We start from the raw sequence: 141,644 nt of genomic DNA, 5'->3' as shown, positions 1-141,644 counted from the left end.
GTACACACTCCACTGCACTCCCTCTCGGGAATCGAACCTCGGACGTCAGCGCCAGAGGCGATGCCCCCTAACATTGCGCCACGGCGTGTAGTTTGTTTATTTGACAGCATGTAGATCGGGGTAATTACATTCACGGCATTCGTAGTCTGTGTCGCAATCTGATTGTATGGGTGGTTACCTACCAGGTAACACTTGTGGTTGGCCAGCAATCTGCTAACATCCGCCACGGTGCCTTCAGTTTGTGAGGAGCAGATCATAGAATGGTTGAAATAGTTTACTGTCAAATAAATGCAAAGAGTACGCGACACGTGTTTCGCCCTCATTCTGGGCTCATCAGGCGTACACACTCCACTGCACTCCCTCTCGGGAATCGAACCTCGGACATCAGCGCCAGAGGCGATGCCCCCTAATGTTGCGCCACGGCGTGTGGTTCGTTTATTTGACAGCATGTAGATCGGGGTAATTACATTCACGGCATTCGAAGTCTGTGTCACAATCTGATTGTATGGGTGGTTACCTACCAGGTAACGCTTGTGGTTGGCCAGCAATCTTCTAACATCCGCCACGGTGCCCTCAGTTTGTGAGGAGCAGATCATAGAATGGTTGAAATAGTTTACTGTCAAATAAATGCAAAGAGTACGCGACACGTACAACCATACAACCCCATCTGACACAGCTGTTTTCACATAAATAAAAGTGCACTTTTATTCAAGACTATAACCGAAGAATAAAGAAAGCAAGTTACAGTTGGTGGTTGATACGACAGCTTGCGTGGTGCAATGCTAAGAACTGCTGATTTCAAGTGACGGTGAGATACGAAGAAGGCAGCTTCGCCAGCGTTTGTGTGTCAGAACCCTTTTATGGGGGGGCGGTAGTATGCATCGTGGTACACTGCAGACCTATAGCGCGTCTTTATGTCAGATGGGGTTGTATGGATTGATTCTGAATGCGACTGCGAGAATGAAAAGTGAATAAAAAAAAAAAAAAAAGCTAACCTTTACCAGTATCATAAGTTACACCGGCTGTTACAGACTGAAATCAAATTTATGTTGTTATTCTAAAATTGTAAGAATAAGAGCACTTCACTTCTCGAAGTGGAGCCGTGCGGGATCGAACTCGCCACCCTCTGATACCCAGTCAGGAGCTGATACCATTACGCCACCGCGGCGGTTGTAGTAAGAGTGTCAATGTGGCATGCTAACGCGGCTTTTTTTTTTGTGCAGTTATATTTTTGAATAAAAGCGCATGTGTTCTGTTATTTGTACCTTTTGTGAAAGTGTTTCTTTGATATATGGACTTCAGGCTTCATACGTTATATAGTTTATGCCTACATTTTGTCATTTACTATTAGAATATGAAAAACGTTTCTGTTTTAAAAATGTGTTTGCACAGACTACTATAGAAACGGAACACACATGAAATGCGTGTATTCCAAATAACACTATATTATTTCCACTCTAAAACTCCACTTCAATCCCAGATAATCAAATCAAGGCAAGGCATGAGCTAGGAGAAATTCGTTCTAAGTCGGTGGGGGGATGGAATAGCTGGCTGCTAGTAGCTTGTGTTTATCAGCACATTTAGATGACAAAGGACTCTGGCGGAGAGGTGCAAACGGATTTAAGACGCGATTTAAGGTGGGACGGATTTACAAGTTTTTTCGTAGGCTCTGGTAATTCTAGTGTTAAGAGATCTCCATATTGATAATGTTTTTCCATTATTTGAACTATTATAGTCCAGGTTCTTCCAGTGACAGTGCTTTATTTTTATTCAAAAGTAAGTAACTTCGTTTTAGGTAATCTACTCATCATTCCTTAATAGTACATCTTTATCTGCTCCTTAGGTGATATTGTCTAGTTTGGATTAAGATGTAGGCATAGACCATATCAACAAATATTAATAAGTATATGCTTTGACCTCAGGGAATGCTGGGTCAGGGATCTTTCAATTAAAATTTCAGAAAAGGAATGGATTTCAGCCATTCACAAAATACTTTAATTCAATATGTATCAGTCATGCCATAATTCTGCCAGAAAATGTTAATCTTTCACATATAACTCTTTTAATATTATCTAATTATCTATCCAGAGCAAGAAACAACCTGTGAACAAGTTAATAAAGTGCTTGCACTGTTAGGTCTAATATTTCAGGAATATTCTACAGTTGAACAATGTTTGGGTAAAACATTTCATGTATCTCTTGGATTGTTATCGATCTAAAACCACTCCTCAGGTTTTAACAGCAGTACTTTGAGTAATACCAGATAGAATAACATTATGCTATGAAAACTCTGCTGTGGTATTCTCTACAACACTACTTTCACAAACACTGTTTCTGCTTAAGTGGAAGAATCATAATCTTATCTTTTTCATGAGACTTATTTTTAATACAAGCTATATATAACTTTTTTAAATACTAAAATCTTGCAATTAATTTCTGAAAGTGAAAAACTACAAATAATATTATACCTGTGCATTGTCTAAGAGTAGTATTGGAAGGGAAACAGAGTTACAGAGCACTGTAATAATAATAAATAATAATTCATTACATTTAGGTAGCGCTTTTCTCAGTACTCAAAGCGCTATCCACACAGGGAGGAACCAGGAAGCAAACCCACAATCTTCCACAGTCTCCTTACTACAAAGCAGCAGCACTACCACTGCGCCACCTGTGAGGACACTGTGACCCACTGCCTTAAACTGAATTATTGTAAAATCCTCAGTTGTGCTGTATTGGACATTTAATGGTGATCATAGCCCCAGGATTTTTTTACATAAGCAAACAGTACATTATTGTCTTTAAAATATAGGAGTACGGTGTTTGCAAGATATATTTATATTTTGTAACATGCAACTTGCAGGTCAGATCCTCCTCTGCTTAACCACAGTTCATCAGATGAATTGCAACTAATATGGGAATTTGATCAGAGAATAGATCTAATGCAAAGTGATTTTTTTTTTAAAAGCAGGACCCTGAAGTTTCTTTTCTGGAAGATACCATTTGCTCCCTACTAGGTGACCCCATCCTTCCAGTGACTGATGGTGTTCTGCAGGGGGAAGCTATACAGGAAGTTGAGCAACAGAGACAGAGACTACAAGAACAGTGGGGCATCCTGAAAACACAAGGTTAGAGGTTCTTTCAGCAAATGATTTGCTGAATATATGCCATCTTAGCAGTGCTAGAATACATCCTGCCTCAAGGCAAGCAAGTTTGTGTTATACCACATATAATGAAATAAAATTTAATTACCACCAGTGTCACATTAAGTATTGTTGATGCATCACAGAACTTGGTCCCCAATTCTGTTTCCATCTGAAATGCTATTTGTATGAAATTTGCATATTTCTCTTAAGGCTGCTTGGAGAACTGGTGACATTACATTTTTTTGTGTGCATGTATTTTAACTGGTATACACTGGCACCTCACCGGATAAAAAGTTTACCTTGTGAATAAAATGTCTCCATGACCCAATCCTGGATGAAGATTGTTCAGAAAATAAATTTTTTTTAATAATGAAAGCATACAGTAAGAACAGCTCCCACTGCATTGTTTTACATTCCTGTATTCTCTGTTGGATACCAAAGAGACAATAAGCAACTCTTATTATTAGTCATTTAGATTGGTATGCAAACATCCATTTCTCAAGATATTGGTTTTATTGCTTAACTAATCAGTTCATTAATTTTAAGGTCCTTTGTGTTACATGTATTTTATAGATGAAACACCTTTTTCTGCAAAGAATTATTAAAACCATTCTTGTCAGAGCCAAATAAATCTAAAATGTGAAAACAGGATTGACTTAATTGAATTAATACACAAAGTCCAAATTAGAGGACTTGCCTTCTTGTAGGTTGTGGGGCTAACACTGCATTCTTTACTGTTTTAAAATATGCTTGTACCCCATTTGTTTCTATTCAAAAGCATTACCACAGCAAAGTAGAGAAATCTGTCTAACATATTCATAGACTGCAGATACAGACAAACTATTATAAATGTCACATTACACCTATGGCAGGCTCTGGGTTGTGTAGCCCCGTATTACAAACTGCAAAACAGTGTCCTGTAAGCAAATAGTGGCAGTATGCCAGCAACTTGACTGTATTCTGTTACTGAATTTCTTGTTTAACAAAAAAAAAAGTTATTAGTGATTTGCTTCATTCACTTGTTATGGCAGTTGCTTGAGTTAGCACTTGTACCATCTCACCTTAACCACCTCATTCTGTACACTCATTGTTTTAAGAAAACATTATGGTCACTGTACATTAGATTTTCTGCTTGATTTCCACAAAAAACAATTAAATATTAGCACTGGGTTAATTTATTTGTTTATACTGGCATTCCAAGTACAATGTGTCCTCAAAAGAAGAGCACAGGCTTCACACAGCCAAATGTGGCATGAGTAACTCAGAGACGCATGTTTCCTCTTTTATAATGTAGTGTATACATGTGCAATTTGTAAACGGTCTTTATTCATTCCAAAAATCTTCCAAAGTATTCCAAAGCATTTGGTACCACTTAGCATTAAATCAGGACTGGACAACATTCCATTACAGCACACATGTTTGCACACACTCACACACATACACACACAGAACGATTTTGCCTGTTTTACATGGGAATATAAATCTTGGGAAGAAAGAGATTTAAAGTGTTGCTTACTATAAACAGGGTTAAAAGTGCAGAAAGAGATACATTTGGTTTAGCTAAATCAACAGAGCCTTTGTTTAAGGCTTTAAGAAACTTAAGTATTGTTTATGTAGCTTGAAGTAATTGCGAGCAAATACAGTCCATGTGCTTCAAAGAAGTTCAAGTGAACAGCTGCACCTGTGTACACAGTATGTTGAATTGATACTGTAGCAGCAGGTGAATTCATAATACTGTTACAACTGTACATTTATTTAAAGGTTTTGAAGTTTACCTTTCTTTGCAATGAGCTTGTGCCCTGTTCAGGGCATTTCCCTGCCTGGGCCTAATGCTGCTGGAATAGGTTTTGCCACCCCCAGGAAAATTTTACACAGGTTAAGGTTTAGGCCTTCTACATACTTAAGAGGACATGCACTTTTGTTCTCTTCCTTGAAAGCATTTGTGTGTTGCTGGCAGTACTTGAAGGTTACTCACCCATCACTCTACTGGTTGTCTTACAGCTGTGCTCTCTTTTGCTGGGCATACACCTTGTGATTTTTAGAAATCGTAATCAATCTTTAGAAATTGTGATCAATCAACTACTCACTATGCACTATACAGTCCCCAGTCATATATGTGAAACTGTACAAGAATGTTTGGTCCGATTAACATGCTACGATGTGGGTGCTCAGAGTAAACGTGTACATGGTCCCAGTGGACAGTTTTTAACTGTTGTCAATATGCAAGAAAGCTTTACCCATTCAAAAAAAAAGTTGGTCAAAGGCTCCACAAAATGTCAACAACTAGCAGAACTGCATTATTTATTGAGCTGTAAAACTGCAAGAAAATAAAAAGATGTAACTGGAAATGCAGATGGTTGTGGAGGCACAGACAATATGGTCTGTCTATTTTGAGAGAGAATTGAAGGTACAAAATCTGTGTAATTTTACTATTGTATGTGTTTATTTTGGGTTTTTTCTAGTAGGAATTTCCCAAGGTACTTTGTCATTTGCCATTTAGTTGCATGTGTGTTATATAATAGTTCGGTTGTTGAAATTTAAAAGGCAGAAATGAGCATGATAACAGTAATACCCAGTGTACAATGCACACTCCCTGTGGTCGCTGCACCATGAATTTCAGAAAATTTAATAGCGATGTCAGAAAATCTGCTCATGAGACTGCTTACACCACAAGACAGCTGACTGAAATTCTTCTGATTGTACAACAACCCAATTGGAAGATGCAATTGAGTATTACAACCCCTCTCATAATGCACATGAAACAACAGCCGTTGAAACTGAACTTCATGCCGGATCAGAAGATCAGTCGGTGACATATGATTGGGCTTAAAATCATGTCAAAACAGCATATGAGTATTCTGAGCATTCTGAGTTAAAGGCCCAAATAAAAACTAATCTTCACTGTGGCACTGGTGGTCTGGCCTTAGAGTACCACTTAGAGTACATCTTGCCTGGCTGGGCTGCTTAATATAAAAAGATATTGGTACTATTCTTAGCGAAAGACTGACAGACTTCTTTGTGTCAGTATGTGAAAATGTAACATTCTCAGGCTCTCTGTCCCATCATGAATAGGCAGGAAATTTTGAAAATTGAAAGCACACTACTTAGTGCTGCAGCCTCATGGATCCAGCATCCTGGGTTGAAACTCCATACTCAGTTTTTGTCTGTGTGGATTCTACAAGTTCTCTGCATGTCTGCACAAGCTTTTCTCTCAGTTCTCAAAGGCATGGATGTTAATTTGTAAATTCCAAATTGATTCAGTGTGTGTTTGTGTGTGTGAGAACTGGAACTGCAGTGGACTGGCACCCTATCTTGGGCTGTTTCCTGTCCTTGATCCGATGCTGTTAGGATAGGGTCCTTTGCCCTGTGACCATGAACTGGACTAAACTGATTTAGAATGTGTCTATGTATGAAGCAGGATGCCAGGTGGTTTTGCTGTATTAAAGATGCATGTTTGAGGCGAGTTCACTGACAGTACCATGTGAGCAATGCTGCTAATACCATGAACAACTGTAGTTCTGTTGTTTCTGTGTACTTAAGTGATGATGTTGTAACAGTTACCAATGATTTCAAAAATATTTCATTAACTTTTTTTTTCTTCCAACCATCTGTTTTTATACAAGTCCAGTACAAAATTGAAAAGGGTAAAAGACTGTCCTGCATGCACTAAGCGGAAAACAGGGTTTCATTCAATTTGTGGGCACACTTACACTCGCATGCTAATATCCATATTCACTCAGACAACATTACTTACATTGAAATCACAGTAAAATATAGGAGCAGATTTTAGACCTTTCATTGCTGGAAAAATGTGCATGAAACAATGTCTGACGGTGTCACTTGAGTTTGTTTTCTGGAATGTATTGCAAGATATCCTTGTAAAGTAGTATATTAGTAAGGCTTGTAATAAATATAGAAAAAGTAACTGCTCTGGAAATTAACAAAAAAAAGTGAAAAACATTGATTTTTTTTCAAGAAGTACTGTTAAAAATGAATGTACCTTTTTATGTATCAATTTTTAATCTTCTTGTTACAGTTACAAGGACTGAATATTCCTGAAAATGATGTTCGGCCTTCCAAAAGAGACAGACCACCTGAAGAAATGCTTCAAATATAATCTATCACAACATGCTTTTCAATTAAACTTTTGGAAAGTTGTTTAACTTGGGTGAAATCTGTGCATTTTGTCTTTTTCTGCATATTTATTTGTTAGTATGGTGCCGTCTTTTTTTTAGTTCATTCTATTCATTTTCATAAACATTCAAGTCTGGAGTCTTCTTTCACTGTCAAGTTTTTCTCAGTTACTATGGCACATTTTCTGAAAGAGTCTTCACGTTCTCACAACTGTATATGCATTTCTCAAAACAGTTTATATGCCGCAACACACCACTTTGGTTTAGCCAAAAAAAGTAGTTCACTCAAAATTATAATTCATTCTTCAAAATGTAATAATTGTGTCACAAACAAGTCAAATACAAAGTCACTGGATCATTCTGTAGAGCCGAATCAGTTAAAATGTTTAGACATACTGTCATTTAATTAATTAAGAGACATTTCATTATACTTAAAAGGGAAGTTTCATTTTACAGTAAGTATTGTAATACAGTATAATGGATATGAAACAAAGTGGGGGAAAGAAGAAAACCATACAAAGCACTGTATACTGTTTACTGAATATAACAGTAAGCTTACAAGAAAGTGTAGTACTGTTACTGCAACCAATTGTACTATATAGCATGCCCTACATTATATTTGGGACAAAGACACATTTTTTCTTGATTTACTTCTCTGCTCCACAGTTTTAAATTACAGATCAAACTATTCAGACGTGATTGAAGTGCACATTTCAGACTTTTAAGGATATTTGCATAAATATCTTTCATCTTTTCAGTGATTTATGATTTTAAACTGTGAAGCAGAGGGGTAAATCAAGGGAAAAGTGTGTCTTTGTCCCAAACATTATGGTTGGAACTGTACATGACACAAGACCGAGCATCTGCATCACTGGATATCCTGTTGCTTCCGTCTGTCTGGCTGCAGATTTTCATGGCCCTCACACTGGATTTTCTTCCTTGCAATACATTGAAGGAAAACTCTTCTAGCATGACACAACCATCCTCTTCAAGCCTCTGCAGTGATGTCCTCATAGGCAGCATCCACTGCAGCAAGCAGAAAAGCTTTATTGGAGTCAGGAATGGAGGGTATTGGGTAGGTACTCCATCTGCATCCTTTGGTGTACATCAGACCATTCCATTTTGACATTTGAAGGATAGAAGTGGTCAGTATCCCACACTACAACCTGATGTGGCCTTACCAAAGCCCTCTCACTGTCAGGAATAGGATCCCTGAAAAAAGTGTCCAAGAAGGTCAAAAGTTGCTCGGTGTTGTATTGCTCAATCATGGGAATATGTGTACCCACTCTACTCTCAGATATTGAGGCATTGTCTTACTCCAGTGTCAATAACATTGGCTCTAGCAGCAAATTGTAAAAACGCCTATAACCACCAACAGTGCAACCACTAAATGGTAGACCACACAAACTCACAAAGCAGGGCCAGCAAACAATGAGGCACGTAGTGCACAAGCAAGTTCCAAACTGCTTGTGAAAGCAATTATCACCACAAGAAACATATGAATGGAGCTTCATGAAATGGCTTTCCATGGCTTAACAGTTGCAAACAAGCCCAATTTCACTATGCACAATGCTAATAATCAGCAGTAGTGGTGTAAAGCATGCTGCCATTGGACTCTGGAGCTTTGGAAACATGTTTTCTCGAGTGATGAATCGTGCTTCACTACTGACTATGACAGTCTGATGTTCAAGTCTGGCTTTGGCTGTACCTATAGAATGCTACCTTCTAGACTGCATAGTGTCTACTACGGTGGAGGTGGAATAATGTTCAGGGTTGGGCTGTTTTTCTGGGTTTATGCTAGGCCTTGTGGTTCCAGTGAAGAGTAATGTTAAGGTTGCAGCCCCTAAAGGCTTTTTAGACAATTTTTAATTTCCAACGTGAAAAGAGTTTAGGTAAGTTCCTTCTTTTCTATTCCAACGTGACTCTGCACCTGTAAACAAAGCCAGGTCAGGTGGCCTGCAAAGAGTCCTGACCTCAACCCTACCAACCGCTTTTTGGATTAACTGGAACGGCAATTGCAAGCTAGGCCTCATTTTCAGAGTAGTGGAGGTCACAAAGGTAGGTGAGGGAAACTCCATATTAATGGCCATAGTTTTGGAATGGGATGTCCAAGAAGCTTATATAGGGTGTGATGGTCAGGTGTTAACAAAGTTTGGCCATAGAGTTGTTTTTTTTTATTATTTCCTCTGTATTTTTTATTATAAAATTAATATATGCATTTTCTTATTTATTGAGCTACCATAAATGCCAGGTTTCTCCCTTGGGTCAAATGTATATCTATCTATTTATCTGTATTTAGTAAACTCTATCTATCTAAAAAGCAATTTCTTCAGGGCATTCTCTATTCCTGTTTGAAGTCTCTGATTATTAATAGTATGACTTTTATCTTTATATGAAATTTGATTAAAATGGTTGCTGCTTTCACATTTTTTAGAAATAGACATCATATCTCCTGAACAGCTTCTAATTACGTGGCATGCTCCATTAATGGCAATAATAGGCTTCTGATTTAGAAAATGGCTGGAACAATTGTTTATACCCATTTTGGCAGTCCAGGAATAACAACTTGCCTCTGCTATGTACCCTTACGTCAACCATGGGAAGATGTACAGTACTCTCCTGAGCAAAACACTGTAGCCTTTAAGAACTGCCGGCCCATCTTCAGTATGCAGTATGTCCATCGAAAATGAATTTGAGAGCTCAGGACGGATTCAACCTGCCCGATACGAATATTTCTATACGCTTAAACTGTTTTATGATACAGCCGAGACACTCCCGCATAAGCGCACGTCTAGCAATTGAATGTTTTGCGCCTGCTGCCCTCTGGTGGCCAGAATGCAAGATTTGCATTTTACAAGTGGATATTGTTCTTTAGAGCAGGTGTTCCCAACGTCGGTCCTGGGGACCCCCTGTGGCTGCGGGTTTTTGTTCCAACCAGCTCCTGTTTTTAATTGAACTCCTGGGCTAATTAAGTGAACTGCTATTTCCAAGATTCTGTGTTTTGGCACCAATATAGAAATTAGAAAACTAGGTCTAGTGATATATATATAAAAATATAGTAAGCAGTTATATGGGAATAATGTATTTTTTTCTTTTTAACAATATTTTCATCTTGATGTTCATTCTGTTTGTCTTTCTTTGTGTTCTAATTCTTTAATTAATCCATTGTTTTCTAATTAGTGGGTCTGACGCTAAAGTAGCTGCAGTCTTTCATGATTCAGTGTGGTTTGCTTGGGTGTCTGCTCGTTTTGTATTATTGTATTGTATTGTATTATTAAGATACAATGAAGGGAACAAACTGCACAGAGAATGGGTAAAATATAATGAAAACAAAAGTGAGTTAAGCATTTAACTCTATAACAAAAATGGAAATATTTTTAAATATCTTATAATAAATGTAAAAATCATGCGCTGTGCTTTTTTAATGTAGAATAAGAGAAGAGAAAAAATACCAGCTAATTAGATCAGTGTTGTCACTGATTATGAATCTGGTTGAAGCAAAAACCTGAAGCCACAGTGGGCCCCAGGACTAACTTTGAGAAGCTCTGCTTTAGAAGCATAACATGCGTCTGGGAAGAAAATTTGCCCAGTGACTAGAAACTAGGGATTTGAATTGTACTGGTAAAGCTGCATGCTGGATGCAAATAAATATGATACATTTAAAAGGCTGGTAGAAAAATAGCATGGCTTGAACAATACATGGAACAGGGGGACAGTCAATATTTTCAAAATTGTAAGGCAGCTTTACTGTGGGTTTTGATCTTAGTACCATTAAATAAGTTAGAAAATGTGCACATGGTGTAACATTCACATGCATCCAGAGACTTGGTGAACTGATATGAAAGCTGAAGCAGTTTACAAGACTTAGTCTTTTTTTGGTTGCTTTATCAAAGAGTCGGTTGTCACATTTTTGTTTATTAAATATTTTTGAAACAATGAACCATATTTAAAATTAACAGTGATAATATAATGTAATTACATGGGTTACTAAGCGACATTAAATATGTGCTTTACAATGTCATGTTAAAAACAGAGCACAAATGGCTTATAGTGCGTAAAAAGTTTCACACACAGAAGATTCAAATTCAAGTATTTAAAATGGGATTGACTGATGTGCTGTAAATAATTGTGGATGGTCTGTGACTAATTATAGCTTTTTCTTTTTTTTTAATTAAAAAGTTAAAAACCCCAATAACCAGGTATTTTGTGCAGTAAATACAATCCCCTGTACAGTATGTAAACCTTAACAACAGTATCACACCACTCAATTACCCACTAAAAGCAAATATTGTATCGACAATAAAGTGAAATTACCAGAAAAAAAAATAACTAGTGTGGCACGCGGCTGGGGGTGGTGCCCAGCCGGGACGCCCACGAGGACCGGAGGAGGGCTCACACCTCCTCCAAACCATGAGCGGGCGACCACCCTGGTTGCTTTGGGGGCCACGGGTGTAGAGCTTTGAAGCTCAACCTTGTAGGGGCCCATGGTCACTGCCAGGGGGCGCCCGGATGCCTTGGCAGCCCTGGACCTCAGCACTTCTGCCACACCAGGAAGTGCTGGGGAGAAGAGGAGCAGGGACACCCGGAGTGCTTCCAGGGATACAGCTGGCACTTCCGCCACACTGGGACGTGTCGGTGGAAGATTGCCGGAGCACATCTGGGGGATAATAAAAGGGGCCACCTCCCTTCATTGAGGGCTGGAGTCGGGTGAGGAGAAGGACTGAGCTTTGTGGAGGCGGCCTGAAGAGAAGAAAGGTAGAGAGCGTGAGAGACCTGGACTTTGGGGTAGTTTTGGGGGTTTGTTGTGTGTGCACTTATTGACATTTGTAAATAGAACTGTAAATAAATGTGTGGTGGTGAATTTACCATGTCTACCTGTCTGTGTCTTTATATATATATATATAGTTCCACACTATATATATATATATATAAAAAATTAGCATAAAACCACAATTCATATTACTCCCTGAAAGAAGGAAAGCACCTCAAATAAGTTCTCCATCTCCTCGCCATATATAAACTGCAGTTCCCTTTCTAATCCCTTCCATTTTTGTATTACTTAGGAGAGCTGCACCTTTATGTGTAATTAATAATTTCAAACACCTTTCAGCTGCAGGCCATTCTTTACTATAATAATGTACCGATTATGCAGTTGTGAGGTAGTTTATACAGTAAAATACAGTAAATATTCGTAATTCAGTCTAGGCTTACTGAATTTCTTTCTTATTCCATTCATTTCCAGATAGGAGACTTTTCTTGTGTGTGTGTTTGTGTAGAAGTGGCTCATGCAAGCGCCTCCACCAGAGTTTGGACTAATTTCTACTGGGCATCTGAGTGGCTGTCAGATGAGTAAAAGAGGAAATTGTACAAATCACATAAGTTCAAGCAACCACTGTTGAGGGAAAAATTGAAACCGTAAACTAATTCCTAGTTGAAATCGCAGAGCACGTTTCTCTGTTTTACGATGGACGAGTTGGCAGATTCGCCAATGCTTTTCAATGAGAGCTTGGGAAATTTAAAAACTTCCAGCGCTATCTGTTCAAGTATTTTCTTGACAAATTTCCTTGAAGAGTAAGTGTTTCACATTTACAAACAATTAGTCTACTGGATGCTGAGTTGTTTTGTGTGGATACACAGCCAGACAGAGCTATCAAAATAGGTACTGTATATACTCGTGTATAAGTTAGGTCTTGAAACCCGAAAAATCGATCATAAAATCAGACCCCGACTTATACGCCCATTCAAAAATGTGACACTTATTTATTTTTTTACATATTTTTGCCTCCTCCAATCTCGCATCAGTTCCTCAGACGCATCGAATTTTGTTGCAGCGGCACTGTTACCAATTTCTTTCTCAACTTCAACAACGTTTAATTTAAAACCAGCTTCATATTTTCTTCTGATCGGACGCTCCATCATAGATAAGGGATGCTCTTCTGATAAAGGTGTATGAGGGTGTGAGATACAAAAAACACAAATCAGTGTAAATGTTGCTTTGGAATAGTTCAGGTATTACCATGTGGTTACGTAGGCACAATTGAGAGAGAGAGAGAGAGAGAGGTTAGGAGCACTCGCTGATACAGTTACTCTCTCAGGTGGGCGTTAGCATATCATAATCTCTTGGACCAATAGCGTGAGTTTTCTGCATTCGACTTATACAACCGACATTATAAAATACCAGAAATTATACAGTAAAATCAAGTCCCGACTTATCTGCTGGAGAACTTATCCACAAGTATATATGGTACTTCTCACATTATATGCTAGTGCCCCTTAAAAAGCTTTAGCACCTCTAAATTTTGGGATTCTCTCAGAAATAAAATGCAAGTGTGATTTAGCTAGCAATTCTCTTGAGGATAAGGGCATAAAATGTAAGCAAACATCCATTCACCCACTACACCTGCTTTATCCTGAGTAGGGTCTTGGGGAAGCTGGAGCAAGTATTGGGCACAATCCCTGGACAGGGCACCACGCTTTCACAGGATGAACACACACTGGGACCGATTTAACATCACCGATCTGCCAAACCTGTAAGTCTTTGGACTGCAGGAGGAAACCCACGCAAATACAGGGAGAACATGCAAACTCCATGCAGGACGTGAACCTCAGTCTAGTCTCAGTCTGAGGCAGCAGCACACTGTGCAACCGTTAATCACACATATGATCTAAACAAAAAAGAATACCTTCTAAAAATAAAATGATAGCAGGGCTCCTCAAACCTGTACTCCATATCAACAGAATCCCACTATAAAAGCTGACTGAAATGCACAAATAGAATTTAGCATAGGGACATTATGGGAGAGTGGCTAGCCTGTTTGATGATGTTTTGATGAGGTAAGAATGCTCAGTTACCTAAGCAGCAAAATAAAATGTTTACTCAAAAATGAATAAAAATATGATATGTTTTTGTAATCAATCTCTTATTATTTTGATAGTACTGATTCCTCACAGCGCCAGGGTCCTCGGTTTGAATTGTAGCCCAGACTCAATCTCTGATTGTACATTGCATATTGTCTTTGTGTCTGTATGTTTTTTTTTTATTTTCTTCATCCATCTGATTGCCATTTCTATACTGACCTACATGTTGATGTACACAGATGAGAGGGTACTGTCAAAGGCTGAGTGACCTCTGAAAACAATACATCTGGTAAAACAAATGATGAGGTGATCAGGTTTTCTTTTTCTTTTCTTTTTAATGCACTACACCTGGTTGTGGTAGCATCTTCAATGAACACTCATCCATAAGGTGCCCTCCAGCCGAAGTGAGCACTCCGCCTTGCTAAGAACAAGTTACCACTTCCTAGACGCCAACTTTTCAATATTCATTGGGTGTACTCATTTTATAGATGCATGTCCATGTAATAGAGCCCACCACATTCTTTCTCCCCAATTTTCAAGTCTCTGTCATTATAATAACCAGCACTTTTGAATGCTGCACACTTTCTTGTTTTATTTTTTGCCCCGAATTTGTATTTTCCGAATTATTATGTGGGTCTACTTCAGCTGTGAAAGACTGTGCTGATGAAAATGTACCAAGTTGTACAATAATATTCTTTTCTCATCTCATCTTCTCACACCTCTTTTCCTGGCAAGGGTTGTAACAGCAGGCTGAGCAGGTCAACCGAGACTTCCCTGTCCCCAGCTACAGATTGCAGCCCTTCCTGGGGAACTTCCAAGTATTCCCATCATCCAAGAGATGCAAAAGAATGTAACTGCAGCCTACAGCACCTATGATGTCAGTCACATAACCCCCCACAACATCAGTCACAAGATGTGTATTGTGTGCCTGTTTACACTATGGTGAGGATCAGGGTTGTGGGAAAGTTATCTGACTCAAATAATGAGGATTATCAAGAAAACCAACTGACATAAACGTGTAATCCAATAGGTTGTTCAGCAGAGCTCTTGAATTTTGGCGCTACAGAGGTCTGCAGCTAGACCACTGTCGTCAAGACTGACATCAGAGGGCACCTGCTGTCTGATAGTGTGGGCATTTTGTCATGTTGTGGGCGTTATGTGACTGATGTCACAGATACAGTATTGTGTACTGCAATGCCCATAATCCCTCCAGTGTGTCCTGGGTCTGACGTAGGGTCATGTTTCACTACATTCTTGCAATAAACACTCCTTAACTAATAATGATGGCTGATTCACTAATGAATTATTGTTTTTTGAATGACTGAGGTCAGTGAATCATACTAATCAATTTGTGTGCACAAGCAAATCAATACAGTAATCCCTCCTCCATTGCGGGGGTTGCGTTCCAGAGCCACCCGCGAAATAAGAAAATCCGCGAAGTAGAAAACCATATGTTTATATGGTTATTTTTATATTGTCCTGCTTGGGTCACAGATTTGCGCAGAAACACAGGAGGTTGTGGAGAGACAGGAACGTTATTCAAACACTGCAAACAAACATTTGTCTCTTTTTCAAAAGTTTAAACTGTGCTCCATGACAAGACAGAGATGACAGTTCCGTCTCACAATTACAAGAATGCAAACATATCTTCCTCTTCAAGTCAGGAGCAGATGTCAGAGAGATAGAGAAAAAAAGCAAACAAATCAATAGGGCTGTTTAGCTTTTAAGTATGCGAAGCACCGCGGCACAAAGCTGTTGAAGGCGGGCAGCTCACACCCCCTCCGTCAGGAGCAGAGAAAGAGAGAGAGAGATAGAGAGCCAGAGAAAAAACAAACAAGCACAAATCAATACGTGCCCTTCGAGCTTTTAAGTATGCGAAGCACTGTGCAGCATGTCGCTTCAGGAAGCAGCTTGCACAGAAGGTAGCAACGTGAGGATAATCTTTCAGCATTTTTAGACGAGCGTCCGTATCATCTAGGTTTGCGAACAGCTCCCCTGCTCAATCCCCCTACGTCAGGATCAGAGAAAGTCAGCGCAAGACAGAGACGGAGAAAAGTAAGTTGGATAGCTTCTCAGCCATCTGCCAATAGCATCCCTTGTATAAAATCAACTGGGCAAACCAACTGAGGAAGCATGTACCAGAAATTAAAAGATCCATTGTCAGCAGAAATCCGCGAACCAGCAAAAAATCTGCGATATATATTTAAATATGCTTACATATAAAATCCGCGATGGAGTGAAGCCGCGAAAGGCGAAGCGCGATATAGCGAGGGATTACTGTACAGCAGAGCATGATACTAGTGTTCTGGGGAATACGTGATATCATTTCGCAGGTAAGGTCAGGTCAGATCAGGTTGTGGAGCATGCACTGGTACAGCGTAACCGGAAATGACCATCTATCTGCCGCAGCCAGGTGTTAAGTGGACGTCCCCTTGGCCTGGTCTAGCCACTTGGGTCCTCAACAATGTGGATCGTGCAAGCCAGATCACCCTCGGGGTGCCACTCGGTGCCTCATTCGGGACTCCATGAGCAAAGTCAAACCAGCGGTACCCAAAGATTGCCTGAAGAGACACAGTACTGAAGGAGTTCTGTCTTTGTCTCAGGTCACTGGATAGCGTCCATGTCTTGAAACCATATAGCAAGACAGGAAGCACCAGGACTCTAAAGACTTGGACCTTCATACTTTTGCATAGATATCGGGAGCGCCACACACCCCTTTCCAGTGACCTCATGACACCCCATGCCCTCCCAATCCGTCTAACGACTTCATAGGAAGAGTCACCAGAAACATGAATGTCACTGCCAAGGTAAGTAAACCTCTCGACAAGGTCAACACTGTCTCTGCAGACAGACACACTGCTAATGGCTGTGCCCAAGAGGTCATTAAAGGCCTGGATTTTGCTTTTTATCCAGGACACTCGCAATCCCAGACACTCAGACTCCTCACTCAGTCTCTCGAGGGCCCTGGTCAGAGCCTCCATTGAATCCGCAAAGATCACAGCATCATGAGCAAAGTCAAGATCGGTGAATCTTCCTTCGCTAACAGATTCCCCACAGCTGCTGGACCCCATAACCTGGGTATGGCGTTAAACTGCATTTGTCCCTGCAAGCAGTCCTCCAACTTGCAGGGAAATCATGGGGGCTGGTGGCAGGATTGGCACTACAAACACTGTAAAAAAATTCACACAGCTCTGAGACCCAGAAAGGACTCCTTTCTGTTCTCTGCGGGAGTAGCTCTGCTGCAGCCGCCCATAGCAAGGCTGCTCACATTATAAAGGGGATGGGGGAAAGCCCTCAGGAGCCTCATCCCCAGAGGAGTCGAAACCGTCAGAGAGCAAATGTTGTCAGGCATGTCAGGGATCAGAACTGGTGTGGGGCTGAGGCATTGCCAGTTGCACAGCAGCACTTGGGTCTCAATTTGAGGCGGCCCATAACTGATGATTTTTTGTTCATCATATAAATACATTGCAATAACAACAGAGAGTATGATTATAATAAAATGTACTCTTTTTTGTACAATTTGTTATGGGAATTGTTTAAAATTGAATATATACCGTATATCTATACTAATAAAAGGCAAAGCCCTCACTGACTCACTGACTGACTGACTGACTGACTCATCACTAATTCTCCAACTTCCCGTGTAGGTGGAAGGCTGAAATTTGGCAGGCTCATTCCTTACAGCTTACTTACAAAAGTTAGGCAGGTTTCATTTCGAATTCAAAGCGTAACGGTCATAACTGGAACCTCTTTTTTGTCCATCTACTGTAATGGACTGCAGCTCGCTGGCCGTGGGAGGCGGAGTTGCGTATTGCATCATCACGCCTCCCACGTAATCACGTGAACTGACTGTGAATGCAGTACGTAGAAAACAAGGAAGAGCCCCAAAGAGCGCTGAAGAAAACATTCATTACACAATTCAGAAGGCAGCGAAACAATAAGAAGCGAGCGAGGTGACGCATACAAGCATATTCATAAGTGCAGCTACTGCGGAAACAAAGCATGGTGTAAACAGTAAGTTTAAATTAAGTTTATAGAAACGCTCCCGCTGCCGTTTGCAATACCATGACTGAACGCAGCACATGTGATCACTCATTACACAATTGAGAAGGCAGCAAAACAATAAGAAGCGAGCGAGTGACGCATACAAGCATATTCATAAGTGCAGCTATGGCGGAAACAAAGCACGGTGTAAACCGTAAATTTAAATTAAGTTTGGCAAGATTGCTTTTCTCCTGTACAACTATACGTTGCATTCTCAACAGTAAGCTTGCACGACTTGGTCATATTACAACCGGAGTGCTGAACTGACAACGTGGTATACAAAGAGAACTATAACAATCGTAATAAACGAACAATAAAACAGCGGAGAACCCGTGGATTAAATAAAAAGGCTGCTTCCTTGGCAAAGCAAGGAAAAAGGATGGCCTTATATGGCGTTCGTTTATAAAACAGCAGAGAAGCTGTGTAAAGACTGCTTCACAAAAAAACAGCAGAGCGCCTTATATGAGCAGGCAGTCAGCTAAAGAAGGGAATCAATAAATAACTATAATCGTAATAAACGAACAAAAAATAGCGGAGAATCCACGGATTACATAAAGGAAATGGGTACCTGAACAGAAAAGTGAGTCTCAAATACCTACACAATAACTATAACAATCGTAATAAACGAACAATAAAACAATACAGAACCGCTAAGCAAGGAGAAAGGACGGCCTTATATGGCATTTGTTTATAAAACAGCGGACAGGCTGTGTAAAGGCAGCTTCATAAAAAAACAGATCCTTAACAAATTGTTATTGGTATATTTTCCCTCAATTTAAAAGGTTTTCTTTTCTTCTTAATTAAAATTTAAAAGCAATACTTCACCGCTGCGAAGCGCGGGAATTTGGCTATATGCAGTGAGTGTGTACGCCTGATGAGCCCAGAATTAGGGCAAAACACGTGTCGCGTACTCTTTGCATTATTTGACAGTAAACTATTTTCAAATATTCTATGATCTGCTTCTCACAACTGAGGGCACCGTGGCGGATGTTAGCTGACTTGCTGGCCAACCACAAGCGTTACCTGGTAGGTAACCACCCATTCAATCAGATTGTGATTCAGACTATGAATGCCGTGAATGTAATTACCCCGATCTACATGCTGTCAAATAAATGAACCACACGCCGTGGCGCAATGTTAGGGGCTTTGCCTCTAGCGCTGACGTCCGAGGTTCGATTCCTGTAAGGGAGTGCAGTGAGTGTGTACGCCTGATGAGCCCAGAATTAGGGCGAAGCACGTGTCACGTACTCTTTGCATTATTTTGACAGTAAACTATTTTCAACCATTCTGTGATCTGCTTCTCACAACTGAAGGCACCGTGGCGGATGTTAGCTGACTTGCTGGCCAACCATAAGCATTACATGGTAGGTAACCACCCATACAATCAGATTGTGATTCAGACTATGAATGCCGTGAATATATATATATATATATATATATATATATATATCTATAATAATAAAAGGCAAAGCCCTCACTGACTGACTCACTCACTCACTGACTGACTGACTGACTCATCACTAATTCTCCAACTTCCCGTGTAGGTGGAAGGCTGAAATTTGGCAGGCTCATTCCTTACAGCTTACTTACAAAAGTTAGGTAGGTTTCATTTCGAAATTCAAAGCGTAATGGTCATAACTGGAACATATTTACGAAGGTAAATGACGTTAATTTTTGACTGTCTTTTAATACTGTGTAAGCATACATATTAACACATGTGCAATTAAACGTGTGCATTACGGGGTGATTTCTCAGGCTTAAAAGCTCACCTTTTATCAAACGCGGGAACAAAGGTAACTGACGTTGTTCACTGTCTTTTAATACTGTGTAACCATACATATTAACACATGTGCAATTAAACGTGTGCATTTACGGGGTGATTTCTCAGCTTAAAAGCTCGCCTTTTACTAAAAAGGTAAATGCAAAACTATTTTCAATCAGTTTATTGAAACGCTCCCGTTAAGGATTGCAATAACATATTCGCGAGATAAAAGAACGAAGTAGGGGAAATGGAGGAACAGCCGCAAACAGCGAAGAGCAAAAAATTAATTAAACAATTGAGAACGGAGCGAGTTAAGCATACAAGCATGTTCATAAGGGAAACAAAGCATGGTGTAAAACGTAAGTTTAAATTAAGTTTTATAGAAACGCTCCCGCTGCGGATTGCAATAACATATTCGCGAGATAAAAGTTTAATGAGAAGACACGAGTATAAACGAACCACACGCCGTGGCGCAACGTTAGGGGCAACAGTTTTAACCATTCTATGATCTGCTTCTCGCAACTGAAAGACGGCACATGGCGGATGTTAGCCGACTTGCTGACCGCAACGTTAGGGGCTTCAACTATGGCACTGACGCCACATCTCAGTGCCAACACTTTGCAGACTGTACTTAAAAGACACGCCCTCCTCACTGGACAGTTAAAAACACCAATCAAACTAACGATGACATCAAGTATTACCCAATCAAAAGTAGGAAAGGAGGCATCTTCATAAAATGCGTGTGGGATGATTTGCATGAGACGCTGCTTTAAAAAAAAAAAATGATAAAAAAAATACGGGATAAATCCCGTCCAGTATTGATTCAAAACGGGACGCGCAATTTATGTGAATGTATGTATGTATATATCTATGTCTATATATATATATATGTAGATATGTAAATTTGTATATGTATATATATGTTTATGTGGATGTGTATATACGTATGTATATGTACATATGTGTATATGTAGATATGTATATATATATGTATATATATGTTTATGTGTGTGTGTGTGCATATTATATATATAAAAGACAGCAACACTCATAACATATATATATAATATATGTGTATATATATATATATATATATAATATATGTGTATATATATATATATATAATATATAAATATATATATATATATATATAATATATGTGTATATGTATGTATATATATATATATATATATGACAGCAACACTCATAACAATGACAACACAATTACATTGACAATCATGTTACGTTATTTTTAAAATGTTTCCTTTACTTTTTCATAACCTCTTTAACACACTACTTCTCCGCTGCGAAGCGCGGGTATTTTGCTAGTATATATATATATATATATATATATATATGTAGATATGTATATGTATATATATATGTAGATATGTATATGTATATATATATGTAGATATGTATATGTATATATATATGTAGATATGTATATGTATATATATATGTAGATATGTATATGTAGATATATATATATATATATATATATGTGAATGCATGTATGTATGTATATATGTATGTCTATATTTATATATATATATATGTGCATATGTATATATATGTGTATATATATGTAGATATGTATATATTTATGTGTATATATATATGTACATATGTATATATATGTATATGTGGATGTGTATATGTATGTATATATATGTATATGTAGATATGTGTATATGTAGATATGTATATATATGTATATATGTATATGTATATATATGTTTACATAACCTCTTTAACACACTACTTCTCCGCTGTGAAGCGCGTGTATTTTGCTAGTACTTGTATATATGTCAAGCCTTGAAACCTGAAAAATCAATCATAAAATCAGACCCTGACTTTTTTACATCTTCTTGGTTCCTCCAATCTCGCACCAGTTTCTGAGACACATTGAATTTTGTAGCAGCAGCGCAGTTACCAATTTCTTTCGGCACTTCAATGACTTAATTTAAAACCAGCTTTATATTTTCTTCTGATCGAATGCTGCATCGTAGAAAAGGGATGTTCTTACGATAAAGATGTATGAGGGTGTGAGACATACAAAACAGTGCAAATGTTGCTTTGTAATAGTTTGGATATTACAGTGTGGTCACGTTGGCATAACATATAGAAAAAATATTATTACTATCTCATGTGGGCGTTAGCATATCATAAACTCTTGGACCAATAGCATGAGTTGTCCACATTCGACTTATACAACCAACGTTATAAAATACCGGAAATTATACGGCAAAATCAAGCCCCGACTTATCCGTGGGAGAACTTAAGCGTGAGTATATATGGTAAACATAATCCACCTTAATAAAAGGATAAGCATCTGTATGTCTGTCTGTGTGTCTGTCCGGTTGCTATAACTGTCATTTAAAATGATAGCACATCAAAAACATTTTTAGTAACAGAATGCATTGTATTCTTCATTCCAATAGGTGGCACATCACTATCTATCTAGCACTATATGTACAAGTATATTGTACTTATGCTTTCATATTGTATTTTTTATTGTTTTTTATATTATTTTATAGGAAAATTAGTTTATGGAGGAGTTGCGTATTGAATATCATTGTACCATACAATGACAATAAAGTAATTCAATTCAATTATGGCTGATTCTTTAATGTTGTATACTGTGCCAAACCTGTGAACGAGTCACACGATTCTTGTTCCTTCACCTTTGATTTTTGAATTGAATGAAACCCAGGACTTGTATGGCTTGCAAACTACACAAAATTTCTTAAAGCCACAGCGTGTTGTTATCAGTCAAGACATTTGTTCAACATGATGAGACTGAGTGCATCAATGCAGACTACAAAGAACTACAAAGTTGACTCATTTTCCTATTTTAATTATGCTTTTTTCTCTGTGCCTTGCTTGTGTCCCCTCTGTTTACTATATTATCTTTTGTACGGTACTGCATATACATAATTTGATTACTCAGAAAAATCAAATGAATTAGTTAAGTGGATTGAAATGCCCTTCATTAGTTATTAAACATCACAATCTAAGTGTTACAGCTAAAGAAAGCCAACAGGTTAACAATGCATAACACGAAAGGGCAGACATTGGTGGTTGGTTCCATGAGATGAAATGGAAGATTTGTTCAAATGGAAAGCAAAAAGGCATTTCTAAAACTCACATTACAATAGAACATGCTAAATATATGTATACTCTTAAAACTAATGATTCTTGAAAGGTGCTATATGGTTCTTTACTGGGTTGTGTGGTTCCTCATAGAGCCATTGCTTGACAAAGAAGCATTTCATTCTGGGAATAGTTATTTGCATATGAAGTTGGTTCTTTGTGTTTTGTAAACGTCCCAATATGTATAAAAAAATGAAAGTTTAAATATATGGTAGACTACCCAGCAGGACACTAACAGATTAAGAAAACCTGGACTTAGCTTGTACTATTGAATGCAGTGAGAGTGCTTTTAAAATCATGAGCCATTGGTACTTCACAAATCTCTTGCCATCTGTTAATGGTTAGCCATTCCACATACACTTCAGAACAGATAATCCACCTGAAGCTAAGTATGTTTGGGCCCAGCCAGTATTTAGATGGGAAACCAATGAGGAAAATCTTGGGTTGCTGCTGGAAGAGGTGTTGGTGAGGACAACAGAGGGTGCTTACCCTGTGGTCTGAACTTTGATCCCAATGCCATGATGGGGACACTGTGCTGTAAAAATGTCGCCATCCTTCGGATTAGACGTACAACTAAGGTCCTGACTCTGAACTCATAAAAAATCCCTGGCATTCTTCATAAACAGTAGGCCTGATCATTCTGTCTCTCTAACAATGCCCTGTCTCTAACAGGATATCTGCCTCTTACCTCTTCATCACCTAATAGCTCATGTATGGTGAGTGTACTGGCGCAAAATTGGCTGCCGTTGCATCATCCAGGTGGATACTGCACATTAGTGGTGGTTGAAGTGGCTCCTCACCCAGTATGTAAAGTGCTTTGAGTATTGAGGAAAGTTCTATATAAATGTAAAGAATTATAATTTTTATTTTATTATTTATTGTGTGGAGCCTGTTATGGATCTAAATAAATAAAGGTTCTTCCTGGAACCTTCATGAGGATGGATCTTTTGGGAACTAAAAATGGTTCCCCTTTGGTATCGCTCAGAAGAACCACTTTGACACCTTTATTTTTAACAGTGTAGGCTGTGCAGTATTTTTATGTTGAATTACTGGGGATGCTTGAGCTTTAGGGCACCCACAGAAGTGGCACCTATACTACATTTGTACCCATGGGTTGGCTTAGGAGAGAAGACACCCCTGGGCTTAAACCATTGACCGGGTTACACTTAAGTGTTCTGAGGGAAAACCACTGAACCACTGTATATAATGTCAAAGCTTAGTCGACTGAACTTGAATAGGCACTACATAAGGAGAGGAAGTACTGAAAGAGTGTGTAATAGGTGTATGAAAAGCAGCAAAACCACAGAAACAGCATTTGACATTATGAGTGATATAGAGAGAGCATATGCAATGTCTAATCTTAGACTTACTGTATACTTGATAGCCATCAGAGCACAGTGCACCATGTCAAACATTAAAAACAAAGAGAGTCTGAATCATCATTTATCTAGTTTGAAAGAGAGATAAAGAGACAGAGGAGAAAAGAGAGAAGAACAAATATTTAAAAACATTATTCTGGCACCTGGTTATTTTCACAATATCACAAACTGTCAACTGTTAAGATACACTATAAAAATTTGAAAAATGGATAAATAAAAATAAAAAAATTAAAAATAAACACATCTGCAGGTTTACTTTCTAAGGAATTTTCAGACTGGACATTTTTGTCAAGCTACCGATACATTTTGTGTTTTCCTTAGAGATATTGTGAACTGAGTAACTTCATGAGGTACAGTTTTTATTGTCAAACAAACTTTCAAACTATAAGTGATTTGTTAACAATGACATTCTACTCAGAAATGTAAAGTGTAGAAAAAGATTTTATTTTCAAAGAGGGTTTCTCACTACTGTGCGATGTAACAGGTGATTTTTGTCACCAAACTGCAAACATCTGACAAGTAAGCTGAAATGTGATCATATGCTGGGTGGTCCACAAGGCATTTCAAGTTAAGGTTTTGTTGATCAGAACACTTTAACATCAAGGATTTTAATTTATTATTTACAATAAGTGCAGGGAAATCCCACAGCTCACCATAACTGACATCAGACCACATATTCACTCCGTAATCTGGTTTAAGTGTGTGTGGCGCTGGATCAGTTGCTGTGCACGATTGTCGTGCTCAGTCACAATATGCCATCACTTATTAACAGACTGAGATTCTTAGGGGATCATCATTACATGATTAATCTGTTTTACGCCCTGAACATCAGTGAACAGCACCTTTCAAAGTTGCCCAGTGCTCTTCTTGTTACACAACACACATTTAGAGGTGGCATCAGTTTAAAACAACAAGACAAACTTTCTTTTTTCTTTAAACACTTTCCATTTGTACAGCCCATATTCAGCTTTCCCGGTGCCTTTGCATGGATATAGACTGAAAATATACGCACAGCAATAAACAGGAAAATGTGTACAGCAAAAAAAAAAAACAATGCACTTATACAACCTGGTATACACACATTTTCTATGCAATGTACTATTTATAAATCATCATCACCTTGTGTAAATAAAATTTATTTGAATGCTGCCCTGAAACATCCATACTGTATATAGGACATGCTTATCAACCTAATAAATACTCTGTCACAATGTTGCACAACTTCATTGGATGATACAGCAGCTCCATCCTGACATGTTGAGCTCCTGCCACCTGCATTCAAGAGCATCGGCTCTGCTCCGCAACTGAAAGTACAAGATTATACGTGGTATTTTAACACCTTCTCTGCAATCTGGGGGTTCGGGAAAGGTGTAAGGCACCATCATCTGAGTGGATGCCTCTGGTGTAACGGGTCCACAGCTCACATCAAAAAGGCCACTTTTTAAATAAATAATCTCCGCACTCACAGCTTAGAGAGGGGGCATGGTATGTGTGGCCGAGTGGTTCCCGCGTGATGCGTGATGAGGACGTTCCTCGCTTAAGTGCACAGGTGAGGAGTCGTCCGCATCCGTAATTAATGCAGGGAGTTGCTAATTGCCACACCTGATCCACGTCCCTGTAATAAATAGAAGCGCAAGGCGGCTAGGAGAGAGAAGGAAAGAGGAAACAGAGGAGAGAAGAGGAAAGAGAGAGAATGGGAGGTTAAGGGAGAAGAAGGCTGGAGAACTGGGGAGCCGGTGCGGGCATGTGAGTGACCGACAGCAGACTCACTTGAGGAATGGCAGGCAGCTGGTAGGAGAGACCCGGAGGAGTTTGGCCAACTCTCGGAGGAGGCAGATTGAAGTGGTCGCTCCAGCTGAGCAATTGGGAGGACACACAATGTTTATCAGTCACATCTTGGATGACTTGTACTTTAATGTAACTGCTTATGGTTAACAAAATTCAGCTTCTTTCATTGTAAATGACCTTATTACAATGTGAGTGTAGTAAAGTGCTCTGGTTATGTTAGCAGAACTGGACACTGCTGCAAATCGACTTATTATGTTGGAAAAAATTTTTTTTCTTTTGGATGTAAATCCATACCATACAAAAACTAGATGTACTGCCTGGCGGGTCTGTTAATGACTTCCTGCACATCTGGCATGATGGGAGGAAAACTGCACTGAGAAATCCCTGACCTCTTGGCTAATTATTGAAGAAGTAGCAATGGTAGCCGATATAAATAAGTAAAAATGTATTTTTAAAGTTCCCATTAGAGACAAAAGTAACAAAGTGCAAAAAATTAAAATAAAGAAATAAAATGAAATATCAAAGTAGCATAAAATACAAAGACAATATAAACGTCACCCACGGGTGGCAAAACTACCCAAATGTCGTGCGACTAGCGATGAACAATGATAACAGGAAAGGGGTTAAACAGCACTTGATCGGGAACATTTCTTAGAAAAACAAAGAGCAATTATTGTTCAATGCATCATCATTAATTTGATGGTGCATGGTTCATAGGTACAGAAGTCCGACCACATTTGTATCAAGCAGTCTGATTAAAATTAGAGGCACACTCAGCTCCTTAAGTATTTATGTATGTTTGAATTCTTGTGTTGGAGGAGTAGTCGTGATCTTTATCATCCCAAAATAGTCCACTCATTCTCAGACTTTATTTAATCTGACTTTACTGCTTGCCTGGAGTGAGCAGCCCCTTTCATCGACTGAAAACGGCAGCCTCCTTTTACCCATACAGACTAAATGTTGTTCATGTTTGAGACAACTTGTATTCAACACGTCCTCTGCCATCGACTTGTTCGCTATTGTTTGCTAAAGTCCCCCATTCAGCTGTGCGTTTTCATTCTCGAAGGTGCCTGGCCACTCTTCGCCTCCCGGTGACCTCCTGGCTGGGGTGGCGCTCTGAGGGCGTGGCGCTGGCTCTTTAAAAATCTCCGCAGCCACTGAACGACTTTTTTTTTTTTCCTTTGGACTGCCGGCTTGTGTGAGTGCCGAGAGGATATGTCCAGCATCACTCCGGTTAGATCGCCCACACTGCAGTCAAACAAGATGAAGAAGGAAGAATCTTTCTTGGGAAAACTCGGGGGCACGTTGGTCAGGAAGAAAAGGGCCAAGGAAGGTGAGTGCGGGCGTCTATATAATCCAAACTGCGAGTAGCCGCCTAGTCCTGGGAGTGCGGTTAGAAGAGACGGGCGGTGATGTTGATTAAAGTAACTGCGGCATTTGAATACTGGCATAAGATAGGGCGAAACGAGCGATTGATTACACATTGCTTTTATAATAAACACTCCTATTCTAGACTTAACGGTTTTAAAGGGCTTGGATTCGCCAGGTACATTCACCTGGCGCTCGTCACTCAAATTTGTTTTAACTCCTTCGGTGCTGTCATGCGAACGTCGATAAAATGGACTGCGACATATCGGTGTGTTTTACGTTCTGAACCGGAACAAAATATATGGATGGATGGCGTGGCGGGGAAATGAGCATTGATGTCAAGCGGGCAGGGAACAAAGTGGCTGGTGACGTGCAGGTGTGGCCCGCACAGAGACGTGGATTCTGTTTTTTGAGTGCGGGGCGGAGCCGAGTCCGCACTGCTTTTGCACGTGTACGTGGGACCGCCACGGTTGTCATTGGATTCGAGCGGCATCGCGCTCGCCGTTGCTTCCCAGAGTCGTCGTGTGCGGTCGCGCAGTGATTGCCTTTGTTTTCTTTCTTCTCACTCACGTGGGTTTGTTTGCTGCGCGCCGCATCGGCACGCGTGTACTGCTCCTCTCTGCCTGTTAGCGCTGTGCAGTGTTCACTCCCTATCGCCGCTGTTCATCCAGGCAGTAGCCGTAAGTATTGCAATATATGCGCAGATAATGTCCGGCGCATTAACTGTGTTATGTCGGGAGATATTCTTAATGACTTACGTGGCTGCCTCAGCGGAGACAAGGGAGGAGTGTCATGGTTTCGTTATGTAGAGTAAACAGGGGGTCGCCTAGTCTGGCCAATGTTTATTTTGTCACCAAAACCATAGATTGGCCAAAGATCGTCTGGAATGGATAGCAGCTGGTCATTTCGAACACTTTCCAAATAAGGCTCTTCAGAGGGGGAGTTGGCTTGTCGGACTGCTGGAATCCGCCTCCGGGGGCTTTAGATACAAGTACAAAACAAACGTGTGCAAACAGTTGGAAGTGTCAAGTTTCATTTCCCCAAAGTCCTGGGGTGACCGAAAATAAGTAAGCCTAATGATGTGACTAAGTGTCTATTTTTACTTTTATGAATGTGTGAAACAACAGGAGCTGTGGTCAGATTTACATCATTGGCCAAGAAAACCGATTTTAAAATCTTAAAGCTGTCTTTTGCCACTTTATGGTTGATTATAATGAAATCATCACTTGAAAAATGTATTCTCCATCATCATAAATTTTGTAGTAAGTAGTCTGGAGCACAAGCCATATCTGAGATAAACAAGGGTGAGGTGGGGGTAGTCTTTTGCAGTGACCTTTCACAGAAACTGTGTGATCTGCAACTCCATAAGTGGGATTTGTTCAAAGACCCACAGTTTGACCCACAGTAGATCCGAAGCAATGTCAGTATTCACTGATTACGGTGTTAAAGTGTCAATATGGGTCCGAAGTCATGATTATTTCTGATATGCTTGACCAATATGATAATGTGACAGAACAGTGCTCAACGAATGGAAGGTGCTGGATTAAACTGTACCCATGCTTTCATTTTTTACCAAGAATTCTGGTGAAAATAATATCAGTTAAAGTAACTGTAGCTGTTAACACCTGCTTGGCATCTCTGCCTGGCGCACCCTTCAACTGTGCACTTTGGCCAGATACATACTCAACAGCCAGGAGCCATCATTCATCAATGTTTCGCTCCTTACCCTGGTACATCTGCTGGTGGTGAAACAGTGGCACAGATGTCTCCCTGCCAACCCCTGCCGCTGATCTTTGTGTCTGATGTTCGCACCATTGGCTCTTGTCTTTCCTCCTGAGCCATAACCAAAAACCACCCTTCTCTGCTTCCTTCACCAGTTGTTTTCCTGCTCTGTTGTCGCTTAATTCCAATAACTTCCCATGATTTTGAGCTGAAGGCACATGCAGATAAATCTACGGCATTCTACCACAACAGGGCAAGTGATGGATCTTCAACTGGCCTCCCTGCATTCGGCAGCCAGCTTGAAATATTTGGGCAGCTTCTACTGCCTTCTACCATGGTATATCAAGTTCAACAAGGAGTACCATTTTGGTAATAGTCAACTATACCACTGTGTCTGGCTGCAGATATGATGTGAAGATCTCTTGTGGGATCTGGACTTGTCATCTGAGATTGACTGTCATCTTCCACTCCTTGCAAGGTATAAGGAGCCATGTTAGATAGATAGATAGATAGATACTTTATTAATCCAATGGGAAATTCACATTCTAGATAGATACTTTATTAATTCCCAAGGGGAAATTCACATACTCCAGCAGCAGCATACTGTTACTGATAAAGAAACAATATTAAATTAAAGAGTGATAAAAATGCAGGTAAAACAGACAATAACTTTGTATAATGTTAACGTTTACCTCCCCCGGGTGGAGTTGAAGAGTTGCATAGTGTGGGGGAGGAACGATCTCCTCAGTCTGTCAGTGGAGGCAGGACAGTGACAGCAGTCTGTCGCTGAAGCTGGCTCCTCTGTCTGGAGATGACACTGTTTTAGTGACACATGTTAGGGCTGGTTTATACCTCACATGACGTGTGCATCTGCGGATGCTACTGCCACGCAAGCTGTGTACTGTTTATACTTGCACACTTACATTGAGTAAATCTGGAGAATTCCACTGGAAGTCAGTACGAGATATCATCACGATGAGAAAACAATGGTATCGCTATGTTGTGAATTACTTGAAACATTAATTAAATTCGGGACACCTTTCCCCAGTATCTCTAAAAAGGATGGATGTTTAATGATTACATCAATCAATCCAGGGACGTGCCCATTCCAGCAAGTATCAGGCACAAGGCAAAAACAATCCCTGGATGAGGCATCAGCTCATCCATCGCAAGGTACATACAAGCACACACTTACAGTAGCATCATTTTAGCATCACCAAACCCCCTATCCTGCATGTCCTTGGAAGGAAACTGGAACACACTGTGGAAAACCACCAGGAAAACATGCAAACTCCATGCAGGGAACACCAGGGACATGCTAACGCTCTCCCACCGCACCGCCACCGCATGTGTAATTATTAACTACCAGTAACAGCGCACTGCATGATAGCGTGCAGTGAATACACTTGACTTCAATATTCCTAGTTTTCATACTTGTTTTCTGTACATGTAGCATTCGTTTGCTCAGAGGTTGATGTGCTTGCATCTTCCTGAGCAGCTCTTCTTTTCTCCACCCTAGCAGCCTGCTTCTTCTCTTCTTTCATTGGCATCTTTTTGGATTAAAACTGATTAAGTCAGTGTTTGTGTTGCAATTACTTATGTTTTCCTTAATTTTTCACTTAAGCTGGCACTTAAATCATTCTTGAGGGAAATTGAAGACTTAAGATATGAAGATGTAGGGGAAGTGACGGCGAAGGTGGTAGGGATGAGAACGGCGCCCGTATGCATGCGCCACCCTGTTGGCTGCTGCTGGGAATTGATTCTAAAATAAAATTAAAAATAAAAAGAGGAATAAACTTGGAGGTCAATTATTGCCCCAAAAGCAGACAGTAGACATCATGTAGTATATGTGTACCAGATCTCAGGTCAATAGATCAAACGGTTTGTGAGCTACAAGTGATTTAAAATCCTAGACAGACAAACGGACAGCCACAGTAGTGTATTATATAAGAAGATATTTATTATTTAAATTATGTTAAAGATTTATCTGTGAAACGTAACATATACTTTAACACATTTCATCATGAAAGTGATATCAAGTATAAATCTAAGGATTCTGAATGTGCTGGAATATCATAAATGTAATGTGTTCTTTGTGGCAATTGCTACCTGCCACAGCTGTCCATGCAGGAGGAAGCCTCCGAAGCATGTAGTTAACAAATGGGTCGGTTTGAAGATGATGTTTACGATGGTCTACTTTAATGACAAAATAAACTGTAGGATTAAAGTGGAAATTTCATGGTTAAAGTCAAAATTTCCACTTTAATCACAATATAGACCCTTTTTTCATCGTGTCCTTAATTTTATTTGGCTTCTGTCCATTCTGATGCTGTTGTGAAGGTGAAAAAAAAGACAGCACAGGAGATGGTACGTGAGACCTTTAAAATAGATTAGATAATTGAATAGATAGATAATTGAATACATTTGTATGTCATCATTTTGCTTCACAACATCGAACCATTCATCAAATATTGAAAAATGCACGTTGATCCTGTAGGATCCGCAAAGTGGCTTGTTGTCACATGTTGATAGTAGATAGACTGTAACGTCACATTCCAACATGAACACACTGCAACCCCCCACCCGATTTTTGGTTGGTATTGCAACTTGCACACATGTCACGTTAATTTCTGAGCACATACTTGGAGGACGTGTCAAGTGAATACTGGGAACCCATGGCAGCCATGATGCATGTGCCTGAGCGTTCTAAGCATGAAGTATAAATGCAGAAGTGAAGGAAATCAGTAGCCATAAAGCAAATATAGGTGTGCCATTGTCATCAGGACAGCACATCCAGTTCATTGGGCAGTGATGAGAGAATTGAAGGCACTAGTACTCAGAGATATTGAAGTAATGCCTCCAGTTCATTAGGCAGTGGGGAGAGAACTGAAGGCATTACTTCAGTATCTCGGAGTACTGTAGTGCCTTCAATTCTCTCATCACTGCCTAATGAACTGGATGTGCTGTCCTGATGACAATGGCACACCTATATTTGCTTCATGGCTACTGATTTCTGGCTGTATTCCTCAGGACTTGGTCATGTTGCCAACTGTAATGTCTCTTTTATAGCACAGGCTTACAACCTGTGAGGATGTGTTGGAGGCATTTGGGGTATTGTAGAGGGAGCAGCTGTTTTCAGTACCAAACCACTATTGTAAGTTGCAAGGACATGATAGGGTCTCATAGGTGGATCTTGTTAGAAAGCTGAACTAAGCTTGTAGGCTTCTCCACAGATCAGACCAACTAATTGGCCTGTTAGCAATGGATTCCCTTGTTGTTTAGCTCCCTTGGGAACCTTGTGACACTGCCTTGACCTTGCACTATTCCTCCTCCATTTTTGTCACCAGTGCCACAATCAGATCCTCCTCCTCCATTTTACTAGTCCAGAACCAGAGCAGTGGAGCCTCTTCCCATCCCCGTCCTGAATGTCCTGTTTGTGTCCTGCCTATGGCTTCCTCATGTTGAAGGCTGCAGCAACACCACTTGAACCTTTCACTTATGGCCAGTATGTAGTTGAGCATGTTCACTCCCGATGAGCTGGTCATTAGACTCATTCCGCTCCATGACCAGCCTTGTGTTTTCTCACTTGTACCCCAGTCTGTTGGATCACAATGGTAGCTGCAAGGCATTTCTCCCAAAGAGTCCCATTTAAGGCAAACATCACGGCCACCCTAGCCATTTCCAGATGAACAAGTTAGCTTTCCCATACATTCTGTTTGCTGTTGATAGGGAGATCTCATGCTACTTCAGAGGCCACATCACCCTGTGGTACAGAATGTACTAATGACACCACCCTTTGTACTTCTTGTTGAGCTGGCTTTGATCTATTCTGGCTTTTAGTCTGTCTGCCAGACCATCTGAAAATTGTTTCAACATTGCTTTGCTCTTCTGCTTGTCTGGAAGTTCTGTGATATTCTGCCTTCCCAGGCTTTGAATGGGGGATTCTTTCACTTCCTGAGAAGATTGTTTTTTTTTTTTTTGTTTGTTTCTGACTACTTTCCTAATGGATAGGCTCTTTGACTTGGACAGTTTTATAATATAAAAATACAGTAATCTATCAAGTCTTTCCAGGGGCATCTTAAAAGGTACAACCCAGACAAATATCATGCTCACCTCAAAGCTAAAGAGGAAAAGAGTGGATTCATTTGGCCACAGTTATTTTATTGGTTGAACTGTTATTTAAGTAAATGAATACATTATTTCAGTACTTTTGCTACTTTGAAGCAATGGTTCGTAGAAATAGAGACAAAATGAAAAGTATACAAGATGATAGTGAGACCAGCAAAGTTATATACTGTAGTGCAGACACTTGGAACAACTAAAAGGAAGCCTGAAAGAGTAGTTCAAGAGGTGAAAATACAATGATGGATGAGTAGGGTGACTGAAATGGGTTGAGTAATAAATGGGTACATTTGTGGAAGCTTAAAGGTGAAAGATGGAGAGAAGACTGTAGTGGCCTGGGTATATATGGAGACAAGAGGAAAATGGTGAGGTAAGGAGAGATTGAGTTGTCAGGAGAAAGTTGGACAGGGAGACCAAAAAGTAGGTGGAAGGATGTGTTAGAGAAGAATATGCTGGAGTTTAAGTGTAATAAGGAGATGATTGGAAAGAGAATGCAGTGGAAACGAGATAGGGAGAGATCTACCTTCATTATGGTGACCCTTGACAAGGAAAAAGAGGAAAAGAAAAATCAATCCTTCCATTCTTTTCAGACAGTGAAAGAAAAATTAATTGCTTCTATATTATAGATACACGACTCAGTTTTTAGTTGAACACCACACTATGAATAATGTAGGAGTAAAGTTGTCTTTATTTTTTTTCTGAAATTAAACTAAATGACAAAAGTAATACATGTTTAAGAAAAGAAAATCTAACTAGTCTGATCTAATTTGAATTGTTAGTTTATTATAGAAACTTGCTTTAGTTTGCAGAAAAAATAACAATATCAGAACCAACAGATATGATACTGGAAAAATTGATTATAGGCATTTGTAAGTTAGCATATCCCTAATTTGATTGGATAGCTTTTGTATTATCCAGTCTGTTAGAATTAAAGAAACTTTTTTTGTTGGCTCAAGCAGAGGGTAACCCAATTATCTGCCTACTCATACATTTTCTGACCCTGCTTATCCAAGTCACTGAAGGCAAGACTGGAGTTAACCCTGGACCCAGGACCAGATCAATTGTATGGCACATTAATATACTGGAGACAAATATAGAGGTACTGGTTATTAAAAGGATGAGAGTAGTATTTTATAAGTCAAAGTTACTTCTTCACAATCAAGGTGAATATAAATTTGCCATGTTAAACTATGCTCTAAAGTGAAGCATTTTTCATAAATTTAAAAAAAATATCTTGCCTGTTATGTTTTAAAATGGAAGTCATGGGGCATAGGCCCAAACATAAAAGCAAAAGCCTGAAATTTACAGAATGTTCTTTTTTTTTTTTTTAAACTAAGGGTCTCATCATGTATTGCTCCTGTGACATGAGATTGCACACACATTGTAAAATAATACATCTCCATCTTTTAGGAAGGGTAACAAACAAAAAAATATATTTTTGTAAGATACAGCTATTTTAAAAGGAGACGGGCTCTGCACTTAACCTCGCTACTCATCTTCCTTTATGGAAAACTTTCATTCCTGTGGCATGGTTTTCTCTAACATATCCATTTCATCTTGCCACTGTAATAATTGACTTTATTAAATGTTGCTGCCCAGGGGTGAATTGCTGTCTCTGTTCTATAGACTGTTAGACAATAATCACTGAAAAAAATGTCCCACTTAAAATCACTCACAGTATTTCACTACATGTGACGAACAAGATCCTAGACAAATTTAAAAAGACATGTTGGTGTTAGTTACTGTAGAAATTCGTGAGTTAATGTCTTGAGTTAATGTCTACCGAGATCAAACAGTGAAAGATACAGGATGAGTCAAAATTATGTTAACATTTGGATGGTGGAAACAATTTATTCACAAAACATACTTCATATGTGCAAGATGATTTACCTGAATGTCTCAACCTAATCGCCATCATGTTCAACTCACAAAAACCAATGAGCAACAGTATCATTTAAAGCCCGGACACACATTTTATGGGGAACAGATGATACCACAGTCTGTATTCTGTCCTTCAGGTCATTGATATCACAAACTTTCCTGCTGTACACGTGCTCTTTCACCGTACCCCATAACCATAAATCACAGGGTGTCAAATCGGGAATGTGAAGGCCATGGTAATGGTCCACCATGACCTACCCGGTGGTCAAGGTAAAAAACATCCATTAGTGTTAACATAATTTTGACTCGCCCTGTATTTTACTCACTCAAAAATGTCCTCTGCTATAATCTTATTATCACATCTTCAACAAAAGTGACTCTGCATGCTCTATAAAATTCGATAATTGGACTGGGGTGCTTAAGTCTGTTTGACTATGGTTTAGCTCTATTGCATAATCTGTCCTGTTCATTTCTCCACTATTTTTTACCATGCATATGGCATGCCGTGGAAAGTATGTAATGCTGAGTGTTGATTTAAACTGTGAACTGAGTATCAACAAGCAGGTGACCTTGGCTTTTCAAAAATCTAAGGTTTTGATTAAAAAAAAAAAAGTAGTGTGATCAGTTTAGTTATTTATTGTCCTGTGTACAAAATACTGTATAGTAGAACTCTTTGTGTTTCATTCTTGAGCAGTAGGCACCACAACACTGTCCCTTATATTATTTGTATTCCAAGTTGTATATGCCCAGTTATTCTTTCTGAATTTCTGTGAAGCACTTTGAGCATGGGAAAGGCACCATATAAATAAAATGTGTTCTTATTAGTTTGAATCTCACGCCATAAGTTCTGTAAAATAAAACTACACAGAATGTAATGGGTGAAAAGCAGCTCCTGGCACAGTCACCCACCCCAAAGTTTTTTTTGATTCAATTTCATTTGAAGTGATATAATCATCTTTGATGTGCTTTGTTTGCTCTTTATTTTCACAAAAACACTATGTGTATCTTTAATTGATTTCATTTGTAGACCAATTAACATATAAATAATGAACTTGTATTTCTTCTACAAATTTGACTGGAAACTCCTAAGAAAGCACTGAAATGGGAAGATGAAATGTCACTTGTCTGAGCTCCAAAAACTCTCATAGCATTAGGCCCTGACTCCCTATGGCCATTATTGTATTAATTGGTTTCATTCAACGAATAGGGAAGTTAATCCATTTAATCTTCAATAATTACATTTTCCTTCACTCTGAAAGTTAGTTGTTTAGTCCATATTCTTTCAGAAAAGAGATTCAGCATGGGTAAGCATTGCTTTCTTTGGAATAAACTATGAAATTTTGAAAAGCACATACCATACATATACCTCTGTGCTCAATGGGACTCCTCTTAATGAGTCTCAATTTACAGTCCGTACATAGGCATGGGTCCTCAAAATCCCAGGCTTCCCTTTTTTGTTTTCCACCTAAATTAATCTAGAATTGGCATAATAGCAGGTGAAACCCTAAAAAAATTAACAGATGGCCCTCTTGGAAAATTGTTGGGAAGGGTAAGGTATAAAAGTGTTCCATGTAGTGACCAAAGCCCTAGACAACATCTTAGGATCTGCAGGAATCTCTTGCCTTGGTGAATGCGACTTCATCCTCAGACGCTGTGCAAAAATATTGTAAATAATGGGATGTGTGTGGTGCATTTCAGCAGGTTATCAGGTGGCAATATGTACTCATATGTTCTTCATGCTTAAGGCTAAAGTGCCAAAACCCTGACACCAATAAGAGGAGATTTACCTACATTGTTACAGTTTATTGTGTACTGGAAAGAGCTAGATCCAATGAATAAACACTGGAATGTGTTGTCACAGGAGTATTTCACCCATACAGATACAGAGGAAGCACAATGTTAAACACTTATGGTATAGGGAAGGACAACATGATCTGAAGGCAATTTTACTTCTAGTAATAGTGCTTGCCCAAAAATAACATTTAAGCCATCAATGACAAACTAACTTGATCCAATTTTCACCTAACTGTCCATCATATATTATCTGTTTCAATAAAATATATAAAGAGAAAAGCGAAGGTGAGAGAAATATGCTTCTTTCCTGGTTCATAAAACATTTGGATGGTGCTCAGAGACAATGAAAAATCAATAGTTTCTGAAATGTCAGGTGTGCTGAATGAAAACAATAATATTATGAAATGTGTTTAATTAACAGCAAGAATTGGCTTTTAATTAAAAAATTGAATGGAGAGAAATGGCTGCCTTCCAGAGTTTGAGAGCCCAATTCAGCTGGTCGTAGTGGTGGTAGTAGTAGTAATAGTAATGTATAGGCCTGAGTAAAAATATAGATTTTTTCCGATTGTCATTTTTTGTTTTCACGATTCAATATCAATTCTTGAAGTCATCGATTTCTTGAATATCTATACTGCTATATTGGTATATGTAGATTTTTACTTATCTTTGGTTTTTGCCATCTGATCCATTAGATGTTGCTAATGCGCCTCTTAAGGAATTTTTACAGAAAAAGCACTTTACTACCTCACATAAAATTGTGTGTTCTCCTTAACAGAAATCCGCACCTTCAACACTTAAATTAGATGTGTGGATTTACTATGGGTCCAAACAATGCGTTGATAAAGATCAACTGATTAAAAGCAAAGCCATGTGTAAGCTGTGCAACTCAGAAGTTAAATATTGTTGTAACATAACAAATTTGGGAAATCATTTATCCCTATGTCAACCAGAAACCTAATCTCAGTCAACATCCAAATGAGTAGAGCATTAACAATCTACACTGGTAGTAGTGTTTTAGCTCCAAGCTTCTATTTGATTTGCCTCTTGCCCAAAAAGTAACAATCTATAGTAGTTTTTAATCCGTAAAGATATGAGACCCTACACAGTTGTTGAAAACTAGGGCTTTCGACAAGTGATATAGGGTTTGAAACTGCGGTAATGCTATACAAACCAGAAAGTAAATGAGTGAAGTTATTGTATCTAGACTTTATGAAGATCTTAAGCAAAGCATTGCCATATCTCTCAGGTCATTGGAAATAATAGCCCCATCTTGTGACATCTGGACATCCAGGACAGAATATTCCTATATTAAAATCACGTCACTATATTAATAATACCAGGGCACCTGTGGAGGATATGTTGTAGACCAGAGCACTGCATGCCAGTCACATCAGGACCGACCTTGCTACCTACACACAGAGCTACTGAAATGGCTGGCTGTAGTTCCAAAAACCTTTCTAGCATTTCCAACATGCTGTTCCGTCACATGGCCATGTCAATCACAAGTTTGTGTGTTGGCAAATCCCATAAACATTTCTACTATTTAAGTATGTGGCAAGCTGTACTGCTATGGTGGAAAACGTTTGGAATCGCATGCTGCTATGAAAATTCCAACAATTCTCTGCTTGCTTGGCAGGGTGGTGGGATGCATTGCAAAGAGAGCATGTGTGTGAAGTAGCTCCATAAGCAGTACCACACGGATCATATTAGTGGTGTTGTTAGTTACGATGACTGGTTCTTTGTGTTTTGTTACATTTATCCAACACCGCTGTCAACATGCATCAGATCTTGATCCTTGTTTTAAAATCCTTCCTTTTAGGCAGAGGAAGGAACTGTGAGGGCACATTTTCTAGACTGATTAACGCAACTGAATATATGTTTAACTTGTGGAATTATAGAAAGACATGAGTCTTCCTGCTGTATCATTAATTTCAACTAATTCAAGATTATTTTAAATGTCCAATAGGGGAATAAGTTTGACTAACAGTTTAGTTGAAGGGTGCCTACGTGGAGATTCATAACCCGCAAATAGACTACTGAATAACATATTTATTATTTAAGTAGCAATATTTGATGATTTTATAATATTATTCGCAAGATGTTTTATAAAGTGCAGTGCTATGAAAAAGTAAACTTTCAGTAATCTCTAAAAAAAAGTCAGCACTTCAAATATACCAGTGCATGCCAATTCAATCAAGATAAAATTGCTCTTGAATTAAATCGGGACATTTTGAATCAAAATCAAATTGGGATATCCATGCTAATACCTAGCCCTAGTAATGTAATGATTTGGAGATGTTAGCTGAAAGGTATATATCTTTCTTAAAAAAATATATATATATAAAAGTGTGCAAAATTTGCCAACATTTCACTGGGGGTCCCTTCTATCTAGCAGTTGGTTTTATTTGAATAACTGATAACACTAGCTGAAAAATCTTCAAAAAGTGAATGGAATCAAATTATTTTCCACTGCAGTGTAAAACCTTCCCACAGAGAGCAGAACAATATTGCATAACAAATGACTGTAACCTTCCACTATTTTCATATCCTAAAATCAGTTTTACATTATAACACCTGCCTGGATGGTCAACTCCTATTGTTTAAACCACATTTTATAAAGTGTAGTTGTTCAGTATTGCTACTCATTTTATAAGAGTGGATAAATTTTGTTCAGCAATGAGAATTAACTGCACAGATTCACAAAATATGCAAAAAATGGCCAGGGTGGTATTGTATGTTGTTTAAGTTCAGCACTATTTTTATGTGATACCTAGTACTTTAAATTAATAATTTGTGGTTAGAAAATAATGGAGTACCTTATTGTGTTACAAATTACTTAACATTTAATAGTTTCTTATATATCTTATACTATGTCCTATAACTATTTCTGTTAAAAATACTTTATATTTCATTAGCATCATATAACTGGCCCTGAAGAACAGACTATGGTTTCAAAACACATTTGCTCTTATCATGGGGCATATACAGTATAGGGAATTTGTGGTGATTTCTTGGAGATCTTTTTGATCATGGTTACACAACAAGTGAAGTAAATTTCTTTGAACTATTGACAGATACTGTAAGGTTGACATTTCTGACTTGGGAATGACTGAAAAGAAAAACAAGGAAAGGACTATAGTGATTCCAAAGGACTATAGTAATTGCAAGAATAAAAAAAAATTGCTTTGTTCATGGACTCTCAAATCTCCTTTTTAGTGTATTGTCTAAGCGTGCAATGTTCTAGGCAGACTTAAATTTTGTGTGGGTATCTCTTATTACATTAAAATCATGCATGTATTAATTAACTGGTTAAATCCCACTGCACTTTCAAAGAAAACAAGGTTTTTTGTGTTCCAAGTTTATGCCATTATAATATTATTTGAGAAATAAAAATACATGATTCATGTATGTTGTGAGACTGCAATGTTGCGACCAATCAACTGTCAGTTTTGTGAGTTAAGTGACTGAGATAATGTGCTTTTTTCATAGAGCGCCATACACAGCTGCAGTAAGAGAATAGAGGCTTCATATGAACATGGTGACAGTTGTGTGTCCAACCGTTAGTTTTCACTTTACAGCTCAGCATTGCTTGGAGTCAATGCCTTGGTTGAAAGACAGGATCCAGTTTTGGATGGGCTGCCACCCTCTTATACACATGTCTACACATCATTCCGGAATAACTAATATTGGCTATTAGGTTTTTATAACCAAGTAAGTGTAACTAGCTTGCATATTGTTCTGAGCTCATTTTTGTAATCTTGTCCTGTTATATTTGTGTCCAAATAGTATCAAGGATGATGTTTACTCAATTATGTATGTTAATATGTTTTGTAAGTTGCTTTGGATAAAATCATCTGCTAAATAAATATATGTAAAGATAAAAATTTAATAAGTAAATGTTTCAATTTTCACACTGGCCAGACGTTCATTAGGTAAATCTCTCTAATCATGTGGCATGCAGTAGAAGTGTATATACATGTATTCTGAAAGACACGCAATTAGTAGGCCTTCTGAAAGGAAATGCTGAATTCCTGAAAATAAAATCAGTAACTCCTAAATGTTTTTTGGACTTTTTTAAATCAAGCACATGAAGCACATAAAACTGGGGGGAAGTGCTATGCTGTGTTCAGTTACAACTAATTTCTGCATTTTCAGTAACTCCAGATGAATGATTAATCCTGGATTAATACACAGGCACAAACAATAGCTAAGTCTGATCAGTTATGTGAAGTAACTTGAAAACAACAGAACAAAAGCTGTTTTATAGGAATGCTGAAATATTAATAAATTGATAAGTTTGTTTCATAAAAGTCCCAGCCTTAAATCTACAAATCTAAACAGGTTAGATAAGGTACATTGAGTACTGAGAAAAGCGCTATATAAATGTAATGAATTATTATTATTATTACATATGGTATAACGTTCATGTGCTTTCAGTAACTAAGTTAACTGATAATAAAAGTTTAAAGTTACTTTACAACACGAGTAAAAATGGAGCCTAAGTAGGCTTGTGGTGGCTCAATAGTTTTAATAGACAGCAGATTCCAATTCAAGTGATGAAAAAATGAAATTTGTTGATGTGTGTTACTGGTATAGGGTCTGCAAATAACTGTTGTTCAGTTTTCTTAAGCATAACATTTCTGAAAGTATACCCAATAGAGTAGTACTCAGTAATTGGCGTATAAAATTAAATATTATTATAAAGCAGCATTAATAAGAACCCAGTAAAAAATTATGGTAAAAACCTGAAAGAGTGCTAATAAAAATATGCAGAAAATAAAGGTGATGGAAAATGAGCCTTTTAAAGTCTGGGCACACAGGTGCTTCAGATTGGGGTTCTTCTCCTTCACTGCTGTCATTACTTTTTGCTCTCATGCTCTTCCATACCTGCCTGATCTGCCTTTTTTGCTCAGCATGCACCCCAAACTTAAATGCCTAACTTTGCTTCAAATTAACAATGATTACAAGAATAATCAGTAAGCGCTTGCCTTTCTCAAGCTTTTTGTCCATTTGGATCCTAATTACCCCAGGACTAATAAATTTACAACATGTATTTGTAAGAATTTATTTTTTAAGATTCTAAGGAATGATCTAAAAGATACAAGGTTCAAGACAGTAAAAATACAGAATTTAAAATCAATCTATAATTGATGTGTCATTAAAAGTATACACAGTGTGACAGATAGAGGACACTGTCGTCCTCTTGAACCCTCGGGCAATATGCCAGACACCAGGTAAAAGTCAAAATATAATTTATTTGAACAATAAACAGTGCACAAAGCACTCTCCACTCCACATTACTCATAAATCAATAATACAATAATCACAATCCTCCACTCCCAGATGCGTTGCCACCCTTCCACCCAGCTCAGCTCAACGCTCTGGTGTTTCACTGTCCTTTTTATAGTCCTTGACCCGGAAGCATTTCACCTTCTCTGTCCATGTGACCTGGAACACTTCTGGGTCAGATAAAAAATCCTTCTTTTCTTCACCCAGGAAGCACATCGTTCCCTTTGTCCACGTGACTCTGACGTACTTCCTGGGCGTAAGGCAAATAGTCTCTGTGCCTCCCTGCAGCATCCTCTAGCGGGTCCCAAGGTATCCAACAGGGCTGAGAATAAAAATTACATTGTCCAGTATTCCCTGCTGGCATTCGGGGCACCTCCATGGTGCACGAAAGGCTCCACCTGTCGGCCTGGGGGTATTGGCCGGGATGAAAGGCCGGCCACATATCACAACAGAGTGTTTAAAATGAGATTAAAGAGTCCAGAGCTTAAAAAGTTTAAAGAGACTCTGTTTAAATAAATGTCAAAAGGTACAGGTTTTCTAATTTCTGGCTGTTTACTCAGGTGACTTTATTACTGGCAGGTTAATTACTGTTAGTTCACACATTGCACATTTTGACTTCTTTTTACAGTCCATTTTTTCATTATTGATTTAAAGGACAGTTTTGAGCATTAAAAACTTCATATGGCTTATTTTTGTACCAATACACCCAACTACTTTTTAATTTTTTAATTTGGACAAGTCAGATTCATTTTGGAACAAAATGTAATAATTAATATTAATATTAATTAAAACAGAGTAATTCATTAAAATTGTCTAAATAGGTAATAACTTGGAAAAGTGCTAAATTTATGTATAACAGAAATACCAAAAGTTATAATTACCTTAAAGATTGTAATTCCATTCTGAAGATACATGAATGCAAACGTGGTTCTTCAAGTATAGATAACCGCAATGCATGGTCAGTCTGTTGTGTTTTATACCACAAAATAATTAGCACAGCGCAAATTGTAATCCTGTTCTGTCCTGTCCTTGCTATTAGTGGCCACTGTGGTCCTTGTTACATGCCCAGAGGTTCTGATCTTTTGCTCGCAGATCAACTGCAGTTTCAATTTCTAAACCCATCCTATGTTTATATCTGTTAGGGCAGCTTCACCTTTCCCCTGTATTCAATTCATGCAAACCGTATTTAGCTGCAAGTTGATAACATCAGTTCATTGCAGTAATCGTCTGCAGATAATATTAGTTCAGCCAGTTCAGTCTAATATATGCTTATATGATTGCCTTCCCTTTTTCATTTATTTCCGGACAAGTGACTTTTTTTCATCTATGGTTAACTTAGCTAAAGCAGCAGGAGAAGGCGCTGTTGTGTGAGCTGCTTGCGTGAGTACACAATCTCTCCTGCGTATGACTTCCTGCATTGGGCCAGGCAAGTAAAAACGGATAATAAATTGAAACCATAGTCTACTTTGTAGCTGAAGTCTAACAGAACATTTCTCTCTTTTAAGATAGACGAGTTTGCATATTCACCAATGATATGAAATTTTTCAACATAAGTGGTCCACAGATGACCAAACAGACAGGTAAGATGTAACGCATCAGTGGTTTGTGAAATTTGAAATTTTGAATTAATTTGATTTGTTCAGTAAATATCACTCTTCAAAAGTGGTATTAACCAGCTAATGTCTCCAAACATTTATGCAAACATAAATCTCACAGCAGCAAATGCCAGGAACTTGACAAATTGTGTATAATATACACACACATACATAAACTTCATTATATATGTAAATAAAATGCAGAGTTCTCTCACTTATCAACAATTATTTTTCTTTTAGCTAAAAAGCCGGCATTTGGCAGGATTGTACATCTAGGACAGTTGGTATCTGCAAAGGAAATATATTTCAATATATTAATATTCAGTAGTAAAACCTTGACAACAAAAGAAAAACAAAATACTGTAGAATCTTAAAAATGCTTTGACTGATTTGAGTTATGTTATAGAATAAAGAAAATTGGCCAACCTTTGTTGTTTTTTTTTTTTTATTTGTCAGTATTTATTAATAATATGCTATCCTAGCATACATGTTTTGCACTCAGAAGGGGCTTTATGCAAATGGATGCAGCAGAAGTGAATGATGGGCCACACAAACAATAGCACTAACCAAATAGGGTGGATGGAAGGACAACAGACGAAGGGACAGTGTCCTGGACAGGAAAAAAAAGGCATGTACAACCAGGTGTGAAATGGAAGGAGAAAGGTGGCAAAGCTCAAGAGAGGGTGCCAGGCATTGTGGTTGTGTGAGTAGGGGAAGAGCGAGAACTAGAGGTAGAAATGGTGTCCTTAGTTCCAAGACAAGCTATGAGCAAAGGCTTCAGTTTACAGTCATATGACAAAGTTTGGGAACCCGATCAGCCTGCATAATAATTTACTCTACTTTCAACAAAAAAGATAACAGTGGTGTCTTTCATTTCCTAGGAACATCTGAGTTACTCGGGTGTTTTCTGAACAAAGATGTTTAGTGAAGCAGTATTTAGTTGTATGCAATTAAATCAAATGTGAAAAACTAGCTGTGCAAAAATTTGGGTCCCCTTGTAATTTTGCTGATTTGAATGCATGTAACTGCTCAATACTGATTACTTGCAACACCAAATTGGTGGGATTAGCTGGTTAAGGCTTGAACTTCATAGACAGGTGTGTCCAATCATGAGAAAAGGTATTTAAGGTGGTCAATTGCAAGTTGTGCTTCCCTTTGACTCTCCTCTGAAGTGTGACAATATGGGATCCTCAAAGCAACTCTCAAAAGATCTGAAAACAAAGATTGTTCAGTATCATGGTTTAGGGGAAGGCTACAAAAAGCTATCTCAGAGGTTTAAACTTTCAGTTTCAACTGTAAGGAATGTAATCAGGAAATGGAAGGCCACAGGCACGGTTGCTGTTAAACCCAGGTCTGGCAGGCCAAGAAAAATACAGGAGCCGCATATGCGCAGGATTGTGAGAATGGTTACAGACAACCCACAGATCACCTCCAAAGACCTGCAAGAACATCTTGCTGCAGATGGTGTATCTGTACATCATTCTACAATTCAGCGCAATTTGCAAAAAGAACATCTGTATGGCAGTGTGATGAGAAAGAAGTCCTTTCTGCACTCACGCCACAAACTGTCGCTTGTTGTATGCAAATGCTCATTTAGACAAGCCGGATTCATTTTGGAACAAAGTGCTTTGGACTGATCAGACAAAAATTGAGTTATTTGGTCATAAGAATGGTGGAATAAGAACACCGCATTCCTGCTACTTACTGTCCAATTTGGTGGAGGTTCCATCATGCTGTGGGGCTGTGTGGCTAGTTCAGGGACTCGGGCCCTTGTTAAAGTCGAGGGTTGAATGAATTCAACCCATTATCAACCAATTCTTCACGATAATTTTCAAGCATCAGTCACAAAGTTGAAGTTAAGCAGGGGTTCGATATTCCAACAAGACATTGATCCAAAACACAATTCGAAAAATACAAAGGCATTCATGCAGAGGGGGAAATACAATGTTCTGGAATGGCCATCACAGTCCCCTGACTTGAATATCATCGAAAATCTATGGGATGATTTGAAGCAGGCTGTCCATGCTCGGCAGCCATCAAATTTAACTGAACTGGAGAGATTTTGTATGGAAGAATAGTCAAAAATTCCTCCATCCAGAATCCAGACACTCATTAAAGGCTATAGGATGCGTCTAGAGGCTGTTATATTTACAAAAGGAGGCTCAACTAAGTATTGATGTAATATCTCTGTTGAGGTGTCCAAATTTATGCACCTGTCTAATTTTGTTGTTATACATATTGCATATTTTCTGTTAATCCAATAAACTTAATGTCACGTCTGCGTACTTTGAAAAGGGATCCCCACCCCCAACCTCCAAAATCTTCTACATTTACAAGGCTGTTGGCAGCTTTCCAATTTTTACTTATACATTTGCATCTGTGGACCAAAAAGGGGACTATGTATAACTGAAGAAAAACATGGAAAGAAATTCTTGACTGGATGACATAAACAAATAAAAATCGTGAACATCTAATAGTGATAATAATATATACTCCGATTTCACATTATTCCTACTGATTGTCCATTTCAGTTACAAAGAATGCACTTGCCTGTAAAGTTGTGTTTTGCAATGACCATCAATAAAAGCCAAGTCACAGGGAAAAGCATCAAGTAATCTAATGCAGGAATGTTTTATTCCTGGATATTTGTGTATAGCATGTTCAAGATTAAGCAACATTAGTGACCTAATAATAATATTATTAGTTTTGACTAATGCCTTTATCCAAAGTCTTTATCCACTTATTATGCCTTTATCCACTTATTTAAGATACAATTGGTTATATTTTTTTTTTTTGTTTTTCCAATTGGTGCACCGGCTGGTGAAGTGACTTGCTTATGCTCACATAGTGTCAATAGTGGGATCTGAACCCACAACCTCAGGGTTTGAATTCCTAAGTCCCACCACTAACTACAATGCCTGGCAATAATATTACAAATATTGTGTACTGAAATATACTTATTTAGTAAGTTAATTCTTCTGATACATGCAATTGATCCTGGTACTACAACCCCAAATCAGAAAAAGTTGGGACAGTGTGGAAAATGTGAATAAAAAAAGAAAAAAGCAAGTTATAAATTCTCCTCAAATTTTATTTCATTGCAGACAGAACAAAACAAAATAATTCATGTTTTGTTTTGTCAACATTATTTGATTTGTAAATAAATATCCATTCTTGCCATTCAGGCTTGCAACACATTCCAAAAAAAGTTGGGATGGGGGCAATTAAAGGGTAGTAATGAGGTATAATAACTAAATAATGATGTGATTTGAAACTGGTGATGTTAACAGGTGATTGCAATCATGATTTGGTACAAAAGCAGCATCGAGGAAAGGCCTACTCCTTTAGGAGCAAAGATGGGCAGAGGATCGCCAGTTTGCCACCAAGTGCGGGCAAAAATCTTTGAAATGATGAAGAAAAACGTTTCTCAAAGACAGATAGGAAGAGATTTGGGCATTTCTCCCTCTACAGTGCATAACATAGTGAAAAGAATCAGGGAATCTGGAGAAATTACCGTGCGCAAAGGCCAAGGGCGCAAGCCTAAACTGAATGGCCGTGATCTCCGAGCCCTCAGACGGCACTGCATTAAAAACCGTCATTCATCAATAAATGATATAACTGCATGGGCTCAGGACTACTTCAGGAAGTCACTCTCAAGCACTACAGTACGTAGTTACATTAGGAAATGCCAGCTAAAACTGTACTGTGCCAAAAGGAAGCCCTACATAAATAGTGTCCAGAAGCGCCGTCGACTTCTCTGGGCTCGGAGGCATCTGGGATGGTCCATTGTGCAGTGGAAACGTGTATTGTGGTCAGACGAATCGGTTTTTCACATCTTTTTTGGAAGAAATGGACGCCGTGTGCTACGGACCAAAGAGGAAAAGGACCATCCAGACTGTTACCAGATACAAGTCCAAAAGCCAGGGTCTGTCATGGTATGGGGTTGTGTTAGTGCCTTCGGCAAAGGTAACTTGCACTTCTGCGATGGCACCATCAATGCTGAGAAGTATATCTCAGTTTTGGAGGAACAAATGCTGCCTTCAAGACGACGTCTTTTCCAGGGACGCCCATGCTTATTTCAGCAAGACAATGCCAAACCACATACTGCGCGCATAACAAAGGCATGGCTGCGTAAGAAGAGGGTGTGGATGCTTGACTGGCCTGCCTGCAGCCCTGATTTGTCTCCTATAGAGAATGTTTTGCGCATTTTGAAACGAAAAATTCGTCAACGAAGACCCCGTACTGTTGCACACCTAAAACGTTGTTTGCAGGAAGAATGGGACAAACTAACACCTGCAACACTTAGTCACTTGATTTCTTCAATGCCTAAACGTCTTTTAAGTGTTGTTAAAAGACAGGGGAACTGTACAAAGTGGTAAATGCTGTACTGTCCCAACTTTTTTTTTTAAATGTGTTGCAAGCCTGAATGGCAAGAATGGATATTTATTTACAAATCAAATGATGTTGACAAAAAAAAAACATGAATTATTTTGTGTTCATACTGTCTGCAATGAAATAAAATTTGAGGAGAATTTATAACTTGCTTTTTTCTTTTTTTATTCACATTTTCCACACTGTCCCAACTTTTACTGATTTGGGGTTGTATAATAGAGGCCTGTTGCCTTATGAAAATTATACAGTTAGTAATATAATATTTTAAGTTTTATTTTTAGTATTGATTTTAAGCAGTATTTTTCAGTTTTCAATTAGAGAAAGTAAATAAATTTAGCACATGTAAATGCATTTTTTGTATATATTAAGATTTAATCAGGTAGTCATGGTACGCCCAATGCTGATATCTCCCCACTCACCCCAAATCTATAGCTCCCAATCCACTAAGATCTTACTACGCCAATAATATTAAATTTATTATTACATTGTTGTGAAAGCCCTGCCTCAGTCGTACATAAAATTAAATTGACAGTGGTTTCTGTTGTCACTGAAACACTTAAATTTAACAGATACACATCTGATATTTTTAGAATATCCAATTGCTTCTTAATTTGCTGTAAGATATAAGGTGTACATGAGGTTGTGAAATATTTTAAAGTTTATTTTATTCAAGAGTTGTGGTGTAGGGGCTTAAATCACAAGACTGGTTTTTCAAACTTTGACTCAAACATACTGTGTATCACTGAGTAAGTTGTGCTCTAGCTGTTTAATAAAAAATTAACCAATCATAATGAATACTGACTCTGACTCTAGGTTATCTGGAATAAAGGCATCATGAAAATATACTATAATAATAATGGGCAGAACACATTTTAATACATTGTGTCTCTTTCTACTGTAATTGTCCATGTCAATGCAAACGAAGTAATGTGGTAAACACTAATATGGTTGTCTGCAGAAGTTCAGTATTCATGCAGTGTGGCTGTCTAATTCTTCCCATCAACCTCTTTTGTGTTTTCTTTGCTTTTTCAGTTACCTGAGCTAGTTAGGTTGATGCCAACTCATAGTTTAATCTGAGCTATGTTAATACTCTTCAACTTGGTAATAAACATGCTGGTATATCTTCAATATGGAATGAAGCCTGTGTGACAAGAGCAAAACAGATGATTTTAAGGAGAACATTCTGAATGCCAAGGGGTGATTGTATAGGAGTTACTTGCAATTTCTTGTTGTTGTTGTTGTTATTATTATCATTATTTCAGTAGGACTAAGCGTTTTGTTTGTAATTTATGTAAGCACCATTTTGCACAAAACACATACTTGTGACACGTCTATAGCGCTGTTAGTCAGGGGTGTTTTTTTAATGCTATAAGGAACTGATATGTGCATCTGCAGTGGGTAGGAACCTGTACATCAGAATGATGCTTCTAGTGACTTGTCACATTTATAAGACAGCAGATTTGAATGAGGTTAGCCTAATGTGGTATGTATGCTAGAATATTTAAATGCCTTCAGTGTGGATGTGAGATGACTTGTCATATTATAACTTTGTTTGTAAAGATTTGAGGAGGTATGGCCAGGAATTTCTGAGGTTGTAAGTACAAATGACTAGTCACTATAGGAGTAATCCACCCATGGAGCTCTCCTTCAGCTGTTCTTTGATTATACAGAGTTGAGAGCAGAGGGATCAAGAAATTTATAAAATATTTATTGATTCTAGGATCTTCTTGAGACATCAGTTGAAATGTGAGCTCAGTTCTGAAAGGTACCAACATTGCATATTTTACTACCATGCCATGTAGTTTCCTTTACCAGGTCCTGATTCTTCATTACTGTTTTGTAATAATTATTCCATGAAAAGAAAATGCACAGAAGTGAAAGAAGACTGGCTAGTTTAACACTGAGCTGTAGCTCTGTGCTGTTACTGTTAGGCAGTTATAGTAAGCAGGAAATGCAATCTAGTGCTGATCTGATTGTGTGCTGTGAGCAGTCCGAAAAGTTTACATTTCTGTTAATAATTAGTGATAATTTACTTCCTGAAAGACCAGGGGCAGGAATAGAGAGCAGATGGAAATCTGGATGGCTTTGAATAAGATGAAATATACATGGCCTTATGACCCAAAAAGATGTGAAGTCTAGATTGAGGTAATGAGGAGGAGCTAGGCACACTGTGATCATGACTCTTTTAGAGCAAGGAGATGCTTTCTCATTTTGCTAAAGAGAAACATTTTGCTAGTGGTGTTTAGTCCTATTAGATATTAATCGCAGTTACCGTTGCAGATTAAAACCATCTTCCTTGTACTTGCTGAAATGATCAGTGGCTCACTTTGAAGCCTAATTCTATAAGCCTGGAAGAGACTTTACACATAGAGGCTGGTGTGTGCCATGATATGAACTTTATTTTAAAAAAAAAAAAAAAAAAAAAAAATTAAATACTTATGAGGTTTATTCCAGTGATTTGGTAATAAAGAAACAAAATTTTGTGTTTTTTCACTTAAACCAACAGTAAACTAGTACAGTGGAACCTCGGTTTGCAAGCATAATTTGTTCCGGAAACATGCTCGCAGTCCAAAGCACTTGTGTATCAAAGTGAATTTCCCCATAAGAAATAATGGAAATTCAGATGATTCGTTCCACAACCCAAAACTTTTCATATAAAAATGAGTAATACAAAATATAAAGTAAAAATACATAAAACAAATTAACCTGCACTTTACCTTTGAAAAGAATCATGGCTGGTGTGAGTGAGTTTCTAAACTCTTGTGGGATTCTACCCAACGGGACAACATGCGGAAGAGCGTCCCAAAGCAATCAGTCTCCCAGCGCTGTAGCAGTTTGCCGTAAAAGCGAATCCGAAAAGATCGCGGACATGCTACAGTATAAGCGCCTGCCGTGGATGGGTGATACAAGGAACAAGGAACATTATAAATGCACAGGGCACAGTATTATTTGGCCCCGACCCGGCCTGACTGCTGTGTCTGTGTATAGGAGAGTGGCAGATCCTGCTACAATAAATAACCGCACTGTTGCTGTTTCAAGCTGAATAAAGCTGGTGTTGCTAAAGTACTGAGACTCAGCTTCGTGTTTTGGGGTGCAAGACGGTGACTCGTACATCACAGCACACAAGCGCACACACACACACACAGTCACAATGCTGTAATAAACCGTATACGCTCGTACAGATGTTGACTATATGAGTGAGGCACGCCGACTCAGATGGAGAATAGGAGACGATTGCCCACAATCCCACAGCGAGAGAGAAAGAGAGAAGAACCATCAGCTCAGTTGTGATCACATGACGCTCAGCAGACAAAGCGAGTACATACTACTCGTATTGTAAGACCTCGCTCGTTTATCAAGTCAAAATTTATTAAAAATTTTAGCTCGTCTTGCAAAGTACTCGTAAACCAAGTTACTCGCAAACCGAGGTTCCACTGTATATTAATAAAGACAGACACTTCTGTCATTTTATGTGTGTAACAAGTTCCAGCAGTAACGTGCGCATTAATACCAAGGTGCAGGCACATCACACATTCAGTGCAATTATTTGTAACATTAAATAGACCTTATATTTACTCTTAAATTCTTACATATAGCTAACACAAAACTAGAATTTCTTAGCAACACTCACGAAGTTCTATGTAGTTTCAGAAAAATCAAATGAAGTAAGTTAGGGGGTTGGTACTGCTATTTCACAAATCCATTATCTTGTGTCTGAATCTCACAACAGATTGTGTTCTGTCTGGAGTGTGGACATTCTCCCCATATCCACGTGGGTGTTTCTCACATATCCACAAAAATGCACATGACAAGTGCATTGGTGACTCTAAACTGGCCCCACAGTCCAGTGTGAAGTGTGTTTTCCTGACTGACAGATGCCTTGGCCATGGCTGTTCTCCTCCCTTGTATCTTATGTTGCCAGGATACGCTCTTGAACCTCCACAAAACTGAAATGATTTAAGTGGGTTTGAAAATGTGTGTAAAATAAGCACAAAATGCTAAAATTAATTTATCCATCTATCCATTTTCATAACAGACTTACCCTGGGCAGGGTCATGGTGGCAGCCATGCAGGAACAACATCTAGACAGGGCACCAGTCCATGACAGGATGAATACACATGCACAGTAATGCACACACCAATTTAGAAACTCCAATCCACCTTAACTTGCAAGTCTTTGCACTGTGGGATGAAACTGGAACACCCAGAGGGAATCCACACAGACATGTGGAGAACTTATGGACTCCATGGGAGGAGCAACCAGATTGCTTACCGCAGTCTCCATATTGCATGGCAGTAGCAGTACCACTGCACAATTTTGCCACCCAGAATTAATTTATATGAAAACAAATACCGTATTTCAAACAAATTAAACTGGCTACATCAGACTGAGAACAAAACTAGACCATTGAAATAACCAGGAATGTAGTTATGCACCATTCAGTAATAAATGTAATGATGTATGCTACTGCAAGGAAGCAGACTTGGATGAGGTTAACCCTAATGCGGTATGTACAGTACATCCGGAAAGTATTCACAGCGCATCATTTTTTCCACATTTTGTTATGTTACAGCCTTATTCCAAAATGGATTAAATAAATTTTTTTCTTCAGAATTCTACACACAACACTCCATAATGACAATATGAAAAATGTTTACTTGAGGTTTTTGCAAATTTATTAAAAATAAAAAAAACTGAGCAATCACATGTACATAAGTATTCACAGCCTTTGCTCAATACTTTGTCTATGCACCTTTGGCAGCAATTACAGCCTCAAGTCTTTTCTTTCTTTCAGCACCTCTCAAGATCCATCAGGTTGGATGGGAAGCGTCGGTGCACAGCCATTTTAAGATCCCACCAGAGATGTTCAATCGGATTCAAGTCTGGGCTCTGGCTGGGCCACTCAAGGACATTCAAAGAGTTGTCCTAAAGCCACTCCTTTGATATCATGGCTGTGTGCTTAGGGTTGTTGTCCTGCTGAAAGATGAACCGTCACCCCAGTCTGAGGTCAAGAGCGCTCTGGAGCAGGTTTTCATCCAGGATGTCTCTGTACATTGCTGCAGTCATCTTTCCCTTTATCCTGACTAGTCTTCCAGTCCCTGCGGCTGAAAAACATCCCCACAGCATGATGCTGCCACCACCATGCTTCACTGTAGGGATGGTATTGGCCTGGTAATGAGCGGTGCCTGGTTTCCTCCAAACGTGATGCCTGGCATTCACACCAAAGAGTTCAATCTTTGTCTCATCAGACCAGAGAATTTTCTTTCTCATGGTCTGAGAGTCCTTCAGGTGCCTTTTGGCAAATTCCAGGCGGGCTGCCATGTGCCTTTTACTAAGGAGTGGCTTCCGTCTGGCCACTCTACCATACAGGTCTGATTGGTGGATTGCTGCAGAGATGGTTGTCCTTCTGGAAGGTTCTCCTCTCTCCACAGAGGACCTCTGGAGCTCTGACATAGTGACCATTGGGTTCTTGGTCACCTCCCTGACTAAGGCCCTTCTCTCCCGATCGCTCAGTTTAGATGGCCGGCCAGCTCTAGAAAGAGTCCTGGTGGTTTCGAACTTCTTCCACGTACGGATGATGGAGGCCACTGTGCTCATTGGGACCTTCAAAGCAGCAGAAATTTTTCTGTAACCTTTCCCCAGATTTGTGCTCTGATATGAACTGTCAACTGTGGGGCCTTATATAGACAGGTGTGTGCCTTTCCAAATCATGTCCAATGAACTGAATTTACCACAGGTGGACTCCAATTAAGCTGCAGAAACATCTCAAGGATGATCAGGGGAAACAGGATGCACCTGAGCTCAATTTTGAGCTTCATGGCAAAGGCTGTGAATACTTATGTACATGTGCTTTCTCAATTTTTTTATTTTTAATAAATTTGCAACAATCTCAAGTAAACTTTTTTCACGTTGTCATTATGGGGTGTTGTTTGTAGAATTCTGAGGAAAAAAATGAATTTAATCCATTTTGGAATAAAGCTGTAACATAACAAAATGTGGAAAAAGTGATGCGCTGTGAATACTTTCTGGATGCACTGTATGCTGGAATATTGAAAAACCTTTAGTGGGGATGTGAGGTGCATTTCTTGTTATAGATTTACAACAACTAATGGCCATGGCTTTAACAGGTTTTGGTTTATTTTTTTTTTGGAAGATTAACGCATATATACTATCAGACTTTAGGCTTTTATAATAGGGGGTGCCTGTTCGAAGGGTGATTTCTTCTAAGCACTAAAATGCTTATATTAAGAACTGCTTAGAGAAAAATCTGTTTTTTAAAAAAAAAAAAAAAAAAAACACACATTAGCATTATTAACATGTATCACAAAATTAGCAAAAACCTATTCAGATACTCCCCATGCTATTTTCTTGTTCCTCTTCTAAAATCAATGGTGGCTACTGACTGGATTAGGTCCGCTTTCCTCTCCCACACAACTGGCATGGCATAATGACCATTTATGACTGTCTTTTCTAACTTGCTCATGTGCTCTTATAGTCACCATATATGAGATGCACAAGATTTTACTGATTAGTAATAACCCTATAATATAAGCTATAGCCCAGGTAATTACTTTTACTGCCCTGTATGGCAGCAGTTCTCAACTAGGGGACTGCATCCCATTAGGAAAGCCACTAAACAGCCAGGGGTCTGCAAGACTGAAAATAATTATAAAATAGCAAAGACCCCATTTAAAGTGTATTTCATATTGTAGCACCTCAGCTGTAATACTGTGTGTGCTGTGTATATGGTCGACATTGCGCGGAGATGGGGCTCAGAGGGAGACTGTGCAAGCCAGTGAATTAGAGATGGCTAGCATATAAAGATCGCCAGCTTGAGCAACATGTTAATGAACATTCATTTTGACCTTAAGCAATGCCGTAGTCAGACGAGTAAAGAGGCCTCCTGGGCAGAAAAAGAAAGGGGTTTCTGTGTGGCAGGTGTGTAAGCTGTTATGTGGATGGACAGAGAATCAGAAAGAAGACACTGGTGAACAAGAGCAGTATACAGAGGTCAAGTGTTGGTGTCAGGCACCATGGCTGTGAGCGTAGTCCGCTAAAATGCCACGCTGTATAGTTAGGCCATCTCCACATAGTTCACAATGTTATTTCTTCTAACCTGTACGTCCTTGCACCATCCATATTTCTCTCCTCTTTTGAATGTCACAGCATAATAAACTGTTCTTTTTGGTCAGCTATATTTGGTGACTCTTGCCTTCCTTTCTTCTATTTATGAAGAGTTCCAGAGGATAACAAAATAGTTTCAGTGATTAAGTCCTACCAATACTGCATTTAAAAAATTACTTTAGATTTATTTTCACAAAAACATAATCATTTTATGCTTTAATGAAAAAAATATTTAAGCCAAGTGAGTAGTGAGCAACTTTTTGTTGTTAAAAATATCTGCAGTGACAAATTCTATATGTCATTAACTGTTTTTTTTTTTTTTAGCCCTAAAATTTTTACTTGTTTTATGTTCTGACTAGCTGTGTATGTGCTACCTAGTGGAAATCTGAGTAATCAATGTAGACCTCATTGTTAACATTTGCAGTGTACCATCTTTTGGAATGTATTTTGTAATTAATAAAATGCATTTCATTTGTCATTCCAACAGATGGCACATGACAGACATTTGTAGCAATAAAATGCATTGCTCAAATGATTGTGATGAGCCATCTGTAGGAATGCTAGAGACATTTCAACTGTACAGACACTTATCTTTTTTAAGATGGTTTAAGTAGTGCAGCCAATAGTAAAAATAAGTTATTTAATTAAATAATTGTTTTGAAATGGCCAATAGTTTTGTATTGTATTGGCAGTGTAACAGCACTATCAGAAAAATTTAGATTTTTGTTAATAATTGCAAGTTCAAAAACAAGTACCTGAAGTGAAAATACAAGAGGGTAAATATCATTTTGCCTTTATAGGGGGGCCTTACATATTCATGCGGTACAGTGGGGGTCTTTGAAGGAATAAAGGTTGTGAACCACTGCTCTATGGGATGGTACCGAAGCTGCAAGCTGTACTGACTGTTTATTACCTGTATAATAATCATGGTGGCACCCTTTTCTTGCCTGAAATGGAGAAAATATGTCTCTCTAACAAAGATAGCTGTTGAAATGTTCTCAGTTCCCTGCTCTGGCATCCACCTGCACCCATATTAGAGAATTTTCTCTTGTTACATACACACGTTAAATGTGAAAATGTTTAAAAACAAGTAGTGCATGAGCTTATAGAGGCGAGTAACTAGATTGTGAGAGCAGCTTCATAAAAATGAGAAGCCAGACAGAATCCTGTTCTATTTCATTGTAGATTCTATTAAGTTGGTTGCTTTAGATGAGCTACAAAATAGAATTTACCAGTCAAAAAGAGAGATGTGCAACTAACATATTTTTATTTTCAACGAGCCTCAAATAGAATATTACAGTAAAACCCAATCTCATCCTTCCCTTTGTGTTTGACACCTTATCAGTAGGCAAATGCTGTCCATGCATTTCCCTTTTTTGACCTGAAACGCATCACACTGATATGCAAGTCATGCTTGAAATGCAGTATACGTATTAAGTAGTAGAGGTCATGCTGAATTCTTGTCTTTCAAGGTTTCAGAGGGCAAACCTAGAAGAGGAAAAAGTAAGTTGTTGGGGTGTCTGATCTACCGGCTCTGGGGTTACACACTACTTACTTTATTTTATAAAGCTAAAGCTTCCTGTCCATTTTGGTTTCACTCTACACCACATGCCTGTTAGCATTAATTTCAGCTTGCCTCTAGCAAAAAAAAAAATATATATGTACGCATGTATTTATTTATCATCATCCATTCTCTGAACCTGCTTAATTCTGTTATAGTTACAAAGTGCTAGAGCCTGTACTGGGAGCATCAGTTGCAAGGTTGAGAGCAGCTCCTGGCACATTCATGCTCACTGACACTCACTCGGTTGTCACAAGTTAAACTAGCTAGCATGTTTTTGGTATGTGGTAACTTGTAAAGACCCAGGGTGAACATGTAAACTCCATGGACAGAGACAAGGCAAGGTTTAGGATCTAGTCTCTTGGAGACATTAGGCAACTGTGCTAAACACTTTGCTAACCTGCTACAATACTGATTGTTGGTTGTTTTTTCCACTCTCACTCCTTCTGTCTTTAAATATGAATGTAAAAAATCGGCACACCTTTATTGAAATGTCATCCTTTTTTTAACTAAGGTAATGAAAATTAAATTTTCTTAAATCTTTCATCTATTTGTTCTTCACTTAATATTAGTTTAAAGATTTTGTTTAAGGTGAAAAAAGTTCTGAGATGATTCAGCTTTACATCAACAAAACTCACAATTTCAGCAAGTGTGTGTTGACTTTTTATATAGTCTGCGTCTATTTGACTTAGAAACGTATCAAGATAAAGTTTAATATTGTATAAGCTTCTGTTGTTAAAATGTAAACTAACTTTAAACTTTTCAATTATAATCTTTTGTGCAAGAACATATATAAAGTGAGATTTCTTGTGTTGAGTGGCCATCCTTTTAAATACTTAAAAGAGAACACTGCTTTTAAACCATGCACCACAAGAGGGCAGAAAGAGTAAACTTATAAAAACAGTTGTCTTCCTAGGCTTATTGATCAGTTTCAGATTTTAGAGCTTTTTGTGTAATTAAAAGATTTTCTTCCTTCCATTTATTTTCTGAACTCACTTGATTAAATTTTAGTATCTTGGGAGAGTCAGTATCTATTGCAGAAGCATTGAATGCAAAAGCATTGGATACAAGGCAGGAAACAACCCTGGATAGCATTTGCTCATTCTGAGCACATATTACAGTAATTAATGCAACCTGTATGTCTTTGCGATATGGGAGGAAAGCTAGAGCCTGCAATGTAAAACTGGCGTAGATTCTGAGAGAACATGCAAACTCCACACACTGTGACCTGGCCACTCTGCAGCCATGAAACACTGTGCCACATAACAGATTTTTGTGTAGTGCTTTTACTTTCTGCCTGAATGGACTGCAGGAATCTGAATATTCTTGTGTGCTGACACACAAGTGTCTTGTGTGCTCATTTTGTGCCCCTTGGCTCCACCTCTACACCAACATATAATTTTATTTATTTTTTTAGTCTAGACACTGCCTGCCCTGCAGCTCCTCATCTGAATGATTAAAGCCCCTACCCAGATGTTATCCCACTCATTTTTGCTTTGATTGCTTTTTCTCCATGGCAGCTAGCTCTGAGAGGGGTTATTAACAGGGTTTTGGGGAGGTGCTCGGTATATTCAGTCTCCATGCTTTCCTTGTTTTTGAGTTTGACAAGTTTTCTTGTACCCACTGTAGACTGGAATTGTGATTTAGTCTGAAACATCTCTGTGTTTAACAGTAAAGTAATGTAGTCTTGGTTGAATACTTATGCTACATTCCTAAATGTATTGTGTGGTGATTGGAACTTTTGTAATTTTACTGACTTTGATTTTGTTTTAGTAAATATAAGTCTGGGGCTTTTGTAAAACATTTTTTAAGACTGTGCCATTTTGTGAAAGTGCTACATAGTGCTCTTGGTGTAATTTTGCCTAAAATTGTGTCTGCATTGCTAATTCTAATGGCCAGTCCTAGCTTTTCATTCCTGGTGCTAAATTTTTGGATCACTATATACACTTTATTTTTTTAGAAAGTGTACTGCAGCTTTCATAATTTCTTAAGCTTAATTAAGCATTCAGGAGTGATGGTTCAAATAACATGACGGACAATGTGAAGTTTTAATTATTTGCAGTAAGAGGTATGTTTGGGGGGCGGCACAGAGGTAGCGCTGCTGCCTCGCAGTAAGGAGACCTGGGTTTGCTTCCCGGGTCCTCCCGGTGTGGAGTTTGCATGTTCTCCCTGTGTCTGCGTGGGTTTCCTCCGTGCGCTCTGGTTTCCTCCCACAGTCCAAAGACATGCAGGTTAGGTGGATTGGCGATTCTAAATTGGCCCTGGTGTGTGCTTGTGTGTGTCCCGCAGTGGGCTGGCACCCTGCCCGGGATTGGTTCCTGCCTTGTGCCCTGTGTTGGCTGGGACTGGCTCCAGCAGACCCCCGTGACCCTGTGTTCAGATTCAGCGGGTTGGAAAATGGATGGATGGATGGTTGGTATGTTTTGGGTAAACTGGTCCTATATAAGTGTGTGTTTGTGGTTTGTGTATAATGGGCTGGCACCCCATCCAGGGTTGATTCCTGCATTGCCCCTATTGCTCTTTGAGATTGACTTTATCTTCTATGACACTCAACTGGACTAGCATTTTCAATAATGAACAAATAGATAGATGACAAATAAGTCATGGTCAGTGAGAATTATGGCCCTAAGCCTCATGCCTCCATCCAGTCCGGGAAGTAAGGTGATTCATGCATCTTTTGTGAAACACCACACCCTAGGTCACTCTGCTGAGGTGTCTGTAATGTTCCTCACTGCCATCCAATAACATTGTGGCTTTTCTCCTAACAGACATAACGTGTACTTACGCAGCCGTGTTTTGCTTGTCAGCCATGTCACATGGCTGTGTGTGGCTCACCATGTCTTTCGGCTGCTCCCATTAGGGGTTGCCACAGTGGATCATCTTTTTTCTATATCTTTCTGTCCTCTGCATCTTGCTCTGACACACCCATCACTTGTATGTCCTCTCTCACCACATCCATAAACCTTCGCTTAGGCCTTCCTCTTTCCTGGCACCTCTATCCTTAACATCCTTTTCCCAATATACTCAGCATCTCTCCTTTGCACATGTCTAAACCAACACAATCTCGCCTCTCTGACTTTATCTCCCAACCATCCAACCTGAGCTGACCCTCTAATATACTCGTTTCTAATCCTATCCATCCTCGTCACACCCAATGCAAATATTAGCATCTTTTACTCCTCTCTAGAGCAAATCTCCACCTCTTCAGGGTCTCTTGAACCTGCTCCCTACTCTTGCTGTGGTTCACAATGTCATCAGCAAACCTCATAGTCCACGGGGACTCCTGTCTAATCTCGTCTGTCAACCTGTCCATCACCATTGCAAATAAGAAAGGGCTCAGAGCCAATCCCTGATGTAATACCACCTCCACATTGAATGCATCCATTACTCCTACCACTGACCTCACCACTGTCACACTTACTTATCCTGTAAAACTCTTACATACTTCTCTGCCACTCCAGACTTCCTCATACAATACCACAACTTCTCTTGACGCACCCTGACATATGCTTTCTCCAGGTCCACAAAGACACAGTGAAACTCCTTCTGGCCTTCTCTATAATTCTGTCTCAACACTAGTGCTGGGCAGTATGACCAAAATTCTATATCATGGTATTTTTCAAAATTATACCGGTTTCACGGTATTGGATAGTATTTTTTTCCCCATGCATGAGTGGATGTTAACCACATTTCCACTGCAATTACTGGCTAAGAATAACCTATTCCACTGTCATGAGAATTGTACATTGTACAAACAAACATTTTAATGTGCACACAAGTATTAATACAGGTTTGCATGGCCCCATAAAGTGATAGTTTTCAAGGGGGTGGCACTAATGAAGAGCAGGAATCACATTGCATGACAGATGCAGTCAAAATATAGAGCCTTTTTATTGAACAATATTTGCAAACAACTTAAACTCAAATTTTGACAGCATATTTAAAACCATCCAAAGAGGCATTTATCCATCCATCCATCCATTTTCCAACCCGCTGAATCCAAACACCGGGTCACAGGGGTCTGCTGGAGCCAACACAGGGCACAAGGCAGGAACCAATCCTGGGCAGGGTGCCAACCTACCGCAGGACACACACAAACACACCCACACACCAAGCACACACTAGGGCCAATTTAGAATCGCCAATCCACCTAACCAGCATGTCTTTGGACTGTGGGAGGAAACCGGAGCGCCCGGAGGAAACCCACGCAGACACGGGGAGAACATGCAAATTTCACGCAGGGAGGACCCGGGAAGCGAACCCAGTTCCCCAACTGCGAGGCAGCAGTGCTACCCACTGCGCCACCGTGCCGCCCAAGAGGCATTTAGACTTAGTAAAATATCCAGAGGTGCTTGACAAAAGTTGTATTGCACTGAACAATGTCTCAGAAAAGGAATAAATAGTAAATTTTTTTTTTAAACCAACTACACTTTTTTAATATTAACAATCTCTGTTCACTGACATATTAAAGTGACTTTTTAAATAACTTTACCATCATTAAGCTGCATAATATTTAAACTAATAAATAATAACAATAAAATAAATAATAGTGCAACTTCCAGTAATAATATTATTTCCAAGACTTCAAGCCCAGGGGGGTATTTTTCGTACGTGGATTACTCGCTTAGCCGGATGTAATTGTTGACGATTTGGCCTGATCCTGGATCTGTCGGTTTTTTGAAACACTTGCTGGAAGTGTTGTCATAACACATCCAAATCCGCAAACCTGCTCAGAGCAGGTTTGTTCTACGTAAAGTCGGGCTCTCACAACCACACAGACAGTAGGCATTGCTTTGAGGTTTCTTGCAAGCGGCACTTTTTTTGTATACTGTAGGCGATGCGGAACATCTATCGAAAAGTGCAGTTTGCCAGGCAATTCGTAAAGTCTGTTTTCATTGTGTTTCCTGGACACCTGTATGTGCAGACAATAAAAGAGGCGTTTCATGCCATTGCAGGTAGGTAATACACAGGCTAAAACACCCACAGTTCCATAAAGAATCAAACAATCAGCCTAACATTCTCATTACCAGGATTTCCAAATGTGATTGGGGCACATGGAACTGATCAGAGTGGAGTTTGATCAAACATTATTTGGAAAATGTACAGGGTAGGATTCAAAAGTAATGAGCCTTTGTTCAAAAAGACAAATTTATTGAGCAAATCGGTACAACTAATTAATAGTCTTCAAAATAGGCACCTCCTGCATCAATACACTTTTGTAGGTGGCTTTTCCATGACTCGAAGGCGTCCACGTAGGCCTGTTCCGGGCTGGCTGCAAGGGCTGCCTTGACATTTGCTTGGATGTCCTCGATCGAGTCGAAGCGTTTTCCTTTCAGCGCTGATTTTAAGCGCAGAAACAAGAAGAAGTCAGAAGGCGACACATCCGGACTGTAGGGAGGCTGGGGGACCACCGGAACGTTCACCCGGGCCAGGTAGGCACTCACGATGAAGGCGGTGTGGCTGGGCACGTTATCGTGGTGAAGCTTCCAGCTGTCCTTGATGTCCCTTCGCTTGCGCGCAACACTTCTTTTCAGCCTTTTCAGGACTTCCAAGTAGTAAGCAGCATTCACGGTCTGTCCTTGCGGGACAAACTCGTAGTGGATGATCCCCTTCACTCCGAAGAAGGCAATGAGCATGGTCTTTGTCTTCAATGCGTACCGTTGCTCTAACGAACTTTCCATTCTGCCGTGTAACGCACTACCACACAGGGGTTCCCGTCAAGGCTGATCCTACCGCTTTCGGAGCGGTAGGAGCTCCGTTGCGTTGTGAAGCCAACACCCACCGTCGCCATCGCTGGCAAGTGGGGCGCGCGGCGAGGTACGTTCGCGTCAGAACAAAATGAGGCTCATTACTTTTGAATCCTACCCTGTACCTCTCCTCCTGATGAATAATCAGACACAGTGTCTTCATCAAATATATGACCTTTCGTTAATATCTCGTTGGTCAGACACAGGTTCAAGGGATATGACATTCCCTGCAACTGACCCAACAAAAAAGAGGGCTATATGGAACATACCTATAGCACACATGGAGGACAAATATGCAATGACCATCCTTTACCTGAAATGAAGTGACCACTGCTTCCTGCCACTGGTTCTGAGGAGGAGCTTCCCCCTGGAATGCCCTCAGAAACAGGGCGATGGGCATTTTGCTGGAGAGCCAACTCTTCTGCAGGGATTAGGTCTGGACCGCGTGGACCTCCACCTGTTTTTTGCTTGTCTGCCTCCTTATTAGCTTTAAAATTAATGTTTTTTATATTATATATGATTCTTTATGTCAACAATTCTTTAAATAGTTATATACCAATATTTACCAGTTTGAAGTATATTCTTGTACTTCACTTTAACCTGTTCCCATGTTCTCCTTGTGCTCATGTTTGATCTGGAATTATGACATATTAAATAATAATTAATCTGACACATAGGAAATGAAATGCTGCATTCAGTAAGTATAATGTACACTACTTAGCGTTTAATTTTTTCGGCCACTTTTTGCCAGCCGTCTTTTCTGGTCTGGGCTGCTTTTGCAGTGTTACCCCTTGTGTATATTAAATCTTGAAATTCTTCGTGTCCTTCGAATAAAAGGTCTTGCGCTGCGTGTGTGAAAAAAAATGCGCCCGTTCTTTTGTCATTTTGTTGCAGCCTATCAAAGACTTGCTGATCATGTTTTCTAGACTCAATATATATGGGCTTTTCACTCAGCGCGCGCGTGCACATTCATCTCGTATGATTAGATCCAGCTACACTAATCTAATACACAGCTGCGTTTGAAAAACCGACTTATCTGGATGAGTTTCACTGGCATTAACTCATCCAAGATGAGGCACCTGATCTCGGATGGTTTAAGCGACGTACGAAAAATACCCCCCAGGTGCATTACACAGTATTCACCAAATAAAAATGAAATAAAATAAAACAAGTGCAACTTGGTGATGACATCTTTACCAACTGAACCATCATTAAGGCAAACTGCATTAATATGGACCTTGCTTCAAGCTAAGCTATATACATAAATAATAAAACTGCAACTTGCATTTATAATGCTATTTGTGGTATAGCCTTACGGAATCGTATTAGGGCCACGGCGAAGAAAAAAAACAAAAAACTATATGTCGATATTAAAGTCGACATTTCCACTTTATTCTCATAGTTTATTTTGTCATTAAAGTAGAATGTTGTAAACTAAACTTCATCCTAAAATCAATGTTTAGTTCACTAGATTTTCCTCAAGCCCCGCCATAAGTTATGTAGCACACTAAATGCTTTAAGTGTTCCCCGACCCAGTTATTTAATCGCTACGCTCTTCTTAAACTGACTTCCTCTTGCACCAAAGGTAGCGATCGCCGCACAGAATGCATTCACTTCATGATATTCCTGCTCTCTGAAAATGTAGAACGCTAAGATAATTTTTCATGATGAAATGCATTAAAACAGGTATTAAACATGCATGGTAGTGTGGCCGTAGTGCTGCTACCTTGCAGTAAGAGGTCCCCTGGTGTACGTTCAGTGTAGAGAACTTTATGGCAGGTGTGACGAGGAATTCGATGGATGTTCTTCTGAGCGGGCTTTCTTTATTGCATGCATGCCGTCTCTTTCTGATGTATTTAAACCCCCAGTTCCTATCCTTCCTTTTTCTTTCTCCACATAACCAATCGCCACACAATAAACGTCCTTATGAAATTAAAACTAGTTATAAACTTAGACCACGGAGTGTTCAGAACTTTTAAAAAAATCTTCATTATACATATTTAATTATACTGTCCATTCTGGGTTGCATCCATCCCAGCAAGCATTGTGTGCAAGGCAGGAGGAAATCCTGAACGTGGCACCAGCACATCGCAGGGTGAATACAAGCAATACATACACTAGCAGGGTTAATACAGCAGAACAAAACCCCACATCCTACATGACTTTGAAAGGAAACTGAAGCACGCTGAGTAAACTCACCAGAAAAACATGCAAATTCAAAGCAGGGAACACCCGGGACCCCATTGCTGCGAGGCAGCAGTGCAACCTCCACGCCATTGTGCCCCCACATGATTAATACATGATTTAATGCATTTCATCATGAAAATTATATCAAGTATTTATCTTAGCATTCTAAATGCTCAGGGAGCAGGTATATCATGAAGTTAATGTATTCTGTGTGCTGTCTGCGCCTCCTCTTAGTGCAAGAGGAAGTCCGTTTAAGAAGCACGTAGCGATTGACATGGTTCCAGGAATACAACACAAAGCATTTAATGTGCTATATAACTTATGACGGGGTTTGAGAAAATCTAGTAAATTTAAATATTCATTTTAAGATGAAGTTTAGTTTACGATGTTCTACTTTAATAACAAATTACGAGAATAAAGTTAACATGTCGACTTTAATCTCGACAAATGGCAAGAATAAAGTAGAAATGTCGACTTTATTCTCGTCATAAGTGTCGAGATTAAAGTGTAAATGTCGATAATAAAGTCAACATGTCGTCACACTATTACACAGTACCCAGGTACATTACACAGTATTGAAAAAAATACAACTTGGCTTGCAGTTTTATCCAGCAGTATAGAAACAATATTCACACATTTGAACATAATGGTCCACATCCGACCTTTTAAATCCAAAGTATCTCCAGACAACAGACGTGACTCCTTTTTCCAGCAAAAGTTCTTCTGTGTCATCATGTTCAACTTTATCGTCTGCTACAGCTTCAGTTTCGGAATGTTCTCTGTCCATTTTCACCGTTCAATACCTCCACTAATGCATGTACTCTGTTGCATGCATGTTTAGCGGTGTAGCAGTGAAAAAGAGCCCCTGTGCAACACCTCTGTGGCATGTGTTTAGCGGTGTAACAGTGAAAAAGGTCTCCCATAAACAGTTTCCCAATGCGCCACGTTCCAAACGTTGTTTAGGCAATTTAAACCGGTGTTGCGGTATAAGAAAAACTCATATCATAACAAAAATAAGAAACAGTTTTCGGTATGAACTGGTATACCGCCCAACACTACTCAACACCCTCAGAGAAACATTGCATCTGTGGTGATCTTTCCTGGCATTAAACCATACTGCTGCTCACTAATCATCACCTCCCTTCTCAACCTAACTTCCTCTATTCTTTCCCATGACCTCTCTCTTCACCTTACTCCTTATCTCCTCGTACTCCTGTATACTTTCTTCATCTCTATGACTATCCCACTTCTTCTTCCTCTGTACAGTGATCCCTCGCTATATCGTGCTACTCCTTTCGCGGCTTCACTCCATCGCGAATTTTATATGTAAGCATATTTAAATATATATCGCAGATTTTTTGCTGGTTCTCGGATTTCTGCGGACAATGGGTCTTTTAATTTCTGGTACATGCTTCCTCAGTTGGTTTGCCCAGTTGATTTCATACAAGGGACGCTATTGGCAGATGGCTGAGAAGCTAGATTGCTTACTCTTTGCTTACTCTTCTCTCTCTCTCTTGCGCTGACTTTCTCTGATCCTGACATATGGGGATTGAGCAGGGGAGCTGTTCGCACACCTAGACGATACGGACGCTCGTCTAAAAATGCTGAAAGATTATCTTCACGTTGCTGTCTTTTGTGCAGCTGCTTCCTGAAACGACATGCTGCACTGTGCTTCGCATACTTAAAAGCTCGAAGGGCACGTATTGATTTTTGACTGAAAAACAAACTCTGTCTCTCTCTCTCTCTCTCTCTCTCAACCCCGCTCCTGACGGAGGGGGTGTGAGCTGCCGCCTTCAACAGCTTTGTGCCTTGGTGCTTTGCATACTTAAAAGCCAAACAGCCCTATTGATTTGTTTGCTAGAGATTGTTTTCTCTATCTATGTGACATTATGTGCTCCTGACACGCACTCCTTTGAAGAGGAAGATATGTTTGCATTCTTTTAATTGTGAGACAGAACTGTCATCTCTGTCTTGTCATGGAGCACAGTTTAAACTTTTGAAAAAGAGACAAATGTTTGTTTGCAGTGTTTGAATAACGTTCCTGTCTCTCTACAACCTCCTGTGTTTCTGCGCAAATCTGTGACCCAAGCATGACAATATTAAAATAACCATATAAACATATGGTTTCTACTTCGCGGATTTTCTTATTTCGCGGGTGGCTCTGGAACGCAACCCCCACGATGGAGGAGGGATTACTGTATACTCTCCTGTACTTCCCCATTCCACCACCACTTCCTCTGTCCAGATGTCACACCAAGCACCCTTCTTGCTGTCACCGTTACTACTTCTGCTGTAGTTGCCCAGCTATCTGGTAACTCTTCACTGCCACCCAGTGCCTGTCTTACTTTCTCCCTAAACTCAACCTTGCAGTCTTCTTTTTACAACTTCCACCATTTGATCCTTGGCTCTGCCCTCACTCTCCTCCTCTTCTTGATCTCCAGCATCATCCTACAGACCACCATCCTATGTTGCCTAAATACACTTTCCCCTGCCACCACTTTGCAGTCTTCAAACTCCTTAAGATTTACTCTTCTGTATAGCATATAGTCTACCTGTGTGCATCTTCCTCCACTCTTGTACATCATCCTATGTTCCTCCCTCTTCTTAAAATACGTATTCACCACAGCCATGCTCATCCTTTTCACAAAACCCACTTTCATCTGACCTTCTTAATTCCTCTCCTTCATACCATATGTACCCATCACCTCCTCATCTCCTCTGATCCCTTCACCAACATGTCCATTGAAATCCGCTCCAATCACCACTTTCTGTCCCTTGGGTACACTGTCCATCACTTCATTCAACTCACTCCAGAATTCATCTTACTCATGTATCGCACACCCAACTTGTGGGGCATATGCACTAACATTCATCATCTCAACTACAGTTTCCAGCTTCATAATCATTACTCTGTCTGACACTTTTTTCACCTCCAAAACACTCTTGACATACTGTTCCTTCAGAATAACTCCTACCCCATTTCTCCTCCCATCCACACCATGGTAGAACAATTTGAATCCACCTCCGATCCACCTGGCCTTGCTCCCCTTCCATTTAGTCTCTTGCATGCACAATATATCAACCTTCCTTCTCTCCATCATATTGGCTAACTCTCTCCTCTTACTAGTCATATTGCCAACATTCAAAGTTCCTACCCTCAGTTCCACTCTCTATCTCCTCTCCTGCCTCCAGACACATCTCCTCCCACTTCTTCTCCTTCTTCGACCAACAGTAGTCGAATTTCCGCCAGTACCCTGTTGGCTTACGATACTGGTGGCAGCCGTTGTTAATTTCTATTGTTGTCTGCATATTGACCTGGCAAAATTTTACACCGGATGCCCTTCCTGATGTAACCCTCCATATTTAGCCAGGCTTGGGACCAGCATGAAGAAACACACTGGTTTGTGCCTTCCCATGTGGCTGGATTAATAATATGGAGGATGAAGCCCATAATTATTTGGTTGAGTATGACAGTCTGAGAGTGTTGGAGTGTATGACTGGTGTTTGCAATGAAAATAATCAGTCGGTCAATGTAACATGCTTCACTGTCAGCAGAGCTCACTGGGGTACTTTTCCTGTCAGTAATCTCACCTGCTCATGCCTTCGTTATTTTCCTCATAGCCATGGCATGCGGCCATTTACTATGAGAAGCACCTGGAGCTCAATTTTGTGATGGTAGGTAGCGAAGTAACTCACACTGCCAACTCATGGGTTGCGTTACACATACAGTGCATCCAGAAAGTATTCACATCACATCACTTTTTCCACATTTTGTTATGTTTCAGCCAAAATGGATTAAATTAATTTTTTTCCTCAGAATTCTACACACAACACCCCATAATGACAATGTGAAAAAAGTTTACTTGAGATTTTTGCAAATTTATTAAAAATAAAAAAACTGAGAAATCACATGTACATAAGTATTCACAGCCTTTGCTCAATACTTTGTCGATGCACCTTTGGCAGCAATTACAGCCTCAAGTCTTTTTGAATATGATGCCACAAGCTTGGCACACCTAAATTGGAGTCTTTTTGAATATGATGCCACAAGCTTGGCACACCTAAATTGGAGTCTTTTTGAATATGATGCCACAAGCTTGGCACACCTAAATTGAGCTCAGGTGCATCCTGTTTCCCCTGATCATCTGTGAGATGTTTCTGCAGCTTAATTGGAGTCCATCTGTGGTAAATTCAGTTGGTTGGACATGATTTGGAAAGGCACACACCTTTTTGACAGTTGACAGTTCATGTCAGAGCACAAACCAAGCATGAAGTCAAAGGTATTGTCTGTAGACCTCCGGGACAGAATTGTCTCGAGGCACAAATCTGGGGAAGGTTACAGAAACATTTCTGCTGCTCTGAAGGTCCCAATGAGCACAGTGGCCTCCATCATCGGTAAGTGGAAGAAGTTCGAAACCACCAGGACTCTCCCTAGAGCTGGCCGGCCATCTAAACTGAGCGATCGGGGGAGAAGGGCCTTAGTCAGGAATAACCCGATGGTCACTCTGTCAGAGCTCCAGAGGTCCTCTGTGGAGAGAGGAGAACCTTCTAGAAGGACAACCATCTCTGCAGCAATCCACCAATCAGGCCAGTATGGAAGAGTGGCGAGATGGAAGCCACTCCTTAGTAAAAGGCACATGGCAGCCCACCTGGAGTTTGCCAAAAGGCACCTGAAGGACTCTCACACCATGAGAAAGAAAATTCTCTGGTCTGATGAGACAAAGATTGAACTCTTTGGTGTGAATGCCAGGCGTCACATTTGGAGGAAACCTGGCACCATCCCTACAGTGAAGCATGGTGGTGGCAGCATCATGCTGTGGGCATGTTTTTCAGCAGCAGGAATTGGGAGACTAGTCAGGATAAAGGGAAAGATGACTGCAGCAATTTACAGAGACATCCTGGATGAAAACCTGCTCCAGAGCGCTCTTGACCTCAGACTGGGGCGACGGTTCATCTTTCAGCAGGACAACGACCCTAAGCACACAGCCAAGATATCAAAGGAATGGCTTCAGGACAACTCTGTGAATGTCCTTGAGTGGCCCAGCCAGAGCCCAGACTTGAATCCGATTGAACATCTCTGGAGAGATCTTAAAATGGCTGTGCACTGATGCTTCCCATCCAACCTGATGGAGCTTGAGATGTGCTGCAAAGAGGAATTGGTGAAACTGGCCAAGGATAGGTGTGCCAAGCTTGTGGCGTCATATTCAAAAAGACTTGAGGCTGTAATTGCTGCCAAAGGTGCATCGACAAAGTATTGAGCAAAGGCTGTGAATACTTATGTACATGTGATTTCTCATTTTTTTTATTTTTAATAAATTTGCAAAAACCTCAAGTAAACTTTTTTCACTTTGTCATTGTGGGGTGTTGTGAGTAGAATTCTGAGGAAAAAAATGAATTTAATCCATTTTGGAATAAGGCTGTAACATAACAAAATGTGGAAAAAGTGATGCGCTGTGAATACTTTCTGGATGCACTGTATCATGACAAGTTCTTGATTGAGACTAAGATCAAGGTTCAAGGTTCAGTGGTTTTCGAGTTTTTGCATGACACACAGACAACTCCAAGCATTTTATATACAGATAGATAAATTATATACACATCAGTTTAATCATAATTTATGGTTTATCCAGCTATGTTTTCAAATTCAGCATCATGGTGTTCTCTAGAGCCTATCGTGCCAAAACTGGATTATCCTCTTCACATATGTTCTGCTGATTTAACCTGGTTTGCCTGCTGTACCCAAATATTTTTCCTTCATTCTCTGTAGTTCTGGAAAGTGTTTTGGTTTAACACCCATTCTTCACATTGTCATCTTTCGCCACATCAATCACATCTTTTTTGGCCTCCTTCTGGACCTCATCTTAGCGCAAAATTGAAAACCAGCTGTGGTTGGTGACCATTCAATCCCATGGCACACTCTTGCATTCGCTCACACCTTCAGACAGGGCCAGTTTAAAGGGGGCAGTTAATGTGCAAGTCATTGGAATGTGGGACCCTTAAGAAATTAACAATTTATAGAGCAATTCATGTTACAAGATGCAACAAACCATTGCTTCCGAATAATTTAATTAAGCCTAAATACTGTCACATAGGATAAATAAGTATTAATACTCAAGACACTTTTTTTTAACCACCCTACAGGATCTCACAGCTGTGCTACATGTACACTGTCTAATTTGTTTAGTTTGAAACTTTGCCACCTTGGGATTTTAGCAGAAGGAAATTGTTTTAATTGGAGAATCCTCGCTTCAATGCTCCTAAAAGCCTTAAGTAATGTTCATCCATTAAAATAACTAAATTAGCAAGAGTTACCCAAAAAGTGAAAACAACAGAATTTAATTACAAAGAACTCCAGATTTAGTGAGGAATGCTTCTCAAGTTGAACATACGGTAAATGAGGGAAAAAATATAGATGATATTAAAGGAACATATCTTTTTTAAATACCAGCCCATGGAATAAAAGCCCAAAGTAAACCAACTCCACCACTTCACTTGAAAGCATTAAGGCCAGTCTGTTGAGATGCCTAATGAAAATAAATATTTTAAAAGAAGGTAAGCAAAATAGAATCCTTTCTGTTCAGACTTCATACTTATAAAGCTTACACTGGAAAAAAGCAGACTGCTGTCTTGTGCAGTTTTATGTGTCCATCTTTACACTGAGTTGCCAGTTTTAGGTGTACCTCACCTTTTATCAAACAAATTCCTCATTCCAACACATCATACATCAAATGATAGTAGTGTATAGTGAAAATCGGGCAGACCAGCATTTCTAGCCTCAGTTAGTGTTCAGCTCTGCATTGGCATTGGCAAAACAAGTGACCTTAATGACTATGAAGGTGGCCTTGATAGTAAGCACTGTCGGTTCTAGCATCTCCAAAACTGCTGTTGATTTCATGGATTTAACAAGTGATTAGTAAACCTTTGGATGAACACCACTTGTAGATCAAAGAGGTCAAACCAGAATGGTCAGAATCGTACAAGCAAACACAGACCCTAACGAATCAAATCACATTTTGGATTCAACACTGGTGTGCAGAGTTCCATCTTTGAACACACCACCATTTTGTCTCAAATACTCAAATTAGCTATAATAGCCGAAGACCATATCAGATGCCAACATTGTCCACAAAAAAACAAAGTGTATTCCTGGTGGGCACATGCTCATCAAAAGTGGATTAATGAGTGGTGCAAAAAATTTGTTTGATTGGACAAATTCAAGGTCCTTTTGTATTATGTAGAATTTGGCACAACAGCACGATTCCATATAATTATCCTGTTTGCTGTCGACAGCACATGGCTGTGGTGGTAGTGTGATGGTGTAGAACACATTTTCCTGAAACCTGTTAAGGTCCCCTAATACTTCTTGAAGAACATGTGAACAGCAAGGTGTTGCCAACCAAGTTCATCCTTTTATGACTACAGTTTATGCAAAATATGAATCAATATGATAATGCACGATGTCAGAAGGCAAGTATCATCACCGAAGGGTTCCAGAATGTGACAGTGAGCATTCATTGCTTCATAGTTCCTGGATCTCAACTCTATCAAGCATTTTTGGGATGAGGTGAGAATTGCTGTTTGTAGCAACACATCAGCTGCCTAGCTTGCACACAATCATTTCTGCATTGTACAACATTCCTGAATGACACAGCCAATCTTGTTAATCCATGCCCAGACAAAATCCTGCTTTTGTGAAGGCAATTGGAAGTGCATTAAGCTACTAGATAAGGTGTATGCAATTAATTGCCAACTCCATGTAAAGTGTATCATAATAGTCCCTCCAATAAAGGTCATGGCAGTTAGACTACAAGGTAAGTCCTAGGTGTCTCTTGGAACATTTCTTGTTCTCCTGCAGTCCTGTGATGGTCTGGGCTGGCTCCACCCTCCCTTTTGCCTCTTGAACCCGAACTGTCTATAGTCATGTACCAAGATGAGCCGGGCAAATGATGACACACACATCCAGCCAAGGGATTGGTGCAAAAGTGTTGGTGCTTTTATTTAAAATAAAACCATAAACAAAAGTGTTCAAAGTGCAGTATAAACATTGTTCCATAAATAAATAGTCAATAAATAATTCTGTAAAACCACATGCAAATCCGTAAATTAAGTCTGTAAATAATCCCTACAGGGCGGCACGGTGGCGCATTGGGTAGCGCTGCTGCCTCGCAGTTGGGAGATCTGGGGACCTGGGTTCGCTTCCCGGGTCCTCCCTGCGTGGAGTTTGCATGTTCTCCCCGTGTCTGCGTGGGTTTCCTCCGGGCGCTCCGGTTTCCTCCCACAGTCCAAAGACATGCAGGTTAGGTGGATTGGCGATTCGAAATTGGCCCTAGTGTGTGCTTGGTGTGTGGGTGTGTTTGTGTGTGTCCTGTGGTGGGCTGGCACCCTGCCCAGGATTGGTTCCCTGCCTTGTGCCCTGTGTTGGCTGGGATTGGCTCCAGCAGACCCCCGTGACCCTGTGTTTGGATTCAGCGGGTTGGAAAATGGATGGATGGATGGATAATCCCTACAATAAAAACGGGATAAAACCATGCAGTCATCAGTTTCTCTTCTTATCCTTTCTAAGCACAGTACATCTTCCTCTTTCCATCTCCCCGACTCACCCTATTCAGGTTTTGCAGCTGGTGGGGACACCAACATCAGCGGTCACAACCTCTGGCTCTTGCCACGGCTGCCTCCATCAGCGTCTGCCATGATGCTCCGAGCCAACCATCCCTCCGTCTTCCTCATGCCCTTTATGGTATCTATCAGATCCCTAGGAGGGCACCACCACCATCATATCCGCTTGGTCCATAAAGTCAGCAGGGACAATCCACCCTTGGAGCACTGGTCGCTCGCTGTTCTACAGAGCTCCTGACCACTCTGACTCTTTACCCTCTTGCTGGCTCAGGCCCCCTGATACTGCTCTCATGGCTCTCTTGCTCTGTTCCCATTCTGTGTCTCTCCCTCTCTGCCATTAAGGTTTCTCTTATATCAGCACAGATGTGACCTTCTGCCCACTCCAAGATGTGAATGCAGCACCTGACTGAGCCACTTGCATCTTCACATGAGTGAGCACCGCAGTCGACACACAAGCAGTGCCGTCATGCGCATACCTGCACCCAATCTGAGCCAGCATGCTCTCGAGACTTGATTATTTAAAATCTGTTTTACGGCTCAGATCAGTTTTCACAGGACCCTCCAATCCTTGTTTTTAAAGCCACAGGAAATACAAAAAATGTACAAGATGTCTGTGATCTGCATTTGCTGATCTGTATTCTAGAATTTCTCTCTTTCCCAGTGGTTCAGACTTTGGAGCTCCATTCTAAAAACACCCATTTTGTTGGGAGCCTTGTGACAGAGGAGCCCACTGAAGTGGAAAGAAGGGAATGCTGATTGAGTTTCCTCCTCTTGTCAGCTTTCCCCAGCCACTGCCACACATTACAATATATTTCAGAAACAAAACATACTTTTGTGGGGTCTCTCTTCATTAGGATTAATGCCAAGGGAACATCAATGCCAATGGAGATGTGCACTACTGTAACACTATACACTCTAGTATTTGTGGAACAAATACAAGAACCTGACCACTTCTGTAATTGAAATGAGAAGTAATACAGTTCTGAGAATTGTAACCTGTGGCTTAACTGAGGTTTCAGTCGGCTTTTCTGTTATAGTCAAATTGAACCCAAAGCTCTGTAGTCGGTCACAAGTGTATTCTGTCCAAAGGCCCTGATTTTCCCCACCCCTAAGCTCACCACTTGCTGTCATAGCTCTAACATGTCTGCTGATGACACATGGCTTAGTCACAGTTGCAGCTGCTGTAAATAGCCAGAGCTAAATATAAAGAGTTACCAAGTGCCTCTTCTACCATTTCCCTTATTATACTGGCTATGTGTGGAAGTTGCTACTATGACTACACTGAATATGTGAAGTCTGCAGAACCCCCTCTTTGGAAGCTCCTGCTTTAGTTGAAGAAATGTCTTGTCTATGTGATCCTGCTAGCCTGAATTGTCCTAGTAAGATTCCTAAGGATTTTAAGAACAGTGAAGTTACCAACAGCTCACAGATACTTCTCACTGTTCTTTTTTTGGAATCCTTCTCTTGTCCATCTCAAACCATTTTACAAGGCCCAAGTTTATGTTCGAACCTTTAGACCAATTTTGATGACAGCAGGCCATTCTGTCTGTCTAAGCTTGTCGATCCTGTTGCCTTAATTTACATCAAGTTTTGAAATTTCCTGCCTATTAGCAGAAACAGACTAAACATCTGCCATCTAGCTCAGTGCCCACCCTGCACTCTCCTTTCCAGATATTACCCACATACCCCCACCTCATACATACACTTTATTTGGATTCTTTGGGGGGGGGGGGGGGGGGGGTATACGGCCTGGTGTTGTGTGTCCATCCCCTGTCACAGGACCTGGCCTGGATTGTCACTGTTCCAGGATAGTGACCAAAATAACATGCCGTGCCTGCCTGAGACTCTGTTTTTCCTCTTGGCAATTCACTTCATTTCTGACACCACCTCTGCATATCTCTTTGGGTGTCAAGTCTGACAGCATGGCGGGCCTGCTGTGTGGCACCAAAAGGAGGAGACCAGGTATGTTTTTTTCTTTTGAAGGATTGTGATAGTGCAGTGGACATTGAAGATATGTATGGTGCGGTTAAGTATTTATGTATTATTATTGTTGTTGCTGTTATTATTATTAGAGGGAATATCATAGTTACAGTCTTGGAGGTCCACAGTGGCTGCAGGTTTTCATTTTAACCAGTTTCTTGATTAGAACCTGTTTATTTAGTAATAAAAGAGTATTTTTGGGCTTATTTTTGTTAACATGCTTGTTACAATTCAGAACCCTTAATTGCCTGTTATTGTTTTAAACAGCTGCATTAAGATTTTAATTGTTACCTGTTTTCTTAACCAGCCATCAGTTAAAAATGAGGGGCAAGGGACAAAGTACCAGCTCTCCAGCTAGCTTACTTCCATTTAAACCTGTGTACATGTATCATGAAGTATCAGTGTTGTTACAATATTTTGAATTAAGTGACAGAGAAGGGAAGGTCATCAAAATATATGGATAAAGTTCTCAGACAATGAAAAAAAATACATATAGTTTTCATCTTGGAAGAATGAAAGTACTAACAAGCCATATAACTTAACACTAAATTTCATTATATGCTAGGCCTGAGTCCTAATTACAAAACTGGTTAGAACGAAAACCTGCACCAACTGCAGACCTCCAGGACCAGAGTTGAGTACCCCTGCTCTAGGGGTTTGTCATGACCACTGTAATTGTATGATGTCCCTTTTATATTTCATATGTAATTGGATGTTCTCCTTGTATGCATTATTTGATACAATGTAGTTTCAGTAATGCTTAAAAACTGTCCTAACCCCAATTAAAGCAGCATAACCTGCAAAATTAAAGCGTAACCATAGAAGAGGGAAACGCAAGACTTTTTGCTGTTCACAGGTTTGAAACCCACCACAACTCTTGTTTATCGAAGGCAGAATCAAGTAACAGCTGGTGTGTATCAACTCAGTTTTTTTCTATTCGTTTTACTTATAAGTGGTGTAGAATAAATAACCCTGCTTAATTGAATACAATATTTTCATATGGCTATTAATAAGCTCTTTTCCAAGAAAGTTAAGAATTGTAGTACATTTGAGCTGTTAATTGCTATATGGTGTAAATACTTTATTTTACTAGCAGTAACTGCCAATTGCTAGCAGGCTAAGCCTTTTTAATAGCTATCCCTGTGCATCGGCAAAGCACTTCATAGGACTAGAGAAGTACAACTTTGTATTTTCCAGCTGTTTGAGTACAGAAGTAGGATTTTAATCTTGGATAAGCAATGAATGTGGTATGCACTCAGTTAATACAGCCTTTTGATATACACTTTAGAATTGTGTCTTATGCAACATATATGTTCTTAGGAACCATGTATAGAGGAAAATTCCAAATTGTGAAATGTCCTTAGACAACCCCTTTCATTGTACACAAAGCCAAATGTTCACACCCTTTAATCACGGTCAGGCAAATCTTCTTATATGATGTATGGGGTGAGTAAGACAAAACAATATGAGATAAGTGCATATTGCTTCTTTTGGTGCCACCAGGGGTGAGATACAGTGTTGTTATTAGGGGGGTTGCTTCTGGGGCTTTAGCCCCTTTTCAGAGATGTCCAGTTTCTGATCTTCATGCAGAAACCCCCTCACATTCTTCATATCCACAAAACTTCACAGGGGGCTCCCACTCCCCGCTCTTTAACTAGCAACAGAGATGGGGCTAAGATTATAATAAATGCTAAAACTAGCGACGCCCCTGGTGAGACAGAATATTTATATGACATGACTTTTTTTTTTTTTTCTTGTGTACAGGAGACATATGTCACTCTATTTCTCATGCTACCACGTGCCAGTGTTAGTGAGACGGATCAAGTGTATGGGAGATAAGAATCTCCCACTTTTTAATGCTGCAGTGAGTGAGTTGGCAGGAGTATAAGAAGCCGTTCTTATGCCATATAAAGAAAAAAATTCAACAATGTTTCATGCCACCTTGCATGTAGTTTACATCATGCCAGTTTAATTAGCTTAATTTGAGGATCTGCTGTAGTGTGGTGGGTTGATAGAAAGAATACTCTGAATGGCGAACATGTAGCATTCCATCCTGGTATATATTTCAAAAATCCAGATGTTATCATCTGGCTGGTGTCTGTATGTATTTACACCACTCTGGCATTTCACCTTATTTTTCATTTAACATTATGCATGTGCTTTGTGAGTCCTCGGACTATAATTTTCCTGCTGTATTAAAAAGCTGTGATTTGTAGAATTAATTGACTATTAAATTATTGTCATAGAATAACATTACTTACTCTATCTAGTTTGTAGTGATGGTCGAGAAGAAATTTTGAACTGGTGTTTTCCTGGATAACCAAAATCACAAAAAGTCCATGAAAAAATTTTTGCATTACTTGTGTCACATGATCCACATGTCAAAATATCCAGTCATATACAACTAACAATACAATACTACTTACTTTTTGTATAACACGTTTCACTGAGTGCAGGTACAGATTGCTGTGCACAATTAGTATACAGTGTACTAATTACTAAATACAGAAGTGGTACACACATAAATGTAGATTTGTTAAAAGACACAGAGAACAAGGTAGAATGTGATTGAACATAAATGGAAACCAGCAATATCTATTCATTAATTAATTAATTGATTAACTATTTCCATTTGACAAAGGTGGAGCTTAAAATTGTGAAAAAGAAGGTCAAAAATAAAGTCGCAGTCCTGGAGACTTCGGCCAACCGGCCGCCTACTTACTCCTAGGTTTTCTTTGGTGGAATCTGTGCTGGCCATCCAGTCTAATGAGAAAATCTTTTCATTCGATAATTCCAACTCTCCTTTTATCCAAAATGACTTTTCCATAGCCACATTCAGTCTGGCCCCAAAGAAATATGACCACACAATGAGAGTTTAGGGTTTTTTATATATTTCTTAGCTTGTTTTTTCTGATGTCATGACTGGCCTAAAACTATCCCTTAAGGAAGGAATTGTGTCTATGCAGGCGAAAGTAGACTATGTTCTTGTAATAAGCCTCATTTCTATTTCAGTATGCATATTATGGAACATATGAAGTTGTGGTCAAGAGTTTTGGAAAGTGTAATATTGGTTTTTATGTCATATAAGGCCTCAGCAAACAGTTTTCCCCAAGTTTTATGTTGCTTTCATGTGCAATTGAAGGTTTTCAGTTCATACTTGGTGTGCTCATGTGTGTTTGCAGTCAGATTTTTTGGAAAAATGCAAGGTCACTGTTTGCTTTCTACTTGTTCTGCAAAAAAAAAAAAACAATTCAAGATAAACTGTATTTTTTCATGAAAATAATGAGCAAACTTCATGTATTAATAGTGTATTGAGTCGCTTCAAATGTAGTTATACCACAGATATGTTAGTTCCCACTGACCAGGTTATATTTCTTATTTTGTAAAATTCAGTGAGGTGAAAGGTCAGCATTAGGTTCCAGCTCTGAGAATTTTGGCAGCACTATTTTATATAAATGTTCTAACACGATGCTCTGACTTTGTAAGGTATTTGTATCTCTGATCTGCCCAATAGCATGTGAATACAGCATTATTGTCCAAAGCATTCTACACATTTACAGAAACTGAAATAACTGAAATACTGGTGTTAACATGTTTACTTACAATCCTTGACCTGCTCCCCTTACAGATATTCAATGACTGGTACATATGGGAATTATCAGGAATCATATGACATATTATTTTGGGTCTGAGTATGATAGTTGAGTGAAATTATTTTCATTGTCTTGAACTGTTGACTGTTGTGACTCAGTTTTACAGAAATTTGCAATTCTGATTTTACTTGAGTAATGCTAAATTTGAAACCATGTCCGTATGGGTGATATACTGTCAGCCTATTACACCTAGTAAGAAAAACCCTTGACTTGGTTCATCCCTATTAAAAATAAAGATGTATATTTTCAGTATAAAAGTATGCCATTAGTCTCTTCAGTAAGACTGGGAATACCTGCAGTATATAACACATACGTTTGTTCTCATAAATTTAGCTCTGGGTGAGTCCTTATGAGACAAACCCTTAAGTTTACAGTATGACTATCACCAATAATTGAGTTTATGATAAAGTAGGATTTGAATATATCCTAATTTGTGTTTAAAAATATTGGGGATGTATTAACATATGTTATCATGATGTACATGTAGACCATTAATATGTTATTTATAAAAAAAAAATTTAAAAAAAATGACACGAAAGCAAAAATAAGACAAGCAGGTTACAGAGTTGCAAAGTTCCAGGTTAATTGCCCGTGGGGTAAGAGAACATCCATTAGTTATTGCATAATTCAGGAAATTAATAGGGATTATTTCTTCCTGTAATGCCCTCTTTAAATGTATGAGTATCAACAGAAATAAAACAATGAAATGGTTGATGTGTTTTCTCACTGATTTGTTCTTCCAACTATGTGTCCCATGATGGTGAGTATGATCTCCCAATCTTCCCTAATCCCTGGGTAAGCCTATACTAGACTGTTCAATGTTGCAAAGACTCTCCACCTTGGATAGTCTTTGACACCTATTCTGTAAATGTCTTCCGGACGTCTTGTTGCTTTACATGAGAAGTTGGAGGCCTTTGAGCAGATGAAAGGGCCACTCCCCACCTCCCGCTTTTGCTGTGCTGAGTACTGAGGATGTTAATTAAGTGAGTCTTGACAAGCTGGCAGCCGCGCCCAGGGATCAGCAGGGCCGTGCTTGTCTGCAGCCAGTGAGGTGTTGCTTTTGTAACGTGATGCAAGATTCTGGGGGGTGGCAGTTTGAATCATGCCAGGGCGCTGCAGATTAGAGCTCTGGATGTCTCAGTGCCGAGAGAGCCTCACCAGTGTGAACCTGCTGTTGGTCAAAGCACAGTAACCAAGGAGGGGGTTGTAGGGAGAAACCTAACTGGCAGCCATGGCCAGCCTACTGTTCAAGGGCAAGACAGCAGGTAAGTGAAGATCAGCACATTTGTAATGGGGGCCTGTGTTGGACAGAAGCACACTCAGCAGCCCATCAGACAGGGAGAGCATTCTGTGTGTATCTTTCTTCAGCGGAGGCATGCTGGGGCTTGTGGAGACTGCCGAGTCTGCATTTGTTATAAGGCATTTAAGAGTTTGTAAGGATATCTTGCTGGTTTTGACATCTCCACATTTGCACAGCTTGCTATGTCTTGAACATTTAGGACAGATGAGAGAACTTATTGGGCAGCACCTTCCTGTAAGAAGAACAATGGGTTCCAGAACTGTAATGCCTTGACAAGGTGTGGTCTTGTAAGATGGCATTGTGGAGATGCTGAAAGAACAACATGCTCTACTGATCCTTTTTTTGGGTCTTTGGGCTTGAAATAGGCAAGTGATTGTGGGTTCTGGATGGTGATTACCTGGTATATGTTGATTTCACAAAGCATAGGTTATTAAGGGAATGCTATCTTAATTGACTTCTATTGACAACAATGTTGGGCTGATGGGCTAGACCAAAAAAATCAGTGCATTCTGACTTTGACACCTTCTCATTGTAAAATATGTTTTATGGAGCTGTTAAAATTGCTGAATCTTTGGAAACGTGCCTGCAATGGAGTAAATTTCTGAGAACAGGCATCACCTGAAATATGTTAGACTCACAAGAAGGAACTTCAATGAGAGGATGGATATCTGCCATTGTTAAGTGGTAGCAAAGGAATGAGCAATAATATGCTATGAAGAATGGGACCTGTGAACTTGAAGCATTAGAAGTTACAGTGTATGATGATGATTGGGTGAGACAAGTGAAAAGTTCTCAATTATACAGAGCACAATCAGTTGTCAAAAATGCAAAATATGTGGTTAACAATAAAATGTTCACTACTATTGGGTTGAGAGAAGGAGGTCTAAGTTTCTGTCCTACTTTTAGTCTCACAAAACCTTTGTTTTATAGTGAAAATGGTCTTCATCCTTTATTTAAAACAACAGGGTTTGTCGATCTGCCAATGCACTTCTGCTGGTTCAGAGTGGCGAGAGGAAGCTGGGTTGAAACTTTCTCTTTGGAACACAAGCTTTAACCGTTTCTGGTAAGACATTGAACTTGTCTTGGCTTACATTTTGTCATGAGATTTTGGGCATCCTGTCTATTACCCTCAGCTCAGTGTCATTGGGAGTTGGTACCTACCCTGGCTTCACTGAGTGTAAGACAGGATCCAGCCTTGTTTGGTGCACTAATCTTGCACTAACCTTGCAGACATCCAGCTATGCATTATTCCAAAATAAAATATATTTAGTGTTCCAAAATTTCCACATTGGTAAGACATTCTTGAATGTTCTGAAGCACAAGACAGACGCAATGTGTTAATGGAAGGGTACGAGTTCAGAGACTGAAATTCAGAGAGGGGCTACTGAAACGGCATACTTAATTCCAGGAACATAAATCTGAAAACACTAAATTTCACAGTTCATGTTTTTTTTTTTTTTTTTTTTAAGATCAAAGTAATGTTCATTAAGCTATAACAACAAAAATGTGAGTAAAATCCGTGGGGCATACTTTCAAATGGTTAGAGAGTGTATGGGGTGCGGTGTATAGTTATAACTAATTTCTGCACTTACTGTCAGTCCAATTGAATGGCTAATTCTGCACTAATATACATAGGCAATAGCAAGGTATGATCTCTTGTGTGAGGTAGTATGAAAACAACAGAACAAATGCTGTTTTAAAGGAATCGTGAAAAAATAATTTAAATTGACAATATGATTTCACAAAGGTAGCACTGAAATTGGGGCAAATCCTAAGAAGAAAACAACATTTGGAAAATTAAAGCATCAAGTGTGTGTCATTTCAAATTTTGAATTAAATTGACTTGTGCATTAAATATCACTCTTTTTAGGCATTATTAATCAACTGATTTCTCCTCCATAGGCTGATGTAAACATGCATGTAAATCTCACAACAGCATAGGTCACAAACCTGACAAAGTGATTTTTTTTTTTGACAAACTTGGTATGAAAAGTGTAAGTTTGTATAAATTAATACATTCTGAATTATGTTGGCATTCAGTAATTCACAATATGACAATGATATAATGATGATTCAAGTTTTATTTTTAGCAAACAGTATTTATTTTTCAATTACTGGAGAGAAAATTAATTTAGTATGTGCACAGGTTGTGATTGTCATGGGCTGCCTGAATTATCTTCTCACTCTTTATAAACCTATCGCAGAAATCCTCCCCACAATCCTGTAAAATCCTTTTTCCTCCTTTTGTTGATTCCTCTTCTTTGTTGAACACAATATTCAAACCCTGCTTCCTGAATAACACTATACATTTTAAACAAAAGTGTAAGAGAGCAACTGTCAGTGAAATTTGCTCTTTAGGTTTTCCAATTTCTTGCCTGCAGAGGAGTGATTAAGTTTGGAAGGCTGGGGTGTCTCTTGATCAAATTGGGTGAGGGAAGGTAGTATGGCGGAGTGGTGGATGTCTGTGCTGGTAACTTGAAGGTTGTCAGGTCAAATCCTGGCAGTACCAGAAGGAATGCTACTCAATTGAGTCCTTGAGCAAGCCCATTAACCTGCAATTGCTCCAGGGATACTCTACAAATAGCTGACCCTGGCGTTCTGACCCCAGGCTTTTCTCTCCCTCTCTCTGTGTCTCAGAGGAGTAAGTTTGGGTATGCAAAAAAAAAATTATGACAAATTCCTAATGCAAGAAATTATATATGACAAATATCAGTGAATTATCAAATAGCATTGGAAAACAACTAGTGTATGAAGTTTTAGGTTTATGGTTTAGGTACAAGACCAGACTCGGCTCTGGACAGAGTGCTACTTCATTACAGAGCACACTCATGCATTTATTTTCCTCTTATATTAGGCCAAGTTAAAGTCATAATTTACTTTAACACATTTTGGAACATGGGATTAAAGGTGTGTAGAAAGAGTGTGAGGTTTCTGAATAGAACAGGTGCTTCAGATAAAGTGTGCAGAATACATGATAGGAAAGGAAATTCCTCTGGAGTTAATGTATTTGAATGCTTGTGGATCCCTTAGGCGGAGAAGCTGCAGATTAAAAGATGCAATAGAGGAACCATCTATTTCTCATAATTTATGTTTGATGTAATTTCACTTATTCACCAAGATGAATAACTACAACTGTTCACTGTTGTATACTACGGAAGCCTTCTTTTCATGAAAGGATACTCAAATGTAAAAGGGTGCAGACAGAGGATGAGAGACTGGTCTCCTCCCTTGTTGCACAAGGTTCAACTTCCTGCATCATTGGGTCATGCATCAGTGCAAAGACACTGCCCTGTTTTTTTTGCAGAAAACTTAGTACAACTTATAACAAGAGTAGCACACTTCACTCAAACCTAGCTTTAACTCGCATACACCTGTAGTATGCTAATGGCAGCTTCATGGCTTAAGGCAGTTCAGTTTCTTAGGAACTTTATATTACCTTCTCTATTGGCAAGTGAAATCCAAAAAGTTTTCAGTTAAGTATGAAGGTGTTGCATGAAGATCTTTGCTGGGAATTACATTTTAAATTTTATTGATTTTATTGCATAATGTAAGGATATGATGGCACAGTTAGCTGCTTCACAGACTCAGCAACCCATTTTCAATTTCCATGCCTTGTTTTCTGTGTGCAGTTTGCTCATTTTCCCTGTGTCTGGATGGTTTTACCTCTTGGTATTTCAAGCTTTCCTTCCACATCACCAGAGGAGGAGAAGATTAGGTTATGTTATAATTACAGATTAGCTTGTGAAATCATGTGTGTGTGTGCGTGCGCGCGCGCGCGCGCGTGTGTGTGTGTGTGTGTGTGTGTGTGTGTGAGTAAGCCCTGCCAAGGACTATAACCCTGTTTCCTGCCTTACAGTGAGTGTTGCTGGGATAGGCTCTTGCCTCATGCAATGCTAAATTTGATTAAGTGAATTTGCTAATGTATTGTTTAGAGACCCACTGTCCCCACTACATATTTGAGGCAAAGGAGAGATTAACTTGACTATCGACAGTTAAAGAAACCACCTAAAAATTATATTTTTAAAAAATTTCTTACTTACCCCATGTTGTTTGTAGTGATGACCAGAAACAATGTTAACTGTCATGCTTTCATGAATAATGTAAATAACAAAATTCAGGATGCAGTGGTCTTCACTGTGGACCTACACTGAGCAATAGGAAGGAAAACTTTTATAAAAAAAATTCAAATTACTCTTGTCACATAATCTTCATATCAGGTGTTCAATCGTATGCACGCAATATCCCAAACACACACATTTTTCTAAGATATTGTTAAATAAACCATTTCTGTAAAATCCTATTGTGCATAAGAGTGGAGCACATTCAAATGGGACGGAGCTTTTGAACTGAAGACATGCCTCTGCCCTCATTTGTTGGTCAGGAGTTCTGCCCAGTAATAGGTCATTCATTGGCTCCAAGGTGCTTCACTTGATACCACATTTGCAGAATGTGGCCTGAGAGAGGTATAATTAGAAATTAAAAGTTAATGAAGGCAGCTGAAAACATTATCTGGTGGAAATTACATGTAATTTTTGTGAATAACTGAGAAACTTCAATAAGCAGGTCAATTCATTGGCGCAGTTTGACAAATTGCCATTAAATTACCTGACGTACTGAAGTTATGACATACTGCCATAAACATAAATGTAATGGCCAAGAAATGAGAGGGCCAGCAGGTCTTCATTTCAAAAGCTCAATTCCATTTTTGCATGGTTCAGGCAGAGGAGGATTTTACAGAAACAAATTATTTAACAGTATTTTAGCCAAAATACATGTGTTTGAGATTTGATCATACAACTGGTTTAATGACATGGATTATACTACCCAAGGTAAACAACAGATTAAAAACTTATTTTTGCGTGGAGTATGTCTTTAAAGATAGACTTTTTATGATCAAGAAGCTTTTACCAATCTTAATGCACATAGAAAATCTAGGCAATACGGCATAAACGCCAATAATTTAATTAAAGTTACTACTTTAGATGAACAATGTATTAAAACTGTAAAAACAGATCATAGATTAAATAAAAAATACACGCAGAGCGGCGCTAATAAAAATAACTTAATTCCTGTTCCCTATATCAATAACGCACATAGTATTCATCTCTGCTCCTCCGAAACATTGAATATGGCACTATTAAATATTAGAGCTTTAACTAACAAGACGTTTTTTATCAACGACATTATTAGTGAAAAAAAAATAGATTTTATTGCACTAAGAGAAACGTGGCTTAGCTCAGATGGCGCAGCTGTTTTAATCGAATCTGCGCCTCCGGATTACAGTTTTACTCGTGCTGATCGCCAAGGAAAGAGAGGTGGAGGGCTAGCAAACATTTACTCTAGCAGGTTAAAATGTAAAAATATCAGTTTTGGTAAGTTCAAGTCTTTTGAGTATCTCGCCATTGTTATTCAGGGAGATTCTCACGTTCTAGTATTATCCGTGTATAGACCTCCTAAATTCAACGCGTCTTTCTTTGAGGAATTCTCTGACTTGATGTCAATCTTAATTACGAACTATGACGCACTCTTAATAGTCGGCGACTTTAATTTTCATGTAGATAATCAATGTGACCAAAAAGTAAAAGAATTTATGAACCTCCTGGACTCTTTTGATTTGAGACAGCTCGTTAATCAGCCTACACATAAAGCAGGTCATACGTTAGACTTAGTAATTACTAAAGGACTAAAAGTTGATATAAAGCAGGTCATTGATACGGGTCTTTCAGACCATTTTCTTCTACTTTTTAATATAGAAATAATGATAGAAAACACTCATGAGAAGCATATTGTTAAAAAACGCTTCTTTGACTCATCAGCAACTTTAAAACTTACAAACATTCTAACCAATCAGTCCGTTTATAGTGCCAACTATAATAGCGAGGAGAATGTAAATAGTAAGGTGGAAAGATTTAATACTAAAGTGAGGGCTGCTGTTGACATAGTTGCACCTGAAAAGACAGTTAAAAAATCTTCTAGCATTGTTATACCTTGGAAGACCCAAAGAGTGTCTGATTTAAAGAGAACATGCCGTAGAGCTGAGCGTAAATGGAGGAAGACTAAACTAACTATTGACTATGAGATATTAAAAGTTAAAATAACAGAATACAATAACACAGTCCGTCTTGAGAGGCGCTGCTATTTCTCTAAGATTATAAATAACAATGCTAGTAATCCCAGAGTCTTATTTTCGACAATTGATCATCTGTTAAACCCAGGTAACTCAAAGGAATGCCTCCTAAGTACTTCCAGTAAAACCTGTGAGGCTATCGCTGTATTTTTCAATCAAAAAATTAATGATATTAGAAATAACATAGTATATCTCCCCAACACTAAGGATCCCCCGAAACCCCAGTACTCCATAATAAATAAATTAGAGTCTTTCACTAGGATAGATTTACCTGATTTACATAAAATAATTTCTCAAATGAAACCCTCCACCTGTGCCCTTGACCCAATACCAACAAATTTTTTCAAAGAAGTATCGGGTGTGCTTATTGATAATGTTCTTGACATAGTAAATTCGTCATTAGATACGGGGGTCTTCCCAGACTGTCTTAAGACTGCGGTAGTTAAACCCCTACTTAAGAAAAATAATCTCGACCCCTCTTCTCTTGAAAATTATAGACCCATCTCTAACCTGCCTTTCTTAAGTAAAATTCTAGAGAAGGCAGTCATTATGCAGTTAAATGAGCACCTCAATAAACATGCTATTCTTGATAAATTTCAGTCAGGTTTTAGAACAAATCACAGCACAGAAACTGCACTCGTTAAAGTAGTAAATGACTTGCGGGTAAATGCAGACAGAGGCCATTTATCTGTTCTCATCCTCTTAGATTTGAGTGCCGCATTTGACACTATTGATCATAATATTCTTAAGAATCGCCTTAGTCAGTGGGTGGGCCTCTCTGGCAGTGTCTTAAACTGGTTTGAATCCTACCTGGCAGGGAGAAAATTCTTTGTTAGTTGTGGTAATTATAACTCAAAGACACATGATATTCTATATGGTGTTCCACAAGGCTCTATCCTGGGTCCGCTGCTCTTCTCAATCTACATGCTTCCATTAGGTCAGATTATCTCGGGACATAACGTGAGCTACCACAGCTATGCTGATGACACACAGCTGTATTTATCAATAGCACCTGATGACCCCAAATCTCTTGATTCGCTAACACAATGTCTAACCTGTATCTCAGAATGGATGAATAGTAACTTTCTCAAATTAAATAAAGAAAAAACCGAAATCTTAGTGATTGGCAATAATGGATACAATGAGGCTATTAGAAATAAACTGGATGCATTAGGATTAAAAGTCAAATCGGAGGTAAAAAGCTTAGGGGTAACCGTTGATTGTAATCTGAATTTTAAATCGCATATTAATAAAATCACTAGGACAGCATTTTTTCACCTAAGGAACATAGCAAAAGTTAGACCTCTTATATCATCGAAAGATGCAGAGAAATTAGTTCATGCGTTTGTCTTTAGTCGGCTAGATTACTGTAATGCACTCCTCTCAGGACTACCCAAAAAAGACATCAATCGTTTGCAGTTAGTGCAGAATGCAGCTGCTAGAATCCTTACCAGGAAAAGAAAATCCGAACACATTTCTCCAGTTTTGATGTCACTACACTGGTTACCTGTGTCATTCAGAATTGACTTTAAAATTCTGCTTATGGTTTATAAAGCTTTAAATAATCTCGCCCCGTCTTATATATCGGAATGTCTGACACCTTATATTCCAAATCGCAACCTCAGATCCTCAACTGAGTGTCTCCTTAGAATTCCAAGAGCAAAACTTAAAAGAAGTGGTGAGGCGGCCTTCTGCTGTTATGCACCTAAAATCTGGAATAGCCTGCCAGTAGGAATTCGCCAGGCTAATACAGTGGAGCACTTTAAAAAACTACTGAAAACACATTACTTTAACATGGCCTTCTCATAACTTCACTGTAATTTAATCCTGACACTCTGTATATCCAATTCATTATAATAACTATTCATTCAAAATTTGTACTAACCCCTACTCTCTCTTCTGTTTTCTTTTCCGGTGTCCTATTGGTGGTGGCTTGTGCCACCACCATCTACCCAAAGCACCATGATGTTCCAACAATGATGGATGGATTAAAAGCCAGAAGTCTGTATGACCATCAGCATCAAGTGACTCCGTGAGAACCCTAAATACAAAGAGGACTATTTCATTTATGTTAGGTAGAATGCCCAAAGGGGACTGGGCGGTCTCGTGGCCTGGAACCCCTACAGATTTTATTTTTTTCTCCAGCCTTCTGGAGTTTTTTTTTGTTTTTTCTGTCCACCCTGGCCATCGGACCTTACTCCTTTCTATGTTAACTAATGTTGTCTTATTTTAATTTCTTATTTGTCTTTTATTCTTCTTTTCTTCATTATGTAAAGCACTTTGAGCTACTTTTTGTATGAAAATGTGCTATATAAATAAATGTTGTTGTTGTTGTTGTTGTTTACCGACCCACCCTGCAGTTCATGGAGGTGTTTTCTGGACATTGAATCTTTGTTAGTCTGACATACAGGATAGGAAGCTGTACGACTCAGTTTCTTTGGGATTAGACTGTTAAATCCTTGTAGTGAATGGAATGTGTGGGATGTGATTGTAAGAAAAGCAGCTTACAGTTCCAAAATGAAGCAAAACAACTAGGCCTATCATGGTAGCAACTAGGGAAAACTGTTTGAACTTGTAAAATTGTTACATGTTGTCAATTTCTAATTCTAGGCCTTTATGTTGACCCTTAGAAGGCTCTAGTGCATAAAAAGAGAAAGTTTACATTGCTGTTCTTCACTGCTGTTTTTCAAAGTAATAAAACAATGGTGACATGTAGAATTTTGTGTGAACTGTTGAACAGCAAGCCACATCCCTAAACCTCTGAACTTCAAGGTTTCCACACCATTTACTTCTCGTTTCTTCAAAGAATAAAGAGTTAATTTCACTCTTTACCTTAAAGTGGGAGTCCTGAAACGACCTGAAGTAGCTGGCGTTGAAAAAAGGGAATTAAAAACCTGTGTCTTGAGCTGATTATGCTAGACCCTGCTGTATTCCATTTAGACATTCATTCATTTTTCTAACACTTTCTTGTTCTGTTTCTCTGCAGTGAGTGACCTCCAGGAAGAAGGAAAGAAAGCAATCAACTCTCCCCTTTTGCCAACGAGTACAGACCTACACCCTGAGGATGCGCTACTGGGTAAACACTGCTTGTTTTTCCAGACATAGGAGAAGGCCAGTGTCTGAAGCATATCTGAAGTTTGTTCAATTAGTCAGTCTGCACCATGAGCTTAGAAGGTTGTTGTTAGGGTAGAGTACAGGTGGGTAAATTCTCTGTGTTGATGACACACCAGTCCTGCTGAATAATAAATATTCAGGAATGAATGCATAGAAGATTGTAAAGTTGAGGGGACTGTAGTTGCTGAGCAAGTTGACATGTGTATGTGGCACATTAAATCTGACAGTATAATGATTGAGAGAAATGGACCCTTCTTACAGTGTGATTAGGACGTGTCAGAGACAGAAAAGAAATAATTGAAAGCTTATTTTCTGTCACTCCTCAATTTACTGCAGAGGAGTGTACAACCTATGCAATAGCTCCCTCATCCACACATCAGAAGCAGGGTTAAACCACATAACTTAAAGAGAAATGCTTGCTATTCTGTAGGGTTTACAGTTCATCTGTCCGTCCATTTTCTCAAGCCACTTGTTTTCATTTCAGGGTTGTGGGCAGTTGTGAAAATAACAAAAAAGGGCAGGGTTACTTCCCACTGCAGCAACAGCAACAACAACATTTATTTCTGTAGCACATTTTCTTACAAAGGATGTACTGTAGCTCAAAGTGCTTTACAACATGTCAAATAAGTAGTTACATGCAAAGAAAAAAAAAAATTAAATTTAGATAAGAATAACAATGAATAAATAGTACTGTATATAAAAAATAATGTACGCATACATAAAAAGATATATAGTTAACCAAATAGAGTACCTAGAAGTTTCTAAATGACAGTTTGATGATAAGGTCAGATGACCAGGGAGAACAGTAAAAATACAAAGAAACAGCCAGTTAAGCAGGACAAAAAAAAACGTCTGCAGAGGTTCCAGGCTAAAAGCCCTCCCAGCCCCACTGGGCATTCTGCCTCACACATAAATGTTCTTTATTAATTCTTTATTGGTTCTTTTTAGGCTTCATCTTAGAGGATTTGATGCAGTGGGTCTTGTGACAAGTAGGGTTATCTGCTTTCATTCAGACATCACAGGCGGCTCTACAGAACTTTGATCAGGTGGTGGCAGCACAGAGCATCACTGTAGTAGAAACGGAAAAGAGAATGGAGAAAAGTAAAGATTCACTGAAAATAATGATAATTCCACGTATATCTAGGATATTAAGAGTAGAACTAAATTTAAGCTACAAAGAAGCAAAATTTAAAAAGTGTGACTTTTTATCATTTTCTTAATATGTTCTACAGTGTTAGCTTGGCATATATCTATTAGTAAAGTATTCCAGATTTTTGTTGTGTAATAATATGACTAAAAGTCAGTGTTTTTCCTTATTTAATTTGAGGAAATTACTACTCATCTATTCTAAAATATAAGACAGATCAGAGAGTCCAGAGCATAAGGGTCAGGTGCTATAGATAAATAAAGTTGTGTGTTATCTGCATAGCTCTGGTAGTTCACCTTGTATTTTGAAATAATCTGGCCAAATGGGAATATATAAATTAACGGCAGGCCCAGTATAGATCCTTGTTTTGTGCAGGGTATACATGCCCGTTTACAGTTGATAATTACTATAAATTAATACACACAAACTTTGGGAAGTGAAAATAAATCCTGCAGGGAGAATCAGTACAGTCAGGAAGCTGGCCAGTCTTCTTATCCAGTCTTTTAAAGCAATGAGACAGCAATGCAAATGACTGCACCACCATTCTGCCTCTGATCACACTAAACATTTGCTGTGTTTAGTATTTTGAGCAGAATCCCCTTGTGGTCTCGTTGAGGTCAATTAGCTCTCGGTTTCAGAATGTCAGAATAAAGAAGTCTCTGTGCACTACTTCACCTTTACTTCCTCTTGCAGCCATTGTAGTGTTTGGCATTAGATAATGAATGGGAGTGGTAGACAGCTGGGCCTGCAGTTTTACCCTTGATGCTTCATGTTTCCACTTCATTCTGTTATCTATATTACTAAACCACAGTTTAATTTATGCACGGACGCACCGAAACGCATGCGCACTGCGCTCAAACGCAGCGGCTTCCCACAGTCAGTAGGTGGCGCCCACTTCAGACACACCAGAAGCAAACATGTCACGGCTCTACAATGAAAGAGCTCAACTAACGGAAATACAAAATGAGCCCGTATGGATAGACACAATGAACGAAGGCGCCCACACAAAGAATCCGCTGTAGTACAAATGTGGCGCGGCGCCCCAGAGTCAAACGCAGCAGCTTCCCAGAGTCAGTAGGTGGCGTCCACTTCATGACCTGTGAACTAAACATGAGGTAAAGCGTGCACGCCAGGTTCTACAGCCGCCCGGACACGACCGCCCACACCTAAACTTGCTGTGATCCACTCTGCCAGCAGTCGGTGTCAGCAAAGGCAACGGAATCATGTCTCCACAAAACGAAACCACCTTTGTACAGATATGCTTATTTAATTAAATGACATTTCCCCAGACGCACCCACCCTCCATGATATGTCATCCATCCAAATATCGGACGGAACAGAAACTGATTGCCATTCTTGGATTTACGATTCTCTAGAGAATCACGGGCTTACTTGTGATGTTCTAATTCTGTATGCAATTTTTTTTTCTGATGCAAGGTCATCTTTCTTTCTGTTTAGTATACACTGTGGAAATGTTGATAATTGCCTGCTGGAGCAGGACGCACGGAGATGGAGGCAAGAGAAATGTTATGTGCTGCTGTCGGTCAAGTTCTTTTCAGCCTGACCATTAAAAGGTGTGCTGTGTCACATTCAGACTCGCACATGGCAACAGATTTCCTCCCTAACATGTACCGATATGAATTTTTTGCTGAGCACTAGAAAAACTTAAAATTACTGAATGGTTTCTTCAGACTTGTCTGAAAATGCCTGGATGACTCTTGAGCTTTTTCCCAGCATCCAGGCAGTCATGTCCTTCTTTAACATTATCCATTCCTTTTTTAGTTTAGTCCAACAACAAGACATTAGAATAGCTGAACATTGGCTTGGTCTGAACCTCTCTCTCTTTTCTGTTGCAATGTCCGCACAGGGATGACCTCATGGGAAGATGTATGGGTGCCAGGCCTGGCTTGTTTAGAGACTCTCAAGCAAAGGGCAGAGATCAGAATTTTATAGACGAGGCATAAAAAGGAGAGGGAGGGAGATGGGGGACTATGATTCAAGTATTTAAATAGCATTATGTATTTATGTCAGGCTTCATTGAGGGTTGAAATTTGAAATATGAAAAAAAAACAAAACAAATTGAACTGCAGGTCTGTTTATTCTGTCCAAATTGGTTAAGTGGCCACCAGTGTAGATGAGGGCATAAGCAAATGCATTGGCATCCCTGCTGGTGCATTTCAGCACTTCCTCCAGTGGATAGCAGGTGTGAGAGATTAAGGCCTCCGTGACCCCTTGAACCCTCTGAGCAGACGTCAGACACCATATAAAAGTCCAAATATAACTTTTATTTAGACTAATATGTGCACCAAGCACCCTATACACTACAACACTCATATAAGTAATCAATAAACAATAATCCATACACAATACCACCACTCCCAGACACGTCGCCACCCTACCTCCCAGCTCAGCTCGGTGTACTGGGCTTTCCCATAGTCCTTTATACTCCCTGACCCAGAAGTGGTTCCTGGCACAACCCACAAGTCCTTATTCCTCCCGGGTCAGGGTAAACAGTCCTTTTCTTTAACCCGGAAGTACACCGTTTCCTCCTGTCTTGGGATTATGACGTACTTCCGGATCATAGGGCATATGAGTCCCCGGGTTTCCCTACAGCGACTCCTGGTGGTCCCCAAGGCATCCAGCAGGGCTGTGCATAAAAACTACATAGTCCATGAGTCCCTGCTGGAACTCGGGGCATGTCCATGCTGCAGGGAAAGCTCCACCTGGCGGCCTGGGGGTATTGGCCGGAATGCCAAGCCGGCCACATATCACACAGGTTTCATTCAAATGATTGAGAGGTAAAAGTAGTTTGAGCATTCATTGTCTGTAGATCGAAAGTAAAGACTAATAAAGAAAAGTAATGCTTTGCAAAAATGCAGCCATTGTGTCCATCTTTCAATCCTCAACAAGTTTTTGCTAAAGTGGTAGTACTCTGAGAACAACCAAAGTAATGAAGTGTTCAAAGAGGATTTACTAGTCTTTCTATTAAGAATGTACCGAAAGGCTACTCTCTATGCAAACCCATAATAGAGTGGAACAGAGCCCAGGCCTGCCATAATAGCAGCAATAAAAAAATCCAATCCATGGCAAAATGCATTCCAACTTTCATTCAGACCCTCATACCCAGCTAAAAGAATAATGAAAGCATTACCATGCCTTTCAAGATTAAACCACACATCCAATGTATATACTGTATATACTTTGAAACATTCAACGGTCGATTTTTATTCATCTTAATCAATGCATAAGTGTCTTTGTGTCTGTCTGTGTGTCCATCTGGTTGCCGTGTCTTTGTCATTCCAAAAGATGGCACATTACAAGCATTTTTTCTGCTTTTACGAATTCCATACCAAATGGCATTTAACAGAAGCATGTGCATTGCTTGGTGCCTTGCAAATGTTAACACTGAGGTCTGTGATGATTACTTAGATTTCAATCGATACTAGACAGGAGTAATGTACAGTGTTCCCTTATAGTATCTTGGTCGCCAGAAGATCTGCTATCTCTGGATGAAACAACAAGGTTTGATAGAGTCCACTGGGGTTATCTGTTTAGTGCATTGCACAAATTTGGGTTTGGTTCCAAAATATTTGTGTAAAATTAATTAATCTAGCCCAGATGTTTTGGTTCATATGCTGCAAACAATATATACACCTGACTTTAATTATTTTGCAATGTGGGACCAAACGGTTATACCCATTATCTCCAATGCCTTTTGTGGTTGCTGTTGAATTCCAAGCTATTCCTCTTCAAATTCTGTCCCACATAAAATGAAACATAAGTGATGGGTTAGAACAGGGGTCCTCAATCACAGTCCTGGAGGGCCGCAGTGGCTGCAGGTTTTTGTTCTAACCCGGTTGCTTAATTAGAAAGCAATTCTTGCCAATAATTTAATTTCATGGCTTGTTAGTGCTTTAACTCTTCCATGTCAGGTCCTTCTGATATCCTTGATTTTCTTCCCCTTTCTAAGGATATCATCCAAATGATTTGAAGTCTAAAATGGATGAGTAATTCTCAGTCCTTCACTTTTTTTCTCTTCACTGTCCTTTAAAGTATTTAATTAAACCCAATAGTGCCTGATAAATACACAGGTGTAAATGGTAACAAGCTAAATGGAGAAATGCTGGTCTGTTTTGACATTTGCATGTTATTGCTAATTAGGAGCAATTAAAAACCAAGAATACAGCCGTTTAAGACTAAAATATGTAATAAGGGTTCAAAATCTTAATGAGCTAGACCACTAAAGTGAAGCAGAAGTGTCACTTGAGCAATAAGGGCTTCATATTAAGTAATTGGGTTGGAGCAAAAACCTGCAGCCACTGCGGCCCTCCAGGACCGTGATTGAGGACCACTGGGTTAGAACAAAAAATATGTCTGTTGATAATATGGTGCACCATGTCTAGGACTGAATCGCGTTACTGCCATTAACATGAAATCTGTTAGGTTAAAAATCTGTGTTTAAAACCAATTTGAAAAAGATTGTTCTCTTTCTGATGAATTTTCTGACATGCCAGATTAATCTTGATTTTTGCTGATTGTCTCAGAACTAATTTAGATTATTTAGGAGTAATTAATTACACATTTAAAGGTCTGTTTAACCTTAATTTTGTCAATTTGATAGAAATTATTAAAGATGTTAGTACACTATCATCCCTTATTGTCAAAAACAGTATCCTCCCAAAGCACAGTCGGGTGAAAAAGTAAATACACCGCATGAAATGTTTTTTTCTTTTAAATATATGTGGACATATCAAGATTTGATCTTCATTTAAACAGTACCTGTAGACAAAGGTGATATGATATAACAAACATCATGCCACATTTACATTTTGTAGTCCATTTTATAATTTTAAGTAAACATGAATACAAATTTCACACGTGGGAAAAGTACACCAGACAAACAATTGGAAATCAACCATTTCACTCTCCAGAAGATCATCTACAAGGGGCGAAGTTTTCAAACAGCTGCCGACCTGGCCCGGCCAATCCAGCAGTTCATCCCGAACTTCAGCATTTCATCACTGGACTTGCAGGTAGTTCTTCACATGATTTATATGAGACTGCATGAGTCTACATTAGAAACTGCCAGCATAAATTAGATTTACATTAGAGGTGTGCCAGGAGGAAAATTTTTGCTGTCCAGAAAGAATATTGGGACAAGAGTGAAGTTTGCTTATGAACACAGAGACAAAGACCGGGACTATTGGATCAATGTGCTCTGGACAGACAAGGCAAAGATCTGGCCACCATACTGGAAGACATGTTTGCCATAATCCAAAAACAGCATTTGAGGAGAAGAACAATATACCGGTTGTGAAGAATGGTGGTAAAAATGTCATGGTTAAGGGCAGCTTTGCTACAATAGGGCCTGGGTAGTTCGCCATCATAGAATCCACTGAATTCTTCATTGTTCTAGGAAGCTTGAGGATAATGTGAGACCATCTGTCAGAAGATCTAAACTTAACCAAAAGTGAATTTTGCAACATGACCGTAAATAAACATACCAGTAAATTCACAAAGGAACGACTAAAAAGAAAGAAATAGATGGTTCTGGAATGGCCATGTCAAAGCCTGGATCTACTGTAAATCCCATTGCGATACTGGGGTGGATTTCAAATCCAAAACCCCTGAATCATTGCACAACTGAAAGAATATTGCATGGAGGAGTGGGAAAAATGTTTGTACCACTCAATGTCAAAGAGTGGCAGAAAGCTATAGGAAATGCCTACATGAGATTGTTCTTGAAAAGGGTCCGTCTATTAGAGGCAATGATGGACGATGATGGATGAATTTTTTTTGTCTTCTACAATTTCTTGCATTATGAATTTGTCATTTTTCACATACTCTAACTTACTCTCTAGAGATGCACAGAGAGGGAGAGAGAAGCTTGGGGTTAGAGCATAGAGTCAGCCATTGTACCATGTCCTGGGAGAAACTGTAGGTTACTGGGCTTGGTTAAGGGCCTAATGGAGTAGCATTCCTTCTGGCCATCTCGGGATTCAAACCAGCAACTTTCCAGTTACCAGCACAGATCCTTTAGCCAGAGAGCCACCACTCCATCTGTTCATTTTTTCATTGAGTAAGTTATTGCAAAGTCAAATTTTCATTTTTTCATGTTTATCTAAAGACATTTTGTCCATCTTAAATTGGATCAAATTTTGGTATATCCACATATGTTAAAAAGGAAAAAAAAATTAACGGGGTGTAATTTTTCACGCAATTGTATAATATATTCTGCATATATTTTTTAAAAATTTAGCTCTGTTGTAACTTTGTTAATTTAATGTGAGATAATTTTAAATTACAAAAGTAGACCTAAACAGACAGGAGGCATGGTGCTCCCTAGCATACTGTTCTGTTTCTGAGTTGCAAACCTACAAAAGCCGAAACTTTGGATGGTGGTAGAAGAAAATGAAATTGTACCCATGTACTTGGGAAGTCATTCTCTGCCTTGTGCTCCAATTAATTCTAATTACTGTCGGTTCCACCAGTCACTTAAGATATACTATCACTGTAGAATATAATTTAAGGCAGGGGTGCTTTGACTAGCTGTACTTGTATATAAAAACCATATATTCTGACTTTTTCTACCCTATACAGTTTTTTGGAGGTCACTAGGTATCCTGCCCTTTCAAGGTCTTTATATAGACAACATCTAATGTGTCTTTTAAAACTGCTACTTCTTAACTTCTCCTTAGTCTATAATATATTTTTTCTCACCTTCCACCAGTTTGTAGTCCTGGCTAGATTTGATGAGGGTTCTAATAGTATTCTTAGATTTTTATCCACAAATTTCAAGAAATATACCCCAAGATAATTTTTGAATATTGGGAAAAACATTTTTCAAATAGTATTTCCAATAATGAATGGAACTCAGCTGTTTGGATAACACTTTCCTGTTAAATTTGTGCCAAGCATATACTCTTGCTAGAAAATCGTACACTTGTACATCTGAAAATTGTGTTCATGTATTTCATCTAAAGTTGTCTAAAATGTACCCAGGACAAAATCCAGAGTGTGAAGGCTGTCACTGAGTGTCTGCTTCACCTGGTGATTCGTCTGAGAAATGGCTCTACACACAGGCAATTTTGATTTAAAATGTTTGTATAGCTGTCATGTTACCCCAAATCTATATACTCCTTCATGTCCCCTTAATACAATGTTTGGGGTAGCACCATAAAGTTTAACATCAGGCTCTTTTTTAGTTGCATGCGTGCATGGATTTTTTTTAACACAGTGAAACTACACATGAAATGGAGAAGATTTCCAATATGTGACTTATCTCTTAATATTTTCCACCCTGAAGTCCACTTGAACTTTAGTTATTTATTCTGGTATTTTTTAAGAGTTTTAATCATTAATGCATTGCCTGTCTTTGGTGTGGGATATGAACAAATTGTCATCTGCAATGATGCATCACAAGTGTCCGCCTCCATCATTTGTTCCTGTTTTTATTTATTTTTCTGAGCAGAGGAGAACGCAGAGAGAAGCATGCTTGATCCAGCATCAAGAGAAGACCCCAAGTTTAAAGAACTGCTCCGAGTAAGCTTGTGCTTTTAACTTTTTTCATTATTATTGATACAGCAGTGGTTTGGTCATGTTTTTGTTTATATTCATAGCGATAACCGAGGTTGGGGTAGCATTGTGATGCAGTGGTTGGCTCTGCTACCTTGTAGTTCTAGTAGGCTGGCTTTGAATCCTGAGCCAATGCATAGTCTCTCTCTGTTATTTATATTTATTCATCTATATATATATATATATATGGCATGGTAAAATTATTGGTGATCCTAGCTTTGCTCTATACTGTATAAGTGAGAGAATGTGTAGGAGTGTTCCATGAAATGGGCTAGTACACCATCCAGGGTTGTTTCATGTCTCCCTCCAATCCTTCCTTTGAATAAACATGTTCATCAAGTGAATGAAGCAGCCACAGAGTTTTCTCTTAATTTAATTTGGATCTTGCTGTAAATCTGGGTGCCTAATTACTATGATGGAGAGACAGAGCTGAGTAGTGTTAGTGTAGGAATTTAGAGACGGTCAGCTTCAGAGTAGTTTAGATCTATTGTGGATTTTGGTGGGAAGGGGCATATCGACTGGTTTGTAATTTTGGCAACTGGTAAGTTGCAGATCAAATGAATGATTCTAAAAGTGCCAGGAACGTATGCTTTACAGCTGAAAGAATACATGATTGTGATATACTTCAATTTGTCTGGACCTGAGACAGTATTGTCATAGACCTGGTATCTCTTCATCCTTTTTTGGATATACCAATGAGAGAAGAATAGTATAAATCAAGTTACTATTAGAAGCCTCACAAATGTACTTTGTCCAAGAGGCAGAGAGACTGGCATTTTAGATAAACACTACACAGGATTGAATATAGTGATTTGACTACAGTTGTGGTAAGAGTTGAAAATACGTCTGCTGCACAGGAGAATTGCTTTTCATGTTTCTTTTCAAGTTAAATATATGCTATGGAACTATGGGGAACTGAGCACCACCATAAAGTGAAAGCCTAAACACTACCTAAATATTTCCATCTTGAAGCAGCAAAAGTTTAAATATAAGAAAACATGCCTTCCATGTTTCTGACACATGTTTGAAGGGATCTAGGAATAATCATTTTATCACATATTCCTGGTACAATTTTTCTTGAATTTAAAATGTTTTCTATTCTTTTGCATGATAGCAGTGGAATTCATGGGACGAGTTCTCCAATAAATATAGAAATAAATCATCATAATACCGAGAAAGAAGTTGGTACCATGTTGCTGCACCTATCACACGGCGAACCACCTGAATTGGGACCCGAGTGCAGTGGGTGGCCAAGTATCTGGCACAAACAGTTTAGTGTGATTTCCCCCACCCATCATCATCTCCACCCCTCATTTGGAGAGGAAACAATGTCCCTCGGGGTGTGTTTGTTGCGGAAGCATGCACAGCTGGTCTTCTTTCACAGTGGCTAAATCTCGCATAGTATTTTTGTGTTTTTGATAGAAAATTACATGTATAAGCTATTTGCTAGTGTGTGTGTGTGTGTGTGTGTGTGTGTGTGTGTGTGTGTTCTCAAGACACAGATCAATGCTCAACAACTTTATTGGCTTGAAAAATGAACATATTCAGTAAGTTCTTAAGCTTTTATTTTCCGATGGTGCTCAATGCCCCATATGTTCCTTTTAAAAATGCCAGGGCAGGCAAGATATTCTTAAAATTTATAGAAAGTGTTTAACTTTAGGATACCATTTCACAATTCAAATGCATATATACAATATTTGTGAAAAAATAACTACCGGTAACTTGAAAAATACCAAACTTATCCTTTAAGCCTCATGTTCTAAAAGTACAGTATTTGCAATAAATAGATGAATGTAGGGTAAAACTGGATGGTGTAGTGGGGGTGTGACAGGTAAAAGGGGTTGTGGGATTTTCTCTGGGAACCATTTGCTTTTCAGGCCTAGAACAACTTTTGGCTGGCACTGAGAGTGTACCGGTAACCGAGTACTTTAGGGGGTTTACCAGTCTTATCCAGTCAGTCATTGCTTTAGTGGACTTGTTTGTTTGACGCTAATGTACTTAAACTCTGGCAGGTCTTAATTGACTGGATAAACAATGAGTTAGAGGAAGAAAGGATCATCGTGAAGGACCTGGAGGAAGATCTCTATGACGGCCAGGTTCTCCAGAAGCTCTTTGGTAAGGCTTTGCATGTCATAGTGGGCCACATTCTTATGTCAAATGAATAGTTAAATCTTGTACATGTTAAGCAATTCCTTAGCAATATGATGGGGAATCAAGCAAGTGCTGTGTATTCTTTTGGAAACTATTCCTATTATAGCTATTTCTTCACACCCATGCCTAACCCAACCCCACTATATATGTCACATTTCCTCTTCCTCATTTAAGTTTTCATATCAAAGCCAGATTTTTTAGTAGTGTGATAATTTCAACTAAAAATCCATAATGATTTCCTGAAAAACAAAACGAATGTCTGTTAACATCTCAGCCAAGTCCAAAGTTCCAATGGCTACAAACTTGTGAGCAGGCTACCACAGTCCCTCTGAGTATTCTCATGGAAATGATGCCCAAGTGGCAATCTGTCTGTCCATCCATTTACTATATTCACTCTGTCCATTCTCATTTCTGGGGTTTCATAGCATATCTAGCACTGGGCACAAAACAGAAACTAGACCTGAATGGATTTCAAGTCCATAACATCTGGCATTGTTACATGCACTTATCCACACTGGAGCATTTAGGGCCACCAATTAAGCTAAAACAAATGCCAAGGTGTTTCCTGTATTTAACCATAATGCTGCTATAATGCAGGCCACCACAAGGTGTCAGTGCAACACCAATGGCCGAGTGTCACATAACATGGGTTATTTCTGTGTGTGATTTCATGAAATGAGATCTTGCAGAAAATATTTTATCCAGGGGTGTTTTTACTTTAGATTGTGGAGTTTAGCTATCTTTCACAAGGTTAGCTAGTATAGGTGAAATGTTGTTTGTTTGGGTTGTATTTGTTATTTTGTTAGGGCTTGCCTGATATTTAGTTTTTATTTGTGTCCTTTGATTAAGTGTTGGTTTTATGTCAGTACAGCCAGAGAATTGATTGTAGGTGACACTCAATCCAGGGCAGGATTTCTGTATCATGTGCTGTACTCCTGGTATAGTCTCTCTGCATCCCCACCCCAGCTCTAAACAAACCCTGAGTTTGTCTATGCAGGTTTAATAAAACATTTTAATTTATTATGATTAATTGACATATGTATAGTACTGTGCAAGCTCTTGGACAAATGCATAAAAATCTGTAATGTGAAGATCCTTTCAAAAATAAATATTTCTAAATCTAAAGTACTATTAAGAGCAATAAACGGTAGCAAACTAAATCAAATCTCACTGTCTGAGTAACTACCTCTTTAAAACTGCATCACTTCTCTTAGGTACACTCTTAATGCTGTCTTATAAGAAAATCTAAAATAATTTGTTCCAAGCATCTTGAAGAGCTTTCTCCACCACATCATCTGCAGACCTTGCCTTTCACTCTTGCTTTTCAGTCAGGCAATCCCAGACAGATGTGATGAGGTTCAGATCAGAGCTCTGTGGAAGCAATACCATCTGTTGCAGAACTCTTTGTTCTTCTTTTTGACACTGGGTGTGTCTCCTGGCTCATTGTCCTATTGCAGAATGAAGTTGGGAGAGATCAGATGCCTCCCTGATTGTACTGCATGATGGATGATAATCTATTTGTACTCAGCATTGAGGATTAATTCTAAACAGATCACAAACTCAATTTGCAGAAGTGCAACCCAAAACCTACAGGGAACTTCTGCTGCACTCCACTGTTGGCTACAGGCACTCATCCATGTTTGCCCCCTTTGAGTCAAAAAATAATCACATTTTGACTCCTCTGTCTAGGGCATTTGCTGCCATTATTCAGGCTCCCAGTCCCCTAGCGTTTTTGTGTGTAAGTGAGTTTGTTTCCCCTTTGATATATTGTTTTTTTGGTAGCAACTCCATGAAAGACTATACTAAAGAAAAACTATAGATGAGTATGCTTGAGTCCCAGTGGTTCCTGTTAGTTCAGAGCTGATAGCAGTGCTGGATGTCTTCCAGTTTCAAAGGACATCAGTTTGATGTTGGTCTGATGCAGTTCTTGCCTGTTGCTTTAAGTTTCTGTGGCCAACTACTGCTTGTTACTTGATTCTTTATCTCTTTAACTCGCTTTGGATAAAAGCACCTGCTAAGCAAATAAATGTGAATGTTTCTAGTCCTCCAACCTTTCCAACTTCCTTGTGCAGACTCAGAAACAGCCAGGACAACCAATTTGGAAATTCTTTCTGCTGCAAAATTTTTACTTTGGAGAGACCTTGCCAATGAAGGATGACCACCTTGTGTCTTATTTCTGTGCTTACTCTTTCCTTGGTGCACATATTAATGATTTGAAGGTTAAATTACCTACATCTGCCAGTACACTCTCACTTTGTAGTTCGGTTGTCCTTCTTAAAGATTGATTTCTTGTAGACTTATTTTTTTCCCCCCAGTTTAATTGGCTTGGCTCAATCAAATTATGTTGTTGACCATTAGCACCTACTGTCTTTGTTTAATCATGCTATTAAGTAATCAAGGTTTTATCTGAAAAGTGGTCTATTACTACATGCTCTTTTCTTCAAAAAAAATTCCCTGTAACATTTAGTTTTCTGAAAATTAATGTTTGAAAATCTGAAATTTGTTCTTTTCTACTGGCACACTAATGCAACATTCAAGAAATAAATATCTAAAACAAATTTTATATAAAAATTTAGAATGAATTTTGCACAGTGTTCTGGGTGTATGCATGCATAGTATATATACGTATAGACTGTGTGTGTGGGTATATGTCTATAAAATCCAACATCTGTCTGTATGTCTGTCCACTATTCATGACAGAACTACTTCACAGATTTAGATTGGGTTTTTTCTATAATTTGCTTGAACATTTCGCTTTATTTTGGGACTTCTCTAATCACACTAAGTATTAGAGTTCAGTTGTGGCACCAATTTATTTGCGCATATCCGAGAAACAGTTTGCAGGCCAAGGGGAGGTGGAGGCAGGACCTCAGGAGTAGGGAACAGGGCCATCCTCACTTACGTGCCAGCCTCTGTTCGAGTTGCTCTACCTCTCATCACATGTTGGAGCATACCTTGCCTCTGCTTAGCTAGCAATACCTGTTTGTTCAGCAGACATTATCATCTAGAGATTGCTAAAGAGTAACGTTTAATGTTTTTGAAAGAGAGATCACAGCTACCTATGTTTTAGAGGGTACCTGCTCATTAGCAGAGATATTACGGCCACATACTGTTTTTCCCATGCTGGGGATGCTCTCCCATCAGAGCTGAACATGATCAGATACAGTGCAATGTTTGACGTTGGAGCGTACCTACCTTCTGCTTGGCCAGAGATACCCTGCCGACTTTTCCTTTTTTGGCAAAGAGATCACAGCTACATTGTACATACTGATTTTTAAAGTTTGTCCTGTTTCACCACAACATGGGCGGAACCGTGGGGGACGGGTAGTATACACACGCACACACACGCACACACACACACACACACACATATATATATATATATATATATATTCAGCTGGAGATCCACAAAGAGAGAAAAAATGAATTACGTATCATAAAGTAGTTTTTATTCCTGAGCTTTCAACCCCTGCCAGGGGTTTTCATCAGAGGATAATGCTTAGACTTACAAGAATCAAAGGCACTTGGACATAAATCCAGCATATGCAAACTTAAGAAGAACATGTTCATAATAAATAAACTGTACACCCAGAACCCCCCCACGATCACACTGACTTTTATTTACATATATATATATATATATTTAGCCTTTGATTCTTATAAGTCTAAGCATTATCCTCTGATGAAGACCCCTGGCAGGGGTTGAAAGCTCAGGAATAAAAAATACTTTATGATACGTGATTCATTTTTTCTCCCTTTGTGGATCTCCAGCTGTAAATATGCAAACCGTATCACAGACCTTCTCTTCCATATACAGTATATATATCACTTGATTTTATTTATAGCTGTGCATGTGCCTGAACCACCCACACAATTCAGGTCGTCGAAACTCAGTCTACAAATGCAATGAATATATATATATATATATATATATATATATATATATATATATATATATATATATATACATATATATATATATATATATACACCCTTTTATATATAGTTGTGGACTAGTAAACGACCAGCTTTCAAAAGGATAATGTTTTGGGGCTTTCCCTGGCCCCGTATATTCTTAAACTGGAAAAAAAAAGGCTCTTTACAAGTGTAATTAAAAAAAACTCCACTAGATGGTGATCCATGCCTGTAAATGAGTTGGAACTTAAAGCAACACTACTTAATTAGTATTTGCTCGTAATACTTACAGTATACAGGAGCAGTTCCAGACTTCCATCTCCAAGACTGACCTCTTCCTTCACAGTGGTAGAACTTTTATAGTCAAGGAGCCGGAAGGGGGCGGAGTTAGGTCCTTCCAGGGCCGTAAAGGGAAGAACAGACAGACATGTTAGCAGCAATGCTCCCTCCTGGCCCAGGGTGGTTTCACATACCTGCTTGGAAACCATAGGGTAGCCTTCAGGCACATGCATGGCTATAAATAAAACCAAGTGAATTTGCATTTTTGGGGAAAAATGTTTCTTGATTTTGATTTTTAGTGCCTAGGAGCTTTATAGTCATCTAGAACCTTTTCCTGTTTCACTGGGGTACAAATATGAGGTAACATACAGGTAAAATCTATTTGTCAGAGCTTTCAACTGAAATGAGAAAAAAAGTTGTTGAGCTATATAGATTGGGGAATGGCCACACAAAAACAAGTATTCAGTTGAAATTACCAACACAATCAAGTTCATAGTAAAGAATTTTGAAAAACATGAAACTATTGAAAATTTGCCAGGAAGGGGATGCATCCTCATATTGGCCCCACACACAGTGATGCCAAGAGAGGCAAAGAAGAGCCCAAACATCAGTTTTGCAACCTCATATTTTACTTGGAGCTTGGGATTTCACTGTTTCAAAATCAACTGTGAGGCACCAACTCCATGATCAGAAGCTTTTTGGATGAGTTCCATGAAGACAAAAGTACAAATCCCAGTATATGAACTTTTCCATGCAGCAGTGGAATTACAACTGGAATTGTGTGTTATGGCCAGATGAGACACAAATTGAACTTTTTGTCATGTTTGACAAAAAACAGGGACTACATACAAAGAACCACACCTTATGGCCATGGTAAAATATGGTGGTGGGTCTTTGATGTTTTGGGGCTGTTTTGCTGCACTATGGGAAGAAGGCAAGCCGGTAGAGGCAATGTAATGCTCTGCTGGGAAACATTAGGTCCTGGCATTCATGTGGATGTTACCTAAAGATTGTTTCAGACCACATGTATCATGGTAACATTATTCCTCAATGGCAGCAGCCTCTTTCAACAGCATCATTCACCCTGTAGCACTGCAAAAGAAAATTGTTCAGAAAGGGTTGAGGAACATATCAAAAACAGTTCAGAATTCTCCAGGTCTCAATTTGATCGAGCATCAGTGAGGTTTGTTGAAAAAAGAAATTTAATCCATAAAGGACCTTATGCTAATGTCTTGATGCCAGATACCACAGGGCACCTTCAGAGGTCTTGTGGAGTCCATACCTCAATGGGTCAGAGTTGTTTTGGCAGCCCAAGGGGGACCTATACAATGTTAGGCAGGGGGTTTTAATATTTTGGCCTGTGTGTGTGTGTGTGTGTGTGTGTATAATATACACACCACATAGACTGTATATACACATACAAAACTTAGCGTTAAGGAAGTGACTGAAGGGATGTCTGAAGGAGGATGTGTGGTCATTTCTACTCTTAGGGAATGACCAGTGCATTAATCTCTTACGAAAACAGAACTGAAAGAAGCTGCAGCTCAGCCAGTATTTAATCAAACATTTAGGCAAATAAATGCAATCTTTCTGATTTCTCTGTAGCACCATAGTGACACTTTCTGAGAAACCCAACGAGTTATTTATGAATTTCCTGAGTGATGACTGGATATATAACTAAGGAATTTGATTCAGTCAGTTGTATTTAAAGACCTGGGGGGTATTTTTCATATGTGGATTAGTCGTTTAGCCTAATTGTTGACGATTTGGCGTGATCCTGGATCTGTCGGTTTTTCGAAACTCTTGCTGGAAGTGTTGTCATAGCAACACATCCTAATCCTCAAGCCTGCTCGGACCAGGTTTGTTCGATGTAAACAAGGATTAGCTCACGCACGTAATCAGTGTCCGTGCATGGAATTCATTCAGTCATGGCTTCACCGTTCATGAATGAGCAACCAATTAATATTGGTGTGCAAATTATAAGACGAGAATTTCACATAGAGAGGGGTTTGCGCGATCAGCAAGATCCTTTATTGCTTCTGGAGGAAATTCTTTTCGAAAGATACCGCTTTAGCCAGGGGGGAATATTGTACCTCAAAGATTTATTAGCACCTTATATTTGAAGTCAAACTCGGCGAAGTCGGGCTCTCACAACCACACAGACAGCATGCATTGCTTTGAGGTTTTTTACAAGCGGCACTTTTTTATATAGGCCTACTGTAGGCGATGTGGAAAATCTAACTAAAAGTGCAGTTTGCCAGGCAATTAGTAAAGTCTGTTTGGCTCTGAAATATTTCCTTCGGGTTTTCATAGTGTTTCCTGGACACCTGCGTGTGCAGACAATAAAAGAGGCATTTCATGCCATTGCGGGCAGGTAATACACAGGCAAAAACACCTACAGTTCCATAAAGAATCTCACAATTAGCCTAACATTCTCATTACCCAGGATTTCCAAATATGATTGGGGCACATGGGACTGATCACAGTGGAGTTTGATCAAACATTATTTGGAAAATGTACCTCTCCTCCTGATGAATTATCAGACACAGTGTCTTCATCAAATATTTGACCTTCGTCAATATCTCATTGGTCAGACACAGGTTCAAGGGATATGACATTCCCTGCAACTGACCCAACAAAAAAGAGGGCTATATGGAACATACCTATGGCACACATGGAGGACAAATGTATGCAATGACCATCCTTTACCTGAAATGAAGTGACCACTGCATCCTGTCACTGATTCTGAGGAGGAGCTTCCCCCTGGAATGCCCTCAGAAACAAGCTAATGGCCATTTTGCTAGAGAGCCAACTCTTCTGCAGGGGTTAGGTCTGGACCGCGTGGACCTCCACCTGTTTTTTGCTTGTCTGCCTTCTTATTAGCTTTAGCATTAATGTTTTCTATATTATATATGATTCTTTATGTCAACAATTCTTTAAATAGTTATATACCAATATTTACCAGTTTGAAGTATATTCTTGTACTTCACTTTAACCTGTTCCCATGTTCTCCTTGTGCTCATGTTTGATCTGGAATTATGACATATTAAATAATAATTAATCTGACACAAAGGAAATGAAACGCTGCATTCAGTAAGTACAATGCACACTACTTAGCGTTTAATTTGTCAGCCACTTTTTGCCAGCCATCTTTTCTGGTCTGGGCTGCTTTTGCAGTGTTACCCCTTGTGCATATTAAATCTTGAAATTCTTCATGTCCTTCAAATAAAAGGTCTTGCGCCGCATGTGTGGGAAAAAAAAAATGCGCCTGTTCTTTCGTCATTTTGTTACAGCCTATCAAAGACTTGCTGATCATGTTTTCTAGACTCAATATATATGGGCTTTTCAATCCGCGCGGGCGCGTGCATTCATCTCGGATGATTAGATCCAGCTAAACTAATCTACTACACGGCCGCGTTTGAAAAACCGACCTATCCCGGATGAGTGTGACCGGCATTAACTTATCCAAGATGAGGCACCTGATCTCAGATGATTTAAACAACGTACGAAAAATACCCCTCTGTATACATACATCATCCCTCTGTCAATCCTTTTAATTTGTTTGGGGTGCCCACATTTACTCAATTTTCTTCTTGGTATGAACTTTAGGAGAAGGATGCACCGTGGGACCTCTCTGGTGTTCATTTTTAAAGCTTTAAAATAGTTCTTGTTTTTTGAAATGTATTGTTTTGCATATGTAAATGTGCCTGAATAGATTCATGTAATTGGTTGGTGAAATTTCAATATACAGCATTATACTAATAATCACAGAATTAGGGAATTTCCATTGGTTATCACCGTTCATCTTCTGTTTACTATTTCCACAGAAAAGCTTTCAGGGAGGAAGTTGAATGTGGCAGAGGTAACACAGTCAGAGATTGGGCAAAAACAGAAGCTGCAGACCGTACTGGAGGCCGTCAATGATCTTCTACGGCCCAACGGCTGGGCAATTGAATGGAGTGTGGATGGTGAGCAGGCAAACAGCTGCTAACGAATGTCTTGTTTCATCCAGCTAGATTCTAGTTTCCTGCCCTCACTATTTTTTTTTTTTTTTTTGTATTCCTAGCCATTCACTCAAAGAATCTAGTTCCCATTGTTTTTCTCCTGGTAGCATTGGCAATGCACTTTCAAGCTCCTATTCGCCTTCCAGAACATGTTTCTATTCATGTGATCCTTGTGAAGGTGAGTAGTGTCTCGGGGTTTATCCTTTCGATATAGGACGAGGGTCAGATTAATTTTATCTGATTGCTAAAGAGCCAGACTCTTGGGGAAACTCCACAAATATTTAATTAAATCACATCATTTGTACTATGACCATGGAGAAGCAGGTATTACAATTTTAGCACATCAAATGCATAGGAACCATCATGGGATAGTATCATAGAAATCCATTGTTTAAGATACTGAATTTCAAAATATAACAAATGTACTTGGGAAATTTAAGTTAGTACTTTGATAGTAGCAAAGAGAAAACTCAATTTTATTAACGTAGATATGATACAACTTCATGCATTTTACATTAAAAAGCTAATAACAATGTCATTAGATGTTAGATTGCCACACAGTGGAAATTCGCCATGCTCAGATGAATATTTATCATAATTTGGGAAACTTATTTTTTTATATAAAATTATCATATTTTACTATTCTATGAAGTGAGAGAAATGGAATCTCTACCAAAAATCCTATTAGTCATCTATACGCTTTTTGAATAAAAAGTAAAACCCTGTTAACTGTGGATCATATAGACCAGTTTCTCATCTAAATACTTAATGTTAAAAGTTTTGGCTTAAGACTTTGCAAATTAAATCAAAAAGTACAGTGATCCCTCGCTATATCGCGCTTCGCCTTTCGCAGCTTCACTCTATCGCGGATTTTATATGTAAGCATATTTAAATATATATCGCAGATTTTTTGCTGGTTCGCGGATTTCTGCGGACAATGGGTCTTTTCATTTCTGGTACATGCTTCCTCAGTTGGTTTGCCCAGTTGATTTCATACAAGGGACGCTATTGGCAGATGGCTGAGAAGCTACCCAACTTACTTTCTCTCTCTCTTGCGCTGACTTTCTCTGATCCTGACGTAGGGGGTGTGAGCAGGGGGGCTGTTCGCACACCTAGACGATACGGACGCTCGTCTAAAAATGCTGAAAGATTATCTTCACGTTGCTACCTTCTGTGTGCAGCTGCTTCGTGAAGCGACATGCTGCACGGTGCTTCGCATACTTAAAAGCTCAAAGGGCACGTATTGATTTTTGACTTTGTTTTTCTCTGTCTCTCTCTCTCTCCCTGCTCCTGACTGAGGGGGTGTGAGCTGCCGCCTTCAACAGCTTTGTACCGCCGGTGCTTCGCATACTTAAAAGCCAAACAGCCCTATTGATCTGTTTGCTTTCCTCTCTCTCCTGACGCGCACTCCTTTGAAGATTGAAGATATGTTTGCATTCTTTTAATTGTGAGACAGAACTGTCATCTCTGTCTTGTCATGGAGCACAGTTTAAACTTTTGAAAAAGAGACAAATGTTTGTTTGCAGTGTTTGAATAACGTTCCTGTCTCTCTACAACCTCCTGTGTTTCTGCGCAAATCTGTGACCCAAGCATGACAATATTAAAATAACCATATAAACATATGGTTTCTACTTCGCGGATTTTCTTATTTCGCGGGTGGCTCTGGAACGCAACCCCCGCGATGGAGGAGGGATTACTGTACTGCTTTCTATGATTGCATATCATCAGACTAAGTTCATTAAAGTTGAGCACTTTCTTATGTACTTCCTATAATTTATTATAATACACCCTTTACATTTAAACCCCCTGAGCTTTTGCTGTTTCTAAAAGTGGAAAAGGTTTATTATTTGATCAGTGTAAATTTAATTGTTTATCTTAAAGTAAGTTTAAGTTTGAACTCAGTATATCTGTGTGGATTGAGCTGTTATAATCTAACCCAAAATCATTGGGTTGTACAACAATATAAATTCTTGGCTTTTCTACTTTAGGAGGTGGCACCCATCAATGATGCCCATCTTTTACTTTTGCTTTTAAAAAATTGAACTAAAACAAAAATCTTTTTATGCTGACAAGATTGTGTTTTATATACCGTATTTACACGTGTACCACGCGCACATTTTTTCCCGAAAATTAGCATTAGAAAATCAGGTGCGCGTCATACACGAGGAAATTTTTTTCTGTAATGTTTACTTCTTCTGCTTGGGCTCTCTCTCGCTTGCTCTCGCACTCTCTCACTCTCGCTCGCTCTCTCTCTCGCTTGCACTCTTGCACTCTCTCTCTCTTGCTTGCACTCTCGTGCACTTGCTCGCGATCTCGCACAACGGAAGAAAGAAAAACTTTCGTCATGCAACAAAAACAGAAGGGCATTTGGCGGGAAAACGTGCCCTAAACGCTTCCTATACAATCACAACCCACATCGTACACGGGGCAAAACAGTTTTCGCGATTTTCTTTATAAAAATTAGGGTGCATGTCTTACACAAGGGCGCGTGGTACACGAGTAAAAATGGTAAATTTTCCAGGTTCATCACTTCTATATGTATCAAGCACAGTCCAATTGCACAAAATCTTGTTGCTTTAATTTGATTGTGTATTATTTGCAATTAGTGCTTTAACATATAGTCTAGGCTTGATCATTTTCATTTTTAACTTTCTTGAATCTCTTCACATAGCTAGGAATCACCGTTGCATCTCGATTTAAAGAATTATTTAAATAATGTACCAGATTGTGTTAGGCAAAAATCTTACTAACTAAGATATATATATATCTTGTATATATAATATAAAATATACAGTCAAAGTAAAAACTATGGGAACCCTTTGGAATTATCTGGTTTACTGCATGAATTGGTCATAAAAAGTGATCTGATCTTCATCTAAGTCACAGGTACTGATATACACAATGGGCTTAAGCCAATGACACACACAAAATTCTACTCTTTCATGTCTTTATTTTACAAACGCATTCAACATTCACAGTGGTAGTGGAAAAAGTAAGTGAACCTTGGGATTTAATAACTGGTTAACCCTCCTTTGGCAGCAATGACCCCAACCAGGCGCTTCCTGTAACTGTAGTTCAGACCTGCACATCATGCAGGGGGAATTTTAGCCCATTCATCCCTGCAGAACTGCCTTAACTCTTCCATATTCTTTGGTTGTCTTCTGTGTATGGCTCTCTTCAAGTCATTCCACAGCATCTCAATAGGAGTTTGTTCTTCTGAAGCCATTGTGCTGTGGATTTGCTGTGATGTTTGGGGTCATTGTCCTGTTGCATCACCCAGCCTCTTCTGAATTTAAGTTGATGGACAGACACCCTTGCATTATCCTGGAAAATTTGTTGATAAACTTGTGAATTCATTTTCCCCTCAATGGTGGCAAGCTGTCCAGACCCTGATGCAGCAAAGCAGGCCCACATCATGATGTTCTCTCCACCATACTTTACTGTAGGGATGATGTTTTGATGTTGATATGCAGTGCCCTTTTTACACCAAATGAAGTTCTGCTTGTTCCTTCCAAATAGTTCAATTTTGGTTTCATCACTCCAGAAAACATTTTCCCAGTTGTGGAGTGTCCAAGTGCTGTTTTGCAAACTTCAGGCGTTCAGCAATGTTCATATTTAATAGCAGTGGCTTCCTTCTTGGTGTCCTGCCATGGACTCCTTTCTTGTTCAGTGTTTTGCGTATAGTTGACTCATGAACAGAGATAATAATAATAATAAAGTTTTATTTATGTAGCACCTTTCATACACTCAAGGACACTTTACAATTCATGTTACCCAGTTCTAATGACTTCTTCAAGTCCTTTGCTGTCACTCTAGGGTTCTTCTTTACCTCATTGCTGACTTTGCGTTGTGCTCTTCTAGGCAGAGCAGCCACAATACCAAATTGCCTCCATTTATAGACAATTGCCTAACAGTAGACTGATGAATATCTAAAATCTTTGAGATGACTTTGTAACCCTTTCCAGCCTTATGTTAATTAACAATTCTCGATCATAGCTCTTCAGACAGCTGTTTTGTGCGAGGAATGATTCCCATCTGGATATTATTCTTGTCAAAAGCTCAAACTCAAAATTTATAGTGTTTTTTATCAATCAAAGTAATTCTAGGCCACACCTCTGAACTCATTTCATTAAGTGGACTCCAGGTGTGCTAAATTCTGACTGCAATGAGCTTTTTAAAAAGTCATTAGCTTAGGGTTCACTTACTTTTTCCAACCTTCAGTTTCACAGTTTGAATGATTTGTTCAATATAGTCAAAAATTCTCTGAAAATCTGTGTATCTTTAGTTATAGGAGACTGTGTTTGTTCATTATTATGACTGACATGAAGTTACGACCATGTTTTATATGGGAATTAGACATAAATATAGATAACTCCTAGGGGTTCACATACTTTTTACTTTGACTATATATAATATAATAATAATAATATAATGTCACGCTTGGGTTACAAAGTTGCACAGGTTCATTCAGGGTTTTCAAGAAGGTTAAGGAGAGAACAATTGTCTGTGGCCACAACCTCCAAAACCATTCCCTTTTTGGGTGTTGTCTTGCTGTTGCCTCTCCAGTGCACCTGTTGTCACTTTCATTTGCAAAAAAGCAGGCTTTAAAGGATAAAACGCAAGAGTGAGCCATGGGTATACCCAAATTTCAGTTTTCTTACTTGGCAGCTAATATCTAAACTTTGGAAAGAGTCCCATAATGCTTAACCCACACGATGCATAGCTAGCCAGAGAAACAATATCAAGCGTCACCTCTCATTTATATGCTGAGTTCTTTACTCACATTAACATACTGCTGCTACATATTATAATTGAATTGTACTATACTCCTTGAGAATTTGGTATCAGTACAGGGAACAAATGAAGACAGAAAAGCTTTCAATTGTATCTTTACAAACTCTTTTTAAAGTATATTGGTATTTGGAGGGAACATATCATTAAGCTATTTAGGACTTGAACATTGCAAGTCAGAGATTTTTGTGTAGATAGCTTTACTTACTTTCTTTGGCATCCTTGTCCTTTTTTGGAGGAGCTGCTGCATACTGATAAAGGAAGTATTTCAGAACTGTACCAGTTCTCCAATAATGATATATCCCTTTACTCTGAAATAGCGCTGTCATTTGGCTATTACAGATTGATTGTCATGTAGTGGATACAAATTAACAATTGACAAAATATACACTTGCTCAGTTTGTACACAACATAGGTTATTTCAGTTTAAAATTTATCCATCCATCCATCCATCCATCCATTGTCTCCCGCTTATCCGAGGTCGGGTTGCGGGGGGCAGCAGCTTGAGCAGAGATGCCCAGACTTCCCTCTCCCCGGCCACTTCTTCTAGCTCTTCCGGGAGAATCCCAGGGCGTTCCCAAGCCAGTCGAGAGACATAGTCCCTCCAACATGTCCTGGGTCTTCCCCGGGGCCTCCTCCTGGTTAGACGTGCCCGGAACACCTCACCAGGGAGGTGTCCAGGAGGCATCCTGATCAGATGCCCGAGCCACCTCATCTCACTCCTCTCGATGCGGAGGAGCAGCGGCTCTACTCTGAGCCCCTCCCGGATGACTGAGCTTCTCACCCTATCTTTAAGGGAAAGCCCAGACACCCTGCGGAGGAAACTCATTTCAGCCGCTTGTATTCGCGATCTCGTTCTTTCGGTCACTACCCATAGTTCATGACCATAGGTGAGGGTAGGAACATAGATCGACTGGTAAATTGAGAGCTTTGCCTTGCGGCTCAACTCCTTTTTCACCACGACAGAACGATGCAGCACCCGCATTACTGCGGATGCCGCACCAATCCGCCTGTCGATCTCACGCTCCATTCTTCCCTCACTCGTGAACAAGACCCCAAGATACTTGAACTCCTCCACTTGGGGCAGGATCTCGCTACCAACCCTGAGAGGGCACTCCACCCTTTTCCGGCTGAGGACCATGGTCTCAGATTTGGAGGTGCTGATTCTCATCCCAGCTGCTTCACACTCAGCTGCGAACCGATCCAGAGAGAGCTGAAGATCACGGCCTGATGAAGCAAACAGGACAACATCATCTGCAAAAAGCAGTGACCCAATCCTGAGCCCACCAAACCGGACCCCCTCAACGCCCTGGCTGCGCCTAGAAATTCTGTCCATAAAAGTTATGAACAGAATCGGTGACAAAGGGCAGCCCTGGCGGAGTCCAACTCTCACTGGAAACGGGTTCGACTTACTGCCGGCAAAGCGGACCAGGCTCTGGCACCGATCGTACAGGGACTGAACAGCCCTTATCAGGGGGGCCGGTACCCCATACTCTCGGAGTACCCCCCACAGGATTCCCCGAGGGACACGGTCGAATGCCTTTTCCAAGTCCACAAAACACATGTAGACTGGTTGGGCAAACGCCCATGCACCCTCCAGGACCCTGCTAAGGGTATAGAGCTGGTCCACTGTTCCGCGACCAGGACGAAAACCACACTGTTCCTCCTGAATCCGAGGCTCGACTATCCGACGGACCCTCCTCTCCAGGACCCCTGAATAGACTTTTCCAGGGAGGCTGAGGAGTGTGATCCCTCTGTAGTTGGAACACACCCTCCGATCCCCCTTCTTAAAGAGGGGGACTACCACCCCGGTCTGCCAATCCAGAGGCACTGTCCCTGATGTCCATGCGATGTTGCAGAGGCGTGTCAACCAAGACAGTCCTACAACATCCAGAGCCTTGAGGAACTCCGGGCGTATCTCATCCACCCCCGGGGCCCTGCCACCAAGGAGTTTTTTGACCACCTCGGTCAAAAAAATTTAAATTCTCGTATTTTATGTTTTTAATTTGTTTATTGTAAAAATCTGAAATTTATAGTTGTAATGTGTATATGGTATGATGAAATTCTTACTCTTCTGTCTCCCATAGACTATTGACAGAAGTACAATGCAAACAAAAAAAAAATACGTAAACATTAGATGCCACATCAGATTATCAACATACTAACATCTGCATGAGATTTTCTAGTAGGAGTGGCTGCAGAGTAGCTTAAATATAAAAACTCTACCTGAACCGTTTAGTACTAGTACTAAAGATCCTGTATCATTTGAGAGTAGAGTAGGTCTGGAAATTTAGACCAGTGGTTCCAAAGGGTGGTCCATAAGGTGACAGTCATGGTATCAAAGTACTGTATACTGACTTTTTTAATTGCTCAGATACATTAGTCCATTATTACAGTACTTAGTTATGGAATTATTTATAAGCAGTTGTGCTCTGTGGTTTTAAATAAACTCTGGTTTTACGTTCATAAGAAACTGGTCTAAAGCTACCATCTTCAAGCAAAAGTTCCCATTTTCTTGCAGATAATTGTACTTTTTACTTTAATTCCTCTCCTTCTTGCTTGACTTACATTTGCTTGTAGTGATTGGTCCCTTTGTCACCCTTGTCCCTTTATCAGACTATCTCTCTGTCTCACTGCTCTGGTCTCTATTTTAAGTTCAATATGATGTTAGCCTGGAGAGACATACAGTTCTTAAGGCAGTCTCTTAACTCCATGCAGCTGGTAACACACACTGCTTCTACTGCATCAATGTTGTCAGGCTACCTGCTGATAGACTATCTTTATGGTTCTAGTGAAATAAAATTGGTAATTGTAACATGGAGTTGCACTAAGGAGTAACTTTAAGCCACATAGGGTTCACTGTATCTTATCTTTCCTTGGCCACATGCTTTGAACATTAGTTGTAAGGTATATGTAAGACAACCTTGATGCTATAAATCCTCAGTCATATTAATCACCTTTTTTGTGGGTAACACCAGCTAAAATACCACAATCACTGTGTTGTGATTATCTACACCACAATGCTTGCTCATCATATTTTTCCGCTTACCTGGAAGTATCCAAAACTACTTGGTATTTTGCAGTGAGAAATTACATCCAATACGATTTAAAATTGGACAAAATGTTATTTTACAAAAAGAACAATGGAAAACTTTTACATATATGGTAACCCTTCATTATTGTCTTCAGCTAACATTCCTAATATTGATTATTTAACATCTTCCACTGCTACAAGCCCTTAAATTGCACTAATGTTAACTGTACACTCTTTCATTCTTCAGTTTGATGGGGAAATGTGAGCTGAATATGATTGTTAAAGTACTTACAGTATATATCTATAGTTGGTGTACTGAACTGTAATGGTGTATATTGTATTTATAATTTAAAATTAATTAAAAGACAACTGAAGAGACAATCTATTTCTCTAATGGAGTATCCTTCATTATTAGCACTTTATTAATAGCCAGCTCATTTTCAGAGACTTTACTTACACCAAGAATTTTCAGAAAATATCTTTAACATGTTATCTGCAAGGGTAGAAAAATAGTGCTGTTATATTTGTTTTCTGTTGGTAAAAACATTTTGATCAAGGTAGATTTTCACTCCCCTGTAACCCCAAATTGGATTAAGCAGTTTTGGTCTTTATTTTTTTAACAGAAGAAACCTTTCATACTTCTGGTTAATTATCTCCATCTTGTGTAAATGGAATAAAAAAAAACAGTGTTGTATCTATCGTCCACTAACCGGTCAAGTATTTGCCCTTCTGACTCTTGCAGCCAAGCTACCTATGCTTGAAATTTTATTGCATATCTGCTTGTATATTGCCTGCACAATAGGCAACAGCCACTTGTGTTAGAGCTGAAAGCACAAACTGCAGGGGAGGTGCCATTTGAGTTCAGCAGATGTAAATATAATATGCATATTTTTATGTTTTAATATGACTACTACAATTCAAAAGCAATTTGACATTTATCTTTCCCCGCTCATACCTCTTATACACTATTTTACTGATTTCTTGTAATTATTACATAATAACTGAGCGAGGTACATGGGAGCTATATTTCAGAAGGTAACTTCATTATTATAGGTTGCCATTTGCATAGTGGAGTATTCTGGAGTGAATTTCAAGCTTGCTTCTGCAATTGCCTAAGCAGCCCAGGATATAACTCCTAATGATCTCGTCTAGAGCATATACATGAATATGTTCTCCTGGCATAGTAGACAGACCAATATCTAAACATTTTCTGCTTGCTTTTACAATTTTATCTGAAACATGAGGACTGTCATCACCTGCACTGCCATTGCACATTAACAGATATTTGATAGGCATATGGTGAGCCACAACTTGATCAATGTCACTTGTGGTGCTTGCCAGGCAGCATGGCAATTCGATGGCTTCATATTGTTTGCTGAATTACTTCTATATGCTCAAAGTCCTGCATTACTAATAGACAGCCAAGCATTGTTACTAGCAGCCAATGGATTTTATATACAGTAATCCCTCGCTATATCGCGCTTCGCCTTTCGCGGCTTCACTCCATCGCGGATTTTATATGTAAGCATATTTAAATATATATCACGGATTTTTTGCTGGTTCGCGGATTTCTGCGGACAATGGGTCTTTTAATTTCTGGTACATGCTTCCTCAGTTGGTTTGCCCAGTTGATTTCATACAAGGGACGCTATTGGCAGATGGCTGAGAAGCTACCCGGCTTACTTTTCTGTCTCTCTTGCGCTGACTTTCTCTGATCCTGACGTAGGGAGATTGAGCAGGGGGGCTGTTCGCACACCTAGACGATAAGGACGCTCGTCTAAAAATGCTGAAAGATTATCTTCACGTTGCTATCTTTTGTGCAGCTGCTTCCTGAAACGACATGCTTTACGGTGCTTCGCATACTTAAAAGCTCGAAGGGCACGTATTGATTTTTGATTGAAAAACAAACTCTGTCTCTCTCTCTCTCCCTGCTCCTGACGGAGGGGGTGTGAGCTGCCGCCTTCAACAGTTTTGTGCCGCGGTGCTTTGCATACTTAAAAGCAAACAGCCCTATTGATTTGTTTGCTTTCCTCTGTCTTTCTGACAGACTCTGCTCCTGACGCGCACTCCTTTGAAGAGGAAAATATGTTTGCATTCTTTTAATTGTGAGACGGAACTGTCATCTCTGTCTTGTCATGGAGCACAGTTTAAACTTTTGAAAAAGAGACAAATGTTTGTTTGCAGTGTTTGAATAACGTTCCTGTCTCTCTACAACCTCCTGTGTTTCTGCGCAAATCTGTGACCCAAGCATGACAATATAAAAATAACCATATAAACATATGGTTTCTACTTTGCGGATTTTCTTATTTCACGGGTGGCTCTGGAACGCAACCCCCGCGATGGAGGAGGGATTACTGTACATGATTCTGAAGTAGCAATTTGAAAGTAACCTTTTCTTATTGTTATGTATACTAATTATGCTAAATGCTTTGAAAGTCAGTTTGGTATATGTGAAAATAAGCTTTTCAAATTTTGTGCCAGCAATTTTTGTTGATTCTTTAAGATGTTCTACACTGGTGATTCAATTCAACCAGGCAATTTAAATTTTTTTTTGTTGTTAATGTAGCATGTATCTGTTAAGATGCTGAATCATTAATAAAGAGAATGTTTTACATGTTTTTCTTGGTTCAAAAATGAAATTCATCGTTCAGTGTTTAGAATAAGGATGTTGCACTTTACCATTGATGAAGGATTTTGTACATTTTCTCAGGTAGTGGACGGAGGAGGATTTTCCCCTAACAGGAAGCAACCATCTAGAATTTAAAAACACTGACACTGAACTTACATCACGTGATATGTTTCTGTAAAGTACTGTATATAAAATAACTATGAAGCAACTTGTCCCATACTGACAAAAAAATTCTTGGCTTTATGCAAATGATCTAAGGGGAAAATATGTCAATATAATTGCCATGAGGCCTACAAAAATTTAATTTCACCATATGGTTAGTTTAATCATGTAAAAATCAAACACCATGATGATGTTTCACATTTAATAGTCAGAAAGGGCAATCTTTGTGCCAGTTCTTCACAGTCACTGAATAGTGCATGTGGTAGCATGTCCGACTGCAAGTCAGCAGCATTGTAGTTTGACTCCTCACTTTTTTTTATATATAAATATCTTTAGCTGGTTTATGTTTACTATGAAAATATATATACAGGAGAATAAGTATCCACACAAATGTGAATTTAGCAGATGCTTAATGTTTTCTTTCTAATACAATGGTGAAACCAAGAATCCATATTTTCAAAATGCTGCTTTGTAATGTTTTGATATCTTGTACTAAAGTGTAATCTTTTCCAAAATCCAGAAAAAATTAAAATGTAAATGTTATGTATCTTGTAATCTTCCATGCTATTTAGCATTGTACATTTATTATGCATAGAAATTAGAAAAATCACTGATTTGAAAATTCTGCTGCAAAATTGTTTAATGCTTTGGATAGAGACTTGTGTCTCTAGCAGAACCCAGTGAAATTAGGGGCAGAACATTGGAAATGTTTATGTGAAAATCCCTGCAAATGCTGCTTATTTGGTAATTTCCCTGATTCATTTTAATAATGCATGATTAGAATGCCCTTATTTTATGATTGTTTAAAAAGAAAAAAAAAAAGTCTGACAGAGCTTGTGTAGTGTTTCAAATAAAAATGCAGTCTAAATTTTTTCATGTAGAACGTTTCATTTGAGAATGCTAACAGAACCCCAGTCTAATTAAATTTTTAATTTTTGGTTTGCAGCCTCCCTCACCATAACCTATCGTTCATGGGGTAGGAGCAAAAGCTTTAAAGAGAGAGAGGGGGGTTGGGAGCATGCGTTAATTTTACAGTGCGTTGCCACACCCAATACACAACATATCACAGTGATTGGGACCTGAGCACAGCTGTGGAACGTGTGACACCTCAGCACCACACTGGAACAGTGTGAAGTTTTTTATGGTGACATGTGTTTTTATTTGCACAGTGTGTCTGGTGTCCGCGCATGTCAACACCCATTAAAAATCGGTTCCATCTTGTAGGTGTTTAATTTCTGTGAGACTATAAAAAAAAAAAAAAAAAAACTCTGCATGAATACCTATATTTCCTGAGTGAAGGACACCGGTCAAATGAGAGCCTATGCAAGTCCTTGATCTTTTGCCAAGTAAATGACCTGAGGCTGCCCTTTAATTGTTTGCTTTCAGATTTTCCCAGGGATGTAGGACTGCCCATGGCGCAGAGAGCTGCATTTATTGGCAGCAAATTAGTATTGAACCTGGTACTGTCGATAACGTAACCGGATGAGCTGGCAAATGAGGAAATAACAAACCCAAACAGTGTCCAAAATAAATAGTGCAGCTCTTCCAAAAATGTTCAATCAATAAATAATCCAAGAACTAAAAGGTGTTGGTGGAGGTTAAAAACAGTTCAATAATTCATCCATTAAAAACTGAGGTTAAAATCCAAGAAGACAGTCTTTTAAACAACACACAACACCTGATGCTTCCCTTCTTACTTGGCGTCCCCTCTCCTTATCCTATTTGGACCTCGCAGTGGGAGGAGACGCCCACCGACAGGTGCAGCCAACCTTTTCTGGGCTCCGTTTCCTGCCGTCCTTCCTTCGGTGTATGCAGGGCAACCCAACAAGCCCAACGTGCCTCTCCCAACACTCACCTTTGGCCCTTGCAGTAAGACGCTGTCAATCGGGCCGCCCCTACTCCTAAAAATGCACTTAGTAGGAATCCTCCTTTCACAACCTCCGAATCCCACAGCCCTGAGGCTCACTCCCAGCCACCTGCCTCACACCATTCAGCTCGGATAATCTCACTCTCAATCTCTGCCTCTGCCTCTCTGTCTTCCTTTTCCTTTTAACTCCTTCTTGCTAAGAATCTACTTCTCTAGGTCACTGGCCAGTCTGTTTTCCTCTCGACCCTCCAATCTGCCTTTTTTCTTTTCTTTCGCACTTGCGCTTCCCTTTTAAAAGGGGGATGTGGCCAATATGCGGCAATTGGCAGCTCCCAACACCAATTAGGGTTGCAGCCGAATCTGCACCTGTACACAAAGTGCAGGGCCGTCCGCTCCCACATCATGTATGGGAACAGCTCTTGCCATGCTACCACGCCCCCATGCAAAGACACGAATTAGACGGCAATTGGAAATAATTATTTATTAAAACAGTCACCTTTCTCGGCCACGGACCCCACTTTACCACAACTAGTGATAGTATGATGTGGATTTATGGAATACAGTAGAAATGGCCAAGGACTGGGCACTCTATTAGCAGAGAGAGAGTTAGATTTGGATTGGACTTATGCTAGAGATGTGTTATAGGACAGATAGAAGTCGACGTTTTTGGAAGATTACAGAGGTAGAGGTGCATAGACATTATGGTGTGGGTTTTGGCAGAATGGGGCACTAGGCAAGTTGGCAGAGGATTGGGCAATTTAGAGACAGGTGTAATATAGCAGGTGCACCTGTTCCTTTCCAGGAGACTGTGTGGATGTCATAGACTGAAGTTTTAGAGCAAAGTAGAATGGGAAAGCTGGGATCAGATTTGGCAGCAAAGTGGAAATGGTATAATGCATTTTAGCCTGGATTTGTCCTATGGATCTGGAACTGGACAGGCCAAGATGTGTATTGACACTATGATGAGGACCATAAGAGCATGTGCAATGACCAGATAGATTGTTATTAAAGGTTTTATATAATTAGATGTAGAGAAAAGTCAAGCAAAATTACACCTTTTATTGGCTAAAAAGGTGTCATTTTGCTTGACTTTTCTCTACATTCATAATGGCTAACACGGTATAACACCCTAGTACTATAATTAGATATGAAAGACACTATATAATAGATAAGTGCTGCTTTAGTTTGTCCCCCCAACTGATATCAGTTGTTGAACCTTCTACACACCAACATACAATGTTGTAAGTAAACTCAGTTTTGTCCCAAGTGATCACACCTGTAAAGATGTCAGAGCTGACTGCTCTAGAAAAGCAGGTAAACCAAGCAAGCATATTTTGTCTTCTTACTTTCTAAATACTGTACAGGATGTTCATTGTACTGTGATATACTCCAGTTTTTCTGAACCTGTTTCTTTTTTCTAATATAGGGTTACAGGTTCTGTCTAACTTTAAAAGAATTTTATATAAAAAATGGAGCACTCTTTGCCTGAAAGCACTGTGAAATATTTCACATATTAACATTTATTTACTCTGCCAACTATGCGACTGCTGCTTCCTCACAGGTCCTGGAACCTGGTTTTGTTCCTTTTGCAGTATACCTGTTGTATGCATGAATGTTCTCAGAATACTTTCCTTGACTTCCTCTCCCCAAATAGATACATATTAGATCTAAACCAGCGGCAGTGAGTGTACATTGCACTGACTGGCTTTACATGCAGGACCGGTTCCTTCTTTGCATCTGGTGTACTAGTATAAGCTATAGTGGGTTGCGAAAATGAGTGGATTTTCAGAACACCACCTCAGAGCAGTACCAAGTTGCAAGTACTTAAATGAATGCATCATGTTCTACCATTTATATACAAATAATTACAAATCTGTGCAATTTCCAAAAAAACATAATAGTACTTGTGCAGTTGTAATATATAAAATCCACCTGATGTCAGTTGCCAATGCAAGTTCAACTCTCTCACGGCTTCACCTCAGAGTATGCATCTGATAAGTTTATTTCTTTTTTAATATAGAAAAGAGATGGACTGCTTCAGACCACTCACGTGACCAAGGAGTTAACCACCACTACAGAGTAAGTTGAACATTTTCTTGCTGCCTTTACTTTTATACTGTAATATGTAATTTCCTTATATCTTGTTTAAGTGTTTCTTGCTCTACTTAACACTGTCAACTTGCTTCCTTTGTTTAGGGGCTGTCCAGCTCTGTTTCTTCCCCTGATGATATTCCAGTCTTTAACTGAACTATAATTTTTCATGATTTTATAGCTATCCTTTTGCACGGTTATATTTATCTATGTTTGCTTCAAAGAAGGTGAAATGGCCTCTTTCAATGTTGCATATTAATTGAATAAGTATTGTATCTATGTAATCATATACATATGTGTATTTATAGTATGTATGGAGGTTTTCCTCTTTCCATACCCTGGAACAAGAACCCTAAACTACAGAGGGAGCAAAAGCCAGCAACAATTAGAATCCTCCAAGAATAATTTCTTAATTAAAAGCTAGTTCTTGCTGTTAAATAAAGATATTGTTAAATTTCATCAATCCTTGTTGACTGCGTTTCTGCCAAGTTTGAACCGTCTGGTATTCTAGCTTTTCCTTTCCAACAATGTCATCCAAATATTGTGTGGAGTACAGCAGATTAGAAATTCTCAGTCCTTCACTTTTCTCTTTCTTTTGCCTCTTTCCAAGTAGTTTATGAAAACAGATATTAGATAAATACACAAGGGTGCAAATAACACAGAGTTAACTGGTGAGCTGCTTTGTCATTTGCATCGAATTGTTAATTGCCAGCTAGTCATGAAAAGTAATAAATAATTGCATTCATTGATTTTTTATTGCTTAAGAGTTAATATTTGTAAATCTTAACAAGTAGATTAATTAAAATAATCCCCAAGAGTATGTTACACTTGGCTGCAATTATTGTTTTCGATTAACTTAAAACCTGCAGCCACTGTGGTCCTATTGGATTAAGACTTAAGAACCTTTCCCTAGAAATTACCCCTACCTGATGATAAAGCTTTACCACATGCCTGCACATGTGGGTTCGCTTCCCGGGTCCTCTCTGCTTGGAAAGTGCTTTGAATAGTGAGAAAATTGCTATATAAATGTAAAGAATTATTATTATTATTAATGTTGTATTATTTCAATATTGTACTTGTGACATGTGTTTTAAAATTAGTTTTAAATATGAAACCCATTGCATTTAGGGTGATTTCAACTGCTACCAAGCTTTGATGTTTGTGGAAAGAGGAGTGAGGTGGCATTAGAATTAGTGCATTTATATCTGATTATTAAGTAATTTGTTATCCTCATTGTTAGTGTCAGTCAGTTTCATATGTTTTTTTTGTTTTTCCACAGAATGATGATGGGGAGGTTTGGTGAGTGTTTAAAGATATCATTTCTCAAATCAGTTGCTAAAAATTCTCTTGAAGAATATGACTTATGACATTAGAGTCCTTGCAACACAAGCTGCTTTTTTACACAGCTACAACTTGCTAAAGCAATTATAATTCTTTTTGTTTTGTGTTTTTATAAATTGTTTATAATTATGAATTATTTTTTTATTATTACAGTTGCTGTTTAGTTGGCATGATTCTTGCAGCTGGCCAAATCACTCTTGAGATTACTGTTTAGTATATAATAAAAATACTCAATCCATTCTTTTTAGACTACGTCCACCCCCCAATTACAGGCTTATGCTTGTCCCTACACAAGAGGGAACAGAGCAGAAATCATCCTTGAATTAGGTTCAAGTCCACTGCAGGGCATGCCTAGTCTACTGTGTCAATGTAGACTCAGTGTTTGTAATAATGGAGGAAGCTGGACTATTAAAAAAAAAAAAAAAAATCCAAGCAGCTCCAGAAAATGTGCAAAATTCACAGTACAATAAGTGAGCAGCCAAGAACTAGAACAGTGTTTTCAAAAAGTACCTTGTCCAATATTGTGTATACTGGGTAAATTCATTCTTTAGTAGTTTAGTTTACCAAATGTATTTCTGTAATGAAAACACATGCATAGTCAATCAACTCCTTCAATCCACTTTCTTAACTGTAATAAGGGGAGATCAACCCTGCTGTCTATTCACAATTTAACACTCCCTAAAATCAAAATTTGAGCTATACTGTTGGCTGTTGCAAATGACATATTAAAGAGTTGTTTTTGCAACTGCAATTCTATAGGTTCAGATTTCCAATATCTTGCTCTCTCACCCTAAACAAGTCATTCAGCATGCTTTTTTAAGTTTACTGTTTACACTGTTTACCTATTTGCTATGTTCATTGTGGCACAATTCCAGACAACACTGCACTTCCAGTGCATACTGAGCAAGCTCCCAGCTTAAATCCAGGCTCATCACACAGAACTCCATGGGGTCGTCAGTGCACATAGAATCATTTACGCTGATGCACCCCAGGCACTCACTCACCATGTGGTCCACCTACTGGCGGTGACTGCTGATTTTGTCATTTTTTGTCAGATTGGGTCGTTGAGGCTTGAAAAAGTCTCTCCACACTTATATCAGATTGGCATTACCACTGACAACTGTCTGATGGACATGTGGAGAGGTAGCGGGGAGGCGATGGTGGGGGTATGCCTCAAGAATTGTTGGTAAGGACAGAATGGATGTGGCACATCCTCCATTCCTGCTGACTGGGCTCCATAAGCTCCCCCATCTAGGCTTTGTACCAGGGGTCTAGTAGGGTGGCCACCCAGTAATTGTCCCACTGTTTTAAAGCTTTAATCCAGGGGTCCCTCCTAAGGCATTGCAGTATACGAGCAGCCATGCTGTAGAGGTGCCCCTGACTACTGTCTTCCTCTTCCTCCTCCTCCTGCTGCTGCTCAGTGTGCCCCCACCCCCTGACAATAGGCACTGCCCTCTGTGCCTGCTCATCCTCTTGCTGTGAGCCCCATACCACCACCACCACCACCTCCTCCTCTTTCCCCTGGAGTGCCCCTGTACTTCCAGGCTGCCTACTGGGCATGTGTTCCTCCCCCTCGGCACCCTCTCCACCTCAAGCAGACCACCTAGTGTCCTGTCCAACAGGAACACTAGTGGGAGCACATTATTCCAGCCAGTGTTCTCCCGGCTGACAAACTTAATGGCCTACTCAAAAGGAGTCAGCACCTTGCAGAGCTGCTGCATCTGCTGCCACTGGTCCCCAGTAAAATATCCCAGTGGTGGTGCTTGGCCACTGGTACCCCCTCCACCAGTGGATCACTGCTCTGCGCTGTTCCCACAGCCACTCCACCATTTACAGCGTAGAGTTCCATGCTGCATCACAAACCAACCTGTGGCAGGGCAGGTGGTGCTGCTGCTGCATTTTTGCAAGCAACTGGCTGGCAGTAGGGGAGAGGCAAAAATGGCTTCATATCTGCTGTGCCTTGCTCAGAAGCTCATCCAACGCCAGATAAATTCAGAGGACTTCTGCACCACAAGGTTTGTGGTACTGCACCCTTGAATAACTTTAGCCATCCCTCATGGGAACTGAATAGCTTTTTTGGGGGGGGGGAATATAAAATACACAAACACACAAAACAACTGGAGGACAAATTCTAGGTTTTTTTTTTTTTTAATCCCACAATGTTGCACAGAAAGCTACCTACCGCACATGTGTGTGAGAATGGAACAAAACCCTCAAACAAACATAACACATCAAATGGCCACAAGCTAACAATAACTAAAAAAAAAAAACTCTAACAGCTTTGAACACCTAAGAAAAGTGAAATCTCAACAGCAGTAAGTCCTTGAATTTCTTTCTTTCTCACTTGCATATATTTCTACCACTAAGTCTCACTGTGTCAGTAATGCAAATGATCAGCATCATATGCCCGGTTCCATCCAATGTTGGCTGTTACAGCTCCTGGGGATGTCGTGCTGGCCTCACAAAGCATTATGGGACACTGGGGGAAAAAAAAGTCCTCTTAATCCAGCCGAATTATCAGTAAATAATTTGATGAATAAGGGTGAATGCAGCAAATTCGCTGCAAATAACGCTTTGGTGAAATTCACTGATCAACACATGTAAATACTAAGTTTTTAGGCTGTCCTTCAGTATTGACTTGAGGGTTATTCTCTGGCAAGGTTCATGAGTGGAGAACCAACTAACAGGAGACCGCTTAGCCACTGGGAGTCTAAAAGCAGCTATCCATTCTTGGCCTTAAAGAGCACCACACTTGATTTTACATCAGCTACTCAATTGACATGGTCAACAGAGCAGTAGAGTCAGGCTGTTACACAGAAAAACTGAGGTACTTTCAGGGTCGCTGCAGTATATAAAGTAAGCCCACTTCCCTATAGACCCCAGTAGCAGTGGTAAGACTGGAGTACCCAGTGCAGATCTTTCCCAAACCAGTCGGACATTACCACTGATGACTCACTGATTTCACATTCGGGTGTGCACTTCTCAAAGGTTGGGTGAGGTATAGAGATTGCTAGTTTGATCAAAGCACATATAGGTCAGTTTCAACAAGGCTGTGTGATCTCTGCCATTCCTTCAGAGATGGCTAAGCAGCATATATGTAAAAGATTAGCATACATAGAAAAACTAGGCAATACTGAGGACACAAGATATTAGAGACAAGTTTCACTAAACACTTTGTTGCATTAGAATTCTGAAGATCAGTTTATAAGACACAAGTCAAACTTTAACAGTGAGGTTTTTTGCTCTGTCCCACAGTAAGACATAGACCAGTTGGTGGTGGAACTGCAAAGAAGCCTGAGGCATTGATTAGTGAAGGGAAATGGAGTGTTTGGGAATCATCAGCAATAGTAGGGCATTGTTTCCAAAGTACATTGCATTCTCTTACACTTTTTTGCAGAAAGAGATGCCTTTGATACACTGCTGGATCATGCTCCTGATAAGCTCAATGTTGTAAAAAAGGTAAATACCAGAATTTTTTTTTTGGATTGGTAAGGAAATCTTGAAATATATTTGGCAAGTGGGCACATATTATGGCACGTGTGTATCTGTTTCTAAAGCGTGAAAGATCAGGATGTTAACTGGAGTGCCAATGAGCTTGTTTCCCTTTTCAGGATTTTATTATCAAACTTCAGCTCTTATCATTGGTGCACCTAAATCCTCTAGGTGTGGGTTTTCAGTGTCTGTGCTCATTTTAAAAGAAACAGTAGCACTGTGGAACTGTTTAGAGTGATGAACCAGTAGCCACAATCTTTCTTGTTTTTTACTTTTCTTTCAGTCTCTCATCACCTTTGTCAATAAACATCTCAACAAGCTGAATCTGGAGGTGACAGAGCTGGAGACCCAGGTGGGACTTAATAATGTCATATTCACAGTTTTCATGTAATCTACTTTATGCAGCCTAGAAACAACCCATGTTTTTTTTTTTTTTTTTTTTTTTTAAAGTAATCTATGAAAATGTATTCAATTTACAGTACATTTTAATTACTTTCCAAAACATTTTAGACTAAAGTTTCAAATATGTTTCATTTGCAGCAGCTGCAGTTTCAGATGTAAGCATCCTTGCTGCCATTACTTAATTTTCTCTTATTTATTATGCTTGTTCATTTTCTAGCTTTTACCTCACTGCCAAAAGCATTCATGCAAAAGATAAGTAGCTACTGCAAGTGAAAACAATAAAACATTAGATATTTTAATGATTTTTTTTTTTTTTTGGTAGTGTACTATATTCATGAAAATTGTGTGAGTAGTGTGTATGAATATGATCAATCTTTTAGGTCTTGGCCCTGGGCAATCTCCTTGGTTTTTCATTGTCAGATAGCCCAGTCAAGCAGATACTTAAGCTGCTTCTACTGTGTTGGGTGGCATATTGTGACACACCCTTTCCAAACTACATCATTTTACCAGGGTATTGTAGTCAAGCCATTTAGTCCAACTTCAGGTTTCTGATTCATTTCAGCTTTTGTGACTTGCAAATGATTGGTACTCTGAAGATTTTGTAGTTGTCATTTAGATTCTAGATTTTTTTTTATTGCATTGTCATTATTCTTTCCATTCATCCGTCCAAGTATTAAAGAAATGCAAAGAAGTTAAACCTTTCAAGAATTATCACAGCTATTGTGTGGTACGGTGACAGTAAAGCAGGCATGTTTTTGCATGTGTTCCTTGTTTTGCATGGATTTATGGAGTAAATAATGACCCTAAACTGACCTGATATGTGAGTGTTCCCTGTCCTCTAAGGCAGTGGTCCCCAACCTTTTTGACAGCAAGGACCACTTTATTAGATGCAAATTTTTCCACGGACCGGTCGTTTGGCAGTTTTATTCACAATTTACATATTTCTATTATTATTCAAGTTATTAAGCAGTTCGCATACGTTTGCAATCTGAGATTTTTCTTCTTTTTTTGCATATAACAAAGACATATGCTTTGCATTTGTCATTCCAACAGATTGCACATCACAAACATTAACACTGCTATCTTTTTTTCGTGTCTGCCGTTTCTATAGGAGGGTGACAATGAGTTAAATTCCAATGGATGTTTTTCAAATGTTGACAAGCAATAAGCAAAAGGTATCACTGAAAATCACAGACAACAAAAACAGCAAAAAAAATAAATAAAAAATAACAGTACGAGGAAAGTTCGAAGAAAGAGATTTTTTTACAATGTTTTTGTTTGGGGATCGTTGTGCAAATGTGCACAACTGAGCTGCGACCACAAAAGCATCTGCTGAATGTACTTCGTAGTAACGTGACTTCAATAGACTCATGTCATATGGGGAAACTGTCGGGACCGTAACAATACTTTGTTGTAATACTCTCTCACCTCGGTCTCTCTCCTCTCTCTGGGCCGCTGCAAAGCCCCGCCCACCAAGCGTTCTGAAAAGTCTGAGTGAGTCGCCGTTGCCGGCAGTTCTCTCGCGGCCCGGCTGTCAGGCGGCTGCGAACCGGTAGTGGGCCGCTGACCGGGGGTTGGGGACCCCTGCTCTAGGGTAGTGAATTCGTCTCTCTCTCTCTCTCTCTCTCTCTCAGTTAAATGAACAATTTAATCATCATTGACTAAAATGATTGTAGCAGAGTCTTTTAAATCATATATTTATCAGTGCGTCGGTTATTACCTTTTTCCTCCCTCATGCTAAGCTTCTGTCTTATGTCCAGTTTGCAGATGGTGTGTACTTGGTGCTACTGATGGGGCTGTTGGAAGGCTACTTTGTGCCACTCTACAATTTCTTCCTAACTCCAGAGAGTTTTGAGCAAAAGGTAACAATGAAAGGTTTTTCTAAATTGTTTTTTGGCAGGATTACTAACAACACTGTTTCTGTGATCAAGAACTTCGTCTTTGTCAATTATTGTTCCTATACATTAGAGTGATCTGAAAGAGCAGACTTGCTTACAGTAGCAAGGATAAATAAAATTACTGTGCAACCATGGAGAAAATGTATCATTGACAGTGATGTAATCATTTGTAAGACATGAATTGTGTTCCTGTGATCGTCATGATCTGCCTCTCCCATGATCCCAGTGCACAGTGCGGCTGATCAAGGACAATGAAATCTGGAAATAAACATTTTTTGACCCTTGAAGAAACTTTTATTAGTATAAAAATACTAGGGGGCTTTTCCCCCAACTCGCTTCACTCATCAACCCCCCGGCCTGTGCTATGCGCCAGCCACTTCGCGTCTCTGCCACTCGCGTATGTGGATTTCACTTTCACCAAACAACAAATCTTTTAATTCTCGTGGATACATCTCCTCATTGTGTAGAAACACTACTTTTCCCTGATGGCAACACGAATTAGACGATCTACAAGTCTCCGACTTAAAAGTTTAAATCCGACCAATATATTCGATCTCTTTTCGCTGTTCCGTTATTTCACCGAGTAATAATTTCCATTTGTTTGTGTAATGCAATCTTTACTATAATTTTTTTCAGACTTTCGAATTTTAGCACTTCCATTATCTCTAACCTGCTCTGCATGTGTATCGCGCCAACGTTTTGGAACTGTTTACGACGTTCTACTTTGTCATCTACTCTTTGTGTTTTATTTCTGGCCCTGGACGTGGTTAAATCTCTTGGCACAAAGTCTTGTCTCGTGGGACATGAAAGTATCTCTCTGAAAGAGTCACGTCTTGTCCCTGGATTTTTTATTATAATAGAGAGATATTCTATTTATGTATGTTAATTATTTTGATGACCTAATTTGACTTCATTGTCTTGTATTAAAATTGCAATAAAAATAAGAATGATGCCATGATAGGGAACATTAGTTAGTAGTCCAAAACGTGGAAAAGGTGTTAAGTAAATTGAGCATTAGTGGCCTTCTCTTAAAAAGTCATTATTAATAACTCTTTGCTGTCTCTTTGATTGATTTTGGCCTATATGGGAAATGGGTATTTATTTCTTTATATCAGATTTCAGACTATTCTGAATTATTGGCATACATTTACAAGCCAGTAAAATGCAAATAGTGTGATCTTCTGTATGCATTACTGTAGCCTAAAGCAGGGCTTTCAAACTTTTTTTCATAGCAACCTCACTGGATGTCAAACAGAATGATTAAAGTCCTTGAACATATATGTAGGGAAACTACCCAAGTATACATTTAAGAGCAAGATACCAAGTGTACAAAGTGGACGAGTACATTTATTTTAATGGTTTGTCTTTCTACAGAATTCTTGGAATGTCGAACAACAAATTCTTATCATTTTACTACACTTGCGTCTTATTTTACATGCAGTATTTATATTGTTCACTAGTGAAACAAATAGACCTCCAGTATGATCCTAAAATACAATGCAAATAAAATTTGCATTTTATTACCTTTTTTTTTTTTTGGATTTCCAGAATATATCCGTTCATAAGCTTTCGGTCAAGACCAAGATCAAGGTCCTAACCCCATTAGTTTGCAAGTAATCCCTTGAAAGATGAATAGACATTAGCATTTTATATATAGAGAGATGAAATCTTGTTAGAGAATTTATTTTATTTGAAATTCTTTTATGCAATATGCATAAAAAAAACTTGCTAAAGATTTGATTAATTTGTGGATGGATTTTGTAACTGATGGGCAGTCTCAGCTGGCTGCTCACAGATGATTTGCACTGTTGAATAGAATTGCAAAGTTAAAAAGAGCCATTCAAGATTGGAATCTTGCAGTCAGCAACTGACTGCCAGATACCTAAATGTTCCACAGCGCTAGGAGAAGGCAGTGGGGGAAAAAAGCAAACAATGCGACCTTGAAGTTTTCTTGTTCTTTCCAAAAAAATAAAAGCCAATCAACCAGCTGTATGAGTCCTGTTTTCTGTTTGCTAAATTCTTAAAATTGTTTCCTATGTCTTCAGGTTCACAATGTTTCCTTTGCCTTTGAACTGATGCAGGATGGAGGACTGAAAAAGCCAAAAGCACGACCTGAAGGTAAAGTGGAAAAGAGTGAACAGAACAGGGGTATTAGGGTGGACAGGTTCCTGACAAAGTTATTTCCTGATTCAGAATGAAGTGACCGTGTTCAGCTTGCATGGCAGTTATTTCCTGACATTTATCACTAGTGTAGAGAAACATTTTTTGCTTTACTTTTCATTGCTTTTTTTGTCTGCTTTGTACCTGTGCATGAATCCCCTTGGCTGCAATATATTGGCAACTATTTGTCCATGATGGCAACTATGTCAATCTGAAAGCCTAATCATACTGTACAACAGTGGTGTCAAAGACCTTTTTGTTTCTCTTGCCAGGCCCAAATCCAAGCTAGCAGTTCTTTGTGCGTGTATGGACCACATACTAAGCCAAACCTAATCATTCTTTTTCTTGTTAGGTGTGGCAACAGCTGTGTACTGAAATAGAGGAATGGATACTTCACGTGTATACTGCAGATAATATCAGTTTCTCAATTTTTATGTCTTTCAGATGTTGTCAACTTGAATTTAAAATCTACGTTGCGTGTTCTCTACAATCTGTTTACAAACTACAAGAATGCAGATTAAGCAGGAGCTGCAGAACTTTACATGACAGCAGTATCCCCATTACCAACCTTTCTCTAATCCTAATTTTAAACTTTCTAACTGGACATTGATTGGCCACATGTGTTACTCCTGGGAATGCAGAGATTAAGCTGCAGCACTCGCCATTTGGTTCAGGGGTCCAGTAGTGACCAAACACATTATGGTGGCGGCAGTTGGCTTGGTGTTTTCAGAGATATGCTAAGCAGAGCTTACCTTTTTTCTCAGAAACAATGTTGGAATGTAATCACAAGAACTATTTACTAATTGGCTGGTGTTGCCCCACCAGCTCTGTTAGTTTTTTTTTTTTTTTATCTCTGCCTCTTTCATACTCCTCTTTTCTGTCCTATGGATGCCTGATGTGGGTACCCAAAGCCCCTAGCTTTGCAGCCAGTGATCTGTTACTATTAAATCTTGGAAATGGGTACATGTGATCGCTGCAAGGGTCCTAGGCAAGTCTATCGTTACTGTATGATGCACCACTTTCAGAAAAAAATGTTTCCTTTGACTGCCAGGATGTGGGCAGAGAAAGCGTGGCCTTTTTTGAGAGTAATACCACAACACCCAAGGTTCATATGTGCGAGCTGTTGCCCAGGTTCTTCTATGAGCTGTTTTTATGTTTTACCAAGAAGAGTTAAAACAGAGTAATGGCAAATGTCTCCCACTCTTGGACAAATGGCTGACAAATGTGGTTGTCTGAAATATCCTGAAAAACTGCTGAAGCAACCTTAATGGTGTCTGGTCTCAAATATCATGGGGAAGGAATTTATATGTGCATTCATATTTCAAGATAACAAATGTAAACTAACCCCACTTCTTGGATCCTTGCCCAGGACACAACACTTTAAGATGTTCTACCTTTTCATTGCATAATAATTTCTGTATTTGTACTATTTTCTTCATACATAGACAAAACATAAATGTTTTGAGATTCTCATAATTTATGAAACTTGAGTTGCTGTCAAAACATCAAGCCATTACTTTGTCAAATATGCCCTGTGTACAGATGGTGTATTCCTATTTTTCCCTTAATAAATTATTCTAAGTGTCTTCTTTGTTAAAGATGACTACTGCAATAAATCTTTTCAGAAACTACATGCTTTATGTTCTGTCCTGAATGAAGCTTAATGAGAACTGCTGCAGCTTAGACCTTTTTATGTGTTCATTATACTTTAACCTACAACTTGAAATGGAAACAATTATTTGTTGTGCTATTCTTTATTTTGTCCTGATCTAACCTTCATTATAAATGTTTGTATGATTCTGTTGTGGCTCAGTGTTTGTGGAAGGAACCTGAAGTACCAGGAGACAACTCTCAGATACAGTTGACTATGCTCTAGAATGAACTAGGTCCCAGGAGCTGTACTGCCCATGCATAGAAATAATAAACGTTGGAATCTGTGAAAATGAAAGGGACTCCTTATTAGAAGGAACAAAATATAGTCACTGAAATTAGGAGCCGGATAGATGAACCTAGTGAAGAAATCTTTGGTTTTATCAAAGATTGGTATGTGGTCCTGAACCTTCATTTCGGTATGCTTGAATGTGCAGCAGGGAGTAAAAAAAATAAATAAATAAAACTTTCAAATCTGTTTAGAAATTCTCAAGGCCTTTCTGTGCATCCATTTTTTGAACACATAATTGAATTACTTTTCAATGTACAACTGGAAGCCTTTCCAGTATCTCAGACTAAACATAAGAACCAAACAAGAATGCGATGCCAGTCTGTCTTAATGGCACACTCAGGCTTATGGCATCACTCAGGGGCAAATTTAGAATCTTTAAATGAGAGGAAATGTAACGGGGCATGTGGGGATCATGCAAGCTCCACACACCTAGGCCCTAGGCCTGCATGTGAACTCTGGATTAGTGATTGGCAGTGCAAACCTTTTATTTGTAAAGTGATTGGGAGTGGTAGGGTGTTAAGGGTCACTTTTGCATTTATATCCAAATTCTCCAACCTAAATGTGATTAACACAATATATTAAAACATCTGATAAAGCAGTTTAAATTAAAATAAAAATATTTGTAGCCTACTGATGAAATGGACATGGGTATGTTTTGTGTTGGAGTGGATTAACAACTAAAACGTTCAAGTGAGGGTGTTGCTGCAGTCTCACTAATGAACCGTTCAGGTTTCCGTCATTTTCGGGGAAGGTTTTAAGTACTCCAGTTTTCATCCCACTTTTCCAAAGGTGTACTGCATAAGTTAACTGATAATTCCACATTCTCCCCTGATTGTGCACACATGGGCTCTGTGATTGGTAGGTGCACTTGTCTAGGAGCAGAGCTTTGTACCGGCTGTAGGCTGCTATAGGATTCATCTTTCTCTCATCCTGAGTATGATTGTACTGGTTTGAGAATTCAGTGCTAACTTTATGTGGAGAGCACATTTAAATAAAATGTCCCATCTCCACCTGGGCAGTGCTCTAGCATTGTGCTTTTGGCTCTTTTTAAAATCCATTTTAAAGTTGATGTATTGATGTCCATCAGGTATTTTTTTTAAGGTGGGGATTCGGAAGTGAGAGCAAAAACAAAAGCGGGGTTAGAACCTGAGTGGCTAAATATCTGGCACTATATCTTAATCTGTAGACACGCTTCAAGTTCACTAATTATTTCTAAATTCAAAACCCAAAAAATTTCTGTATATTTCGCCAAACACCAGTACATTATCCTAAATTCAAGATGAAAAGAACATTGCACAATTTCAAGTCCTAAAAGTCAAATAGACAGTATTCATTATTTTTTTGTATTTATCCACCATCTTAGATACTGGTAAACACGTGGCACAATTTTGAATCATCCCCTTAATTATGTCAGACATGCAAATCCAAAGGCTGTTGCATTCCAGCAACAGAACAAAAACATTATGGCGCCCAAGAGCAACAAAAAAACAATAATGTGAAAAATAATCAAGCTGAAAAAAACCCTTATGACATAGTTCAGGGGTCCTCAGTCACAGTCTGGGAGGGCTGCAGTGGCTACAGTTTTTCATTCCAGCCAGTTTCCAAATTAGAACTCCATCTTTGCTGATAGAGAAACTTGGTATTTAACTATGTACCTTGTTAGCAGTTTTATTCATCAAAGACAAACTCTAGTTATATTGTAGATCAGAGTCTCTCAGTTACAGTTCTGGACGTCCACAATGGCTCCACGTTTTCACTTCAACCACTTTCTTAATTAGTACATACAGTCATGGCCGAAATTATCGGCACCCCTGGAATTTTCCCAGAAACTGCACCATTTCTCCCAGAAAATTGTTGCAATTACAAATGTTTTAGTATACACGTTTATTTCCTTTATGTGCATTGGAACAACACAACAAAAACGGAGAAAAAAAGCCAAATCTTACATCCTGTCACACAGAACTCCAAAAATGGGCCGGACAAAATTATTGGCACCCTCAACTTATTATTTGGTTGCACGCCCTTTGGAAAAAATAACTGAAATCAAGCGCTTCCTATAACCATCAACAAGCTTGTTACACCTCTCAACTGGAATTTCCGACCACTCTTCTTTTGCAAACTGCTCAAGGTCTCTCAGATTTGAAGGGCGCCTTCTCCTAACTGCAATTTTGAGATCTCTCCATAAGTGTTCAATGGGATTTAGATCCGGACTCATTGCTGGCCACTTCAGAACTCTCCAGCACTTTGTCTTTAACCATTTTTGGGTGCTTTTAGAGGTATGTTTGGGGTCATTGTCCTGCTGGAAAACCCATGACCTCTGACGCAGACCCAGCTTTCTGACACTGGGCCCTACATTGTGCCTCAATATCTTTTGGTAGTCTTCAGATTTCATGATGCCTTGCACACAGTCAAGGCATCCAGTGCCAGAGGCAGCAAAACATCCCCAAAACATCGTAGAACCTCCACCATGTTTGACTGTAGGTACTTTGTTCTTTTCTTCGTAGACCTCATTCCTTTTTCTGTAAACAGTAGAATGATGAGCTTTACCAAAAAGCTCTACCTTGGTCTCATCTGTCCACAAGACGTTCGCCCAGAAGGATTTTGGCTTCCTCAAGTACATTTTGGCAAACTCCTGTCTGGCTTTTTTATGTTTCTGTGTCAGCAGTGGGGTCCTCCTGGCTCTCCTGCCATAGTGTTTCATTTCATTCAGATGTCAATGGATAGTTCGAGCTGACACTGTTGCACCCTGAGTCTGCAGAACAGCTTGAATATGTTTTGAAGTTGATTGGGGTTGTTTATCCACCATTCGGACTATCCTTCGTTGGAGTCTTTATCAATTTTTCTCTTCTGTCCACGTCCAGGGAGATTAGCTACAGTGCCAAGTGTTGTGAACTTCTTGATTATGTTGCGCACAGTGGACAAAGATTGAGATTGTTGATATTTTTCCACAATTTTTGTTCTCAAGTCCTCAGACGGTTCTCTGCTCTTCTTTCTGTTCTCCATGCTTAGTGTGGCACACTCAGACACACAATAGAAAGGTTGAGTCAACTTTCTCCATTTTAACTGGCTTCATGTGTGATTGCTATATTGCCAGCACCTGTTTCTTGCCACAGGTGAGTTCAAACGAGCATCATATGCTTGAAATAAAATGATTTACCCAAAATTTTGAAAAGGTGCCAATAATTTTGTCCGCCCCATTTTTGGAGTTCTGTGTGTCATGATGTCAGAATTGGCTTTTTTTCTTTGTTTTTTTGTTTTGTTCCAATGCACATAAAGGAAATAAACGTGTATACCAAAACATTTGTAATTGTAACAATTTTCTGGGAGAAATAGTGCATTTTCTGGGAAAATTCCAGGGGTGCCGATAATTTCGGCCATGACTGTAGTTATTTACTACAAAAGCAATATGTTTTTAGTCATCTTTCCTGTTAAAAGTCAGAGCACTTATTTTAGTTTTTAGCAGCTGTGTTTTAAGTTTTAATTGTTGTCCGTTTTCTTAACCAGACATAATGAAATTCAGTTAACCAGCTGACATGCTTCCTTTTAAACCTGTGCATATGCACCATGAAGTATCTGTGTTAAAAATGTTTAGAAATAAATGAGAGAGAAATTGGAAGAAACAATAAGTTTAAATCTGTTCTCGTCCACAAAACACATGGATGATATTCTCAGAGAAAGAAACTCTACAATGCAGTTAAAATTTCTTTTGGATGAATGAAAACACTTCTTCTTTTGGCTGCTCCCATTAGGGGTTGCCACAGCGGATCATCTTCTTCCATATCTTTCTGTCCTCTGCATCTTGTTCTGTTACACCCATCACTTGCATGTCCTCTCTTCGCTTAGGCCTTCCTCTTTTCCTCTTCACTGGCAGCTCTATCCTTAGCATCCTTCTCCCAATATACCCAGCATCTCTCCTCTGCACATGTCCAAACCAATGCAATCTCGCCTTCTGACTTTGTCTCCCAACTGTCCAACTTGAGCTGACCATCTAATGTACTCATTTCTAATCCTATCCATCCTCGTCACACCCGGTGCAAATCTTAGCATCTTTAACTCTGCTACCTCCAGCTCTCCTAGTTTCTGGTCAGTGCCACTGTCTCCAACCCATATAACATAGCTGGTCTCACTACCGTCCTGTAGACCTTCCCTTTCAATCTTGCTGATACCCATCTGTCACAAATCACCCCTGACACTCTTCTCCACCTATTCCACCCTGCCTGCACTCTCTTTTTCACCTCTCTTCCACAATCCCCATTACTCTGTACTGTTGATCCCAAGTATTTAAACTCATCCACCTTCGCCAACTCTACTCCCTGCATCCTCACCATTCCACTGACCTCCTTCTCATTGTATTCTGTCTTGTTCCTACTGACCTTCATTCCTATCCTCTCTAGAGCATATCTCCACCTCTCCAGGGTCTCCTCAACCTGCTCCCTACTATCGCAACAGATCATGTCATCAGCAAACATCCTGTCTCCTGTCTAATCTCGTCTGTCAACCTGTCCATCACCATTGCAAATAAGAAAGGTCTCAGACCTGATCCCTGATGTAAACCCACTTCCACGTTGAATGCATCCGTCACTCCTACCACAGACCTCACCATGGTCACACTTCCCTCGTACATATCCTGTACAACTTTTATGTACTTCTCAGCCACTCCCGACTTCCTCATACAATACCACAGCTCCTCCTTTTCTAAACTTCTCCATCAACATCCTCAGAGCAAACATTACATCTGTGGTGCTCTTTCTTGGCATGAAACCATACTGCTGCTCACTAATCATCACCACACTTCTTAACCTAGCTTCCACTACTCTTTCCCATAATTTCATGCTCTGGCTCATCAATTTTATTTCCCTGTAGTTACTGCAGTCCTGCACATCCCCCTTATTCTTAAATATCGACACCAGTAAGCTTATTCTCCACTTCTCACTTTCCAAGATTCCATTAAACAATCTGGTTAAAAACTCCACTGCCATCTCTCATAAACACCTCCATGCTTCCATAGGTATGTCATCTGGACCAACGGCCTTTCCATTTTTCATCCTCTTCATAGCTGTCCTTACTTCCTCCTTGCTAATCCGTTGCACTTCCTGATTCACTATCTCCACATCATCCAACCACTTCTCTCTCTCGTTCTCTTCATTCATCAGCTTCTCAAAGTACTCTTGCCATCTGCTCAACACACTCTCCTCGCTTGTAAGTACGTTTCCATCTTTATCATTTATCACCCTAACCTGCTGCACATCTTTCCCAGCTCGGTCCCCTCTGTCTAGCCAATCGGTACAGGTCTTTTTCTCCCTCCTTAGTGTCCAACTCTCATACAACTCATCATACACTTTTTCTTTAGCCTTCTCCACCTCTCTCTTCACCTTTGCCTTATCTCCTTGTACTCTTGCCTACTTTCTGCATCTCTCTGACTATCCCACTTCTTCATTGCCATCATCTTCCTCTGTATACTCTCCTGTACGTCCACATTCCACCACCAGGTTTCCTTTCCCTCCTTCCTCTTTCCAGATGTCACGCCAAGCACCCTTCTTGCTGTCACCCTTACTACATCTGCTGTAGTTTTCCAACTGTTTGGTAATTCTTCACTACCACCCAGTGCTCGTCTCTCCTTCTCCCTAAACTCAACCTTGCAGTCTTCCTTTTTCAACTTCCACCATTTGATACTTGGCTCTGCCCTCACTCTCTTCCTCTTCTTGATCTCCAACGTCATCCTACAGACCACTATCCTATGATGCTTAACTACACTTTCCCCTGCCACCACTTTGCAGTCTTCAATCTCCTTCAGATCAACTCTTCTGCATAGGATGTAATCTACCTATGTGCATCTTCCTCCACTCTTGTACGTCACCCTATGTTCCTCCCTCTTCTTAACTCTTTCAGGGCTGATGTCGACTTTTGTCAAAAGGAGGAGTTGACGATGGTAATCAACTGTAAACTGACAAAACCAACCGTTTTGTTGGACTTCCGATGCTAGAAGAAAAGTTAGATTCATTGGTCTGACCAAGATTCCCTTCGCTCTCGTGAGTAGCAAGACGCACACAATGGCAAAAATGACACTGACATCTAGCGAGAGATCAAAGCGAAAGCGTAAAGCAAAATATTCTGTGGATGATGTTTTGCCTATTATGTCTGAAGTGGACTATGACTTGTCTGACTCAGTTTTTGATACAAGTGATTGAAAATGAATGTGAGTTTCCAGGTTCAGCCAATTGGTCCCCATCTCATCGTGGTACTGACAATGTTCGCCAAGGAGGACTGTCACATAACAATTACAGGAGGTAGAAACCAAATTGTAATGCACTGCGACCATGACCGCTGCTGCTGTCTCAGCCACACATTCTTGGCAAACTGGAAACCACAGCATGCAGCAACAGATGTTTTGTGTTGATTTCTGAGTGAAACCATTGTTTTTTGGAAAAAATATTCAGCCCTCAAAGAATTAAAATACGTATTCACCACAGCCATGTCCATCCTTTTGGCAAAATCCACTATCCTCTGACCTTCTTCATTCCTCTCCTTGACACCATACCTACCCATCACCTCCTCATCTTCACTGTTCCCTTCACCAACATGCCCATTGAAATCCGCTCAAATCACCACTTTCTGTCCCTTGGGTACACTGTTCATCACTTCATCCAACTCATTCCAAAAATCTTCTTTCTCATCCATTGCACTCCCAACTTGCGGTGCATATGCACTAACAACATTCATCATCACACCTCCAATTTCCAGCTTCATAATCATTACTCTGCCTAACACTCTTTTCACCTCCAAAACACTCTTGACATACTGTTTCTTCAGAATAACTCCTACCCCATTTCTCCTCCAATCCACACCATGACAGAACAATTTGAATCCACCTCCAATTCACCTGGCCTTACTCCCCTTCCATTTAGTCTCTTGCATGCACAATATATC

General features: G+C 39.3%; 2 protein-coding genes across 8 annotated transcripts in view; both read left to right on the top strand.

Annotated features, from left to right (window-relative positions):
• The window catches only part of hdac10 (histone deacetylase 10), a 313,475-nt gene extending 306,175 nt beyond the window's left edge, over positions 1–7,300 (top strand). For 3 of the 4 annotated variants that reach the window (XM_051924423.1, XM_051924431.1, XM_051924418.1), the window contains 2 exons: positions 2,966–3,125; positions 7,180–7,300. In XM_051924423.1, the coding sequence (XP_051780383.1) occupies positions 2,966–3,125; positions 7,180–7,202 (183 nt within the window). In that variant the 3' untranslated portion in view covers positions 7,203–7,300. The remainder of the gene's footprint in view (positions 1–2,965; positions 3,126–7,179) is intronic. The other variant, XM_028808978.2, reaches the window with a different exon arrangement.
• Positions 7,301–27,334: 20,034 nt separating this feature from the next.
• Positions 27,335–134,406, top strand: parvb (parvin, beta). Of its 4 annotated transcripts, none has more exons than XM_028808985.2 (13): positions 27,335–27,596; positions 89,710–89,799; positions 98,456–98,526; positions 100,572–100,674; positions 108,732–108,872; positions 108,971–109,086; positions 123,412–123,470; positions 124,762–124,781; positions 128,221–128,282; positions 128,599–128,667; positions 130,478–130,579; positions 132,661–132,733; positions 133,220–134,406. In XM_028808985.2, the coding sequence occupies exons 1-13, from the start codon at positions 27,479–27,481 to the stop codon at positions 133,294–133,296; spliced, it is 1,101 nt and encodes a 366-aa protein (XP_028664818.1). In that variant the 5' UTR covers positions 27,335–27,478; the 3' UTR covers positions 133,297–134,406. The 4 variants fall into 4 exon arrangements, with proteins under 4 accessions (XP_028664818.1, XP_028664832.1, XP_051780486.1 ...); XM_028808999.2 differs by lacking the exon at positions 27,335–27,596 and adding an exon at positions 56,949–57,055; XM_051924526.1 differs by lacking the exon at positions 27,335–27,596 and adding an exon at positions 75,447–75,625.
• Positions 134,407–141,644: the final 7,238 nt, after the last annotated feature.

This window comes from Erpetoichthys calabaricus, chromosome 1, assembly GCF_900747795.2.
Source record: "Erpetoichthys calabaricus chromosome 1, fErpCal1.3, whole genome shotgun sequence".
Lineage (NCBI taxonomy): Eukaryota > Metazoa > Chordata > Cladistia > Polypteriformes > Polypteridae > Erpetoichthys > Erpetoichthys calabaricus.
The sequence above is the reverse complement of the archived record's forward strand: the minus strand, read 5'-3'. Positions and strand labels throughout refer to the sequence as shown.

What these genes read in the sequence shown, in the direction of transcription:
- parvb (XM_028808985.2), top strand. Translation starts at nt 27,479, where the DNA reads ATGTCCAGCATCACTCCGGTTAGATCGCCCACACTGCAGTCAAACAAG. An exon ending in AATTGAATGGAGTGTGGATG is followed by an intron (nt 108,873 to 108,970) that starts GTGAGCAGGCAA and finishes TTGTATTCCTAG; the next exon opens with CCATTCACTCAAAGAATCTA. An exon ending in GAGTTAACCACCACTACAGA is followed by an intron (nt 123,471 to 124,761) that starts GTAAGTTGAACA and finishes GTTTTTCCACAG; the next exon opens with AATGATGATGGGGAGGTTTG.